This window comes from Harpia harpyja, chromosome 8 (genome assembly GCF_026419915.1).
Source record: "Harpia harpyja isolate bHarHar1 chromosome 8, bHarHar1 primary haplotype, whole genome shotgun sequence".
NCBI lineage: Eukaryota > Metazoa > Chordata > Aves > Accipitriformes > Accipitridae > Harpia > Harpia harpyja.
The window spans coordinates 48,621,869-48,759,107 of record NC_068947.1 but is presented as its reverse complement, the minus strand read 5'-3'; the positions used below and the strand labels follow the sequence as shown (position 1 = coordinate 48,759,107).

Here is a 137,239-nt window from a genome sequence, read left to right as displayed (position 1 = left end):
AAGGAATCTTGTGATGCTATTGCTCTCCATGATTATGCTGTTAACATCCAAGCCGGGTGGAGTTTAATGAGCAAAGGTAGATGAGAAAAGGAAAACAACTGAGACAAATGATGCTTAAATGTGATGGCTCATTAAACAAAAGCTCTCTGCTATGTTTCTTTCCTTGGTAGCAACAAAAGGGACAATGGCCGTAAGTAAGAGGCAACCCGCTGACAACAGGAAGGATTTATAGAAAGGAACACAATTTAGCAGTGCCACCACCAATGAGGAGAGATATTTTGCATCAAGAAACTCAAGTGAAGGGGTTTGCAATGTCTTTGCATGAGGCAGAGAGCTCTTTTCAGCCCAAATCCTAGGAGCTTCTCACTGAATATCAAGGACCAGTCCTGCTTTCCTGCACATCTGAACTCCTGCTGTCTCCAGCAGATGTTTTGGAATGCAGAAGTCAGTGCAGCACAGGCCACGGGTCTCATACTAATGCATCAACGGTCCTCTACGGCCTGGCTTACCAATGCTTGCTTGTAGGGCTTTGATCCTGACCAGATCCTGTAGTTTTTGCTGAACTGTAGGCCTTAACAGACTTTGAGAAGTTATCCTAATCAATCCCCCTCCAAAAGGCAGGAGTAGCTTCACCGGTGTCCTTCCTGCCAGCTGTATAACCTGTTCCCAAAGCATCCGAGTGGTAGAGACTCTGCAGACCCCAAACTGAGCAACTATTCCAGCATTTCATTGTCATTATCCACCTTGTCAGTATATTGTCCTATCCAGCCAGGATATGGAGGACAGATTATTTCCTCCCTCTTTGCCGAAGCCTCGGTATCGATTTTGTAATAGACTGCTTTTCAGCTTTCCAACAACATGCAAGAAAAGATCTCCATAATGTTCATCTGTCTTACAAGGCAAATGGCTACTCTGCATTTGTATAAATCATGAAACTGGGTGTGATCTTCTGCCTGAAAAAAAATATGCAATCTATCATATTGAAGTTTCTATTGTGTTATTTATGAGAATGGTAAAGGCAATAGTCTTCAGACATAAAATACCTGATCCCCCAGGAGCTTCCCCCAGTAAGCTCTTGAACTGAGGAGGTGGCCCTACAATCCAGCAAGAGGGGAGGATGGGGCCCTGGGCTTCTTTGCCAATTCAGAATTTGTCAGGAATGAGAAAAGCTGAGTACACGATTACTTCCGATGTTAGGACATCTTGGATAGCAAGAGAATAATAGCTTTACTGCTTTTTTCTTGTTTTCTGCATGGGCAACCTAGCCTTATCAGAAATTACATTTCCAGTCCAGGACTGGAAAATTTAGCCACTTGGATGCCCTAGAAAGTATGCTGCTAGCTCTCGCCATAAGAAAAAAATCTTAGGAGCAGACACAGAGATATCAGATTTAAACACCTTATTCATTGGCCTTTTTGAAGGTCAGGCACCAAGGCACTAACCCAGATTCTAGGATTCCTGCTGAAATGGTGGTACACAACAGCAGTGGTGCAGGCCCTTTTGTCGGCTGTGCTCTGCACGTGACTGCACTGACATTGTAAACCACAGTAAAACAAATAACTTTGTTGTAACTGCTGCAACAGAAGGTCTTCTGTCTCCCAAACATCATTTGATCCAAGAGGGATTGGACTGACTTGAAAGCAGCTTTCATCAACACCCTTTCTGTTCCAAGTGAGGAGCTTGCACCGCTGGAACTGCCTATTCACAAAACTCATGGGAAGACAGCCAGCAAAATACAACGTCCATAAGGAAAGTGCTTACTGGTTAAGAGATGGCAACTCTGCAGACAGGAGAAATGTTGCTGAGACAATTTATCCGCAGTGGGGAGTTTAAACATCCAGTTCTCACTTCTGTACCATTGTATCTCCTGTTCAGTGGATGTCAAAATGTTGCAGTTGAGCAACATCTCATTTTGTGCCGACAAATCAATGGTCTGATTGATTGCCCTCAGACTGATTTTTGTTCAAAATTGCTGAAGCCCCATTGCCTGGATGACAGGAATCAGAGAAATTAAAGTCGCGCTGATTATGATGTTATAAAGCAACCTGAGTCTGCAAAAGAATAACCTATGTATTTGATGTCAGGGCACGCTGTGTTTGCAGTCGACACTTTGAAGGCAGATACCTAACGTTAGTCAGAGCAACCTACGAGAAAAACAGGACACAATGGCAAGGCAAGGCCAGCTGGACACGCAGTGACTGAAGCGTGTTTTGCCTTGGCCTCTGGCAGCGAGTGAATTTCCCAAACTTCTTACTGACAGCAGGCTTTAGCTCCAACTCCATCGCTCGAATGTGGGCGTGTGGAAAGCTCTGACATTGCAGTCAGCAGAGATCCAGCCAATGCAGGCGGTGCAGTTTGGAGTGCTGCGCTGCTCTTGCTGAAGTAGACACAGTTGGTTCGCTGACTGGCTCTCCAGACTCTGAAGCCTGCATTGACTCGTTTTTTTGTTGACTGTAAGCAGACGTTTGGCCCCTAGTTCACACGTAGGTACCTACAGTCCAGACTCCTACATCTCGCACTGGCTGTAAGTGCACACGGCTTAACTCACTCCTGAGCTGCAAACCTCACCTTGGTGTGCGCCTTGTCAGTCGATAACTATAGCAAGCTCCTGTAAAAAGCGGTTACCAAAGCATAATCTCCAATTTCCTGGGAATATCAGCTTAGTATTTAAGACCAGTCCTTCCACTTCATTTCATGCCGTGAGGATGTAGAAAGTATCTGGAAACTGAGTCCTCAGCTAGAATGTCTTCTGAATGGTGTGTTCACAAAACATTCAGTCCCAGAAGTCAAAAATATATAAATATGTATTTCTCTCAAACTTTTCACCCACCTTGCCTATCTTATAAATGGCTGCTTCTCTTGGCTTTGCTCTGATGGATTTCCTAGAGCTTTCCTAATTCTTTCCAGGTGGCCTCTCTCCAGTTTCACATCTACCGATGACCACATTTTCTTCCTGCATCAATTGAAAGCAGTAACCCCTGTATCTGTTCCAAAACACCTCCCCATGGACAGACCCAGGGGGCTTCTGATGACAAACAGCAATCTGATGCTCATTCATGTTATGCTGACATGTAAACCCACCAAGGATGACCAGAACAAATGGGACCTGACTGTCTTCATAAATTTCCTCGAGTGCCTGGTGGGAGGCAGAACATGCTCTTGCCAACGACCTCTGAGACTGCAGTATAAAAATAACCTAAAGCATTTAAAAAGCAACAAGAGGGGAAGGATGCATTTTATGTCAATTCAGTCAAAAAGTCCTCAGAATTAGTTGCCTGAAGTGTTTGGGAAAGCTGACAGAGTATAATAGCACAGAGACTATTTTCTTGCTTCTCAGCAAAGACAGCATTAATCGTCTGGGCTTAATATAGCCTTCCACATGCCAACTGGGTGCAAAATTATGGCTGGTATTAGAAAACCACTTACCATGTGGACAGGCTTAAAGTGCAATAAGCTGTGGGGTGTGGATGCAGATGGAGTATGCCTAAGGACATACAGTGACCTTGAGAATTGTATGCCGTGTCTCTGGGGACATAGTGCCTTTTCATTACAGACCCTGGCAGAGATGGAGCTCTTCATCAGTGGTGGGGCAAGGGAGGACTTGGATTTGGAGTCAGGCTTGAATTTTTTGATCCAGGTCTATCTAGAGATGTCTGAGCACAAGAGATTTACCGGGATTGGTTGTATACACCATTATAATATCTGTGTGCTTAAGACATAGACCAATATACGGCAAGATTGTGCCAGGGAGAGAATCCACAGCTTTGGGTGTTTGCAAGAACATCATGTACGGAAAAAAACACAGACCTGTAAGCATTCTCCATCGTCTTCTATACGCAGTCTGGCTTGATTGGTGTACCTTCTGCCAAATAGCTACACTTACTTTGATAGAAATGGAGCAGAAATATGGCTGGGTATCTCATCTTAGACTTTTCTTAGCTTTGAAGAATGCAAAGTATGACAAATAAGGTCAAACCCTTTAACATCCTGTATTGTAACATCTGTACAACACAGCTTAGAGATTGTTGTTCTAGTATTACTACCTAGTAAAGTGGGCTCAATTGCTCAGTGCTTATGTAATGCTCGTTTTTCTGTACATGAATTGTGCCTCAATCCTGTTTTTCTCTCAGTAGATTTTTCTCAAAAGTTATTAATAAATAGTTTTGACTAAGAAGTTACAGGTTTTGCAGGGAATTCTTTGTCGTTCTGTCTGTAGTTGGCCTCCTTGGTTACGCAGTGATCTCCCTCTGTGATTTCTGATGAGGGGATTAATTTTAAGAGTATGATAATAAATATACGGTTAGTGAAGTCTTTTGGACAAATGTAAATCTTTGCTAAAATTAGAAGACATTCAGCTTAGCATTTCCGTGGTTATCCAGATACTGACATACAATGACATCATGCAGAGTGAGTCAAGCAGAAGGCTGATTCACGGATCAGGATTTTTGATAATCAACCAACACTAGTATTTAGGTAATTATGTCTGTACAGGATGTTATGACATGTCTATGCTACATGTAGTGGCAGTTACCGAGACAGCTTCTTTTTATTACTCAAATATACCTTTCCTGCCTTAAAACATTATGACAATCGTGGGAATTTCTCTTACTACTGAACCACCTGCCACCTTGGTGAAGGTGACAGGGCTCAACTTGTGTGAACTAATGCTGAACTGGAAGCACAGAGGAGACTACCTACGGCTCCTCATCTGGCTGCTGGAAGGTTGGAAGATTTGGCAGCAGGGCTGGCATTGAGAGAAGCGATTAAAAAGAAGATGGGGAAGTGAGAACATCCCAGGTTTTTCTAACGGTCATCTTCTGGTGTTTGTGACCAAACTGAGTGCCACTGAGACCCACTAAGCTGAGGGGCTGATCCACGTCTCACCTTCCAGCTGGGAAAGGGGCCCCAGGGAAATGGCTGGATACTGTGCCACCACTTGGCTATTGCAGCTACCAGGAGGTACGAGCATCCTTTACCACTCTTGCGCAAACCCCTCTCCTGGCCACCGTCAGGAAGGGAGAGTCGACTTCACAAAAAGCAGCTGCTACGCACTTAACGTCTTGCGTTGTCATCACCTGCTGTGTTGGCTGTTAGTTATATCGGAGATCTGCTTTCCTTCCCAGCCTGAAACTGGGAAGCATAGCTGTGCTCCTCAGCGCTAGGCCACCGTTTGGACTGTGCATGGAGGGTCAACCCTGTCTCCAGAGCATAGACACGCATCTATCTCTGACCCTTTCACTGGGAATCCTCCAACAAACTCTGTCGCATGTTCGGATTTGGGAAGAAGTGGCCTTAATTGCCTGCTAGACCTCTAATGCACACATTGCCAAAACTACTGGAGCCTGTCTGAAGGCCTAAATAACAAGGCGCTTGCTCTCAGGCTGGAATGCCGTAGCCGTGCTGGTGTTCATCTGAACCCTGCCAGTTCGAGGCCGCTCACTGTGCTCCTCCCGCTGGAAGACTCCTCACCGTTCCTGCTTCCTTCTCACTTTTCCCCTCCCCATGCAAAGCTCCTTGGCTTTTAGGTGGGGGCACATCACGGCAGATGTGTGTTCTCCTTTGAGACTCGCCCACTGTTTGGCTTAATTAATCCTGACATGTTGCAGTTGTTGTTACGGAAGAAATGTCAAGCGAAATTAGACCAGCTGGTAGCATGAAAACCAGGGAAGCCAGGACTGCGCGGTGCCTCACTTTCCTGGAGAAGTTTGATTTGCTTTCCCGGTGGGGGCCGTGGGGGGCTGGACGGCTGCGAGCAGAACAGGCTGACCTGTGTCACCCGCTGCCAGCCCAGTCCCCTTGCGCTGGGATCCACTGAGGGGAACCGTTCCCCAAATGAGCCCAGCAGGAGATCTAGCCAGCAGTAACTGGTGTGGCTGGGCTTTCGTGAGAGCTAGGACAGCCCTGGGATTTGGCTTGGTTTAGGGTCCCGGTTCCCTGAAGCGTAAGGCTGTGAGGAGCTCTGGAGCTTAGTTGAGCTCCTTGGGGAGGAGAGAAGCATTGCCGAGTTGCTTCTTTATCTTCTTTTATTCTATCTATGAGCACCTTCAGCTGCTGTTTCTCACCACTTCCTTCACCTTTATATCTATTGACTTGAATGATTTCATACACCAATCAGTTTTGTTGGATTCATCAGCAGCTTTCATGCTTTTTTTTTCTTAAAGCAAACAACCTTCGTATTTTGGTGTTCCATTAGACCATCACATCTGAGCTCTTTCCTTTCTGCAGTGATCTGATGTAATAAAACGAGAAGCTAGTGTAATAATACACAGTGCAGCTGCACAATGCGGATGCATTGTAAATACATATTTCCCCCTATATGAACATGTCCTCCTCTGTGCTCTCCTGTGGGACATCTAGCTTGTAAGCCTGCAGACGCCAAAGGCCTGGAATAGAACTGCAGTTACAGAGAACTGGCTTTGACACTTAAATATCACCCAAAGTTCAGGAGCGTATTTTGTGCTGTTTGTCTTGGGGATGCAAGCAAGCAAAATTTTGCTTCTGCTTGATGCATTGGCAAAAAAGTCTCTTTGTTCTACCACAGACAGGCACTTACTTGCCAAAGGGATGTAACTCATATTTAAATATTAAGAACAAGACCTTGCCATGGCATGGTATCTCTGGCTTGCCAAGCTCAGAAGTAAGTTTGGCTTCTAGTGGTGTGGAAGGAATATATTTCTCCTGTTTTGAACGCACAGGCTGCACGTCCTGTTGCAGGCATTGGAAGTCTCGCTCCTGATGTCTGCGCTGGAGTCCGTGCAGGAGTGCTTCCCTGGGACTCCTCAAGGGAGCGGACCGTGAGCTGCATTGCACCAAGCAGCAGAGAAGAGAGCAGAGACTCAGAGACGAGTGTGGAGAGGAGGAAAAAGAAGAATGGTTTTATGAGGGCCATGCCACTCCACGGGGGACGAAGGCATGGCTGCAGCGGAGGTGCTGGCTTTGGTAGCCGTGATGGCAGTAGCTGCTCTGCACTGTCAGGCTTCTTTGTGCTGCACCAGCGAGCTCCAAGCCCTGGGGCTGCTCAGGGGTCGGTCTAGGCACAGGGTTACCCAGGGCAGGAGGTTATAGGAGGCAGCAAGACAGTCATGGTCTCTTTCCTGCTATACCTATGTGTGCAGAAGAAAGCTGGGCTATTGCCCTCTAACCTGCGGCAATCAGTGCGTCCTGGTTTCTATGTGTCAGCCAAAGCTCAGCTCACCCCTGTGAGAGCGGTCCCACGGTCTTGTGCATTGTGTCCCTCACTCCCATCCCACTCTATGTTCCTCAAATGATCACAGCATCGCTTATTCTCCCTCTGTCGTGGTCAGGGCAAGGAGAGGTGCTCTGTTGTGCTGTAGAAGACCTGGTTTGTGGGGACAAGCCCTCCTCTCTCGCTTAGGGCTTGATCTGAACCTTACTGCACACATCCAAAGTGTAAGAGGGCAAAGGGAATGTGATATGGGGGCTATGAGGAACATGGCTCAGACACCAGTCCCTGATCCCACATCCCTTCACTTCTCCCTTCACTCTGCTCTTCCAGAGGTGCTGCTCTGCTAGGTTGAATGTCATCAGGCTGCACAAAACACTTACAGTCTGCGGTCACAGCAAGTCTGCCTATCCTCTGGGTGATGAGTTTCTAATGAATTTATAGAAGGAGACCTGAACCTGGTAGGCATCCCTGCTCCCTGGATCCTAATGTCCATTTCTTTGCTGGGAGACCTTCAGGAGCTGTGAGTGTGGGGAGCAGCCTCATAGCCCTGTATGCAGGGGTGCGTATGTTTGCATGGTGCTGATCACGCCGCGTGAGGTGGGAATGCTCCTCTGCCTGTGTCTCTCCGTACACATCAGGCCACTGCCTGAGCCACGGCTGCCTTCTGCTGCTTTGCCTGGGAGAGGTGTGCACACCAGGGCTGCCACGCAGCACGGCTGCTTTGCTGGTTTTTTGCACAAATCAGGTGTATTTCACCGACCAAAACTGCCCACGATTTAGGGGCTGTGCTAGACTAGAGCTGCCAGTTTAAGGCATTTTAACACAAGCGCACACAGAGCCCCTTGGTGCTCTCAAACCGGGCTCCATCTTGTGTATCAGAGTGTTTTCCATCGGAGCAGGTGAGATGCTGAAATCCTGGGAGCTCGGGAGCCGTTCTGTGCACTCAGAGCTATCTCGGGGCTTCTCAGCCATGTCAGCAAGACTGATTGCTTCAGAGCTGAAGGACTGAGGCTAGGCCAGGACTTTCAAGAGGAGCTGCCTTTGGTGGACCATTGGAAGTGTTCCTCTTCTTTTGTCCTTCATGCCTACAAGTCCGTGTCCTGCATGTCTATAATTCCGTGTCCTGCGTGTCTATAATTCCATGTCCTACAAGTCCTCTGCCTGCTTGAGCACAGCAGTAGCCAGCCTGGCTCAATGATTTGGCTTAGGTGAAGCAGGCAGTGGGGTCATTGTCCCATACTTTAGTGGGCATGGTTTAGTGGGCATGGTTGATGGTTGGACTCGATGATCTTGAAGGTCTTTTCCAACCTAAATGATTCTATGATTCTGTGATTCTACTTTGCACCCCTTGGCCTAGCCTACTTGGCTCAAGAGCTGGGCGCCGCACCTGATGGAAGCCCTCCTCTGTCCCTTCCCTGCTGTCGGGTTGGGCACAGCAGGCCACTGCCGCGAGTGATGTGGGCTGCACTGGCATCCAAACAGGTTTTGGTTGGGGGGTGATGCCAGTTGCCTTTGTCCCAAGCCTCCACAGGTGAGCAGAGGTAGCTGTACTGATGGAAAAGACGGCTGCCCCAGCTCACTGGCACTGCTGCCCTGTTGGAAGCTGCCAGCACTGCACAGTCTGCCGGGGAAGCTGCGCGCGTTTCGTTCCCTCATCCAAGTTGTGCAAAATCCTCAAGCTTAGCTCATGTCAACCGTTTTGATGGCTTCAACTAATCCCTTTGCTTTCTCCATGGCTTGGATTTGGGAAGGTTCCTGTGAACTGGTCGCCCAGCAGCGCTGTGTAGGCTCTCGCAGCGGCAGCGAGAGCAAGCTGAGGTACATCTGCTCTTCCACTGGCATGGCTGAACCTGGGAGAAGGCACCTCTCCATCGCCTGAGGCCTCTCCAACTCACAACCTTGCCCTGCATTAGTTAAAGCACCGCAATCTCCACTCTGAGCTCTCTCATGTCAGTATAAAAGTGGCTTACATCTGCTTTTTAATTCATAATTTCCTTACAGACTTAACTTGGATCATCATAAGCTGTTTCCAATCCTATAGAGTGTGAGTGAAGGCGGGGGGCCTCCAACTAAATGCATGTAACACCAGCACAATTTTATGGGTGGGCGAGCTGCAAGCAACGTGACTGAAGGCATGTGAATATTCACAGCCATTAAAGTCAAAATAGATACGGTGCGGATGGCCTAATAGATTCAAACAGTGAATGCAGTAGCAGGAACTGCTGTCAGTGTCCATGAGGAAAGAAACGCAAAGTTCATTCAAAGAAAAAAGAAAAGTATATTCACTCTGCGTTATTCACCCGACCACAGCTTCTTCTCAGGGAGACCAAGCTGTTAATGGCTGGAATGGGGGAAGGCAAAGCAAAAAGTGCAAGAGAAATGGCAACAGAAACAAAACATTTTTTCATGTTTCACTTATTGGGGCTAAAATATTAAATGCATTTGCTCAGGGTGGGAGGATGTGGTCTCTGTGAGATGTGGAGCCCTCAGGCAGGGACAGCGATGCGCAGGGATGCCCCTGAGACTTTTCACATTGGCTCTGAAGGGTGCTCAAAGGATGGTTTTCCACTGGACCCCCTCGAAGGAGGGAGAGAGCCCCCCACCCTTGACTGTGGGACTGCAAGGTAGTAGGAACGGAAGGATTAGCACCTGGCTGGGTCGAGAGGGAAGACCTCCTGATGGTTCTCTTGTCCTTATGCCCATGCTGTTGAGTAAACCACTAGGAGTTAGCTATCATTAGTGTCTCAACAAATTACGGTAAGTTTTGGGGACCAGCTCCTCTGGGCGCTTTAGTAAAGCTGGGCTTTATTAGACATCTTCCAGAAAGTCAGCAGAGTCTTTGCACATTTGCTTCAATGTTATTAATTTACAAGGGTTACTCAATTAGGAGAGTCCGCTAACTCGTAAAACTTTACTTATTTACACTGTTTCTTGGAGAGGGATTTTCTCAAAGCGTGATGATGATGAGCTTAGGCATTACAAATCCTCTTGCTGCTTTTGTCAACAGGCAGCTTGAGAGCATTAATCGGAGAGACGCACGCTTCCCGGCGGTGGCTTCGCTCCAGTTCCCCACTGCCGGGCACGACCCTGCGAGGCACCAGCTTCCCCCCAAGTCTGGAGGAGATCTGCACACCGGCATTAGTTTTTCCCAGGGCTGGAAACCCCATTTGAAAGGCAGCAGCAAATCGGGATGTTTCTCATGACCCCCTTTTTAGGCAACAGGCAAGACAAGGCTGTCTTTGCCTCAAAAAGCAAAGCACTCTCCCTAAAGCGTGCATTTTAGCTCAAGGCAATTTTCTTGCACCATACGTGTCTCTACTGCATGAAGCTTCAGCAGGGCAAGATGCGAGGTATGCTTGGGCTTCAAAACATGCTCCGAATTACTTTCCAGACAAGGGGAAAATCGCGGTTCAAATGACTCCTGCAGAGAAGAGAAATGGAGCGCAGGGTGAGGAGGACTGGGAGTGTTGTGACCTCCAAGCCCTCAAGACTGTCTTGATCACCTTGAAGAGTGTCGGAAGCCCTCCTTGTTTGTCTAGGAGCCTCCAAGTGATTTCAGTCCAAGCCAGTTATGCAGCTCTGCGTTATTCACACAGCAAATGTGGTAGGTAAATGCTGCTGATCTGCTGCTCCTGGGAGGTGCTGGTATACATTAATGGTATGAGGAACTTGGCACGACTTCTGCCCTGCCCCAGCCCGGGGTGTTATTTATCCCTGTGTCACTGCTACAAGTGAGATTTAACAAAGAGGAGTTTCTCATTCCTGCTAGTCACTGAGATTTTGCTCTGGGCCCCCGGTGAATCCTCATCTCCCTTGGTGTGCAGACACTGTTGGTGCATGAAGCGTGAAGTTTGAACCCACCCGGCAGACTGGGACAAGTCCTTCCTCCACGATGGATTCGCTGAGACGGTGCTGGGGGAGGTAAACCCATCCACTAGCTGGTTTGGGCAAGAAAGCCGCTATCTCAGGCAGTGAGAAATAAGGGTAGCATCCAGCTGCCCAAACAGGCAGATATTAGACACATGGAGGCTTCGACCCAGGTTGTGTAGAAGTGAATTATTGCTCCTTTTGACCCTTTGTCCAGTGTCTGCCTGTCTGGCTGCTCGGACTTCTTTATGTGTTGTTCAGAGCATTATTCTGTGTATTGACATTTGCTGCCTTTGAAAGCTGCAGGGAGAGGATAACCCACTGCCTTCTTACGTTGAAAATGCCAATACTGAAATCGGATGCAGCGGGTTCTCCCTTCACTAAGAGCTCCACGGTTTCACGAACGTGTCACGAGCATGTCGGTAGCCTTTGCTGCCTTGAAGGGGTTTGCTTCTTGAAGCAAATTGATTTCCCCTCAGAGTCAACATGAAAGCAAAGTTTTTCAGCCCTGACTGTTCTACAGGTGCCTGTGCAAGATCTAATATATGTGTTAATGTGCATGCAAGGATGTTGCTAGGAAACTTGTGAGAGCTAAATGAGGAAATGCTGTTAATAGAGGCAAGCGACAGGGCCTCAAAAGTCTGTCTTTGCAGTCTTGCTGATGGTCGTTATTATATAAATGGGGCCACCTGTGAAGTTGGGTTGGGTCATCCCCTGGCGTCAGCAGGCCTGCTTAAATAGCAGCAAGAAGAGGCTTGGTTTGGCTGTTGTGGTGGGGTTTTGCTGTTGTTCTGTCCTGGATAAGTTTTGCTATACCATCTGCTTCTGGAAAAGGTAGGTAAGTGCTTTTTTTTTTTGGATTAGCTGCTGGGGGCTTTGCTCTGCCTTGTTTCACTGTACCTATTTGGCACTTGCTGGTGACTAGTCTGAACCAGCCTGTTGCAGACTTGTCTGAGCCCCAAGTTGGGGCAGTGCTTTCCCAGCCAGCCTGAAAATGTTTTGTGGTGTCTAGAGCACTGAGGGAGGTGACTTTTTGCCACTACCTTTGTGTGTGTCCAGTGAGTCTCTTGGAGTTTAATTCAGCTCAAAGGTGATCTTGAATGAGAGATTTTTCTTCCCTTCTTTGTGGTGTAAGAGGCCTACAGAGCCCAAGGGATGCAAAGTTAGCAGAGACTGCTAATACCTTACATTTGGAAGAGGCCAAAAAACTTTTGGCTCACGTTGCCTGTGGATATACTTCATACATGATCAACCCAAGTTAACTCCTCTAAAAGGCATGTTATTTCTGTAACAAGTGTTGCTCTTTCTGCTATTACTGACCCCAAGAAGCAACCCTTTTTGCTTCTTACAGAGGGTTAGGGAGTGCTGAACTTGACCTTTTTTGGAGAAACATTAGATTGTGTATGTTAGGTACTTTCCAGCTGCTGTAGAAGTTAGGGCTGGCAATCCTGGCTTGCTCCCAGCTGAAGCTGTGACTTTCTGCTGCTTTAGCATCTCTTCTAACTTCTTCAGTATGTTGTACTTCCCTTCAAGTCATCACTTGTTGCATTTCTTTGTTTTTTCCCTAGCTATTTCTAAAAAAGCCAAACAAATTAACTAAAGTCCAGCAGCAAAGGTTTTCTTTGGGTATAAGCATTTGTTCCCTCAGCTAAGAGGGACCTGCAGGTGCCTGCTGTCAGCTGGAGAGGGAAAGTCTTTGCTGTGGTGTGATGTGTGGATGGGAGCAAGTTGTGTGCCAGATAAGCTTTTTTGGAATGAGTTGGGGATGGAGTTGCTCCTTGTGTTTCCTGAAGTACAGCTTGTTTATGTGGCTCAGCCTGAAGGAGCCCTGATAACTTTTTAGCCCACTGCATGCCAACTTCTATTGCAAAAAACTTCCCTGGAATAATTAATGAGTTTAAAATGTTTATTGGAAGAATTATCTCCTGCTTGGCTTCCTAGTGTTCAGATCCAGAGACTTATTTTTTTAATCTTGAAGGCTTTGCATGCCTAAAAGATTGTCTGGGTTTTTTCCATCTCTTAGCTGATCTAATAAAAATTAATTCCTTTCCCTACAAACTCTGTCTCAGCTACAGCCTAAAGCCTTCACAACTACAACAATACTACTACTGTGAACAAAGTTGCCTCCATTTCAATGACTCCAACTGTGCAGAACTCAAAGGGAATTAGCTGTGCAACCATTTAAAAATGACTCAAATGCACTTCTATGCACAAAAAGTCATAGCATTAAAATCTTGAGTCTTTTTAGGACATATGTCCCCTTTGTGCAGCTGTGCCCTTCCCTAATAGCATGAACCTCCCATTTCTATCCCTGCGCAACCATCAGGCATTAAAGATGAGAGGGTTTTTGTTGTACAGGGTTTTTATGCCTAGAAAAGCATCACTTGCCCAAGGCTGAATCTGAATCTTGTCCGTCCTGAGTGGGGATAGTTTGGGGAGGAATGCCTTTGAAACTGATGAGTTATTTGTAACACTAGAATACGTCTCGGTGAAGATGGATTAATGGGTAGAGTACAGCTAAGCTGGTGAAAGGTACATGATTAATTCAGTTTTGACAGGACTGTATCATTTATAGCCTGGATCACACCTCCAATTAGGCATATCACATTCTTTATTTCCACAGCTGTAGAGTCTAGGAATACCATACCCAAATGTCAGCCGTAGCGTGCTTGGTGCTGTACAAACAGAAATAAAGATACAGTGTGAGAGAGAGCGCATCTGAAAAATGTTGAGGCTCTTTTGGAAGGCAATGCTGCTCACTAGTAAAATATTAGACTATTGCAGCTTTCATGCTTAATTAATTCCTGACTATTTCCATAAAAGTCCCAGTTTCTGTTTTTGCAGCCATTCCCTTGTGGAGGCCAACTTTGATTCCAAGGAGAAATAAGCTGAGGAAGGCTATTTAAGGGGGTGGGAGAAGCGCTGCAAAAGTGGATATCTGGTGATGCTGTCGATGATGTGCGTTTTGGGTCCCAGGGTCACCAGAGGTTGAAGTTTTGCTCACAAGGGATGTGTGGGTTCCTGCCTTCTGGTGGGCTGAAACTGGAAACCTACTGGTGGGTGAAACACAGGACTATAGAGGAGAAGGGGAATTTGCCTGTAAAGAAAACGGTCTGTCCCAGGCAGAAACAGGTCTCTGCCTCATTATTGGCATGACCAAGGCAATGAGGGAAGCTAGCTAGGCTGGAACTCCTGGTTCCTATAAGGGCATTAGCTGCCTTTGCTGTGGGCCCATCTCTCCCCATCAAGCAACCTAGGTCTAGCAGGCTTAAACTGAACCGCTGCCCCTTTACGCCGTGGGGAAGGACCGCCTGCCAAATGATTGCAAAGCAGACGTCGGTCAAAACCCCGCGTTGCGCTGAAGACCTTGCTGTTGTACCTCTAGCTGTAGGACTTGCGAGGCTGTTGTAGGAGCTCTGCCGTGCGTCTCCGCGTCACACCTTGGGGCTGCTGTTCGCTGCACAGCTTGTGCTCCCCTTGTTAGCGATTTAGGAAGTATCGCTGCATAAATCAGTATGCAGGGAAATAATTTGGCGTCTCTGCCAGGTGTCTCTTTTCCTGTAGTCTTCCCCAGTATTCCAGACTGGATTGGTAATGAGCAGAGAGCTATATTTGTGTGGAAGTGAGATGCCAGCTCCTTAAGGATTCATTTATTGGGCTGCGGGCCAAGGCGTATTCTGGCCCTTGATTGCATGTTACTTGCTGCATTTACCTAATCCAATGGGAAATGTTTTAAATTTTCAGTCCAACAACATGACTGCACCATTGCACAGTCCTCTGATTTTCTTACAGCAACATGTGAGTAATGAGGAATGGGGCTAAGGAGGAAAGAATGAACAGTGGTTTTTGGTCTGAGGAGGGTCAAGGTCTGCTCTATGGCTCTGGGCTCCTTCTGGCATAGGTAAGATAAGGACTGTGCTCTTGTCTCATAAAATGGATCCTGATGTTGTGAAAAAGATGCTTCTGAAAAACCTGGTTTGTAGCTGCTTGCCTTTGCCTTCCTAGAGAAAGCCAACTGCTTTGTTCTCTTTTGGGAGAAGGATTCATCCTTGGAGATGACGCCTCCTGGAAACCATTATAGAACATGTCAGCTCCAGTTACCAGGGATACTATGTTCTATACTCGGAAGAAATCTGTGCCATCTTAAACTGGGATTTGAATGGGTGGGGGAGGATAACTTCAGAAAAAGCTGCCCTGAGCCACTGGGGGTAGGATCAGGAGTCCATGTGAGGTGTCCAAATGTAACCTTAAGCACAAGTGTAAACCCAGTCCCAAATTCAGTAGTACCTGCATCATTTTTCAAATGGTGGTATGTCCAGGGAGGTCACTTAGATCTTTCCTGTCCTACATATGTGTTAAATTGTTAAACTGTGTTAGTGCAGATACCACTCTGAGAAAACTTGAGTTGGTTAGCATGCCCTCTTATGTGGATGAGCTTGCTGTTGTTCTCTACTGATTAAATTGGATTGAGATCAAGTACTGTTGCAGTGACGTAGAGGCTTTGATTCACTACCATGTGTGAAAACAAGGAGAAGCTGAGGAAGCTTGGCTTCTTCAGCCTGGAGAAGAGCAGGGTCAGGGGAATACCTGTCTTCCAATGCATATGTGGAAGTCATCAAGAAGATGGAGGCAGGCCCTTTTTGCTGAGGATAATTAGTTGCTGGAATAGGTAGCTCAGAAGTTGTGGAGTCTGTCCTTGGAGGCTTTGAAGAACTGACTGGTCAAAGCCCTAAGCAACCTAGTCTGAACTGGATGTTGACCCTGCTGAAACTGTTAATTTGCTAATTATTTTTTTGAATTAAGAATTTTTTTAAGTTACTTTTTTCCCCCCTCAACTTAGTTGCCTCATAGGCAACACTTTTTTATTTCAAAGCTTTAAGAAAAAACTTTCAAACCTTTTCTGTATTTGAGAAGCTTATACTGGAATCTCTTGACAAAAAGATGCAATGTGAAGAAAAATACTTTTGGTAAAAATTTAGTTGAAAAACTGGGATCTGGTCTATGCTCAGTTTTAGATGTGTCTAGACAGTGAATAACACCGGGGGTGGTAACTAGGACTTCTCAGAATTATTTCATATTCATATTCCAGTTGCACCCAAGGGCCTGCTGGTAATGAAGCCTCCCATAGGTTGGTCCAGCACATGCCTTTGAACAACATGCAGATGAAGAAAAAAGTGAATTTATTATTAAGGGCTTAATTTAGCTAAACTGAGTTGAATCTGTGCTACCAAACTGAAAACTCCAATTGGTTTCCTAAAAGCCTGATCCTCTATAGCTGTCCAGCTGGGTTTGAAGAATGTGTTCCCCCAGCAGAACATGCTCTCTCTGCCTGACCAATGCTCAATTGCTACTACCTCATATCTTTTTGGGAGCCTGCCGTTTTCAAAAGGACAGTCTCGATGGAGGTCACATGCTCCCTGCTCCTCATACCAATATAGTATAGAGAAATGCAGGCATGGTATGGTAACAGAGGCCTTGAAAGAGGGGACAGACAGTGCAGTGCAGAGGAGAACAGGCATGGGGTGATGAGAAAAGAGGTGCAGGATACCAGCATAGACCCCAGCTCTATAAGCAGCTCAGCAGTGGTCAGATAAAGAAATGCGGACATGAGAGCTGGGCAAAACCAGTATTAGAAGAAAAAAAAAAAAGAACAAAATACGATATATGTAAAGGTTCTCCATATGTAGTTGTCCTGGTTTTGGCTGGGGTAGAGTTAATACTCTTTTTAGTAGCTGGTACAGTGTTATGTTTTGGATTTAGTATGAGAAAAATGTTGATAACACATTGTTTTCAGTTGTTGCTGAGTAATGTTTATACTATGTCAAGGATTTTTCAGCTTCTCAAGCCCAGCCAGCAAGAAGGCTTGGAGGCGCGCAAGAAGTTGGGAGGGGACACGGCCAGGGCAGCTGACCCAAACCGGCTGAAGGAATATTCCATACCATGTGATGTCATGTCCAGTATATAAACTGGGGGGAATTGACTGGGGAGGGGGTGGGGGTAGACTGTTGCTCAGGGACAAACTGGGCATTGGTTGGCCAGTGGTGAGCAATTGCATTGTGCAGCACTTGTTTTGTATATTCCAATTCTTTTATTATTATTATTATTGTCATTTTATGATTGTTATTATCATAATTTTCTTCCTTTCCGTCCTATTAAACTGTCTTTATCTCAATCCATGAGTTTTACCTTTTTCCTTCTGATTCTCTCCCCCATCCCACTTGGGGGTGGGGAGTGAGCGAGCGGCTGCATGGTGCTGGCTGGGGTTAAACCACAACAGTAGTAAATCTGGATGCAGTGTGGACTTCTGGACCAAGGAAGGAGGAGTGAGATGTAAAATGTTGCTAGAAAATGTATAAACCCAGCTCCGTATGGACCTTAGATGGAGGAGGAAGAATACATTGGCATTTTGCTCCTCCCTGCAATGAGAAAGATGGGATGTTTGCCAGGAAGCATGGAAAACAATTTTGGACTTTTTCCAGATAATAGTCTTTATTTTTTCCTTTAATAATTAGGTCTAGGCAAATAATATTTCTTTGATTAGACTGTTCAGATTTCAATTACACTGATGGTAAACTCTTGGGTTTGCATATAAGGTCTGTTTCTGTATTGTCTATAGCAAGAATTTGAGTGCAACAGTAGCACTCAGCAGGTGAGTGGTAGCCATGAAAAAATAAAACAGAAACAATGACCAGAAGAGGTCATAACTTCCTTGGGCTCAGTTTTGTGCCCTCTGGCATGAGACATTCTCCTGCCCTTCCAACTTGCAGTATTCCATGAGACTAAGCTCCTCTTGTGATGTTTTCTGGAGAAACTGGCAAATGAAAGATACTGCAGGCTGCTGCCAACTGTAAGTCAGTTGGCGCTAGGGGAATATGTGAGATGCAGTTTTCCTCTAAGGCTGGGGGCAAGCAAACATTGAAATTGTTGCCTCTGCTAGTCCAGTCCTGAACTTGGGGCTCTACTTGCTGCATCTTTATTTATTGTTCCCTTAACGTGAGAGGGACCCTGTTACGACTCCTGGAGACTTGACTTCTGCGTGCAGTGGCTGTGCTGCAGCAACAGCTATAAAACCTAGAAATGCTTTTGTTGGTGTGACAGTTCTGCCCCAGACCGTTTTGCTAAGAAAAGCAAAAAGTAAGGCAACTGGTGTAGTGGGTTTTGTACTGCTGAGCAAGGCACCTTGCTGAGACCGCTGGTCTCATTTCTCATACTGTAACGGTATTGTTGTTGAAAGCGTTCACTTTCATTCACCTTTAGGAGTTTAATCTGCATAATCATTTTCCTTGCAAGGCTTCAGAATTGGCTGATCTGGACTCGCCACTTCAAAATATCTTAACTGTGCTTTTCAATATGCGTACAATGCTGTGAGCTAGAACAAAACGATCTTGTTGTGTTACCATAGAGACATCCAGGGTCTAAGAAGGGTTCCTGCTTGAAATTGGACTGTTAAAGGGACAAGGGGCTGTTAAAATTTGATGGAGGGCTTAATCCTTGACCAGGCACTGGTATAAATCGGTGCCATCAGGGTGAAATGAACTGGCAGTCCCAATGTAGTGCTTTACAGACAGCACTCTTCAGTCCAACTGGCCCAAAGGGCTGTTGTCTTGGTAGATTCAGAAAAAAAAAAGGAGGGGGGGGGCAAGGTCCAGGAAATTCACTTGAAAATGTTAAATCAATTTACGCTTTTCCTTCATTTCCCCCCTTCTTTTGTTTGGAGTGCTAATTAAGAGGCTTTCCTTTGCACTTAGACGACTCAACTTTGCTTTTTAAGCATACATATTTTAAGGACCACTAAATGAAGGCAGGGGTGAGGGAAGGTGCAGGGCTGACAACTCTGCTCTGGAGACTGAAGTCCTATGTTCACGATTAAAGGCAAATAGCAGGACTATAGCTGCATTCCTGTGACCTGGAGAAAACATGATTTGGACTGAGAGGACACTACCTTCTATGAGCCTGTCGAGTTTTTAGTGTTGGTTCTGTAATTGCCAGCTATAATGACCATTTTGTGCAATGGAGGGAGAAGAAAATGTCTTGCTATATACATAAAGGGAAGCAAAAATTGGTTGGGAGTCGATTCAGCAACAAAACCTTTTGGCAGTTAGCATTGTCTTTGCTTGGGACTACAGTGTCTGGGCTACCTATGGGAGCATCAAAAGGGTGCTTACAAATCCTACTTGCCAGCTTATTTACAAGCCCTAGTGCAAAACGGAGAGAGAGGCTGTACTCTACCCCATGTTAGTTAATTGACGTGGACTCTGGAATTGTAATCCCTGAATGGGTGTTTGAAAGAGCATTGGTGAACACGTTTTGAAAATTCACCTTTTGTTGTTGTGTGACTGTGGTGGGAGATGCAAATCTGCCTTGTGCTATACGTGGAGCTATTCCTCTTGTCCCCAATAGTGGCTGCTGGTTCAGGCTCTTAGGACTGTCTGGTGAGGGCAGAGTTTAATCCTTCCTGCTGTCCTTAAGTCAGCCCTGATGACTTCTTCCTCTGGCTTAAACCCTGGCCCTGATGGACTCCTGTGATGAGTGTTTTGTTACGTAGCGAGCATGGTAAGGTGTCTAAGACAAGACACTTCTGCTGTCTCTTTGCTGTGAAACAAACCCTTTCTGGCCCAAGCTAGTGTGAATTGGGCACACCCTGCCTTGCATAGGAAGCCATGGCATACTGCGCCAAAGCAGTATGTTCAGCGGAGCTAAATTTGTGCACATCCAAGATGCTATTAACTCCTCAGGCGCCACGCACTCTGACAAACACCATGTGGCCCATGGCTAACACTGAGCAACGGCAGGCAATACTGTCAATAATAGCTTGGAAACTTGCATTCCTGTCAGCAGTGATTTACAGGGTGGTTTAGAACTCCTTCCAGAGCAGGTGAAAGGAAGATCAGCTGGCACGGGCTCAGGGCAGCTTCCCAGAAGCACAGCAAATGCTGCTACAAGGAGCGGTTTGAGTCTGAAGTGGAGCATGGGCAACTAGAAATGTTAACCAGCAGGTTGTGTCAAAGTGCAAGCTTAGGTTTTGTTCTTATATTACTGTATTCTTATGTTGCTTCTAAACAGAAGACTTCATTCGTTGCCACGTGGCTGCTTAGATTTTGGAGGAGTCACCCTTGGGATGTGGTTGGCTCCTTGTGTTGGAGGATCAGGTCAGACCCAGAAGATGCTGAGCACTTGTCCCATGAAAGCACTGACAGGCAGGAGCGAGGTGCGTGCTCCCCCAAATTTAAGTCAATTTGGTGTGGTGGTGATAAGTAGCATTACGCCTTATAGGTGGGAAACCTTGCCCAAATTGACCTTTATGCCAGTAATATGTAACCCCCCCCCCCCCCAATCACTGCATGGGCCACCTATGTCATCTATGGATACACTGCACTGTGAATACCAAAAATCTGATCTCTCTCCTGCCTCGGTCCAACAGAGTTGCTTTGCTCAGCTGCAGAGTAACATAGACAGTATTGTGGTCTGAGCCAAGCAACCCTCCTGAATTGGGAGCAGCCGTGAGGGTGCCACGGATACCCGCATTGCTCTACGGGCTTGGCAAATTTGGTGTTTGCTGAACGTGGAAGTCTCTGCCCTGTGCTCTCCAGACTGTCCTGTATATCCCCAGGGTTTTCACCATTACCTGGGATCTCTCTGGCCTTTCTAGATACCTTACTGGATTAAAAGTTATCTTTGCGAGTTATAGATACAGGCACCATTAGTGACACCAAGATTAAGCAAAGTGGCTGTATGTCCACTAGTGCAAGGATGTTAGCTGCTTGTTTTCCCAGGCTCTCTATTCTTTTTTAGTCCTCACAGAAAAAAGCGAGTGGCTGAAAGACATTATGTGTGGTTACTAGTTGCCAATGAACATCAAACAGTTAAGAAATGCAGAAAGCTGCAATATCTTTTATTAGACCAGCGGATGTAATAAGGAAAAAACAGATGAGTTTTCAAGGATGGAAGCCCTTCTTCAGGTCAATGTACCCAAAAGCGTGTTGGTATTTCTCAGCTACATCAGCTGGTCTAGTAAAAGTTATTGCTTCTCTGTAGAAGTTATTGCACCTCACATATCTTTAGACCATCACAGCCACAGCAACACTGCTACTAAACAAGATTCTCGAAGACCCATTTTGTATCCCAACTGCAGGAATATGTCCACATGAGTCTTAACTTTAGTGTATTTCTTCTCAATTTTGTCATCTATTTATTTTCTGTCACAGCTGTGTGTAATAAATTCTTTCAGCAGTTCTGGGGAAAAAAAAGGAAGAGTGATTGATTTCCATTTTCTGAGCTTTATGGGGTGTGCTACTTAGAAGACTTGTCATTACCACCATTTGCTGGTGTTTAGCGGAAGATTTAATTCACCTACTGTAATGATTTGGGGAAATCTGTCGATGTACAATTTAGAAAGTTATTATGTAAATGGCAGCATTATGAAATGCTTTTATGTGGATGCAGCATCCACCATTTGCTAACAGGGCTGGCAGCATGTGTCTGACAGGGTACAATGGACAGTTGTTAACCACAGCAAGAACAGCGTGTCCAAAGAAAAGATTTAGTTGAAGCCTTGGGGAGCAATTTGTTCCAAACATGTCTGCGTAGACTGGGTTGGGGGGAGCGGAGTGAGAAGGAGATGAAGGATTTCAAAATGTTGAATAAAAAGCTTTGGCTTTCTAGATGTAGGCTGAAACGCAGGAGGGCTCTGGGCAGGAGGAGGGGAGCAGAGAAGATTTTGTAGCTGAGGAGGTTTGCTTTTACTGTGGGAGCAGCCAAGTAAAACTCAGAAGATGTAGAAAAGATGAAGAGAATTGACAAGATTGTGGATTAGCTCAAAGCGCATGGGGATGCTCCAGGGATGGTCAGAAATCACAGAGGTGGGATGCGTAGAAACGCATTTTTTCCCCGTGCTACTGAGGAAAGGAGCATCTTGCAGTGCGCTAAGTAAAGCCGGTGTGTCGTGGGTACTACGTGCCCGCGATGGAGAAACCAGACAAACCAGTGTGGCCACGAGGGTGGAAAGGTCTAGGGGAAGCAGTGCCTCAGCCCAGCTCCTGGGTGCTCGTGAAGCTCGGCCGTATGGCTCCCTTCCCATCAAGTGGGGACGGGCAGAGAGCCTGCTCTCAATGTGGGGGTCAAAGTGGCCCCAGAAAAAGAAACGGCGCAGTGGCCTACTTCGGCGCTGCAAAGTTTGAAAGTACGCCTAATCCACACGGGTTTCCATGGACACATCCGCTCCTGCCATCTGGCATGGAAGGAGTGTGGAAATTTGCCTGTTGTTTTGGGGCTGGTTTCACTCGGATATTCCCAAGGTCTCGCTGCGTGGCTGATGCGCAAGCAGAGGTCGTTGCTGTGGCAGGGATCAAGTTATCCTGACAGGCAGCGCTTGCCCGAAAGCCTACGTCGGCAACGTATCGGACTCATGGTGCCTGTGTTGGACTCTACCTGACTCCGGACAGTGAGGGCAGATGAGGGTAAACTAGTAAATACCCACCTCTCCCAGGCCTGAGGCTTCTGCTGATTCCAGTACGTCAGCTTTCATAAACTCAAACCTTTGTGTTTGGGACAGTATTCCTGTGTAACCATCCCTGTGGCCAGGAGGAAAAAAAAAAAAATCTCCTGGGATAGATGAGCTGACAGGAGTATTGCTGTTTCTTCTGGTTAGTGACATCTGCTTTGTATACACAGGCGTTCAGCAGAATAAATCTAGGGGTTTGTTTTATTTTTTTTGATTGAAAAGGTACAGAGATAGTTAATTGGGTGTATCTCTGAAGGTCTGTCATATTTCTTCTCAGATAGGATTAAAACCGTTCAATCTGCAAACTCTATTTCCTCTGTCAAAAGGAGATAACCAATTCCACAGACTGAAGTTATTAATGATCAACTGAGTGAATTTTATCCATCTCTTTATATCTTGGAAGGACACTTCACTGAAGCTGATTTTGATCAATTTGTAAGCAATGTCACCTTCAATAAATTCCCATTTGACAACAGATAACCCAGTAACAAGCTGGGAGACAGCAAAGGTGATGTAAGACTTGGCATCTGTTGTAGCTCTTGAACCCAACTGCATCCCCACTGGTTTTTTTAGAGCCATGTTAAGGGAAAAGGGGGAAAAAAAAAAAAAATCATTGTCCTGGAAAAAAGCTGCCTTTTCAGATTTGATTTGGAAAGATGGTTTTCCCTGAGACATGAGAATTGCATTACTTATCATAATTCTTTCAAAAGAAAAAGCAGGTGGGAGTGGTTTAATTTTTTTTCCCTTTCTGTCCTTGCCCAGCCTAGCGTGTAAAGTCTTGGCAAATATCTTGGCCACTCAGTTTAAGGATCCCATGTCTGCTCTTGTGAGCAATGTAACACAACTGAGTCCTGCAGTGGTCACCTGCCAGCATCCGATGCTTGGGATATCGCAGATGTATCTCCTCTATCCATGATGTACTATTCCATCAGTGCTAAGGAAGAGGTATAGATGCTCACTGGTGGGAAAATAGAGTGCTGGAGCAGCAGATATGTGTCTGCTTGCAGCTCTAGCATCCAACCGGCTGGAGTGTGCTGCATTCCCTGAATAAATGGTTGGCATAAGGCTAATATTTTGGGGAAGGCTCAAGGGCAACTCAAGTAGAAATTCAGAGTTCCAGGAACAATATCTCCTCGTCCACGTCCTTTCTGTACAATCTGCAAGCTATTTTTGGAAGTGGTGCTAAGGTGGAGAGGGAGCCAGGGTGAGAGGACTGACTGGTGCATCTGAAGATTATTATTCCCTGTGGCTGCTCCATCCTTCTGGAGCGTGGCCACAGATTGTTCTTGCAATTGCTGCGAGAAGCAGCTAAAGTCACTTGCTGTGTCACTGTGTTACGTGGGTATGACATAGTATCTCCTGTGGTGACGGAATTCTAAAGGAGATTAAAATACTCCCTGCTCCTACCAGCTTGGGTCAAAAAGGAGTCGTTTGGGTCCATTCTGGGCAGAAATGTTTTCTCTGACCACCAGGCTCCTGATTCCCATTATGCTCGCTGCGCTCTTTAGGAAGCACATTAATTCAGCCACTGTACAGGGCGAACTGATCTTTGCTGTTTACCTGCCAGCTGATGCACAGCAGGTCGCAAGGAACAGTCCAAGGCGAGCTGGGATGGCATTTGCCAAATGCAGTGTGTCCTTATACTAAAAAACACACTTATTTCCATTAGGTCAAGAGAGCTTCCAAGTCTTGGCAGATCAGGAAAGCAGTGCAGCAGTCCTAGGGAGAATATGCAGTTTTTCTTGTTTGTACTTGATTTGTCTTTGCATCTTTTCATCCCCAGAAGTTTTCTGAAGCAGGAAGGGTAGTGGCAGGCTGTTATGCCCAACATGCTCTGTGTTCTCTGCCGTTGACTTTGGTGAAGGAGGTTATGTTTGGCGAGAAACATTCGAGAGCTTTCATTGTAGTTAGGAGCGTGGACATACCCATTGCGTTCCTCCAGGCGGTCACTGTACGTACCCACGAGGATGGGGGTCTGCTGGAGCTGCTTCTGATCAATAAGAACATCATGTTCCTCTATCCTTTTTCTGGATGGAAAATACAGCAGGTCGGCTGAAGGAAAGAGAAGCGGTCTGAGGGAGTCTGAGAAAACTTCAGTCCCCATATTGCTGGAGAATGAGGGAAGCAGCTGGGCTACGACTCTCCCTTCGGTGCTTTTCTGAAGTGTGTTATGCTTCAGCTGCTTGAGCCTTTGCCAAGAGCTGGCTCCTTAATGGAGCAAAACTATCTCTTAGCCCGCCTGCCCGTGGCAGGGCTGGAGTGGAGGGTGTTTTTGCAAGAGTGCTAGACCTATGAGACTGTCCACGTTGTCAGGTTTGATGCCTGAGGGTGTCGCAGCAGGCACCGACACCTGGAAAAGAGGCTGGGGCTGCATCCCCTGAATCACTGTGCGGTGCCTTCTCACGCCATCGTACCACACCACTCATTGAGTGACATCCCAGCCCATGTGGGAGTCAGGAGTTTTGCTGCCTGATAAGGGCAGGTCAACCACTGCTCCTCATAAATAGTGATTTTTTTTTTTTTTTTCCAGAACCAAGAAAATCAGCAAACCTGGACTGTTGGGGTGACATTTTTACCTAGTCCTCTGGTAGAAGGGTGGCAAAGCTTGATGCTGGGCAAGACAGAGCTTAACCTAGGCTGGTTAGATGGCAGCTGGTTTCCCACTTACTGATTCCATGGGTACCAACTTACCTTTTTCATGTTGCTTAAAGGAATTTCTGTTCTGCTACCCCAGATGCTTTTCCTTGTCATCTTTGCTCCCAGGTGCAGCTCCCACCTTCTCAGTGGGAGTATGGGCACATAAATGGTCAGCGCAGCTTTTGAGGCAACTGAGGAGGTAGAAACCTGAGAGGTGCTGGGCATGGGGATGCTCCCAGGGCTTCTGGCTGGGAAGAAGGTAGGGAGAAGCTTCACAAGGTGGATTGGCTGCCTGCAGGATGCAAAGGCGGCACGGCTGTGCTTTGGTGGGGAGGAAACTTTGGGTAGGGGAATGAAGCAGTGGTGCGTTTTGCAGATTTGTTAGGGGACTTTCCTAGCCAAACTGCTTATTTTCACAAAGCAAAACTAATGTGGTCAGACTTGGACGGGGAGCTGGCCGTGTGCGAGGAGTCGGTCTGTGCGAGCTCTGCTTTGAGCCTTTCCCTGGATCACCACCCTAAATTTGGAAGGGGCTCCTTTCCCCCCTTCCCACCCTCTGCTTGCATGCTCGATGCTGGATTTTGACTGATTTTTCTGTGTAGCCTTAAGGACTGCAATTAAGCTCATGACCCTAAACAACACGACTTGTTGGTGACTCTTGTGTTATTGTGGGGCCCCAACTCCAAGAACTGCTTTACTCCCTTCAGAGGTATCTCGGTCTGGTTTTTAGGTGTGGTGAACGCTCACGTCCCCCACTCTTGAATAGCAGAGTAAGGGCGGCTCATACCTTTGAACAACAAGCCGGCGATGTTTATACCGTGTGCTGCAGTGGTACCCGGTCCCATGCAGCCCGTCCCAAATAATTTGCTGCCGCTCTCTTCTTCCCTGCAGCGGTAGGCAGGCCCTGGAGAGAAGCAGCCCCCCCCCCCTCATGCTGAATCTGGAAAAGCTGTTGGGGTGCAATCTCCAACCTGTACCGGACCGCGACTCCTCACCCTGGCCCGTGTAGCATCCCTAAGGATGCAGCGGCACCGGGTTAACGGTGAGGCTGGGGGGGGGGGGGAACCCGAATTAGTGGGTGGCCAGCGCAGAGAAGGAGGGCTGGTGGGATGTACCGCTGTTTGCTGGGACGGGACGTGCGGGGGCTGACAAGCCGCAGCCCGGCGGGTTGCGGGGGCGGCTCGGGGCCGCCAGGCTGCGCTCTCGGGCCGGTCGCCGCTCCCCGCCGCCCTCCCCGGGGCTACTTACCGGGGCTTTGGGGCACGGCGGAGCCTGGGAGCGGGCGGTCCCGGGCACTGAAGCGACGCTGGTCCCGGCATCACCGTTATCATCCCCGGTGGTACCTGCCGGGGGGGGTGGGTGGGTGGGGGGAAAAAAAAAAAAAAAGGGGAAAAAAAAAAAAAAAAAGGCAGGGCTCGGCGACCCCGCTCTGCTCCCCTCGCCCGGCCCCGGGATGACGCGGCGGCGCCCCGGAGGTGGCGGCGGCGGCGGCGGGAGGTGGGTGCCGGTAGCCCTGGTAGCTCTTCTGGCCCTGCGAGGTGAGTTGCTGCACGGGTGGGAACGGAGCGCGGGAGCCACGGACGGGGCATCACCCGTGGGGTGGGGTGGGTGCCGGGGATGGGGGAACCCCCCCCCCCCCCGCCTGCCCCATCCCCGGCACCCACCCCACCCCACGGGTGATGCTCGGGAATGCGGCGGTGGGTGAGGGTTTTTGCAGGCAGGCATGGGGAAGGAGCGCTGCTCCGCTCGGCTCCTTTTGCTGCCTCTGCTGCACCATCCTTCTTACTATTATATATATATTTTTTTTTTTCTTACGGTGCTGTAAAACTTGCTTTAGGCCAGGCTTCGTTGTCTGGGCCTAGCCCCTTGATAAGCTCACCTGGGTGGGAAAACTCTGGTCTAGCCTTCAGGCCCTGAGGCAGCAGGGAACTTTCTGCAGAGATGGTGCCAGGCTGCCCCTCTGTGTCCCCCCTGTTGGGGGTCTTTCCCCGGCCTCCTCTGCCTCTTTCTCCCAGGTGCATGGCAGGCTCCTTCAGCTCAAAGTGCCTGCCCCTGGGGATGCGGAGAGATGGAGAGCACTCCATCACCTCCCGCCCCCCAGAAGCCCTTCCGAAATAAGGTGCGTACCCCCCGGTCCTCTGTGTGGAGAGGGAACAAATTGCGTGTGACAGATGCTACTCGCATCACTTGGTGCATTGCTGGAGAGCACTAGGAGATGCTGTGGTAAGGGCAACAGGAGAAACTACAGAGCGCAAAATGTTCGGACTCATCTGTTGATCAGGTGGCAACACCTTCTTTCAAGGAGTGCCAAACTTTAGAGCAGGCCTGCTCCGTCACCTTTTGTCGAGGTCTACAAGACAATTTTCTTAAGGTCTGCTCGTTTATGCAGAGGTTTGCTAAGTAGTTTAGCGGAGGTCTGCCCAGCAGCGAGCAGTTCTGCTGAGCCAGCCGGGCACTGCTGCTGCCCACCTCTGTGGCTGGGAAACTGGGAAACCTCCTGCAAGTGATCCCTGAGAGAGCAGGACAGTAAGAAATGACAGGCTTTCCCACAAGAATACCGGAGATGTCTTGGCAAGGTCTGGGTGAAATTTCCTTGCAGTCTGGATCTGGATGGAGTCTGCTGCTTGGGTAGCAGTGCCTGGCTCTCGGTGCCCTGCGAGGCGCAGCGGGCCGTTCCTCTCCGCCCTGGACCCGCTGAGAAACAAGTCTTGTGATGGACGAGGTGAATTTTCACAAATGCCTCAGCCCCGAAAGCACCCTGAGCCCCATCCTCAGGAAGCATTTTGGAGTCTGAGTTGCATGCATTAAATGGAAATTGCACCTGCTGACTTCAGAGAGATAAATTGTGGAAAAAAAAAGTTTATTAGCATTTAATTGAAAGAAACGATCTCAGCTGTTTCACACTTCATGCCATTTCTTTACTTTTTGAACTTTCCTCAGTCTGGGAACTTTCAGGTTCTTGGTGCCACAATTTTTTTTCTGCAGACATTGCAAAGGTGTAACTGTCTAGAAAGTTACTGTGCCTACTGCAGTTAGAGGCATGTAAGTGATGAAGCGTTTCTGTTATGCGATATCACTGCTAAAACATATAACAGTAACCAGATTTAAGGTTAAAATTAAAGGGGTGTTTAATTATCTCTTTAGGCAAAAAGATTGACTTGATATTTAATTTTGGTTGTTTGGTTGAGGGCAGGTAGGGACAATGACAATGGAGATGACTGGGCACAGAAACACACCTTTCCATGAAATATTTGTCTGCAATAGTGTAATAGTTTTTCTTGTGCTTTCCTTAAAGGCTTAAAGATTACCTGAATGAACCATCTGTGTCTCAAGCTTGTTTTTTTTTTCTTTTTGTCTTAGGAAAAGTCTTTAGAAGGTGGTGGTAGATGAAAATAGCTATGGTACACAGTTACTTCTGTGTTACACAGTATGGCCATATTTTCACTGGGTCTTGAATTTGAAAAGAAAACCCTGATAAGGTATAAGGAACAGACAGACACTCATGAAAGCTGAAATAAAATTGAGAGAGTTTTTTCTAAATGACATCTGCAGAAAATCAGCAAGTGTATTTCTGCTCTGAGTTGCCAAGTCTGGTAAGGAAGAGTGATATTTTTTTTTTTCCTTTTTGAGGCTTTATATTGGTTTAGAGGATAGAGAAGAAATATGATGGGGTCACATGCAAAGTGATACCTAAATGGAAGGTGAAAGGTTTAAAAGTTAAAGGATCAGAAGCTGTAAAAGTGTATATACAGAAGAAATACTTAATGCCAAACAAATGAAAAGTGTGGTGGAGGAAAGGTCCCTGGAGGTCGTTTTGTCATTCTTGCACTTTATGCCTATGATAAAATACAGTCAGGCTTTGTAGTGAAATGTCAATCAAGTATTATAGTCCCATTTTCTTACGTTGTTTTGCAATTTGTAGAATAGCAATGATTCTTTTTAACCAGAGCTAGATGACTGCTTTCTTTGGGCCTGTAATACCCATGTTTAATGCTCTTGGGACAGGGGCAGTGTCTGTGTTTTCCCTCTAAAGCATTATGAGCGTAATAACTTTTGTGGAAATAATATTTTTCAGGCTCCCTAGAGAAGTTTAGGGAAAGATAGGAGGGAATTCTGTTTAGAACTTTGAAACCAAACCTGTGATTGCAAGTCAATCCTGCTACGTAGCCAGAAATAGCACGCTGCAAATTGTCAAATGTGTTAGAAATCACACATCGGGTACAGCTAAACTGCAGAACCAACTTTTTTCTTTAACTGTATGGTGTTTGGATCCTGTGACATAGTATTGCAACAGGTGAGATGTCAGCATGTTAGAGTCTGTTGCAGCTGGATCTTGCAAGATCGGGGGGTGGTGGTGCATGTGCATGCCTGGCAGTATTGCACCAATGCAACAGCTGGTCTGCAACTTTTTACACAGGTCGGTCTTTCCAGTCCTCACCTGAATTCACCCTCCTGCCAGTCTGAGGTTATCGCGGCTGAAACCGGGTGTTTAAGTTTTGGCCTTGCAGCACCCTTGGGTTAGCCCATGTATCCTTTCCAGCCATGCACCAGGTCCTTGGTCCTAGCAAGAGAGGACTGTGGCAGTCCCTCGCTCTTCCATGCTTATGCATGGTTTGGTTTTTTTTTTTTGGAACAGATTGCCATTTGTGTCAAGCTGTGTGGCTTTGTGATGTGTAGATAAATCATTTTGCTCGCAACCTGACCTTGGTCCCCAGTGGTAGGTGCAGATGCATTAACTACTTGTGTCTCTGAAGTGGGCACCCTTCCCTTATTTTGGAAACTGATTCTTCATCTCTGTTTCTTCAGTATTGCCTCAAACCCAATTTTCTTTTGCAAGATTCGCTTCTCCGAGGGATCTCAAAGTGCCTCGAGAACAGCTATATTTAGCTGCTCAGTAGTGATATGGATATACAAAGTATGGTATAAACAACTCATTAAGAAACTTGGAAATCAGTTTTCCTGCCTTCACTGGGGAGATGTGTGGGGGTTTTTTTATTATACCAATAGTACAGACGGAGCAAGTGAGGCTCAGAGAGGCTTCGTGACCCACTGAAGGTCAGTGGCTGCTAGTAGTAGTCTTGAGTGTCTTGGTCCAAGCTGTAACCACAGGAGAATGCTTAAATTTATGCAGCAGGTTAAGCAATACTGTAATGGTACTCTTTAGGGATGTTCACTACTAAATTGTGGTGAGTCATCTATATTTAGCAGGATGCTACTATCATTGTGCTTTTTAAGTAAAGTGCTTTTAACACAGTTTATTTCAAGGAGAAGTGCATGCACTGAAAATCTGTTCTTTGTAGTTTTCTCCTCGTGGAGCATTAATGCTGCCTTCCCTTTTGTAAATGTTCAGAGAGAAATTTAGCTCCTGGTTGTTTAACAGACAGTAGCGTAACAAAGACGGTTCCCTGCTTAATACTACCTTGTGTTTGCACAGTCATTTACAAACATTAACTAATTGAGAGCCTCCAAACTTACTTTGTGAGGGCAGTCAGTTTGATTTATAGCATGGAAAACTGAAGTGTACAGAGGTGAAATGATTTGCTTGCTGTCAGGTAGGACATTTCCCCAGCCTCTCCCTTGGAGAAGTCACGATTACAGGGCTCCTAATCATATGCCACCCCACTTTTCTCTCACGTTTCATGTCTGATGCACCAGAGAGAGCACAATATTATTAACCCTGCACAGTGAACTGTTGTGGTTGTGTTTTTTCCTTATATGTTTTAATCTCTTTGGTTTTGGAGGTCACTTGTGTCCATTCTGGCTCCTGCCTTGTTTTTTATTGCTTGAGCTGGGCTGAGGACAAATGCTTTCTTTTGTCAGGATTGAGGAATTTGGCTTCGTTCTGAATGGAAATAGAAGTTAAATGCTTTGATGGTTTTGAAAGGAAATTTTTGAGAGAAATTCCATCTTGGGACAACCAATATTGTATTTCTTTGTGGAATTGTATTATTATTATCATACAAGAAAATACGCTAAGCAAAAAGGTATTTTGATGTGAAAAGTCAAACCTTTTCATCCCAAAGATGCTTAAGTCAGATGTTTCTGTATTTCTGACAGTTTTCCCCTGTTTTTTCTTTTGAAACACAGTTATGATTTTACAAAACATCCCGTGTTTGATAAGGCTTGGTTTAGTGGAAGTAGCTACAGCAAAAGCCTTTGTGGCTCCTATTTTTTTATTTCTACAGAGCATTTTAAAACCAGCAGCAGTAAAAACCAACTTGCAGCAATTGGTGGTATCTGTGTACAGTCTGTCCATCATTTTTGCCATCTTGACACATGTATGCAAACACCATGTACACGTACACGGCATTGCCCATGTCCTTTCCTTACCCATCATGCTGTAGAACACTGCTTCTACCAAAAGAAGCAGAATATGGTGTACAAACTAAGACAAGTTTCTATTTAAGAAATACAGCCCCTTTGTTAATATTTGTTTCCCCTTTTGGAACAGTTGCTGGAGAAGTCAGAGCAGGACTCGCAGATCGAGCTCAGTCTCTTGTTACTCGTGCACGTGCAGAGCCACAGCTCTCCTGGCAGCACAGCAGTACTTGTGCATTTATGTACCCGCATGAAGTTAATTTCAAGTGTAATTTTGGTATTAGATTGATTAGATCACTCACTTGGGGATAAAAACTTGTGCATTTTTTTCTCACATCCTCACAAGTCACCCTAGCTCTGAGAACGCGAGCTAGATTGTGTTTCACGAGCATCAGCAGGAGAAAGCTGATGTCTGAACTCTGCTTGGTTACATCTGGACTTTGGTTTTACTCAAAATGCCAAAGCTAGGAATGTCGCTTTGCGGGGGGGAATGACACAGTTTACAATGTGTGGTGCGTTTCTGTCCAAGCAGTGCTGGGTCAGGTCAGACCGCTGGTCTGCAGTGATGGATGTTTCACTGGGGGCTGCCGAAACCCCCGTGGTGAGAAATTGGTGCCAAATATTTAGCAAAGAGGAGTCTGGTGCCATGCCAGTGCTACAGGTTACCCTAGAAGGAGGTTGGCGTACGCATCGCTCCGGACTTCAAAGCCTACTCAAGCCAATATTCTCTTAATTTCAGGGACTGTCCGTGCTCCGCTTCCTTGCCGTAAAATGAACCGAGTCAGATATTCCTCTTGCCAATGTAGAGCGAATACAAAGTCCATCCCCTCCCTTTTCCTCAGAGAAGCCCCCTCCGCTTGCAAAGCAACAGGCACCAAACTTTTCCCCTTGCCAGAAGTGAGGTCGAACTGGGGTAACCGAGCCCCCTCTTGCAACCTCTTCGGTTATCGGGGGGGTGGGTGCGTGGTCCCGCTGGGCACCCAGACCTCAGCCTCCCGAACGGCGTGGGCTGGCCGGGCTTGGCTCTTCCCCTGCCTGGTGTATTAACAGCCTCTGCCAGGAGCAAGTGGGTTGGTACACCCTCTCTGCATGCCCACTGGGGAGATTACTTCCTAATCCTTGTTAATTGGAAGTTGGCTAATGCCTGGAAGTGTGAGGGTGTAGTGCTGCTATGCTTTTTTCATTTCTTCTTTTTTTTTTTTCTTTCTACCTGATGTATCTGTGGATGTTCCCAGTATCCTTATAAATGCACAGGCCTCTGATTTCTGCTGAGCTCTTCACTTTACAATAACATGGGCTAATCATTTCTGGTAGTTAATTATGGGCAGTCTTTGAATAAGCAGAAAAAGTAAAAGCAGAAAAAGCAAAAACAGAAAAGGAAAGGAAAATCGTCATAGTTTCCTTATGTCTGGTCACATTTCCTGCTCTTGTGTTGTATTGAACAACCTTTTGTCTTTCTCTTAAACCAAACTAAAAGCATAGAAGGGCCTGTTTCACTTCTTCATACCCCTTTGATAATTTCTATCTAACTCCTTTCCAGGTTAAATTGTCCCAATTTTAACTGTGCTTGACCAGTAAGTGTTATTGACTGGCGAATGGTGAAACTTTGGTGTGCCTTCTGAGTTTTCAGGTGTGCCATCCAGAAGTAACAACAGCAATTCCAGCTGAGGGTGCACTGTCCGTGTTCACAGTGGCATTTTAATACTTCCAGCATCCTTTTCAGCCTCTGCCTTTAGACATCCTAACAGCTTGCTTGCTTTTTTTGACCACCGTTGTATGCTGAACAGATGTTTTCATTGAGCCGTTCGCAGTGATACCAAGATATTTTCCTCAAGTGATTACATTTGAATTAGAGCCCCATGGTATATGAGTAGTTCAGATTATTCTCTCAAGTTCTTATTACTGTCCATTTGGTAATGTTGAATTTCATCTTGCCTTATGCTGCCCACTTGCCGAGCTTTGTCAGATCCCTCGGAAGTCTCTCTCAATCTTCTTTTTGTCTCAGCCAGCCCAAATCACTTCGCCAGCTCCCTGTCTCTCTTCCAGATATTAAGGAATAGATTAAACCACCCCAGAGCTGGTATGAAACCTGGGGGTAATCCCTTCTAATCGGGGCCAGAGCAAGGGCAGGGGGAGAGGGGCTCCTGTGCCTGGGCACCAAACGGTGGGGCAGCAGCTCTGGGCTCAGCCTGAACCCGGCTGGCATGAACCCCACCTGGGGGGAAGGCAAGGGGGGGGTTCCCACCCCCGGCAAGCAGAGGATGGGGCTGGCACCAAACTGGTATCCTGCCCGGAATGGTTTAGCAGGTGTGCTTTGAAGTGACTGTCCTGTCCTTTTCCTTCCAAAATTTGAGTGGATTGAAAGGCCACAAGTTCCTCTGAGCAGAGATTAAATTGGTTTGTCTCCTGTTGTGTACTTTTAGGGGCTTAGGGAATTTGACTGGTTTTACTGATCCCTGCGGACACTTCCAGGTTAGCCTGTACCCTCTCTTAGGGAAAGGACTGATAACTTCAAGAAACACCTGACTTAGCAAGAGCTTGCACATCTTCGCTAGCAGCGCAGCCACTTGAGAAATGTCATTCTCCTACTGTTCAGCACTTCTGGACTTGTCCTTTGAATATATTGAAATGATTGATTGTTTTTTGACTTTTGCAATTTGGCCTTCGGTTTTGTTCTCAGCCCTCCTAGCTACCATCTTACAAAGCAACTGCTTAGACTGAATGACTTCTTGTTCCTTTTGTTTGACCACAGTGTGTTTTCTTGCTTCTCAGCAGGTTTTTTTTTTTGTTTTGTTCAGGGGCACTGACTACCTTTTCAGTGACGATGCTGATTGCTTCAACACACCACCATACAGAGTGTAACCACTTTAATTCCCCTGCTTTTGGGGTTAGGCTGTTTTGACCATTTTTGCTTGTAATCATCTTTTCTAATGTTTAAGAGGCATGATGCAAAGTTCTGGTACTGTTTTTCTCAGAAGGATGTTAAATTTGATTATGTAGCGGTCAGTGTTACTTTGACTCAGGTTGCTCTTTGCATCAGTTGCAGTGTTTTAGCTTCCGAGTGCCCTGGGACTGGCTGTTCCAAGCCCTACCTATGTTCTTTAAGATGCTGCAAAATTGTAACCTGCTGTGACACTTAGCTAATTCCTGTGTGTGTTGCTGAAGTCGCTATTTTTTGCTGTTTTCTTTGACTTTGTGGTTCCTTTGCTTTCACTCTGCGTTGTGCAGTAGATATTCCCTTCCTGATTGGGAGGCCAGTGGTAAATCCAGGTTGCCGTAGTGAGATTTGGTGTTTAGTTAACTTTTCTCTCTCTTCAGCCTTGGCTATCTAGATGGGATCTGTGCATTACTTATCTTGCAGTTTGATATCTCTGCCCTTTTGCCCACGCTAGATTTCAGGCAGGACATTACTGTCTGAATTCTGCAGCCGTGGGCCCATGCACTATGAGAATGTTGGACACTTCAGCCGTTAGTTATCGTGGTGATTTCATCCCTTTCCTGTACTGTATAAAGTGGTTATTGCATCATGTCGTAGGGATAGGTTCGCTGCAGGTTTCAGCATCAAATCTGAAGTGTTCCTTGGAGCCTTTTGCTCCAGCTTCACACCGCCTGCTCCAACCTGTGTTCCCATGTGGTCTATCGGCATCAGCCGCACTCTATGAAATGTTTGGTTTTGAAGCAATATCCCAGAAAATACAGTCCCTGGCTCCTGTGCATCGCTCACCCTGCTGCCTCTCGCTGCCTGTGCCAGTGAGGGGGGCCTGAAGCTCCCAGTGACCCTCGAGGGATGGGTGACAGGCAGACCCTGGGGTTTTTTGTGTGGTTTTTTTTTTTAGTGAAGCCCTGCGAGAGAAGGTGCCAGAGGGCTTCTGCAGGGTACTGCTGGGCTTATGTGGCTGCTGGGCTGCTTCTGTAGCTGAGCGTGTGTTTGAACTTTGCTGTCTGACAGGGTTTGATGTCTGAACATCTCTGTTGGTTGTGGAGCTGCTATGCTGCAAGCTCACTTGGTTTTCTGGCTGTGTCTCGGGAGCTAGTGGCTCAGAGAGGTTGAGAGGACCTTGGCTACTTGGCAGAGGGACAGAATAGCCTCAGTCTGTCTGCAGAATCATCATGTCCTTGGCTTGTCAAGGGCAGCCCTTCCTTTTGCCCCTGAAACAGCTGGTGTGCCCTGGGCCCCTATTATGGGACTCATCCGCAATGAGCGCTTCCCTCTCCTGCGCTGAAAATGCCTCGGACACAGAGTGTAGATTTGTGTTTCTCAGCTGCATGGAGTTGCAGCGAGGCTGCGTTTTGCTTGTTCTTTTGGGGAATGCTCTGTGTTAGTTTTTTAGTAGCTTTTTTTTATGCATAGTCTCATCTGCTGCTCTACCCCTATTCTCAGTGGCTGCTTTTTTTTTTTTGGTAAGACTGCATTTTGGCTGCCAGTTGTCCGTGTATCCACGGAATAGGTACAACATGGGTAGGCTTCCCCCACCCACCCTGGTCCCCATCCTCCAGCCCTCTTGCACTAATCCCCCATTTCACCCTCCCTGGGTGCTCCAGCCCTGAGCCAAAGGGCTGAAATGGAAGGGACCGCTGCAGGTGAAAGGGGGAGGGAGCTGAAGCATCCCACAGCCACCGGCTTGTGTTGCATCCTAATTACAAATAGCCCTTCTGGCGTCAGCAGTTTGTGGGAATAATTGACAGGAGGTGCCGGCGAGGTGCTGAGTCAGAGCGAGGTGTGCTTGCCAAGTCACTGCAGCAGAAGGAGCCCGCTCGCCTGGCGTGGAGGGAAGCCAATGGACGGTGGGTTTCCTAGCTGCCTTTTGGGCCTCTTTCTTTCCTTTTTCTGAGGCTGCAATCGGGCAGCAGTGATGCTATGTATGTAAGGGAGAAACCAGGCGATGGGGGGTGGAGGGAGCTTTTTTTCTTTTTTTTTTATTGGCTGTCAGCACTGGGGATTAGGAAATGCAGGCTCTGTTCCCACCTGCTGCCACTGGGTCTCTGCTGCCATTTCCATGCTCTGAGCAAGTAGAAGAGGTAGAAAACACATATTGGGGGTCAGGGACAAGTGAGCGGCCCTAGTCACAGGTTGATGCCTCCTGGGTGAGGAAAAGGAGTGTGACACCCTCAACCAGGCAAGGTGGATAGCTTAGCAAGCCAAAAAAGCTGCAAAATAAAATGACTGAAAAGGTGTTTTGGCTTGTTCTTCCTGAGGGTTGCTTCTGCAGTGTCCTACCGTTTGTTCAGGGGTTTGAAATGAATTGTTTGACATGCAGGAAGATGAGTGCTTGTCCTATATACACCCAGCACCTGATGGACCTCCAGGTCAGGCTTGTCAGAGCTTTGCTATGTACTCCTGACCTTCTTGTGTGGCTAGCATCAGTGTTTATACCACAGCTGAATCTGTCCCAGAGACCTGGCTCCTTTTCTTTTCCTTGCTCCAGGGTGACTTCAGACTACTTTGTCTTTTTTCCCCCTTTGTAGCACAGGGTACCACTTTCCTGCCTCGGACAAAAGTTGGTAGCTGTTTGCACAGTGATCTAAATATATGTGTGTCTGATGTGTGCTGCCTTTGTAGGAAGGGTCTATTACTTTTGCTTCCAGTAGCCACTTTGTAGAAGGAGATGAGGAGCATGAAGGAGGCCCACATATTTTTCAGAACCTTTCATATCTATGCTGTGCTCCACCCACCCATTTTTTTTTAATGCTCATCTTCGTATAATCTTTCCACTGACTTTAACAGCCATGTTATCTAGATCATCATGCAGCTGATGGGAAAACTGAGGCCCAGAGATGGGAATTGCCTTGCCTGTGGTCATGCAGGATTTCCATAGCCAATCTGGGGCTGGAGCCTGCATCTCCTGACTGCCAGCCTGTCCCTTCTCCACAGGAGCATACTGTCTGTCTGCTGATTTAGTCAGTGGCCTGCTGAATATTTTCCCTCCTGACTTTTCATGGCAGTGGCTCCTGGATGCTTATTGATTTTTTTTTTGAGTCTTTAAAGAAAATCTGCAGTGACTAAATCAAATGCAGTTCTTCTTTCAACCTTGCCTTGGCCACCTCCACAATGAAAGTCATGCACGGGGCCCCCAGAGAAGGGGCACTGGGGGCACTGGGGAGGGGATTGCATCTGCATGATGTCTGTCCTCCTTGCCTCCAGCTTGCTGCCTCTTCACATACTGGGTGCAGCCTGTGATGCTGGTGGCAATCATAAACAATCTGTGGCTTGACGATGTTTTGGAGGAAGCCTTGCCCTACTGCGTTCTGCTGTGAGATCAGATGGGGATAGCTTTGCCATCAGGCTTGGCTCGAGAGACCCAGGATGGTCTGCTGCACAACTGGCCTGCCTTCAATTTGTATTTCTGTGTGAGTTTTGCCATGGATGGTGGAGATGTGCTAGCCAGGGCACTGCTGTAGAGATGAGTGGATCTGGTCCTCCTGCATTTTGAAGAGTTGCCTTCATTGCTCAAGGGAACCTTAGTCTCCATCTGGCCAAATACAGCCCTTCCTCCTTATCTACTCTCTACCCGTGCTGTGGCTTCACTCTGGAAATGGAGAAGAAAAAAAAAATAGAGCGTTGTCTGTTACAATTGGGATTTTATAAGGTACCTATGGGAATTAAGCACTCAATTCCCTCAGGTTCCTTTTAAACAGCCTTGGCTGATGTGAATTTATGTTGAAAATCAGCAAGGAGAGGAAGCAGTCCTGTCAGCAGTGCCATAGCCATTCTCCTTGTGTTTGATGTAGCAACTGCTGCGATAAAGCTTGCTTAGCTTTTAAGGTCTGTGGGTCCGGAGCTGGGACCAAAGTCTTCAAGAGGTGTCCAATGTGAGTGAACCCTATGCCCTTGCCTCTTCTGGCCCTGTGCTGAGGGTCTTTTAAAGCACTCGTAAGTACTGTGGAAATACTAGTGTGTAATAACACTGTATGTAGGGACTCTGTGCTGTTTGGGGCTTGATAAATGCACCTCGTGTCCGCTGGGCTAAGGACTAAGCCTGCTATAAGTCAGTCCAGGATGACAAAGGTCTGCAAAACCAGCTTTTCTTTCATTTCCAAGGAGTAAAAATGTGTATGGATGGTGAGGTGTAATGTTTAATTGCAACCCATTGCCAACAGCAGTGATAGCATTCGCTCTGGAGATGATTGGGAGAATACTTTGACAACTGCAAGAACCTTTTTTTCACTCTCTTCCTCCATAACCAAATAACCACAGTTTGCATCAGTTTTGCACAGAGAAATTCGGTGACAATCATCATCGTTTTAGTTAAAAGGAAACAAATATGGTATTAAAAAAATATAGCTGCTGAGAGACCAAACAAGTAGTGGAGTATGGCGGTCACTTAGAACAAGTCAGAAAACAAACAAGATGCAAAAGCTGCCTTCGTTCTTGGTTATGAGTGAGAACCCTTTCTGGGATTTTGTTTTCATGGCTAAAAAGAATTGTGTACTGTATTTTAAGTTTCTTTGGGGAATTTCTTCCTCTGGCCGTATAGCCTGGGCACAGCTGGCAGCTAGTCTTGCAGCTGGAGGTGGGGAAAAGTGACTGGGGGGGGATGCTGCTGACCCTGGGATCTGGTGCAGAGCCAGTGGGTCCTGGACAGCCACTGCTGTCCCTTGCCTGTGATCCGCTCCTAGCTCCTTCTTGCCCCTCAGCTCCCTGTGTGCCCTCTGCATCTCTCACCTTTATGATAAATGTTTGCTATGTGGCTTGATGGATGCAAAAATACCTGTTCCTTGCTGTGAGTTTATGTGAAATGGACCCAAATTGTGGAAATCTCATGAAATTAGTCAACTGCGTAAGGTTTCCATTCGTTTTGGGTTTGCTCAGAGAACAGCTTGGATTTTTTCTCCCAGATTTGAAGAGTTATTCAGCCTCGGAGCTCAAAATCAAATCACAGTCTAAAATCAGGCCAGGTCTCCTTAGCTCAGCTTTTAAAACAAAAATGTATTACACTCAAAGTGCATTAAAGACAAAAGGCTGCCTTAATGCAATAATATAACTGGACAGTCAAAATAAAGCAGCACTGAGAAATGCATAAGTTAATGATGCCTTGTTATGTATCCTGTATCTTTTATGGCATGAATTTTATAGTTTAAGTGGTAGTAAGATTAGAGGTAGGTGAATAATTTATAGCAAATAATTTATTTAATGAATTCCTCTTCCATTTCTATTTGCAAAATGTTTGTGAACATCCTGTGGTTTCTTTGCATTTTACTTATTTGAAATTACTTACTGAATAGCTTCTACAAATAATATTTGACATACTGCATGCTTATGAGCAGAGGGGTTTTTTTCCTGTTTCCTTTGGGGGGGGAGCAGTATTTCTGCTCCAAGTTTGGTTGCTCGGCACTGATACAGAGCAAAAGTTCATGCCATAGTATTTCACTCCCCTGACAGCTTAAAGTAATTGTTAGAAGTAAGCTGTTTCTGAAAGGTACTGAGAATTAGCTATTACTTTTTAACAATTATTCAGATTATTTATGTGGCTGGGCAAGTTCAAATTTTACTTTTGCCAGCGTGTGCTAAAATTGCTTAAAATGTGTTACTTCCTTGTACATTCACGTCACTAAATTAGAATAGTTGCAGAAACGAACAGAAAGATGTAAGGTCCACAGTCAGCAGTGTGCTGTGCATATGCTTGACTGCAGGCGTATTCCTGAGTAGATGCATAAGTGGTAGAATGGCAAATTATGAACTTCAGCATATGTTTAAGTGGTTTGCTGAATTAGGGCCCAAAATATAGAACAAAGCAAATTTATCTTTCGTGAAAGTGAATGTATGAGAGAATTTTGTTTCCTCATCTGAAATTATGGGGTAGTGCATCTTTCAGATGGTGGTGGTGGGGAGGTGATGATATAAATATTGCACTAGCTTTTGCAGTATTTCTGATCTCATCAAATATAAGACAGTTCATCTGAAGTTTCCCACGTGTGTCATTCTGTGCTTTTTTCCCTTAAATATTGGGGGGAAAAAACATGAAGAATTGAAAAAAAAACCCCAGGGATTAGTTTTACTTACAATTGTATTTAGATCTTCATCTTCCAAGATTTCTCAGATTTCAGAATATTTTCCGTGTGCTTTTATTGGCTTATCTCTCTTAAAAAAGTTAATTCAGAAATATTGAATAATTCTTGAAAAAATGACCCTCACAGAAAGGAAAACTTTTTCCGGGTCTGTGAGGAATAGGTATGAATTGCTTCAGCATCTTTAAAGGGCTGTTTTAACAATATAAACTGGGAAAGGTCTACACTTTTCTGTGCATCTTTTGGAGGCCACATGTTGTGGAAAGCAGCTTCTGAAGTTGTGATGTACCCTTCAGCTCTAACACAGGTGGTGTTTTGTTGGCCTGCCTGCAAAGCACAGTTAAATAATTAGTTTTGTGTGTTTGCGAACCAGCGAGACCTCATCTCCTTTCCATTTGTGCCTGCAGGCTGACCTCTGTGGAGTCTCTTATGTCTAGTAGAGGGTTGAGCGTGGCCTGGTCTTTCCAGCTAGCAATGAGTATCTCGCCTGTACCTGCCCACCTAATTTCATGAACCTTATGAAAAGAAAAATAACATCTTTGAGGCCTTTTCTCTTCTGTCAGAGGAGGGATGGGTCCAGGTGCCTCATGTCCAAAGGAGACAACTCTTTGTGGGCCATGATACCCATGGGTGTATCAAGTGGAGTAGCTAGCAGAAGACCACAGACAGTTCAGGCCAATGTGGTCTGGGAAGAGAAAAAGCCATCTCTGGGTAATGCTGTGTGGCAGGCAGCCGCAGGAGTAGGGGGTGACTTTTGGGTGAGGAAGAGTGACTGTTTCTGCTGACTTGCAAGAGCTCAAATGACGTCTCTGGAGAAGAGACTCAAAGGAGTAAGACGTTGCTTCTTATGCCACAATGATCAGAAATACATCCAAGCCATGCTCTGTACCAAAACTCAGACCAGATATATCGCGAGGACAAGCAAAATGTGGTCATCAGTGTCCATCAACTCCTTGCATGCAAGCGACTTACACCATGTACGTGAGAGGAGGGCTTTTTCCAAAGGGAAGTTTTTTGATCTCTGGACACGTTTATTGCCCCTTAGGTGATGGCCTAGATCCTGATCTTGCACATATGGAAATCAAAGGGGCAGTTTTGGCTCTGTGTGGTTGGGGAGGTGAGGGAATGTTTGTTGGGCAGAAGAAAGCAGTGCTGGAGCTGGACTAGCAGTGTGTGCTGTGGGGAGGACTGGGGAGTCCCTAGACTGATGTGTTTCCCCATCTATATTCCTATCTCTCAATCTGTGCTCCTTGTCCACCTGTCCTCTTCCATGTCCTGTTGTGTAATTCCAGCTCCAGGGCCGGAGAGGACCCTGCAAGGAAAAGCTGGCGGTGGAATTCTGAATTTTGCACGGGCAGTCTTCTCTCCTCTTTGTAGGGCTTTCAGAACATTAATCGCATAAAATTTATCCAGGCTTACTGCTCATCCCCGGCACCTTTAATGACCCCAGCGATGAACATTGCGAAATTAAAAAGCAATCACCTATACCAAACAAGATAAACAGCAAATGGTCCCAACAGTCTGCCATGTGTCCTTACATGCTACAGGGATGCCTTTAGCAGCAAAATAAGTAGCACTGCATTAGGTTTACAGGGGCAATGATGCTATATCCTGCAAGGGCTGTGGGCATTCGTATCTATGACAGGAACAGCATCAAAAGACTGCTGGAGGCAATTGCATCCTTGTTATTTTGGGACCAGAGCCTGGTCAGCTCAGGAAGGTGGGAGATCAAAGGCCACTTCTGAATTTAGCTTGGGCTCGCTTTCACAGAGCCTTGGGATGAAAATGGCAGAACAGGTGAGTTTGAGAAGCGTGGCTATGTCTCCATCCAGTGGCTAGTGCCACTGATGACGAGTTGGCATCCCACAGAAATTCAGCTTTATATGGGGAGATCTCCCAAAAGGATGATGTGGCAGAGGGGAGCCTGCCTTCCTAAACCTGACTTTTACAGAGGTCTAAGATGTGTCTTTAGCTTGTCTTCTGCCTTTCTGTGTTGCTCCCTCTTTATAACATAGATTTGTTAATAGTAGCAATAAAATAATAATAATAATTATTATTAACTGGTTTATGCTCCCTTGGGAAAGATCCTGGTTGTACAACTGGTTCTGCAGTGACTCCTATGGGATGGCGCACAGTTTCAGACCTAAATGGCTGTGGCCATACATCAGGCTGGCTGTGTGTCTGTCACAGTCAGCCAGGACAAGTCGAAACAGGCAAAAGGAAAGAAAATAGACAAATTTCCGCATCCACAGCAGCTGGAGTGAATGTCAAACAGATGGGCTCTTCCACCCCGATTATCCTAACCTCCTAAATATAGAAATATGGGCTTTTTTTTCTCTTCTCCTCTATTTTTTTTTATAAATTTAAATTACCCGAGGGGGTGGTGTTAGCTCATGCTAGGGCAGTGCTAACGAGTGCAAATAGAAGTCATCTGCTGACAGAGTCAGATCACGGCTTCTGCTCATGACTACTCCCCCCACCCTGCCCACACACACTTTTTCCATTGGAAGTGTGGGGTCCGAAGCTGTCCTCTCTGTGGGGCAGGGGAAGCTGTATGTGTGCGTGAGCAGGCTTTTATTTCAAATCCTGCCCGTGGTTATGCAGATACACAGAGTAAATAAGCACCAAAGAAAATGGGTAAGAACTGTATGTCCTCGCTGCCTCCTGCAGATGGTTTGGTAAGTAGATGGGGCAGCTGTACTTCAAGTCACTGGAGGAGTTTGCAGCTTTTTTGGTTATCGTTGCACAAGCACACTGATAGGTGTGGGTAGAAAGGCGCAGGGTCTGCTTTTATCCTGTCCCCACTTGTGTTTTTATGCAGTGTGCAGAGAGATCGAAGGGATGACTGCTGGCAGCGGGCTGGCTGGCCATTCCTGAACACCCTCATCCCTTTCGTCCTGCAGTGGTTGACACCAGTAAAGCAGCAGCAAGGCAGCATTTTGTGTGATTTTTGAACTTCTTTTGATGTACTGAGGACTTGGGTAGGGAAACTGACTTTTTTATTATTTTTTATTTCTATTTTTTCCCCCTCCAGTGGGGAAACAGCACCTCGCCAATGCTGTGTTTTCCGTTCATCTTCCAGATTACTTTTTTTCCTGCGTTTTCTTGTCCTGGGACTGAATTTCATACCTGTTCTCAGGCTGTTGTTCCCTGACCAGCCATGGGAGCAGGAGGCAGGGAGAGGCAGGAGGAGGTTCTGCTTGGAGAACGTGGTAAGAGGAGCGTGGAGCAAGCGTGAGGCTGTGTGTCTTGCCCCTGCCCTGTTGGTTACGTGCACTGTGGTGGGTGCGCGTACCTGGGGCTTGCTCTCCCCACCTCTAGGAAGGGAATGACAGGGGCTTGTTTCTGACGATGCTGGCAGGGCAAAACATTATGTCGGTGCTCTATTGTTATTACTGCCGTAACTATGGCCTAAGATGTGTTATGAGGATAAAGGTTTGCAGCAGAACTGCCCTGACTTGGGGCCCAGCCAAGCAGAACTGTGATGTTTTTCTCTTGTCATTATGTACAAGGGTGTGTTGTGCTCTGTGGATGTATCTACACTGGCATCAGTGCAGATATACAAATAGACCATGAATAAGACTTCAGAGACTCTGTGAAGAGATTCTTTATCTTATGGGCTGCTCTCCATGTAAGGAGAGCGCATGGTTTATTAAAACTCCCAGGGCTCATTTTGCTTGTGTGCTCGTGCTCTCCTGCAGAAACCCAAACAGTTGCAACCTTAATCCTGGGTGCCAGAGCACCATAAGTACTGTTGCCTTCTATAGGGTCTGCATCTTCCTTGGAGGTCTCTTACGTGCAGGAGGGGTCGACAACCATTGAAGGAGGCTGGCTGGGGAAGGTATGGAGTTTCCACCATGGAACAAGGCCTTTAAGAATAGGTTCAGCCAGCAGCTGGCAGGGTGACAGAGCTGTAGGAAATCCTGCCTTGGGGCAGAAGGATGAAGCTGGTGATTTCCCGAGGGCTGCTGCGCAGGGAATTGTTATCCCTGGGCTTTTCAGGGTAGAGTGCTTCCCTTGTAGCACTGAGGTCATGCGGAGTAGCGTTGTCTGGACTGTGAAGCACCCAGGTGCTATAGATACTGGGTAGCACAGAGAAAGAAAATGCATCTAGAAGCCTCCCCTGGAAACAGTGTGTGTTTTGGCATGGGGGGGGTTGTTCCACCGATCATAAGCCCTACTGGGGCCATGCTGATGTTTGCACTGTGTTCCCTAGAGCCTGGGTCAGGAGAGGGCTTTGCAGCCTGGACGCAGCACCAGACCTGAGCTGGCTTCCACGTGTTTGCTTGGGACTCGGGATAAGCTCTCCCAGATACTGCGTATAGGGGAATCATGGCGGAGAGACACCTAATTGGCTTTGCAGGAGAGGAGCTTTGGCACGGTTTATTCACTCTGATTCACGAGTGGCTGTATCAAACCTGGCTGGCACGGCGCAGGGTCACTCAAGCGTTTCTGCGCTGTGCACTTGAGTATTCCTGACCGGCAGCAGCTCAGGGGTGCGGGCACAACCACGCTGGCTCTGCCCGCTGCCGGCTTGGCAGGGATGCTTCGCTTAGGCTCCGAGCCACTGCATGCTCGATCTGTCTCTCGCAGCAGCTTCGCCTCATTCATGCTGTGCAAGAGCCGGGGCTAGTCGGCCAGCCGGACCTGCGGTAACCCCGATGGGAGCCACTGCCGTATTTCTGCGCCGATGGCACGGTTAATTTGCAACCTGGTTAGATCATCTCTGGAGATGATAATGGTATTTTTAGGAATTTAAAAAAAAAAAAAAATACTGCAGTCAGGGAGGCTGGTTGTGCTGCTTGTGTTTAAGGATACCTGGTATTTTCAGTTATGCTTTTTGCCTTTTCTTGCCTCAGTTTCACTCTTGATAATCGAGGGGATCGTTAACCCCATTTACAACTGTTGTCCCCTGAGTAACTGTGGTGGTCATTATTGTTACTCTGTCTTTGCTTTGAGACACTTAACTCTCTTGCCAGGCTTTAAAAAGATGGGCTGAAACTCTCCTGTCCCTGGATTCTAGCTCAGACTGACATTGTATGGAAAATCTTAGCCACCTCTCTCCTATTGTTGAGAATAAGCTTGGGGGAAAAATGGGTTCCTGTGTTTTTGAGAAGGAAAATGTTTTCTTTTGGATGCTACCTTTCCACCAAGTTGTGCAGCCAGACCTTGAAATGCAGCAGAAGGGTGGTCTGTGTGACACAGGTGTGCTTTCTGCCACCTTTGAGGAAAATCTACCTGAATTTGGCTAGGTAAAGAGCCTTTGAAAAATCAAATCTGATCTTCTATGCGCTCAGCAGACGCACTGTAGAATTTAGCAAGGAAAAAGCCCTTGAATTTTCACCCCCTTGCAGCTGCTGTGCGTGATGGGGCTGTTTCTTGTGCTCCCCACCAGCATGCAGACCGTGCTGAGCAGGTACCGGGACAAACCCAGACCTCCCCTGGAGATGCCGTGAGCTGAGCTGGGGCTGGTCTCCAGCAGTAGGAGCGGGATGCGAGTCCGTGTCTCCCTTACCTGCTCGGGGGATTTCCTTTGTCGTACCTGGAGGTGATGGAGGAACAAGGCATCCTGCTCATCTTCAAGGAGAGGGGGAGGTGACTAAGGCAGGGGGATGCCTGGGGACAAAGGAGCATGGTGGGAGTGGGACTGCACCAAGGGATTTGGGGGAAGAACAGCAGAAGGGGAGCCAAATAGGACTGGATGGAGATGGGGACTCACTGGGGGTGAGTCACATCGATGGGGTGTCCTCTAAGACTTCTCTGCTTCAGACTGTCCCAGCTCTCTCAGCCTCTCCTGTGGGAGACAACGGTCGCCCAGAGGGATTGAGACTGGGAGAGTCTCAATCAATTGGATTGAGATTGGGCTGTGCTTTGCGAGGGACCCCGTGGCCTGATGAGGCTCGGAGGAGAGGGGCAGGATGAGTCTGGGACTGGCTGGGCAAGCAGACCTGTGTCCCATCCCAGAAGAACTGAAAAACTAGAAGAATTTGTTTGTGAAGGGTGTGGGATGCTATACCGTTGAGTGCCCTAAACCTCCACAGGGACTCAGCGATTCTATATTCTCACTGGGACTTGAAGGTATACCACAAATAAAAGCGGCGGTCGCACATTTAGTGTAAAGTCAGTGAAACAGAGGATTAAATATATGCTCAGTTTCTGTCTGTCCTGGAGGTTGAAAGAAATAGGAGCAAACAAAAGTATGTGACATTTCTATTTTTTTGTTTGTTTTAGTACATGGTCAGCTATATTTTAGCAGTGCCAGTGCATATGTGGTGTCTGGTGCCGTTGATTTTCTGGCAGCATCTGGGCTGAATACCTAAGCTGTGTTGGTACTTGAGTGATTCAACAGTTGGCTTAAACTACTGTGGTGAAGGCTGGTACTTGCACAACAGGGGTTAAAAAGGAGGAGAATTAACATAATAGTGATAACTATTAGTAATTGTTATATTAGTAACAACAAACAGCGATCAATTTAAAAAATCCAGAGAGTTTAAATCTCTGCAAAGTAGATTGCCCCTTTTGTCCTTTCCCTACAGGTATGTTATATTGCTGAAATTTCTCCTGTCGCTTCTGTGCTGAGCACTTACTGGTGTGGTGGTCATTCACTGCCTGTTTGAGGTTTGCTGCTGTCCCGTTTAACAGGAGAAGAGTTTTGGTGCAGTGACCCCATCCAGCAAAACATGTTGTGGGACTTTGGCAGTAAAAGTATTTAATCGTTGTTGCTGGCAGTATGGGCAGAGTCTGTTTCTTCCTTCAGGAAGAAAAATGGGAAGGAAAAGGAGAGAGGTGACTCTAGTGTAAAGTAAATGGCTTCAGCTGATGATTGAAAAATGCGGAGAGGATGGTGGATGTGAAAGTGATAGGCACTGAATTTCCCCAGTATCTGCATGTGGTGGGTGGAATATGTTTGTTACCCAAATGGAGGAATCGCAGCTGAGGTCTCTGGCAGCAAGGACTGCCAGAAGTGGTGGGTGAGCTTACATGTGCCATGTTACCTGCACTTCTAGTCTCTTCCCAGCATCGCAGCATCTGGGGAAGAGGAGCCACCCAGTGAGCTGGGGATACTGCTTTCCCTGGCAGCGGGCAAAAGATGCTCTTTGGGCATTAGTGCTCTTCCCTGCTTTTGTTTTTATTTAGAAGGGTGGAAGTTGAGGACAAAATGGTCTCTTGGCTGGATGTGATGTGTATTCTGTGGAGGCTGTCTAACCCAGCCTTTTGCAAAGGTGCATGGTGGGACTCCTGCCAGTTCATTTAGGCCAGATATACCACACTTGGGTGCCTAAAGCTGGATGCCTACATTTGAATTGAGATGCATCAGGAACAGTCACCTCCCCTTCAAAGCTATGAGCTGCTTTCTTGGGAGGCTGAAGTTTAGTCCCAAAGCAGGTGCTGAAGATGTTTGGTCCTGCTGAAGACTAGACCTGGAGCCCCCAAGAAGTTAGGCGTCCCTTCCTTTATGGCATGAAAGGGTTGGTCTGATTCACTCTACCTGAACTTAAGTCCCCAACCTACACTAACTTTGAAGGCTTTTGCTCAGAAGCCCTCGTTCAGAAGCAAGATAGATTGTGGTGTTTTTTCAGAGCTTGGGCAGAGAGCAATTTGTACAGCACGAGGGGGGCAAACAGGAGGGAGACTGAAATTCCCAGAGCACCTTCCTCCTGCCTCACGTGGTGCCTGGGGCTGCAGCAGGTCCATTGGAAGTGAAAGGGGAATCTGATCAAACACAGTGCTGGTAACAGTTGCTGGCGTGGTATTCTCCCTCCCTCCCTGCTCCTGCTTCTCCATCCTAGAGAAAAGGCACTAAGGCCTGTGAAACATATGCTGAGATCACCATACCTTATCAGCTCTAATGAGCTGGCCTCCTGCCATTGAATAGGGTTTGTAAATATTCCTTACTGAGTGGGTTTGGCTGTCCTCGTCTACCTGCTCCTAAGTCTTTGTACAGGCAGGTTCAGTTGCATGTGTGTTTGGGAGATGGCTGTTCACTGCACAGGCATTCCTGGGAGCAAGCAAGAAAATTTTCTGTTTAGCTTTCCTGGCCTGTTGCTCTCAGACTGTGTCAGGACCCAGCAGCCTGTGACTGAGGTTACCAGTCACAACCAAAAAAGCTGGTGCAAGCAAACTCTCTAACTCACTCTCAGGTGGAAAGCTTTTTTTTTTCCCTGAATCATTCACCAAGAGATTGCAAATTGAGAGTAAATCATTTTCAAACCGATTGTGAACTGAGAGTAATTTTTTAAACCATGTGTTGTGAAGGAATCACGGTTAAAATGGGCACCAGGTGTTACCTGGAGAGTAACTGAACTGCTTTCTCCTACAAAAGTCAATGGCAACAGGAGAGCATCCTCCCCTTCCTGCCCTCTGGTCTCCAGGTGGTTTAGCTGTGTGTGAGTCCCTATTGAAAGTATGAAGGGGACTGGTGCTGTGAGAAACCCACAGATAGTGGCTCTTAACTCCGAGGGGCGATACGCATCTAGAGAGAGCTTTCATTGCTCTGCAGAACACATTAGTCTTTCCCCATGTGGAAGTGTAGCTTTTTAATCTAAAGCAATCTCCCTCCCACCTCGGTGAGCCTTGAAAAGATGCATTTGTTGTGTCTGTCCATGGCACTTTGTGCTTTATCTTAATGGCTTAGAGAAAGGCTTTCTTACTTATTGGGGGGGTTTGGACACTGTCAGGTTTCTGGGCAAATGTGAAGCCTTCCCTGTGTTTCTCCATAGTTTTATTTCCAAGTATGTCCTGTTGCCTATTAAGAAATAGAGCAAATGGGAAACCTTGGGAGCAATTACTTTCTAAAGTGAAGGGTGAAGGTGGGTGGGACACACACCCCCCATTTCATTTGTTCCTTTGATTCTTGCTTTCTACTCTTCCCTTTTGAATCTTTCCTGTGGATGACACAGGGGGTTCCTGGCAAGCCCAATTAAAGATCAGAGTTCAGTGTATCATTTGTTTTCTCTTGTGCCCTGTGATCGTGGCGCTGTAATAATTGAACTTTGGAGTAAGTCCCAGTCTGTTATCCCATTACCAACACCAAATTAAAAAAAAAAAAAACCAACCCAACTCTTTGTTTTTGCTCCTGCCTGAGAAAGGAATGTGCAAGCTAAAGGTCATTTTTAGGCTCTGTACTTTTCCCAGTGTCCTGCCCAGAGAAACTGTGCATGGGAGCGGGGTGCCATCAAGACTGGGGGAAGAGATGTTTCCTTGCCTGGTCAAGCCTGATCCAGGATGAAGACTGGGATGAGGAGAGAGGCCTGGACCTCAGTTGTTGGGCTCTGTAGGGCAGCCGCTGTCTCCCAGGCTGTTGTTGGGATTGTTCAGCCTGGAGAAGAGAAGGCTCTAGGGAGACCTTATAGCAGCCTTCCAGCACCTAAAGGGGGCCTACAGGAAAGCTGGAGAGGGACTTTTTACAGGGGCATGTAGTGATAGGACAAGGGTTAATGGCTTTAAACTGAAAGAGGGTAGATTTAGGTTAGATACAAGGAAGAAATTCTTCACTGTGAGGGTGGGGAGGCACTGGGACAGGTTGCCCAGAGAAGCTGTGGATGCCCCATCCCTGGCAGTGTTCGAGGCCAGGTTGGATGGGGCTTTGAGCAACCTGGTCTAGTGAAAGATGTCCCTGTCCATGGCAGGGGGTTGGACTAGATGATCTCTAAAGCTCCCTTCCAACCCAAACCACTCTATGATTCTACCTAGAATTAATTTAGACTGATGGCACCACAGGGTAGCACAAGCACAGCTGTGAAATTAAAGCCACAGGTTGGCTTGTAGAATTTCCTGTGATTGAAGTCATAATGTCTCCTCTTAATTAATTTAATTCAGGTTTAATTTATTGAGGGTTTGCCTTGATTTATTCCATTGCTGAATTGCTTGCTCAGATGGCTTGTGTGAAGAGCCACTGCATTTTCTTGCAGCCTGGAAAGGCGTGCTATCATGTAATGATCCAGCGCAAATTACTGATGATACTACCCCTGTCCTCTAGCCTTGTTCTACCCCTCCACCAGGCAAAAGAAAAGTGAGAAGGGAGGGATGGATTCACAGGTGGTTCTGCTTGAAGAGAGAGAAATTTCTTGGGACTTGATAACAATTTTTGCACGGGGTTATCAGCATGTCTCTGTACCAGCCCTGCTACAATTCTGTGGGCACATGGCCTTACTCCTTGGGGCTGTTATTTTTCCATGTGTAATGTGGGTCACTTGTGTTTGGGATGTGCTTTTGGGATCACAGGCATGTTAGATGCCTGACCTTACTGAATTTACTTCTCACGGGGCAAGAGAGCTGAGCGGTTACACCCAGTGCCTCCCTCACCCTCGCCGGGGAGGTTGGATTCTCTTTATTTCCCCCAAAGGGATTTTGTTCTCTCCCTTCCAGCATCCACTTGTGCAGTGTGCGTGCTGAAGCGTATCTCCCCCTCCTCCATCCCCTTCCTCCCCCCTATCCTTTCCCCCATCCGAAGTCTCCCCGTGGCCTCGTTGTTCGGGAAGAGCCGGCGATCCTCCTCCTTTTCCTCCTGGCTGGGTGCAAGGCCCTGATTTCCATTTCAATAGCAGGCTTTCTGCTGAGGCTTCCCCACCGCCCAGGCGGGCGAACAAGGAGCCCACTGTTCGTGGACGGGATGTTCAGCCAGCCCTGACGTCCCCACCGTCCTCAATGGGGCTTTTCAGCCCCTCTGCTGAAATCCCGGGCGCCGGGCTGGTGGGGGGCAGGCTCCTGGCCCTGGGCAACATGCCACTCATTTTAAGTGGCCCCAGCCTGTCCCCACTTAGGGCTTTATGGTTTATCAGAGGCTTGTTTGACTCGCAGCTGGTTTTCGTGTGGTGCTGAGGTGGTAAAAAAAGGGAGGGATAAGTCAAACTGGAGTGGCGGCAAGGGATGGGGGATGAGATAGGGTCCTTTGCCAAAGGCTCGAATGATGCATGGGGGTGAGCATGTATCGTGCCCAGGGCTCCTGTCTTGCGAGTTCACGCCGATGCTTCAGGTCAGAGGCAGACCCTTGCCTCATCCCTGATGTTTTCTTCTAAAAAACACATCCTGCCATGCAGGTGGCTTTCCGTATTGGTGTTTTTTTCCAGACATGCAGCTCTGACTCCCCATCTCCAAGATTTCAGGGTAAAGGCAGGACAGAGGAGCAACATCTAAACCCCTGCCCTGGGACCTCTGAGCCTGGGCAAACCAAACCCTCCTGCCCCATCCCACCACGCTGAGCGTGTCCCCATGTGGGACCCCACAGTGATCTGGTTGGGTTTGAAGGGCTGGACTCTCATTACTGCAGCCAGGTGCAGATGAGGGCTGGCAGCCCCCTCTGCTAATTTTTTTGGAGTTTGCCCTCCAGATGATGCTGGTGCAGGTGTCATGACAGATTGGTCTCTGCCATGAGGAAGCTCCTCTCCCCAGTGAGGTGTAGGAGAGCTTGGCTACTTCTCCTGCTGCCTTCAGCTTCCAGGAGCTCTTGGTGGCACGAGGAGTCCCAACTAGAAAGCCACAAAGGAGCTCCCAATGTTGTGATGTGCCAGAGTGACTGTAGGTGCTGCTTTTCTGAACAGTTTTCCTTTTTTTCCCCCTTTTTTTTTCCTCTGTGCGTAGAGGTAAGGGACTCCAGATTTGTTTTGTGTTTTTCCCCAAATAGTGTCACACCGATGACATTTAAATTCTGCAGAGCAGGCACAGAAGGGGCAGCAGCAGAGCAGGCTTCCCTCTCTGCTGCTGAAGGAAGAGCCAGCTGGAGTGTGGGGACAGTGATGAGGCCAGGCAGACCTCTGCCAAGGCTGGCAGCAAACAAAGCCCACTAAAACCGGTTACAACGTGTTAAATCGCTAGTTCACAGCAGATGAGAATGAGAAACCTTTCTCTTCTGTCAATATGGGTAAATTGCTGATAAGGAAAGGTAATGCTTGCTTCTGGTCACTTAAAGTTTTAATTTAGCTGCACCTCTCTTTCTCTTTCTTGATTTTTCTACTGAGTACTCTTCATTTGTCCTCCCCTCTCGTGCGCTGAGCTCTTGCAGTTCTGTTTTCCCCTTGCTAATGGAGATGTTAATTAAAGCGAGCTGCACCCCTCTGCAGCATGCAAATGGTGAAGCGTGTGCAGGGGCCTGGAGGTTTTTCCTTCGCCCCCTCTGTTTCCACCCCAGCTCCGGCAGGAGGGTGGGACGAGGGTGGCAGTGAATCCTGCGAGCAGTATGGGTCTCATCCAGGTTGGTGGTGGAGGCTCGGAGCAGATTGGCGACTGCTTCTCTACTGCTAAGGGAAGCACTGGAAATTCAGCTTTTTCCGTTCCCCAGGCTCTGGGGGTAGGTGATCTGAGCGATGCTTTTGGTTACCCCAGTGCCCTTGTTGTGGAGCCAGCCCTGTGTGAAGGACAGGCTGATGTGGCTGCCTGCCTGTGCCCATGGGTCAAGGGGCAGAAGGGAGAGTAAGAGACAGACCTACAGAGGTGTGGAGGCTCCTCATTTGCTGTCCTAGAATCCACTGACTTCAGGAATTAGGCATTGAAATATTCCCAGCACCTGGACATAAACAATTAGTGGAGACTTCGAGCAAATTGGTGGCAGCACCTGGGGGAGGTACCATGTCACCTTCCCAGCTTGGTGGCATAACTGCAGGATGATTCCTCCTCCTGCAAGAAGTCCTCTGGCTGCCTGTATTAGCACTGGCAAACTCATCGCACTCTCAGCTTTCATACACCCCTGACGAGTAAGAAGGGCTTTCTTTTTAGAATGGAGTCTCCCAATTTGGTCTCAGCCTAGAGGAGGGAATTTCCAGTTGTTGATTTGGCAACGTTTGTGTGTGTGTGTCTTTATGATGGAGTGGTATCACTATGCTCTGAGAAGAAGGTGCTGTGGGGTTGTGAAGGATGGTGCCTTTATTTTGATCTTTTGGGAGGGGTTATTTGTAATATGAAAGCATCGAAATTTATGTAGAAACTCAGTCACACTTTCTTTATTAGAAGAGCCCTTCTTTTTCCCGTGAGAAAGGAGGAAAAAAAAAAGGAATAGGAAAAACTGAATAAAAAATGTATACAAATTAGCGTTAGTAGCAGCACGTTTTGAGGAAGCGAAGCACTCAGTGCTGTTTGAGGCTATAGGGGCTGGTACGCTGTTATGCTCAGCACTTCACTGGAGCTATGGTAGCTGACAGTCCCTGTGGATGTGCCCAGGGAGCACTGTGGATGCTCAGAGCCCAGCAGGATCAGACCTTCTATTAACATTACCAACTGATGAAGCGCAAGGGGCCCAGAGGAAAATAAATTTGAGTCCCACTGGAATTCTCGGGCTCCTGTGACAATTTTCAGTATGGAAACTTTAGGCAAGTTTTAACATAGCCAACAGATTGTTGAAATCTTTGTACTTCTATGGAGTGCATAAACTCTGCAGGAGGGGACCTTCTTGCCACTAGCTTTTAAATTCTGCACTCCCTCTTACAGAGTTTACACTAGGGAAGCCTGTGGAACTTGTTCAAGCTGAGCAGCTCCAGTTACACATAACTGATAATACTTAACTGAACTGATTCTTTATTTTTTTTAATAGTGGAGGTTGTGGGGAATTCAGGGAGAGAAAAATATAGATGCTTGTGTTACCATAACATTAATGTCTCACATGAATAGGTTTCTAAATTGTGACATTTGGGAAATGTTATCTTGTCTTCATTGCGCTTGGAGAAGATTGTATTTTCAGTATGAATATTTCTTTGTGTTTTTTTTCAAAGACCGTTTTGCTGGATGTTGGGTATGTAAAATGCTGAGATAATGTTACTATGAGAACCCTTGGCATTTCATTTCCAGATTAGGAGTAGTTAGCTGTGAGACTGTGATGATAGTTCAGCTTGTTGCGTTTCAGTTTTACAAACCAATCTGCACATGGTTATTACCTTGACTCACAATTAAGTAAAAAGAAATGCAGAAGTCGTCCGTCCCCCCCCAAAATCCAAACCCAACAGCAGCTCTAAATACTGTATAAAACCCTCTAAATCCAGCTGTAAATATGGTCCTGGAAACAGCTCTGTTTTCTCTGGCAGCTGCATTCTGAATTCTTAGGACTTTGAACTTGCATTTCACCTGCTGGGAAGGGAGCATCCCTTCACCAGCATCTCTGTGTAATTCAGCAGGACGCATTCACTAAGAAAGGAAACGCTTCCCAAGAGGAGCAGACTCTTCAGCTGCACAATGATAACTGGGCACTTGAATTCAGGTTACTTATTTTTCTCTTTTTTTAATACTTTTTAAAAAAAAAAAATCGTGACATTTGTATCTGATTTGCTCTGTTCCTTGGGGTTTTTTGTCCCTTTTGGACCCATAAAGAAAAAGGGTCCTGGGAACTGTTTGTTTGCCCTCTTTTGCTTTCCCGCATGACCCGCAGTGACTACCATTGTGAGCGGGTGGCGAGGGGAGAACAAACTGCTTACGTTGGTCAGAGTTCGGTGGGTTTGGTAACAGCGTGCCCCTTGTTTTAGATTCAGATACGTTTGTCTGAACAGCCTGGGAAGGAGAGGTGGGTTCCCACCAGCACAGCAGGTATATTTCTCCAGCAGACCTGGGACCCTGGCAGCTGGCTGGCTCCCAAGTATTCATCAGCAAAGTAAATTATTCCAGTAGAAGCCATTTCCCTCCCCGCGGCACCGTCCTGTCCCTTTTGCGGAGAGGATGCTGCGGCAGCAGCTATGGCTGCATTTCGGCAAGTCTGTGCAGATAACTCGCAGCAAGTCGCAGAGAAAATGTCTTCTTTCTGCAGGGGTTTAATTAGGCTGTGAATCACATTAGCGGAGAGGGCATACTTACCGTGCCATACGGTGGACATCACTCAAGCTGGGCGTGAAAGGGCAGGCGCCGCGGGGCGTGCAGCAGAGACCGAGCCATCCTGATTTTGTTCCCGGAGACTCGCAAAGGCTGAATAAAGCGCAACGCTTGTAGCGATGCACCTTGTTCGAGCCTGGTCGTGGGATGCGCTGCCAGAACTGTGCGGGACCTCCGGAGATGCGAGTGCTGTGGTGGAGCATCCTTGCAGCGTTGGGATGTGTTTTGGGCAGCGCGTGTGTGCCTGCGCTGCTGTGCGTACGCGTGTTGTCATCCCGCTGTCCTACTAGGTCAGGCTGTGTTTTAATGGTGCGTAAGGGAACGGGGTGTTGGAAAGATTGGTGCTGTGAGTGGGCTTTACGTTGCCCTCAGAGCCTGTGTTGGAAGACCCCTAAGCATTTTGTCATTTGTGCTTTAAATTGGCTTATGGGCAGGGCAGTGGGGATGCTGTGGGGGGCAGGAAGGGGGGACGTTGGCCAAGCCGGGTCTCAGGAAATATTTTCCTGCTCTTTCCTTTGTAATTCTTTGTGAGAACTTAAAATTGGGGGATGAAACAGGAAACGGATTCCCCCCAAATGCTATTCTCAAACCCAGTAGTGATTGGAAGGAAGAGAGTGTGCATAAAGTTAGTGTGCAGGGAAGGGGCTGGGCTGGTTTATTCTGTGCTTGAAGCCTGAGCAAGCAGCTGGTGAGTGCAATCACATACACATGCACACACACAAATATAAAGCTCTGTGTTTATCAGTAACAGTGCAGTGCCATGGCCTCTGTATATGAAAGATCGTGTCTGTGCTAAAGGGGCATCACCCAGGGAGATTCATGTTTTCAGGGACTAAAAAGGAGAAAATCACAATGTATATTGCTGGAAGACCAAAAAGGTTGCAGGAGCAGAACTAACTGTGCTGTTTAGGCTTCTTTTTTACACTTTTAGTTATTAAAATGCTCTAGACGCAGAGGAGCTCTGCTCATTATTTATAAGTATCGCTACCGCCTTGAAACGGAATCTGCAGGCACTTTGATAAATGTGGTGAAAGCTTGTCTGGTGTCACTGCCACTTCTCTAAAGTGCCTCCTGCATCCTCTGCTGAATTGCTGTTTCATCAGTTTGGACAGCAGTGTTTCTCAGCGAATTGCAGTAAAAGTCTGGTTGCATCATCCCATGCTAATGGGAACGGAGCAGGAGGGAGGGAGTGCCGTGAGCGTCCTGGAAGTGCGAGGCAGAGCAGGGGCCGGAGGAAGGAGACAGCCTTGCTGAGCCCCACTCATCCCTCCATCCTGGTGGGTTTGGTTGGATAAAGGTTCCTGTTCAGTATCGCTGTGAGCACACTTCTCTCTTACCCTGTGCTGGCAGCTAGGAATGGCATTGCTGTTTGAATCGCCCGTGCCAGAGAGCAGAAATTAAATTGTTCCAGTGTCAGCCCCTCCTTCCCATCATCCTCATGCCCATGGTGAGGACAGGGCTGTACGTGGGGCTGTCCTGACAGCTGAGTGCAGGGAGCTTTTCAAGGGCTTAAAGATCCCCTGGGATCAGAGAAGACAGAAGTGTTGCTGTTGAAAAATCTAGTGACCAAAACACCAAGGGAGAAAGTTTGTTTAGAAAACAAAACAAAACCTGAACAAACAAAACCCAACAAAACCCAATCATCGACAACAAAAAAGCAACCTCTCAAAACCTCATCTCCTCCTTTGGGCAGAGGGAGTTCCTCTTAGCTGATCTTGCTAAACAGAAGCTGCGCTTGTGCTGAAGCAGGTGCCTGTCAGGATGATGAGGTAATGGAAAACTTGTCCTACAAGGGGAGATTAGAAGAGCTTGGACTGTTTAGCCTGAGGAAAATGGTTGTGGGAGTGTGAGAGTGATCTGTAAATATGTCAGCAGGTAAACAGTGTGATGGGGGAAGAGCCTTTTAAGGCTAAGGGAAGGTGCTGGCAGCAGTACAGGCTCCTATAAATCAATTGTGGTAATCTAGTCTGGGAATTAAAGCAAAATTTTGAACCGTTAGCTCAGGGAAGTTTGGGAAGAAGCTTCCAAGCAGAGTAACAAGAGCAAAACACCCATACAGTCTTTAAGATAAATCTCAATCTGTCTGTGAAAGGGATTATACGACGGGGGCCGGGCTCTGTGTGCTAATAGATTCTGTCCTATGCTGCTTCCTATGGTCCTAGTCCCACATTAACCACGGAGGCTTTATGTATGAGATGTGCCTAAATAGAAATCATAGATAAAACTTTAAGTGGTTTGCAACTTCGAACTCACTTCTTGTGTTTTCTTTTTTTTTAATGGCTCCTTTCAGGCTGTCCTTTTGACCCGAATATGCCGCAGCAGCATTTCACCCGGTGCCCAGGTTTCCCCTTCCCCCTCCTCGAGCCATCTCACTTTTGCGCTAGCTGTTTCCACCAATGCATAGCGCAGCTCAGCACTTTTGAGGGGCTGAAAGCTATTTACCAGCTAAGAGGGCAAGAGTACAAAACTATTTTCAGCGCTGTGACCCACCTCGGCCAATTGGATTGTGCGTGGCAATCCTATTTGGTGGAGATGGGGTCACGTAACCTGAAATAGTTTCTGCTCTTTGCCTTCACCTCGGGCTCGCATGCCTACGCAAAGACCAGGTTGCGGTGACTGTGCTCTCGTACCTGACCCTCTGGATGGGAGAAGGGCAGTGTGGGGTTTTGGGCTGAAGCTCCTGCTCCCTACCAGGAGGTTGCCCCTTTCTCCCCATTGATGCCCTGAGGAGCGGTGTCCTCATGTCACGACATGAGGTTGCTCTCTGCCCCCTCTGGAGTCAGGCAAGGATGCGTCTAGCTCTGACCTTCAGCTCACTAAGCTTTTGTCCTTCGGGTTTTTTTGCCTCGCTGAAAATCAGCGGGGCTTGTGAAGTGGCTGGGCATCGAGAAGCGGCTGCTGGGCGGCGTGGAGGAGCGGCAGCAGGCTCTGCATCTTGGGTTATTGGCCCCCCTGGAGCACTTGGGTGCTTACCAAGGAATTACTGACACTTTGACCCTGAATCCCAGCTCATCCTGTGGAGGCCCCAGAACTGCAGTGGAAGAAGCTTAAGCATCCACGCTTTGTGCAGCCATCGTGGGAGCTGATCCCTGGCTGCGCAGTGGCCGCAGGGGAGATCCGACACAACCCCGGTGCGACTGAGGAGGGGGAATGGAGTGAGGGCCGTGGCTAGGAAGGAGCCTGATGATGTGTGTTTGCTCAATGAAGCAGCTGGCATTACAGCCCAGGTGCCAGCCTGAGCCTAAACCTGGGCTTATACCTAGGGTTTTGGTGGGGAGTGGTACCTCGGCATGCCACTGCAGCCCTTCCATTCTTGCCTGTGCTCCCACATCCTAATGGCTTGTGTGTCCTAGGCCAGGTAGGAAGGGTTCAGGAATTAAGTCAGGTAAAGAAAGGGACATCAATAATCTCTTACACAGTTCACTTAAAATGTTTAAGGTTATTTAAAAGTCCTGAAAAATCTATTGCCTAAATGAAGCCAAGAAAGGGAAGGGCTGCTTAGCCCAAACCATGCATTTCAGACAGGATTTGATGCTCTCGGGTTTTTCTGGGTGCAGTAACTAAACAGTGCACTTGCAGGATGTGTTTTTAGCCCAGTTTTACTGGGAGGGAAGGATGGTGAAGGTGAAGCAGACAGTGCAACCTTATAGCTTTCTACCTTGTTGGCCCATTGCAGCCCTGTTTGACAGGAGTCTCCAAAATACTGCATTTGCTAGAATAAATCAAAACACACAACCAGATTAAGAAAGGAAACCAAGTTAATAACCCTACTGAGGGAAAGGAGCTCTGTAGCATGAACTTAGGTAGATTATTAGGCATAAGAAATCCCAAGCTAGTAGATTGCAGGAACATAGGCTACAGTCCTCCTACTCGGGGATTCCTTGAGTATTTGGGATGGGGGTGTGTGAGTGAAGCTTAAGGTCTCTCCCTGAGCTTGTACAAGACTACAAAGTGGGAATGTTGCTGAGTTTTGTAGTTACCAGTTATAGCTCATCTCAGCTGAGGCACTTTCTGGCCTTGATTGCTACAGCTTTTAGTCCTTTGATCGACAGAGGGTACCCTGCATGCTGAGCTGGGCTCACATGCCTGCCTTCTCTCACATCAAAGACGAACAACTGTGGGCTAATCCCCTGGGCAGCCCCGATGGCAATGAGAGATCCTCTGTTCTCCTTTGAGGGGTAAGATGAGATGCTCCTTCTGGCCCTGGCACAGGTCCCGCAGGTGCTGCTTCTGACTCGCGCCTGTGCTCAAGAAAGCCATCCCATTTATTTCGAGACGTAAAACTTTGCACGGCAGAAGCATGTTCTCTGGAGGAGTGGGAGGAACAAGAAGGCTGTCTGAGGATAAGGCGCAGTCTAGTATGAAAGACTTTTTCCCTAGCTAAAGCGTAAACTGGAGTTTGCGCTGTGTTACTAAAACCAGCGTCGACTCAGGCACAGGACTTTTGTTGCCATGGGTGCTGGACTGGGCTGAGCCCAAGTCTCGATGCGTGTGTGGTGCTCTCGGTGTGTGGTGAGCCTTTGTCCGCCTTGCGATGCGGTAAAACAGTTGGCAAGTGTTGTCAGAAACCAGTGCCTGCAGTACTTTGCACTGCTTTAGACAGCGCTTTTCATCGTGGGCCATTGCAGATGCTGAGTTAAGCCTGGCAAGAAACCCAGGAGGTAGGTCAAGTATGCTACAAGCTGGGGCAAGCTGGGAGAGTCAGACTTGTGGAATCATGGGGTGGGCAGAGCAGGGTCGGACCCCTGGCAGACTCCCTCTTTGCAGCCTTCAGACTACTGGCGTTGGCTGCGTGTTGGCTTGGCCGCTCCGAGCTGCAGCTTCTTCCCCACCTGTCCCTCTGACCTGTACAGCAGTAGCTGCTGCGTGGGAACGAAGCGCTTTTTCTGCTACACTAATATCCAGCGCTGCCAAATTGGGCTAGAGTTTCTCTCTTTCTCCCCCAGCCCAGTATCCTCGTTCCTCTGTGTCTTTGCAGGGATGGTATGAGCTCTCCCAGAGATATTCAGCAGTGGCATGTGATTTATCGTGGTTTCTTTTTCCTGCCTTCTCAAAGGAAAACCTTTTTCTTGTTTCAGTGTTGGCAACAGCAGGGGCATTGGATTTGGATCCAGCATGAGGATGAGCAGCCAGCATAAATCCTGGGTGGGTTTTTGGAATAAAAAATACACCCAGTTCATCTCACTGTCATTTGCACTAGGTGTCTTGCAAACCAGAGCTTCAGTTAGGCAGGAAAGCCTGAACCAACTGGAGATGAAAGGATCTTTCAAGCCTGAGTGCTGGCATCCCTGGAGGGATTTCCTTCCAGGCATTCTCAGTTTACCTGGACAATACTCATAAGCTTAGCCTTCCTTGCATATGCTTTAATCTCATGTTTCAGACTGCCTGTTGGTCATCTATGTAGGGTCAGGAGGGCATTTCTCTCTCTGATCAGCATGGCAGGATCTGCTGTAATCTGGTTGGTTTTTTCCCCCTCCTCTGTACTTTGGGGCATGCTCCAGTCTTTCAAATTTCTGGGCGTTTTTGCCCAATGAATTCTTCCCGATGGTGAAGATGCATAGCAGAGCATTGCTTGCAGGGTGTTAGTGGAGCACTTTGTCTGTCCTCCTGTCCCTGGGCACTGTGTAGTTACAGCTTTGAGTCTTCTACTGTCAGGGACACAGGGCATCGGGAGGAGGGTGAAGTTACTCTTTGTGGGGCCTTTCTGCATCAAAATGTCCATTGTCAGACTGCCAGCAATTGCACGGTGCTGCATTTGGTGACCCTGATGGTCCATTCCAGTCTCTCCTTCTTAGCGGCTGGGATGCAATTCATCCGAGGACTGGCAGGACGGTCACAGTTGGACTTCCTCGGGGACTGCCATCGTGTTTTCCTGCATCCTGCTCCAAGTGGAGCCGATGTCCTTGTCCTGCTCAGATTTGAGCACTGCTGGGCTCCCCCTCTCTCCCTCCCTCTCTCCCACTTGAATCTTTTTGTTCGCCTCACTTCGTTCTGATTTGCAGCAGTCAGGGTATTTAAAAAAAAAATCTATCAATAATCTGGGTTTAGAAACAAGCCTCCAGGGTGTTTAATTAAACCCAGTGTGATAGAGGCAGCCAAAAGGCATGCATGGGGGGTGTGTGTGTGTGTGCACAGAGAGCTCGCTGTGGGGGAGCAGCAAGTGTGTACGTGTGGGTAAGAGAGAATAAAAGATCTGGTTAAATAGATCCTTTCTATCCATGCTCCAAATATAATGTTCTTAAACGTGTAACCCACGAGAAAACAACAATCCCCTTATGAAATATGCGGAGAGGCTTGTGCCAGGAGAAGGTCAGCAGCCCGGCTTTGCGTGGCTAGCATGGCTGTGGGCTGGGGCAGAAGAGGGTTTTGAAGGGGAAGAGGTGTCCTGGCTGATGCTTTCCTGGCACAGGGGCTGGATTTTCCTGCTGGGATCAAGCTGGAAGGCTGATGATTCTCACCTAGTTTGAAAGAGACAAAAGGCAGGCCGGGGAGGGGATGTGCAGGCTGTTGCTTTACCTAGGCATCGGCTGGTGGCAGAGAGGAGGGGAAAAGTGGAGTGGAAACAAAGCTCTGATCTTTCACCTCCCGTTTCATCCCTGGCATCCATAACTTCTATGTGTCTTTCCTTCATGAAGTACTTACTACCTGGATTTCTTAAAGAACAGACTTTTTTGTCATGAGTCGTTCTGGAGGAGAGAAACAGGGAAACCTGTGTGTGCCAGAATGGAATACTTCAGCGCTAGCAGATATGCCTTTTCTATTTAAATTAATTTCCCTTTCACCATCTTCGCACCTTGTCCAGTTTTTCTGCTTGTGTGTTTTATTTGCCAAAAATAGCTGGGTTCTGTTTCCCCTTTGCTGCCGTGCAGAGTCGCTCCTCACCTCCCTTCTGCTGCCCCAGTAATGGGATGCGTGAGACCCTGGTGCCCAGCAGCTTTCCCCAGTGAGCAGGCAGGATCCTCAAGGATATTTGCCCCTTCCAGGCAGCTGAGGGTGTAAATGGGGTTTGTGCCCACCGCAGTGGGTTCCACAGCGTGCGGTTTTCCTGCTGCCGGTGGTACGGGGCATGGGTGCTACAGCTGCGTGCAAAGCCAGCATCGTTTTCACGTGCCTGGTGCCCACTTAAAAACAAGGGGGGGAAAAAAAAGGCTTTTTGTTTTCCAACTGAAATAGCTTCGACAAGTCACAGGCACCACCTCAGTAAATGCAACTGTTGTGTGCGGCCCCATGATGACCGGTTTCGTTGTGCTCGTCCCCACGCGGCCGTCGAGCTCACAGGGGCTCTTCTGAGCCGGGGGTTGGTGAAAGCCAGAAGACGTGGTGGTGGAGAACAGGCAAAGGATGGCAACCCTTTGCAAATAACCTTGCAGCCCTCGAGGGTTGCCGAGTGTGAGATGTAGCCGCTGCTGAGCTCTTTGCCTATACGAGAGCAGCGAGCCGTCGTGCTTGCAGCGCTCGCTGAAATAAAAGGAGTGTTGCAGAAAGGTGTTACCTAATGACGGTTGCTTTGCATTCTACAAAGCCTACAATCCTGTGTCTTCCCTGAAATTACGGGATGGTGAAAAGGGTTAGGGTGGAAGGGCCCATCTAGCCTACTCACAGGCGGAGCAGTGCAGCATGTAACTTTGCATTAAGGATTTTCAGGCTTGATGACTGCACTGTTTTTTCTCTCACTTTCCAGCGGTCTCTTGACTGCCTGAATGTATGTGGAGCCATTGAGTGTGTTGGGCCATCGGTGAGGGTGGCTGCTGTGTTGAGCTCCTGGTTCAAGCCTTCTGCTGGAGTCGCTGCTTCTCCGTGATGCCATTTTTGTGCTGCAGCAGGTCATGCAGGTTCTCATCGGCTCTAATTAATGCTCCTGGCAGTGATGACAAGTGGCCCACAGAAGTGTGAATCTAGTTTAAGGAGACTAAGAAGCCAAAAAAAAAAAAAGCCTTCTAATCTGATCATTATGCTCAGGCCAAGGGATCAGCAAAATGATCAAGCGAGGAAGAGAAACAACTTCTGGCTACTAGATTTTGCATCCCTATCCAGACCAAGTGCTGAGGGTAACTATTAATGATTGCACCACAGTGAACATCAATCTTGTAACAAGCTTGGATAATACCCTCTGGTGAATTAACAAGGACCGCTGATATCTAAGTGCTTTTCAGCTGCGCGTTGCCAGCAATAAGTCTCAATTCTGGGGGGCCTGAGTCTCTCTTCAATCTGAGTTTAATTCCCTCCCATCTGCTGTCTGCATTTCCCGATGATCCTCACCCAAGTAGGGCATGGCGCGTGTTTTGAGGGGAGCGGGGCCATGCTGGACTCTCGGTAGGCTGAAATTTCCTGGGGGGGGGATTTCTGCCGTGTGGGGATATCCACGGTCTGTTATGGTCTTCGTACCCCCGCGTGTGCAACCAGGCGCTGCCTCAGCCGAAACGTCCTGGGAGCCTCCACAAAGGTGGCTGGTAGAACAAAACCACCCGAGCTGGTGCAGTCTGGAGCGTGGGACAAAGGCGGTCTCATTCCCACCATTGCTGGGAATAATGGGGATAATTATCTCATTATTCCTGCAGCCTCCACAGCTCCCACAGAAAGAGTAACTGGTGTGCAACAATGCCTCTGCTGTAAATAATGCCCTCAGCACATTCCACTGAAGCAGAAGACGGAGGTATAAAACACTGCCTGCCCTCGGACCACGCTCAGATTCACCACTTGGATTTTGGTCCACTGAGCTTTAGGTGTTTGGTTTTTTTTTTTTTTGAAAGCGGGGGAGGGAGCACTGCGTGGGCTTTCTAGAGCTTTATTTATTTATTAAATCAAGGGCACGGGTGCATGTTCAGTTTGCAGCTGCTTGGAATTGTGTAAAAAGCCTGTGCCATCCCTGTGCCGGACATGACTGGCAATGTTGCCGAGTGGGCAGGAAGGGGAACCCGTGTCCTGGCTATGCCAGTACAAAATTAGGGGGTGCCACTTATTTGTCCTGGACCTGTCAAAATACATTTTCATCTGTAGACCTCGAAAATGTCCCCGAGATCCTTGTTTGGCAGCAGGCAAGACTAGGGGGTAGGAAGGGGAGAGATTTTGCTGAGGTTTGTGCAGCCTGGACAGAGCTAAGAGCAGAACCAAGTGCTGTGACTCAGGTTTGTTCGCTTTGCCTTGTTTTAAAGGTGTCCCATAAAAAGAAAAATATACTGCCATTAGAAGCAGAGATGTTTCTTTTGTCAGACTTCTGCACATTTCACTGATCCATTGCTGGTTTGTGGAGGTTACTGCAGCGCTGCTGATGACTGTGCCGTTATCCATGGGTGTTTGAAATCCCCTGGAGTATGTTTTGGTTCTTTTCTCTACTTGTTATTCACGTGAGAAATATCGGGAAGCTGTCTCCCGGGTTTTCCTGGAGGGCTTCTGGGAAGATTGGAAAGGTGTATCATGAAGTTTCATCACCCTTGTCTGAAAATTGTATTGGCTTTCAGGAAAACAGTTTTTTCTCACGAGCATTTGTCAGGCAACTGGCTTAAATAAGTGTTAACATAAAGCAGAGGGTGAGTTTTCAATGGTTCTTCCAGTTCCCTGGCTCAGGCTTCCGTTCTGTTGCTTGTGATGTGACTATTTCATTAGCTCACTGGAGACGTTTTTGGCAAAAATTAGGAAGCTGAGACCTAATATTTCTAATATGTTTTAAAAAGAATTAAAAAAGCAGATGTAAAAAACCTATCCATGCATAAATTTTTCATTTAAGCCCCAGACTATTGCAAACTCATAAAAACAAAGATCCAAAGGCTGAAGCATCCTTTTCTTGCAGCCCTGCTGGGAGCAAGGTTGGTGCTAGCTGGCACATGAGTTTTCTCCGTGCGACCGCTGTGCCCCAGAGCAGGTTGCAGGGAGCTGGGGCAGCCCCCATCGCTTTGTTTTAAGCTCTGCCACTTAGGTGCCTTGTTTTCCAGCAGGTAAAACTGGGAAGGGTGACAGTTGCTTGCGGTGCGGGGAGGCAGTGTGCAAATTAACGGGGCTCGTGCCTCTGCAAAGTGCTGGATGGATGTAAAATATCCTTATTCCCCGTCAGGTCCCAAACCGAAAGCCCCGTGAGGCTGTGCAGAGGAGGGATCCTTCTTCCTTGCAGCCCTTCTGCAAACTTTCCTGCCAGCAGCCTCTGCTGTTCCCACACTGAGCCAGCACCTCGCTGGTACGGTGGGGTGGCCAGCCCTGGGTGGATCTTTCTGAAATCCTGGCCGTAACCTTGGGAAGTACAGGCTGCAGCCAAGCAATAAGACTTCTCCGTCTTTGCAACGCCATCTGTCTCCTCTAACTTTCTGTAATCCTTCAGCTGCTGGATTAGAAATTATCACTGGGCTGGACTGAATCCAAAGCAGAGTTCCTCCTTCGAGTGACTCGGGAGAGGAAAGCCTTGCTGAAACCTGATGTCTTCTCACTCCTCCTCAGGGCCCTGCAGGGTTGCCATCAGCCCAGCTTGGGGCATTCTGGAGCGGTAGAGCTGTATTTCTGCTTCGCATCTTGGCATCTTCTTCCCATGCCACGTTGAGGTGTAGAGGGGATGGCACTGGGGGCTGAGCAGACCAGTGCAGGGAAGGGAGCACAACCGGTTGTTTCTCCTTTGGCCTTGGCTTACCAAACAACATGTCCAATGCTGGTGTGCATATAGTAGAAGTTCTGAGTCCTGCACTTGCTCGTTATCAGTCTGACTCCCTGGAATCAAAGGAGAAATTGATCTTTCCTGTGCCTTTTTACAAGACCATGTATTTTGAGGAGGGTGACAAATTGCTTCCTTCCCATGCACCTTTTCCAACATCCACGTTATCGCTGTGATATGCCTACCATTGTCAGATGTTTTAAGTAGCAAGGAAACATCTCCCCCCCCCCTTTTTCCAGCGCTGATGGCAGTCTTTCCGCAGGGGGGACAAAATGGGGCGACGAGGCTCAGTGCAGAGTGGTTGCTGCATGGTGCTGCCGGTGTCACCCAGCCGCTGGAGCAGACCTCGTGCCTTTGTGTCACCAACGCATGCAGGGCTCTGGGACGCAAGAAAGCATCTTTCCTGCTCTCACCCCACCGCTGGTAATGCCAGTTTTAGCAGGGGGAGTGCTGCTAGCTTTTCCTTGATGTTTCCCAGTTGCGTCTGGAAGAGGATTTAGGGACCTGTGTCCATCAGTGACACTGAGGTTATGACACTTGCCTACCCACAGAAGTGCTGCCACACCAAAGAACAAAGCATGTGCCCGGGGTCCCTCAGGCTGGAGAAGTTGGTGTTCTGCCTGGGATGGTGGGGAAGGAGGCGGTGAACCATCTCAGTTGGAGGACTTGGGGAGATGCCTAGTACCTCGTGCCAGGGCACGAGCTAGCAGTATTGAATAAAGGGCTGGTGCTGCTGGTTATAGGCGTTACTTTAGGACGTGTTTTATTAATGTTGAAATTTGAACCAGAAGAGGAACAGCTCGGTTGGTTACGCGGTACCAGCAGGAATAAGGAGGCATTAAAATGTATCTGGGTGAGCAGAGCTGGGCACACGCAGAGGCAGCAGGTCTCAGCAGTGAGAAGGGGTCCTCTGGTAACAGTAATTTTTCTGACAGAAGCTCTGCTTTTGTTGGCGCTTCCACAAGATGCAGCAGGGAAAGGATGACTGCCCGGAGGGTGCTCCTGGGAGGTGAAGCCATGTGTGGTTTCCTCAGGGAAGCGGCGGTTTCTTTTGTGAACCATCCCTCTGTGTGCGTGCGTGTTAGTGGTGATGAGGTGTTACTCGGTGTCATCCGTCCCCACCTCCCAAAAGAACCTGCACTACAGAAAGGGAACAGAGGGGGGGGGAAAAGAAAGATGAGGAGCAGGGGATTTATAAGCTCGCAGGGAGGAGACGTGGGCGATGCCTTCATGATATATTGCAGGTAGAAGCTCCCTTGACCTTCCATCTGAGCTGGTGGATGAAAGCTGGTCTGAAAGCCATGAGGCTGCTTTGGTGCAGCACCCAGCATGAGCTAATGCACCTTGCATCCCAGCACGCTAACCACAGCTATGCAGCTTTATCTGCTCAAAGGATTGTCAGGGCTTGCTTCTGCTTGCAATACACCAGGTAAATGTACCTGTGGGTTCACTGATGCCATCTTCTTATTATAAGCCCTGCTTTTCCCAAAGTGCAGCTCACCTCCAAGTGCGTGTTTAAGGGAAGGCTGCTCAGGCTGCCCCCTAAACAAGTAAAATGGCTCTAAAGGGCACCAGCTGGCCCCATCTTCTTCAGATATAATTGTTTAATATACATGTTGCATGTTAGTCTCAGCCTGGCAACTCGACGGTTAAGTTGTGATTTGATCCTGTCATGAGTTCACACAGGGCTCTCAAATATCATAATACAATGTTGCAATATGACCATTAGTCTTGAACTGTACCTTTAATAGTTAGTCTGAAGCTCCTAATTTCTGTCTCTCTATAAGGTTGAATATTCCCACGCTGTGAACACCTTTGGTGTCCTAGCAGATGGTCTGCAGAGTGTCAGTGTTTGGGAAGTCACTTGCTATGGTGGTTGGAGGATTAAGTTGGGATGGGGTGGTATTGCCCTGAGAAGTGATCCCCCAAATGGGTAGTTTGGAGAGTCCCTTCTATACACTGTGGTGGTTTGCACGCAAACCTATATTCATCTATTCTCCTCCTGGGATTTGCTGTTTCTATGGAGGAGAGCAAATGAAGACTTTTCTGCAATTTCAATGGAAGCCAGGGAGCTCTTAAGCAGGCAGAGCAGTTCCTGGCATCCCTGCCTCTCTGCTGAAGAAATGGGATCACTGCTAACAGATGTGAGATGTCACTGTCCCTTTTCATCCCAGGGCTGAAAAGCACTTTACAGGCATTTAAGCTTTACAAAAATCTCCCTGCAAGGTGTAGAAGGAATTCTTTACAGATGGAGAAACTGAGGCAAAATGCCTTGCTCCTGCTTGATCCATTCCTCATTGAAAGAACTGGGGACAGGAGCTGGGGGTCACCTATTCCTAGCCCTGTGCACTGACCACAGCATCTTCCCTCCTGGTTGCCTTGGGAGGGACACAGCCCACACGGTAGTGCTCCTGGGAGGGCTTCCAGTGTCTGCTTTGGTCAGGAGACTACTCTGCAAACGCTTCTCCTCCGTTCATGCGATGACATTGCGTCTGACGTGGTTGTATTGTTTAACCACCCCATTTCAGGTCTGACAGCCTGCAAGACCCATCCGTATGTGCCTCCCATTCCCTATCCCTCCCTGCTCTCAGTCTATGCCAGTGCGCTGATTACCTGAATCGCAAAAAAAACCCCCCACCTTGTGTGGGCTTTTATTTATCTCCTGGTGGCTCTGTGCTTCCCTTTCCAGGTTGCCTCGCCAGCCGTGGGTGCAAAGAAAACCCATCTGTGGGGGAAGGGAGCAGGTTGGGAATGCCCACCCTCTCGGGGATATGTCTGGTCCTGCATGTTGTGAATGAGAGCTGCTATTCCGTCCTCTCTTCCTCTTCCCTGCAGCGAGCTGACCATCTGCTTACCTTAATGGACTAGAGATTAGCCCGGGGGTTAAGTTATCAACATAATTAACCTAGATTTCTCCTCTATGGCTGAGACAATTTTTACTTATCTACTGCTCAGGTGATGTCATGAAATTCGGACGGCTCTCTAGGAACAACAGAAACTGGAGCAAGTGGAGGGGAAGACTTTCAAAGTTTGAAATTACCCTGAAGCCCCCAAGGCACAGAGATGAGAGATGATGAAGCTTGCACAGGGTCACATATGTTCTCAGCTATGAGAACGGTATTGCAGAGAAGTCTAATATATTATTAATACTGCCTATGCCTTATGCGGAGGGCTTTTCAGCTCTGTCTCAAACCAGGCAAGACTCATTAGCTCCATTTTATGGAAATTTGTTCCTGGAACATATGCAGAAAGCTAACAAATTGAAAATATGTGACATCCCTGCCTTTCTGCCCAGCGGGCATAGTGCAGAAGACTGTCGTAGGTCTACCTGTAGGATGCTTCCCAGCCTGTGCTCTGGGTGCAAGCAGGTCGGTTACAGGCTATCGTTCGATACTGTGGTCATGTATCACCAGATACTCTTTTCGTTCTGGCTTAGTATGCTAGAGCTAATGTGACTCTACAGCCATGTGTGGGTGACTTTTATGCAGCCTTTTCCTTGACAGTAAAAGATTGCACTTGCCACTTCAGAGCATCCCCAGCTGCCTTTCCTGCCCTAGATTCAGTCTGTGTTTGTGGATAGTGCTATCGGACGCGTACACAGGCAGCCTTCCTCGGCAGGGCCGGCGATGGGATGGCAGTGCCTTAAATTTCAGAGGGCACCAAGTTCCTGCATACACCCCCTGAGGCTCTCCTGCCCATGGCTGTGGCATTTGAGCCATGCATATTTGCTCTGGGGTCAATTTGCCATGGGTGGAGGTTTCTTGCAGAGGCTGTGAGTGTGGGAGCGCTGCCTGACCCATCCCTGCGGGCACTTGCCATGCCAGAGGACGCTCCACTAAAAACTGGAGGACGGCTGGCGTGCCGTCAGGCTTCAGAGCCGGCACTCAAACGATCATTGTAATTACCGTCCTGAAAGCTTTTAATCCCTCGGTTAAATAAAACCAACAAATGATAGTGGGAGTAGGAAACTGCAGACGGCTGGAGGACAGCCGCGCCACGAGCAATGAGATGTGCGAATGAACAAACACCCGCATCCTGCCAGAGACACCTAATCTTGCTAATGATGAAATTAGCATGCAGCTTTGGTCAGATCCCACCCAAACCTCCGTGCTCGGCTCCAGACATTGTCACAGAGGCAGGCAAGTTAGAAGGAGTTCAAAGAATAACAACAACGATTAGGGTGCTGGAGGGGACCTGAGGTATGAGGAGAGATTAAAGCAACTAGGTGTGTTTATCATGGGTAACTGGTGATTAAGGGGGGAAACCTAACCGCCTTCCTGTAATTTGAAGGGTGTGAACTTCAGGGAGAAGGAGCTGCTCAGGAGGGTAACAGGAGGTATATAAGTAGGAGTGATGTGATAAAGCTCAGGGAAAGAAATGTAGGTGGAACATCAAGAAAAGCTCCTAACAGACATTTTTTGGTCTGGCTTATGAGTGACAATGGTAAGAACATCACTCTTCGGGGCACGTATATACAGACAGGAAAACACTGGAGGAAAGACCCCATGGTAAAGTATTCTGTACAGCCAGGGCCGGACTGCTTGATAGCACATATGTGTTTTGTCCCCTTGTCCACATCTTTTTTTTTTTAACATGAAGGTACAAGCAGCACCAGCGCTTGTGATTTTCAGTGAAGACGTGTTGCAAATGTTACATTCTCCAGTAACGCTTTACCCCGCACTGTCACTGTTAAATCTGTCTGCTGTCAAGCTGTAGTAGGGTGTCAGTCCTCCTGTCTCTTTGATAAGGTCTGGGAAGGATTTGGTGGACGTTGGCGGCACCGCACCTCCCCGGACTCTGCTGAGAGCAATTGTCCTCGGTCAAACGGGGAGAGCTCTGGTGGTGCCGAGTTGCTTGGAGATAGAAAAGCCTCAGAGCGGGCCCACGTTGATTTTGTACGCGCTGCTTGGTTTGCACTGCCAAATCGGTGTGCCTGTCATACTGCTGGGTTTGCACTCTGCCTTCCAGTAAGGCTTAAAAATTGCAGACCTTTCTTTTTGGACGGCAGAGCCTCAGTCACAGCGTAGGGAGGTTCTCCCTTATCTCGGGCAGGAGGGATTTGAGTTTTCTTACGAGGGGTTTGTACACCCAGTCTGTGCTCTTGGAGGCGTTCAGAGGGACCACGGCTGGAGCACAGTGACAGCCACCTAACGCATTACTCCTTTGTTGTCCCACGATTGCGCCTGTGCAGAAAAGGCAACATCACTCTCTTGACAGACAGATGAAATGTCTACTTGAGTGCTTCTAGTGATGGCTGTGCTGTAGCCTTCTTACTTGTTAAAAATATAGCCCACCACTCTTCCCAATATTAAGCCTGCCTGTACGCTGCTGGGGACTGCTTCCCATATACAGTTGATCCCCTCCATATGCTTACACATCCCCCCCAGCTGCCTGCATGTTTTCCATAGAGTTCGCTGAGTTTTTGCTGGCAGAAAACATTGCCTAGAATAGATTCCCATTGCAAGCATCTCACCTCATTAATCTCCAAAACATAATGCGTTTACCAAGTTTACAGCTGCCTATGGGAACCCATCTGTAACGCACACAAATTCCTCACCTTGTACCTCGTCTGTTCTCCTGTTCCTCTCTGCCTTTCTCCCCAAACCTGCACGATGCCCCCCAAACGTGTTCCTGTGTTGCGCACCAGCTCTCCGAAGGCGACGGCTCCAGGTACTAGCCCGGCAAACGCTGTGACGTGGTGCCCGTGCTCGGCCGCAGCTCTTACCCGGGGCGGCTGCTCCCCATCTTCATCATCCTAATGCAGAGTGACTCGGCTCGAATGCCCCTGCAGTAACCTGCTTGGCTGTAAATTGGAGACCTTTACAGCTGAAGGTTTGCCTCTGACATCTTTTTTTTTTTTTTAGCTTGCCCTGTATTCTCTGCTCTGTGAGTGCTTGCAGACACTGTTGCAGGTTTTACTTCCAAAGCAGACTGCATTGTAATTAAGAGGCCCCGGAATGAACTCAGCCTAGCAGTAACAAAATGTAATAAACTGAGCTCCTAACAAGACTGATAGGAGAGCAGTCAAGCTGCACTTGCCTGGGATGTTTCAGCATCCACACAGATATTTTACCTGACACAATAATAGCAAGTTTCTTCCAACTGTTATGTTCACCTTCTCTGCTAGGGTCTGACAGCTGCTGTCACCTTGGAAATCACCAATGAAGGGGTGAATCCTTGTCTTTCCAGGGAGGTAACAGCACTAGCTAAGCGATAGAAGCTTTCATCCTGGAAAACTTCCAGACACCTCTAGAGAGGAAAATCCTGCCACTGACATGCACTGATGGTAGAACTGAATAATGCAACCAACGGCAACTGCAGGATCGATCCTTTGCCTCCTTCCCACAGGCAGGCAACCCTGAATAAAAGCAGTCTATGGCAGAATGCAGAAAATCAGGGTCTGTAGGATGATGCTGACACAAACATCTGAATTTTGAGACCTGGTGTCTTGAGGAACTGCAGGCATCTTTCAAGTAGAGTTGTATTAGCTATTTCACAGCCAATACATACCAGCTAGGCACTGTAATGTTTGCTGACTTGCAGCTAGCCTGTTGGGCTGGGAGGCTCCATCTCTCTGCGTTATGGCCCGCTTCTGGTGCAGTCTGGTCTTAGCTTGCTTCAGGACATGCAATTGAGCTGCTAGTCCTGGCTCCAGCAATGCGCAATGAACCTCTCGATCAACTGGCCTGGATAAAATTTGGATGGGTCTCGTTAGTGGGTCTTGCCTTCCTTGTCTGGCAAGGTCTAGTGAAAAGCAGCTTTCTTGTCATCATGTCATGTCATCATGTATCTACGAGAGAAGGCAGATAGTTGTCTAAAGAGCGAAGGATCCCAACACCCCACAAAAGTCTGAAGTTCTTGTCCAGGCAAAGGTCAAGACTATTCCTTGAAGGCATCCCAAGCCCACAAGATCTTGTGGGACAGTGTGAGACAGCAGCTTGTTGGCTGACAGATGGTAAGGAACAAAAGTAGTCCTCCTCCTCTGCATCCAAGCCCATGTCAACTCAGCGAGCCATCGGCTGCCGCCTTTGGTGAGGCCGGTCAGGGTGATTGCACGGTGGTGAGGACGTGTGTGCCAGCAAGGAGCAACCCTGGACTGACTCTGCTCCTGGGAGCAAACCTGTGCGCGCAGAGAAGGTCCTGCTCTTCTTTCCACCTGCTCCTGGCCGGAGGATGGGTCCTTCTCGCAGGCAGCTTCGGATGGAGGGAGCGGGTCGTCGGCTGCTGGGCGGGTGACTGGTGTTGTGCTGGAGGGAGCTGGAAGCGCTGGCAGGGGTATGAGGCCGGGCGGGAGGGTTGTGTTGCAGGACGGTGCGGTTGTGTGAGCGGCTGTCGGTCTCCTGGCATCTCCAGTGGACTTGACAGCTGTGCAAACAGTGCAGGCGAACTTATCCGAGGGGAAGTGACAGTGAGGAAATGGAAACGTCTGGAAGCATACCAGGGAGTGAAGCCTCATCATAATATACCCCCAGGCCAGATCAGAATTACTTTAGTGCAATGATACATTATTTTTTTTTCCTCTGCTTTCCTCTCAGGGAGGAGACGGTACAGATCTTGACTGGTATTGCTGAGTATGTAAAATGTCATGTTGCGCAGTTGAAAGAGATGCTGGCCAAAGGAAATACGAGGCCTGCGCAGAAGAGCTAGCTTGAATGTGCATTTTTCAGGATAGCAGAGCCTTGGCTTTCTGGACTCAACCTGTTTTGAGTTCTCTAAATTTTGCAAGAGGAGCCCAAGTCCTTTGGGGCTTCTGCTGGTCACTCACAAAATTCCAGAAGGAGTTTTCCCTACCCCCTCCTCCCATGTATATTTACATTTGATATTGGAGAGTGGGGTGTGTGATGTATTTTCACTAGGATCGGATTTACTTTGGTGTAACAGGGCAAGATCTTGCCCTCTCTTTTAATATAGCCTGGACGCCATGGAGAGGTGATAGACCATGCGGTGACCATCTCTCTCTTCCCCTTTTACCATCCTGCCAGAAAAACAGCATCTGGTCTTGATTTTCACCTTCCCCTGAAAGGGAAGAGAAAAGATGGGAGAAAATAGCGCACTGGACGCGTGTGGTGGTGCTGCAAATGTCATTAGGAAACCTTTGAGGCCAGCGGGCATCTCTGGCTGGTGGGTCATGTCATGATTGGGGACCGACGTTTGCCCGCAGTGGGGCTGTGATGAACAAACATGTTTCAGCCTTTTTTTCTTCTGCATTGTGATCTAAATAAATCTCAGAGTGAAAGGCGGTTATGATCATTTATCATCTGATGAGCTTCAGCTTTGTCTCTGGCAGATACTAATAGAGAAAACATTGTCATCCAAACCCAAGCAGCCTTCAGCTGGAGTTAAATTACAGCACTGCTGAAGAGCGACAGATTTGGGAGAGAAAATAACAACAGGTGGGCAGATTATTAAAAAACAATGCAGACAATACCTGGAGGGTAAATATAATCAGCTTTGAGATGGCAATGAAATCTGAGGAGCGTTTTGAAAGTGGAGAAGGCTGGTATACATGTGCCTTCACAGTGAGAACCCCTGGTTACACAGCTGGAGAGCTGATATCTTTATTTTAGCAACTTGTTTTCCATCATACTGGAGTGCTTCTTGTACCTGATAACTCACAGGCAGCCTGGATGCATCTTATTTTGCCATGTTTCGCAGTAGGCTTCCTGCAGCATCCCAGAAACGTCTTGCTGCAAAAGCAAGTGCTTTGAAAGGCATTGCAGGGGCTAGCTGAGAGCTTGCCCTGCGAACCGCTGCGTGGCTGATCCCAGAGGAGCGGTCCCATGGCTGCTTTGGGTACAGGCGATGTCTCTCTTTGGCTCGGGAGTGCTTTCTTCTCCACCTCGTGTACAGGCTCAGCCTCATTCTCCCAGGCTCCTGCCCCATGTATCATGCAAGCTTTTTTTCTCTGTCTGTCCTGCACGCTTTCAGCTGTTTGTTCTACCATACGTTTACTTCAGAAGGCCGTCTGGGGAAGACATATTCATGCCAATAAAATTGCTAAACTGCCAGAGAGAGCGAGATACAGTTTTAGTAGCTGGCATAACAGTGAATTTGCTGACCTGGCACAGGAAGGGGAAAGGGAAAGGCTGGTGAATTAATTACAGTGCTGAGGAGAGCCTGGCTTATCTTGGAAGCGGTTCAGTTACTTGGCTTGAGATAGGCGTCCAACTGTTGTACACTTGAGGAGGTAACAAATGCACGAGGTTGCGAGTCAGGGCTGCTCAAGGCGTGGGTCTGTGGTTGGCGTAAGGTGTTTTGAGACCATGCTGCAACCCTCTGCCTGCCTATCCATGGCTTCCCACCACCTCCCCTATCCCAGCATTTGCAATCGCACCCCTGAGTTGACTTTTTAGCTAGCGGCACAGTCGCTAAGGCTGACATGAAGGAAGCGGTGGGAAGGTGGGGGCAAAGTCAGGACATCAGCAAAGCACTATTTCAGTCTGTTTTGGTTCCTGTTCCCAGCTCAAATCCCAGTTCTAGCTCTGCCACTGACCTGGGTGATGGCAGGTCACCTCTCCACACCTCAGCTTGGTCTCCTTAGCCCAGAAGTGCTGCCTGCCTTGTACACCCAAGGCTGCTCGTGACCATCCCGGGGGAAGGAAAAAAGGCAAACTGCTGCTGTGGTCGGTCTTGCCCGTTGCGGTCAGTATCCCCAGATGCTTTCCAATTGACTACATAAACCTGGTACCTGCCTTGTTTTTTCAAAGCCGAAGCTGTCCCTGGAGCACCCCAGCCACGCTGCGGTCCCCTGTCCCACTCGTGGGGCTGGAGGAGAAGGACTCATCTCTCAGCACTGTTGCTTTCTCTCCTGCACCTCATCCCGGGCACCAGCTTGGAGAAAACAAACAGAAGGTTACTATCTCTGGTGGAGTGTTGAATGAGGTGGCTTCAGTGCTTCCTAGTTTTCTAAGAAATTTTAGAGAAATACACAGGGGGCAAGCGAGCTTCAAACACTCTACCCATAGGAGGAGGCTTGGAGGGTTCAGGGCTCGGCAGCACGTACCAGTTCAAAGAGAACGGCATCGTGTTGAACAATCTCCAGCGATTTCAAGTGTACCATGAGTCTAGAAGGAAGAGTTTCCCTTGCGAAAGGTGTATTCTCTCTAAAAGTAAAAAATAATTATTACTGTAGTGATGTGATACTGTTACCCCTCATGTTTACAAATCCTCATCACCAAAGGAAAAAGATTTGAATACATTTTGAATACGAGTGGTCTCCTTAGGGATCATCTTATCTGTGATGTATGACTGATAACTTGGCCAGAAAAAGGTTATTGCAAGAAATAGACTTGACCTTTTAAGCGTACAACAGAGGTTTGCAGCAATAGTGAGCACCGCACTTTCTAAATGAATGTGTTAGCAGGCAATGAAAGCAGAGGAGTGCATCTAATTAAAAATGTATGTCAAAGAAAATAGTTGGAATAAAAAAGGGTAAACAAATATTAGAGACGATAAACATATTGTCACAACAAAAGTTAGAGCCAGCCAGCACGGGGAGGGAAGGGTCCTATGTGGAACAAAAGCAGCCATTTTGAGAGCTGTGCTTAGCACTAGATTGCAAAGAAATACAAAAATAAAATGCAATTATGACTATACAGCTGGAGGACAAAGCTATTATGATGATGGTGCAGAGCCATCGGTAACTGTATGATGAGAAAATGCAAAAATCTTTCTGCCATCTGGTCAAGTCCAGTACTTACGTAGTTCTCGTTGTTAATGGTCCTCACATCAAGTATGTATTGTAAGGCTGCATCTTTAGCAATATTTTAAGGCTGGATCTATAGCAATAGGATGTATGATCAGACATGCAATCAAATGCGCACAAATCTCTAAATTTCTCATCAGCTTTTCAAGAGAGCATTCTGCCTGGTAGACAGTTAAAATACTTTTTTGCTGATCTGCACTTGTCAAAGTCTCTTTGGCTTCAAATACCTCTGAACAGAGTCTTCCCTGAGCTTGGCTTGCTGGTTTTGCTGTGCCTCCTCTGCAAAATGAATGTAAGTTATCGAGCAAGTATTGGCTTGCTATTACTCCATCCAGTCTGACCTGCGGAGGGGCGGGGGGGGGGATTAAGATAGGGAGCATGTAATCACCTGAGCTGGAATTTAGCCATGACACTGGGCTTATCACTTTTAATCTTGTAAAAACAGAACAAAACAAAGAGGACCACAGGATCTCTAATGGCTAGAAGTGGTCTGGTCCTCAGCTTTACCTCTGGCCTCAAAGCCTGGGTTTCCAACAGCACGGCTCTCCCGTGGGAGAGGCTGCTCTCCCAGCCTGGGCTTGGCAGAGAGAACAACCTGCTAACAACTCACCTTGGGCAGCATTTTGTTTTTTCCCATGAAGGTCTCCTTGCTTTGCTATAGGCTTTTGCCTGTTTGGGCTCAGTGAATGTGGGAGCAGAGCCAGCGGCAGACCGGGCTGTACCAGGACCGTTAAGGAAGGGTGGCTGCAAGTTTTTTGTGTTTACAGGGATGATTGCTTTTGACATCGCTTTCGGTGCCTCTCTGGGGAGGGCTGAAGGGAGATGCGATGTCAGAAGAGGGGACCGAGTATGGGTTGGAGCGAAGCAGCTCTGTGAACTTGTAGGTGGGATCGCCCTCGCTGCTGCCGTTAAGAGCTTTGGGGCAGAGCACGGGAGGATTTCAGTCGCAGCATCTCGGTGTCTCCCGGTGAGATGCCCGTTCACAGAGACGCGATTCCCCAGCGTGGTCTGACCTCTGTGGGCCCCACTGAAGAGGGCCGAGGGTGCGCAGCGGAGGGATGCTCTAGGCTATGTAAACACTTTTGATTCAAAGTGATGGTTGCCCAGTGGTAGCTAGCACAAAGGACTACCTGGCGTCAAACTCCCCATGGAAAACGCTCTCCAGCCGCCGTCGGCTCAGCTATCCCTGGGGGTACTGTGGAAGGAGAGTGACTGAAGTAGTGGATTCGGTCCACGGGGACCCGTCCTTGGCCTCAGCAGGTGCCCCAGACCCCCCTGGTATGGCAGGGTCACTGCCTTCCACGGCTGTGCTGGCAACTCTGCTGGCTGTGCACCGGGGACGCAGGAGGAAGACGAACTAACGGTTTTAGTTGACAAGGCTGTCTTAATACCTGTGTAGATCTATAGGCAGAGTTGCCTGAAGGAAGATGAAAAATTAATGGGGACATTTTCACCCTGGCTGGCTCACATGCCATTTTAATCCCGCTGCCAACATGATGGGCATTTCCGCCTGAAAAGAAGTGTTGAGTGAAATCCAAATCGTTTGACAAGGAGCAAAAACAGCTACGGATGGGGCTTGGGGCAATAAATCAGTTTGCAAACACTCTGCACTTTGAGGAAAGCCTATACGTAGATTTTTGTTTCTATGATGGCTCAGGCCAAGGTCTAACCACCTCTAAAGTGTGGACTGTCTTCAGCAGAAGGCAGTCTCTGCTGCAAATGGGGAGTAATGGGGTGGTAGTGGGGAACAGGCATAGCATAGTGGGGAAGCCTGTTTTATTCCAGGTATTAAGGCTTGGTCTGTGTGCAGAGTAGCACCTGTGTAATGGAAGGTATGATTTGTTAAATTGTGCAAATCTTTTGTCGGTTCCTTTGGTTGAAACTTAGCACCTCAGTGTTTAGGTGGTAGGTAGCATGCACGGTGACAGCTAATGTCAAGGGAAGTATCATAAAAGCAAGGGCTGCTGGATTTTAGACAGGAACGCTGAACAATGTGGTGAGCTCAAAACCTGGGATGAAATAGAGGATTAATTACTTCTGGGGAGATGGCAGTGGGATGTATAGGTGCAAGAAAGTTAAAGCAAGAATTGGGAAATGAAAGAGTATTCGAGGTTTGTCCAGGCCACGCGGTTCAGGTTATTCCACCAGCTCCCAGGGATCTCTACCTGGGAGCTGTGGGGTGAGGAACCAGTGAGTGCACCCCAGGGCTCAGGGTGAGAAGGGACACGCTGCTCTCCGTGTAGTCCTCTAGCAGTCACTGCGTTATCACAACTCATTCTTTGTAAGCCAGGCAAAAGGACTCATCCTCTTTCCAGAGAGATCAAGCCCGAAATGTAAAAATAGTCCGATTTGGACTGGAGCTTAAACCTAAAGTGATTACATGACTTCTATTAAAGCAAAAAGCAAACAAACAAACCCTATTTTTCTCCGGTGATTACATAACTCCCAAATCAGATGAATGGGCAGTCTCCAAAGCCATCACCAGAGGAAAGCACCTGTACAGCTCAAACCCAGTAGCCCTGGGCTGCGGGGACTGGTGCTCCGGTGGAGGCTGAGCCTTGGAAGCGCAGCTCTCGCCCTGCGCGTACCTTGCAGCTTGCTGCTCCTGCTTTGCAAGGGGATGCGTGCCTTTTCCCAGCTATATTAGGTGGCCTCGTAACTTTTCTTTTAGAGTGGCATTTCTTATTGCCCTGCTGTCTCTGCGGTGCAGGGTATAGAGCTGCAGTGTCAGGTGCTTGGGCTTTGGAGGACCGCTAGCCAAACTGGTTTTGCCAGTGTCTCTGCAGCAGCGCGGGAGTTGTGTATGGTACTGGGAGAGGTATGAACAGCAGAAGAGGTTACGTTCCCAGATCTTGTCTACCCACGCAGTGCAAGTAAATAGTCCTGGAGAGACGCATGGGCAGTTGATCTGAATGGCAGACCAGGATTTCACTGCAAAAAGCTTTAGGGAAAACTTGCGTAAATCAGTACCTGCTGGGGTCCTGCTATGGAGATTTCCCGTAATACAGGGAAGTTTACTTAAGTGGAGCTGACTTACCCCAAATAATGGTTTTCCTGAATCAACAGCAGTAGAGATATGACTGCATGTTGCTGCTCATGCTCTGGGGGATTTCTCAGGTACCTTTATCCTCGTTGCAGGTCATCAGTCAGTCTCTTAGCTGGAAGTTGCTGAGTCTGCTACATGTTTTTGTACACACTGAGGATGAGGATATGATCTTTTATGTTTCTGATATATAGCTTGAGGGCTTTGAATTTTTCCTGGCCTGAAATCCTGCTGGAAACCTGGCTTGCACAAGGTCATCGTACAGTGGCAGATTTGAGTGCAAATCTCTGAATTCAGGGTCCTCCTGGCCATAGGCTGGGGGTCCAGCGGGTCCCTGGCCCCGACACGTGGTAAGGTGGTGGTGGAGGAAGCGAATGATTTCCCATCAGCTTCCTTTGCCTGCTGCTCTGGAAGTGGAAGTGAAGTGTCGATGCAGGGGACAGCATGGCAAAATGTGTTATTTAAAGGCTGGTCTGGGGAAGATAGGCTCGTAGGGGATAATGGACATGTCGGGACTGCGTAGGTAAGGCACAAGGTGTCATCTCGGTAGACTTATGGGCAGGACCGGGGGACGCCTTGCCCACACTGCTGAGTAGGTAAGGGTTATCTGCAGGAGTGGCACCAGCACTTGGGTTTTAACCTGGACCCCTACCAAGGACTGAGCTCATGTGCCAGGTCCAAAATCTGTGTGGGTGTGAGCTGGGGCAGCAGCTACAGAAGAGCTGAGGATAATCCTGCAGCAAAGGTACTCATCTCGGGGGAGGTAAGGAGCACCGGGCTCTCCTAAGCAGCTGGGCTACTGAACCTGAGCCACTGAAATAAATAGGAAGCTGAGTAATCCAACATACAGCCTTGCATGTTGGTGATGGTAAGAGCTCTCTGCCCTGTGCTGCTGTCCCTTTATAGGGTCTCTTTCTTGCACTTTTAGCCTCTTGGAGTCGTATCCTCGGGCTGTTTGCTTTTCACAAAGGCTGTCAATGTTTCACTCCCAAGAAAGGGGTACGGCTGTCCCCTGTCTGAGGAGAGTTCACAGGCAGAACTGGGTAAATACAGGGGCTTGTGCTCCTTTATGAGAGAGCTTTGGGCATCCTGCCTCCAGTAAAATGGCCAGTGCCTGCTACTTTGTAGGAAGGCCCCCTCGCCAGCCCCGCTTGCCTACATGTCACAGGATAGACACAGGAGGGCAAAGCTTTCGTCGTCTGCTTTGGAGAGGGTTTTGAAGCAGTCTAAGATATGCAACAGTAAATTACTAAGGAATTTCCTCTGTACATTTGTGTGCGTGCATATATATATGTGTCGATTTGTGCATGTCATCTATTTCTCATCATCAGTCCTCCCAGCTGGTTGCTGAACGTGGGTGATTATTCTGTGGTCAGAGTGGGCTGAAGGTAGAAATGATTTTATTCAGAGAATCTCCTTTACCAAATACAGCACTTCTGCACACCTTTTCCAGGACATGGGGTTTTGTCTCCTTCTGTGAGGGTTTACCATTGCCTGTGCAGACAATATTTCCAGACGAGATCTGTTACTATATTCTGCTTTGTGCTCTGTTTTGCCCCTCTTTATCTCCTCTCAGATCAGCTGTCTTCTTCCTCTCCTGTTAGGCCATTACCTGATCTCCTCTCTCCTAGTGCCTCTGCCATCCTTATGGCCCTAGCTGCTGCCAGGCTTGCAGAATTTCAGCAATACTGACAAATCTCAGCTTCTGTTAATTTTTTCACCTTCCTTTCAAGCATACATCAGAGGCAGAGCTGGATGTTCGAGGATGTGGTGGGGGGCTCCTGAGTTTGCAGCAGATTTTCTGCAATGAATTGCAAAAGGTGTTTGCAATGGTTGCTCTTGAAGGGGCGAGCAGACCAGTTAGTCTAGAGAGGGGTGACCTCAACCCAAAAACCTAACTGCTGGCTAGTTAACTCCTTAATCACTGACCAATAATATTCAGCAAATGTGTGAATACCGCAAGTCTTAACTGCCTCCAACGTATTGCTGAAGTGTGAAGAGCCCTGTTGTCTCATGCTCAGCTGTTACAGCCTCCTGACAGCTCCTCTGCTTCTTGTAAAGTCATTGATAGTTAGGGGCAGGGGGCGGTGGAGGAATATAGGAAGGAGCTGAATTAAAGTGCATTTTCTGTAAAACCAGTTAATATAGATACCGCATCCCTCAGTGTGTGATGCACCTTGCGTTCAATTTGCTAAAAACTTGCATATAGGTGACACGGCTGCTGCCCCTGTCAGCATGTCGGTGTCTGGCTCTCAGTTGCTGCAGAGTACTCGGGGTCTACCTGATCCAGTTTGGCACCTCTAAGCCATAAGATTGGTGAAGCTTTGAAGCCATCTGGGGAGGGGGAGGGAAGCCGCCTGTGGAGAGCGGCTGGTGAAATATAGACATAATGCTGCTTCCAGTAAACCTATCTATGAAAAAGGGCTGTGTTTCTCTAAACTAAGGCAGTGCTGGCAAACTGAGGTGCTCAGCCTAGACGCTAAAATTTCTTGTTCTTGAGGTATTTAAAGAATCCTGCATTATTGATCACGATATCTGTAGGTATCGGTTTCTCTAGACAACTTGATTGCTCCAGCAATCTGTATTGATTGCATTTATTGCCACATTAGCAAAGGTTGGGTTTTTTTTTTTCTCCTGACTAGCTCTACCTAAATGTATACCTTCTTCTACCAAATGATGCATGTCCATTCTCTGTGTTGCAGAGATGCACTGCACAAGTGACACCTTGATTGTGGTTTTCCAGGTTACTGGCAGGCTTTGTCCTTCTGTTACCCCGTATTTTTTGATCGCTCTGTTACGTATGTGAAAGTGCCTTCCGTCATGTTAGACCTGCACCGGTCGCTGGGTAGTGAAGTAGATCCATTGCTCTGAGTCTGGTACCTCACACACAAGTTATATCTAGAGTTACCTCCTTATAGCTTTATAGCTTTTTTTTTTTCTTCTTGTTGATGGTCTCATCAGGTTTCTGCATCAGTGGTCTGTCCCATGGTAATGCAGAGCAGCTGGATCAAAAGGGCTGCAACCACAGGTGAGCTCTATCTGTTGCAGAGCAGATGAAATAAGGGGTTCTGGTCGGAACTGTGATGGGGTGTAGCACCGTACTCAGAGTTCCCTCTGAAAGGTGAAGCACCGAAGCCCAGATCTGAGACTGAACTCCCGCAAGGCTCCTGGATTGAGGGCTCCAGCCCACCAAACTGGCCCCTTCACCAGTCCTTCCCAGTGTGTCAAGCCTGATCGGTCTCACCACCTCTGTAGTCCCATTGCCTTGCACGCTGTGCTGCCATCCTGCCTGTGCTGTGCGCCTGGCTCAACATGGTGCTGTGCTGTGCTGCGAGAGATGCACGTAGGGTGGTCCTCTGACCTGTTCTTGTGTGCTCTGCACTAGAAATGCCTCATCTGCTCAGGCGGAGGGTGGGTTTCTTTTTTTTCCTAGTACATCATTGGTCTCATGAAAGACTAAGTGACTCAGTTCAGTGGTGCAGAAAAATGGAGTCTGTGTTTTCTGTCTAGTGGCTGTTCCTTCTTTTTAGTTTTCTCTGAGACTCATTCCTCCCCTGTGCTCTGTCCCCAGTCTCCCAATTCCTCCCAGTCCAAGCTGTGCACAACCAGGGGCTCTTACCCTTGCTCCTGCATTTCTCCCACAGCTTCCCTCTCTGCTCCTCCTTGGGTTTACGTGCAGACGCGCTGGTCGTTTGGTCGTGGGACTTCACCCAGTGTCTGGGGCAGGATGCTCGAGGACGGTGGCTCCTTTTCCAGCCGTGCCTATCCGAGAAGCCTGGCTATCTCCCAGGCTTCATCCCAGTTATCCGCCAGCCCCAGGCTGCCCTCGCCTCTTCGCCATCCGTGAGCCCTGGATAGCTCTTCCCTTTCACCGGTGGCTCCCAGGGTGCCGTGCAGATACCCAGCCTCAGAGCCCGTAGGGACCTGGCAGAGCTTGTACACCCAGTTTCACTTTACCTGTGATGTGGCACCATTTTTACCCTTTGGGAGCCACGTCTCAGGAGTAACGGTGCACAACAGGGTATGAGCAGTGCCTGCCAGTGCTGCTGAAGGGCTCCCGGCACGCTTGGTCTGACTTGCATGTTGGAGTTGAGTCCGTATTTGCTGTGTCTTGGGAAAATTTTGGGAAGGGCAGAATGAAATTTGTTGGGTTTGGTGGTGAGCTCTTTCGGCCCTTCCTTCTGCTCGGAGCAGGGGTGAAGTCTGTGTATTTTTATCTCCACTTGGGTGCTGAATTCCATGTCTTTATTTGGCTCGCCGTCTTCGTCCCTCTGCCAGGATGCCTCTGGCCGTACCTGGTTATATCCAGCCCTTAGGCATGCGTTTGGGGATTCTTAAGAGGGTGGTGGCCACCCCCTCCTCCTCCACCTGTTACAAAGATTTGGGGATGGAGTGGGGATAAGGACTCGGGCAGCAGTTGTGCCTGATGGATAGAGTTAATCCCTGGAGTCTTGAGTGTCTCCTGTTTTGCTGGCCCGCCTGGTCTCCTGCCTCCAGCCCCTGCCCTGCTAGGGTAGGGTTACCGAAGATGCGGGGGGGTGGGAGCCGTGGCGGGGAGCGTGTCTATTCTGAGGAGCCGTGTTCGGTTACCGCTCCAAACCCACGGCATGCCAGAGACGCTCGGGTATCGCTGGCAGGGAGCCGTGTGGTACCGGGGCAGGAGCTGCAAGATGGGAGCAGAAGAGAATAGCCAAGGACCTGCAGGGCTGTGTGAGCCATTTTTTTTTTTTTTTTTACCCAATTACAGATATAAAACATGTTGGTTCAAGACCAAGAAGTAGTGGCACTGAAAGAGCATAGAGCAGTTCATCTATTAACCTAAAATTATTCCTCTTCCTGAATTCCCCACTACTCTGTCTCCTTGGCAGTGAGGGAGAGGATACGGATCTGGTTTTTGCGTGGCTAGCCGTGGTAAAGCGACTTGTCTGAGGATATGGGGGGGTCGTGGTGCAGGGATGACCAAAGCCTCAGTCACAGATGGCCTGGTAGATCTGTAACTTATCTGCGAGATGGTAACGCACATTGCAGAGGTTGCTTGTAGATACTCAGTTGTTCCGAATATCTCTACGGATAATGATCAGGCATCATTCAGGTGCAAAGTGCTGTTCAACACACTTTATAAGCCCCTGAGGTACAGCAGCTCAGTTTGGAAATAGAGACAAGAGACTTCATGATCTTAGGGACAGGGCGTGAGGCAAGGATGTGACGAGCAAGTGTACTCAGCTTGGGCTTGCTCTGATTTCTCTGTGCTTGCTGGCAACATGTGGGTGAATGAGGACAGTGCTGCACATATGTGTAGCTAATGGCACTATGCAGTGCGTGGGCATGCCTAGGAGGAACTTGCTTACACCGATTTGCATTTGTACCTGTCTGGTACTTACCCCTCTTTTATGGATCTTTAAAGAAAATAGTAATTTCACCTGCTGACATGAAAAGAAAAGCTCATTTGGCAACTTGGCTGCCTGCAGGTTCCTGTCCTATGTCCCCAGCACTCTTGCAATGCTATCTTCTTCTGCTGACATCCCCAGGATCAAGCACCACAGCATTTGCTGAGAGTCCACACATCTTCAGGCACCACATGCCATGCCAAAGATTTCCACCCCCCTGCCCCGGTAACACTCAGCTCCTTCCTACATCTCTTGTGACCTTTGGAAATATCCTTTACTTTCTCCTCTCCTTCCTATTTGCTTGACCAGGTACTGGGCTGGCAAGTACTTGGCTTTGGTGTCTATGCGTGGCGATTGTCTGCCTGGCAGGTGAAACCATGCAGCTGGCTGTTGAGTTGTTACAACAGTTTGTCACAACACTAAATTTACTCATCCCCTCAATGTCACACAACTTACAGGAACCTAAATCTTGGAGGTGCCTACTACTTTGTTAAATTTTCTGACCAGCAGGTTTGAAAACTGTGTGGGTGACAAAATACTGACGTACACCCACACAAACTCACAGTGTGATCTCAATAAATGACATAAGTGTTGTATATATAGACAGTAATCATAGCTTTTTGGCTTAAAAACAAGTCCGCCTCTCTAATTCCACTACCAATCAAATGTCATCATTTTTCCTTCCGAATTATCTGTGCAAACTCTCCTGGTCTTTTCTGAACTTCTCTGTGGTGGATATTTAGTGGGCGGTCATGCTGAGTCCCAGGTCTCAGGGCTGCTGTGGTCCTCTGGCTTGGCGAAGACCCCAGGCGTCATGTCTGTACATAGCTAAAGTCCCGCTGGGTCAGCTCCCTACCCATTTTCCAGGCACATACCCTGTGTGCGGATACTGTGAAGTCTGTGGCAAAATATCTGGGCTTGCTTATCTTTGTTCCCTGCGTGGCACTGCATGTGAAATTCCTGTTTGAGAGGGATGCAGGAGAGCCGTATGGGAAAGCATAGCACTGTTTTGTGAATAAAAGGGTATTTACAAAACAACGGGGTTTGTTACAGCTACATGCAGACTTTATACCAGACAGCGATGCCAGCATTCCTAAGAATCAGCAAGCAGAAAGACTATTCACAGGCACAGTCAGCTGATTAATTTATTCACTGACAGTAATTCTTCAGGACAAGCATTCTGGAAAATAGTATTTAGGAAATAAAATCAATAGTCCTTTTTAAGAATTCCAGAGCTATTAGGGAAGGGGAAGTAAAGTTGCTTCATACTTTTCATTATGTGATGCTTGATAAAGCACAGAGGAAACATATTCTCTCAGTATGAGCATTTTTGCATACATTGCTACAGTAACTAGAACTAGTGCCTGCTATCTTGCAGCTATTACTGATTGTGCTGCCTTCAACCGGTATGTTCAGTTCTTACTACATCTTTGCCTGCAGACTGCCAAAGTTTCATAATTTTTTCTCTAGATTTTCACCTATAACTCTATGTCTGTACCCTTGCTATGAGCTTTTTTCTGCAGGGTGCTCCTCTGGTGTCCCCTGCTCTCTCAAACTTCTGTCCTTAGTTTTAAAACTTTCCTACTTTAGCCCCTCCTTCATGCTTTTTGTGTTCTTTCCCCCAAGCCCCCCACCAGCTCTCCATCCAAACACAGTTTATTACACTCTCAGTCGTCAGTTCTGCCCATAGATACCTCCCTTTACATTTTCTTCTGTCGTGGTGTTTTTTCTTTTCAATCTTGCCCTCCTTTTTTTTCCAGGTCTGTGCTACCAACTTGTTGTGCACCGTTTTAGCTTGTTTAAGACCTCCTTGGAGCCATCTTTTACTCTTAACATTATCAAAGACAATGGCTCCCTGGGGTCTCTAAGTGCTACTGTAGTACAAATCCATACATAAAATTCTTCATCTTGCTAGGGCACATTTCTGATGTCCTAACCTAGCAATTTCCTTGCTCTTAGTGCGTGGGTTTTTCAAATGATGTGATAGAGAAGTATATTGTAGTCACTTAGCAACCAGAACTGGCTTTCGAAAGCAAAAATCTTGGTTTTGTTTTGTAACTTTGGTTTCAAGAACCTTAAAATTAACAATTGCGTGCTCAGGAAAACAATGAAGCGTTTGCAGGGTTGCAGAACGAAGATACCCTGTTGGTTTATGTGCTCGCTTGCATGCGTGTGTGTGTGCATGCTTACTCGCTTGCTCTTCCTAGTTACAGATGGGACAGCCTATTTTCTTGCGCTCTTCTTTTGCACCTGATTTTTAGGAGTGTTGTTGAACTCCACTTACAGTCAGTGGGAACTTTGGTGCTCCAAAAATCTGGAAAAATCAGTTCCTCTGCTGCAGACGCAGGCTGCCTCCGATGCATCCCCAGCTGTGAAAAGTTCCAACTGCCCTTTATTCAACAGCCGGCGCTTCCAGCTTTGTCCCTGGCAAATTCTGCAATGCAGCTCCGAGTGATCAATGCAAAAGTCTTTGGCATGTGAAAACTAGAAGCGTGGGGCCAGCGCAAAACAAATTGAATTGCAGAAGAAAAGAGCGGAGGCAATTCTCCTGATTGCATTATTCAGCTTCGCATTTATTTAATTAAACCCCGGCATTTTCTAATTAAAACGCAGCCCCTGCAGAATTTCCCGGGGGGAGGCGGTGGGCAGGCTTTGCCGCAGTGGCCACCGGGGGCGAGGGGACCTGGGCCGGGGGCTACGGGTGGTCCCCTCCTTCGGTGGGGATGCTGAGGGACAACCGGGGGGACACCCTACCCAGGGAGGGGGACACACACACACACATATATCCCTTTTTCGAGGCAGCGCACTGCCCTCTAATGCTGCTCCCTGGTAGTGGAGGGGGGAAGCCCTCCGGAGGATGCTGGCTGAAGGATGGAAGCCCTGTGGGCTACCTGTCGAGGCTTGGGGGAGAAAAGGGTCTTTTTCCATCCTACCAGGGATGGGGGGGAATGCTTCGCTGTTTTGGGGGATGCTCCGACCCCAGCCCTGGTGTCAGACCCGTGGTTTTGCCTCTCCATCCCTTTGGCGTGCCTGGCGTTGCGGCTGGGGAAAGCCTTATAGAGGGGTTGCTGTGATGCCTTCTGTACCCAGGTGACTTGTGCTTTTCTCTTTGGGAGTAAACCTTTTCCTGAAATTTGCTGTAAATGAGCATTGGGCCAGAAATACTGCCTCAGGGCTTTCTTTTTAGCTGTGACGACCTGTCTCAGGTGAGGCAGCGGCTTGAGCTGCTGTGGAGACAGTGCTGCCCTTTTTCTTTTCCCCGTGCTTCAGAGAGGCACGTCCAAGCTGCGTATTGCAGTTATGTCAGAGATGTCCAAAATAACCATATCTTGCAGATCTGGGCCGGGGGGGGGAGCTTCCATTGCTTGAGCCTGTCTCTGAAGAGAGGAGCAAGATTTGCTCATCCTGCTTCCCAGAAATGAATGCCTAGAGGTGGATTAGCCTTCGCTTTCTTTGCCAGGGTGCCATTGGGAAGGGGCTTTGGGAGGTGCAAGAAGGCTCTGGTGGCCCTGACTGTGGGCTCACCTTTTTTAATCATAGTTCCCCACAGGGAAATCACTGCACCAGACACTGCCGGCGTTTTAGACGCTGGCTTGTGGAAGCCACGGTGCAGCATGGAAGAGGCTGAGCACAGCCACGGTGCTAGCAGGCAAAAGCTGGAGGAAGGCTGCGGAGATGGGTGGCTGCTCCGTCTCGTGTGGGGTGACCTCTCCGTGGCCCGGGAAGGAGACCCCAGTGCGGGGCGGAAAGCTTCTGCCCGTTAATGGAGGTCACTGTTTTCCTGACCTGAGGGCAATTGGGTAGGAAGCTTGGCTGGGAATGGCTCATCATAAGACTGTCATCAGTTGGTTTAAGTCAATACCAATTACAAGGTTATTAATTAAAAAAAATGTGACTGCTGTGAATAATGATTGTAACCCTTTATTTTCCAGGCAATCACACTGCGTACATCTACGTGCACTGACTGGGAAAGGCTGTGCTCCCTTACACATGTCTTTTAAGTCTCATAATAACACACTTTTAAGTGTTAGGACTGATTTTTTTCTTCAGAATTGGCTTTCTCCTGCCTTCAGGAATCTTCTCTGACTTGAGACTCCCTATTCATTCATCTCCTGCTGTCTGAGAAAACATTAAAAGTCTTTTAAATGCAGCCCATCACGAAAGGGTGACTGTTCAATCAGGCATGGAAACCCGCCTGATGTCATCTCTCGTTCCCAGGAAAGTTTTCTGGCGTTCCACTAAATGTTCCCATACTTTCATCTGTGGGAAAGAGATACTGGAGTAGTCACCATCCTTCACTGGCACTGAGATAACAGCTTGGTGCTCATATTATGGCATGTGAGTTGTCTTCTGGGGTCAGCCTCCTGACCGTCTGGTTGCCGTGTCCTGGAGGATGGAGCTCGGGGCTGGCTGGTCCACATGAGGACAGGAGTGTTTGCTCAAGCAATTACTGTGTTAGACCCGTGCCCCTGATGAGTTTCCAGGGTGGCCCGGTGGATCCCTTTCCACGTTCGCAGAAGGGTACAGTCTGCGGGGGGAGAGAGGAATCGAGGGAGGTGGCGAAAGGGCTACCTGTACGCTGTGGTTTGCCGCGTGAAGCATGGCTTTAATCTTGCGGTGCCTCGCTTCTGTTCTGCACCCGAGGCACGAAAGAAAAGAGGTACCTGGCTTTGGTTTCTGGCTCACCAGCCAAACTTAGAGACTGCTCCAAAATGAGCATATCCCTGCCTCCAAACCTCCTGTCTCCCTATACCTCTAAGGCAAACTCTAAGCCTTGCAGTGCCGTTCAGCTGTGCCCAGAAAAAGTGCAGTTCCCCCATCTTGCTGACCCACAACTCGATGGACTTGGGGGCATGATTCCTCCTCGGGGACGCACGTAGCCCTGACTCCATCACCGCTGGGCAGGACAGATGTGAATCCACGTGCATCGGTGACGCAGGCAAACTGGATTTGGCCAGCTGCCGGGGCTTTGAATGTTCATTTTAGGGGAGGGAAGGAAGGAGGACAGAAGAGGGGAAAACCTGCTTTCTGCCTGCTCCTGGTGCTGGGGAGCCTGGGGAGGGAAGGGGGGGGCTGTGAGCGGAGGAGGAGGGCTGCTGCTTTGCCAGGAGGTCCTTTCCCCGTTGGATGGCAGAGACGTAATATCGTGGGGCCAGCGCACAGGAGCCCGGCTGGAGCTGTTTGTCCTTTTGCTGCATCCGATGGATTTGCGTGCGCCTGTGTGTGTGTCGCTTTGTTTTTCCACCTTGTGTTTTTTAGTAATAATCCTCTCCAAGGTTACAGAGATATCATTTGTCAGGCAAGCCGACAGAGCTCTTTCTTACTATGGGATTACATAAGAGAACACAGGCTTTATTACCATTTTAGGACGTATTAGCATTGTGGATTATTTCCATAGACACAGAGCACAGCGGCAGCCTTCACTCCGGTCTCCCTCATCCTTCCACCCCCGCACCTCTTTTTAAAACTAATATTCATTAGCAAACAAATAAGCAGGAAGCATCCTGGGAAGCCCGGTCCGTGATCAGTGGTGTATGCGGAGGGCTGACACGAGTGCCAAGAGCGCATCTCAAGACTGCGGATGGAAGGAGGGATTTCGAAAAAGACGATGCAGAGCAGCAAGAAAGCAGACGTGCCTTCTTTATTCCTGCTCATCCATGTGCCTTCTTGGGAGGCTAGGGAGAGCCACTGCTCCTGCCTTGGTCATTCATTGCCTGTGGGATCATGGCAGGTCAGGTTGATGCTTCATATCTCAATTTAACAGTCTGTAAAATGGGGGGTTTAATTATACTGGGGTATTCTGTTGGCCAGAGTAACTCATGAGCCTATGATTTATTCACAGCATCTTTTCTGTGACAAAGGCTGATCCCAAAACAGCTGTCTCCTGCTGGCTGTGCATCTTTTGAGCTGCCGGTAGAGTAGGAAAGGAGTGTGAAGCATTGCTGTAAATAAACGAAACCACACATTCCTCCCTTGGAAGAGCATCTTGCCATACATTTAAGTCCTGCATTTCTGATGTGTGCTGTAACCATGCTGTGGTGGGATCTCCTCCACGGATGGACTAGCAGGGGATATTTTAGGTCTTTCCCCTTTTCCACTGAAACTTGCAGAGAGCAGAGATGTTCTTCCTCAGCAGGTCTAGGGGATCGCTGAACTGTAAAATCTGGAAACCGGTTTCCTCCTCTTGGCTGTGCCTCTGCTACAGCACAAAGTATTGGCATTTCTCATGGCCTGGCAGATGCGGTACGGGAGATTTTTGGCCTTCATCTGTGCTGGGGGTGTCCGTTACACAAAGCAGTTCATCGTGAGTCTCAAGCTGCATCGTGCGGAGCTGATAGTGGAGTTGATAGACACAACTGCCAAGGCCGATGTCGGTTCACCGGTCAGTAACTAGTCTCCAGGTCTGGAAGGGATTCTTTTGTTTCACCTCTTGCCTGGTCTTTTCAGGGCTCATAAGTCATCCAATTAGTGTTTCTTCTCCTGATGCTGCTCATATGTTACCTGCAACATGAAATTTGTACTAGATCCTGAGTAACTCCCAGCATGGGGAACACCTGCAATGTTTGCACTGCAGTCGTATGTCACAACTATCCCCCAGGGCCGGTCTTACAAGAGAGCAATCGGACAGCTAACTGCATCCGAGAAAGAGAGCCTGCTGCTCTGTTTCTTGAATGCTTCTGTTCAGGCCTATGCCCTGATGGGAGCTGCACCTGCACCCCTCTCCCCTACCAGTGAAACCCACAGGCTCCAGGTAGCAAATATACTCCGGTGGCAAAACAGGCTTCTGCAGAAGAGACACTTTCTACAGGAAGAGCAAGAGCTAACCAAAAAGTCACCGAGGATCAGTTATTCCTGAGTAACTTGTTGAAGACAGACGGGGAACTCGTGGTCATTGGAAATGGGGTGGGAAGATGCTATTCAGTTCTGCAACGGCTGTGGTGGGAACTCAGATGAGTTAGTGGGCACCTGAGAAGCCGCATGCTGGATGGTTGTAGGAAATGGGTCTTCAGATATTCTGCTGCTCAGGAAGCTTTTTATTCCTCTTTTAAAGAATAAATTTAACCAGAGTGCTGAGGAAGTAGCTGTCCTGTTGCACCTGGGAGTTGCATCATTTCTGTGATTTACCAGCACAATGCATGATCATTAATAGCATCCTCACCTGGGATGTAAACTGAAAACCTTGAGCTTTACCTGCAGGCTAATTGCACCTGAGTTTTGGCATCTTTGCTGCTGTTTCAAAAAATTAAGTATATGAATTAAATATATTTCTTGCTTGTGAATATTCTTTTTGCTGCTCTAGACAGGTGGGTCCAAGAGAGGAAAAAAAGGAAGTGAAGTTCTCATCTTTGTGACCTGCCTGGACTTACCACCCTTGTGTTCTCTCCTGTGCCAGTCTCACATTTTCTTCTTGACAGAAAGGCCTAAAAGCCTTTAAAACCCCTGAGAGACGCAAGTTTCTAGCTAAAGACTTGTGGCCATGTAGGTAACAGAATGCTTTGCTCACACCTATAACGGTTTTGGATCTTTGAAGATTTTTAGCCGGATTCCTCGTCTAGTCCTAGGCCACTGGTTGGCCAACAGAAAGTGTCCTATGAGCTTTAGTTTCTACAGGGGAGATCAGGTGTGATGTTTTAAAGACTGATCTCAGTCCTTAGAGAAGTCTATTTACAAAAGTCCTCCGTAATCAAAGATGTCTTAGCCTAGCCAAAGTGGGCTACTACAGCAGACCCCAGTGACATGAACCTATTTGTGGGAAACAGCCTGAGGAAAAGCTGTTTGGGCTGGAATAAAAGTCCATAGGTGCTTGAACTACTGAGACCTGTCTAAAATGTCAGCAACATATGTCCTTACTGCCCACCCTGTTTACTGCTGCTTGTGGAGTTAATGTTGAAGGGATTCAGGTGTGTCAGAAGATGAAGCCATCAATCCTAGTGGCTGGCAACCTTACCCAGAGACCTGACTTTCCCTCAGCTGACAACAAGACAGTGAGGAAGACCTTGCTTAGGTTAAATTTGCTACAGTTCAAAAAAGACTTGTTCTAGGATGCTTCTTATCAGCTTGCTGAAATCACTAAGGAATCCTTAAACACACTGCTCTGCAGGGCTTAGGGCACGCACTTTTCTTCCTGGCAGCTACACAGCATCCATGTGCTACACCACCTTGGTCTGTTTCTTGAAGATTTTGGGTAATTGCAGGTGGACTGCAAGTGTTTGTGCCTTGGACTGATGACCGAATGAGCAAATCTGCAGGCCTATGCAAGCTGTGGGGCTGGCTGTATTTCTCATGCAAACGCAAACAATATGTGTTCTTCCAGGGGCCTCAGGGAAGGGCACACATCTGAACAATGGACCGTCTGTGGCAATGATTAGTATCTATTTATCACAGCTACTGTGAAAGCAGGGTAGCAGATAAATAAAATGGAGAAGGACCTTCTTTCTACCACATCAGTTGCATGAGTGCTTTCACCTCATACTTGCTCATTCATGTGGCACAAATCAATTTTCCTTGATGCTTAGCTGGATTGTATCTGCAGAACTACAGGGAGGTGAGCAGGCATCATTTCTTGTGGTCCTCAAACCCTCCTTGAGCTAAGTTCTGACTGCAGATTTTCTAGTGTCCACAGCTGCTGAAGATGCAGGAAGACATCCATCTCAAAGCTTGACTACCTTGTGTCTTGCCTAAGGCATCTGTGAACTTTGGTGCAGTGGGAACCCTGCAAAAATGTTTGTCAGTGGTGGAGGGTGACCACTCAAGGGGGGGGCCGTTAAACTCTGTCAGAGCCTATCTTGCCCAGGAGCCCTGTGCTACTGCCTTGGGAGCCAAAGGTGTAACTTAATTCTTGGTTCTCTGTGTTTCTGTTTAAGAAATCCCTCACCAAAGTAAGTGTGCACGAGGGCTTGGGGTGTATCAGACCTGCTGCACTGATGACTGTGTCCTGCGTGGAAAGAGCACAGTAAAGCTGCAGATGTGTCCTAGCTGCAAGCAGCCTCGCACTGCATGTGGACAAAATTGTTCTTTTTTTATAAGTCATCAGACTGTTCCTGTACAGGGCTGATGAAGCTCTAAAAGGACTATGGTAATAACCAAATTTCTCTCTTTCTGCCCTCACGGTTTTACTAGATGAAGAAAAGAGGATTTGTTGAGGGGCACCCTGTCATGCAACCTTCCTGAGGGTATTGTGTTGGTGTGACCCCTGTGTGGCTTGCAATATACCCTGCAACCTGGGAGAAGCCTTGCCCAATATGAAATTCCTTATCTACTTACTCTGTGCGGTCCTGTCTTCATCCACAGTGGGAGACCTCTCAGGGACCTTAGCAGCCAGCTGTGGAGCAGTTTTGCACATCTGTTCCAAAGGACTGTGGTTGTGATACCAAACCCCTCATGCCTGCATTGTATTGAGACCCTGGTGTTCTTAAAAATTGTCTTTGTTAGATGCCTGTCCTTATTTAGTGTAGGATTTGAGCATTATACGTATGGTGTATTTATACTCACCATACCTCTAAGAGTTGCTTTATTGTCAAAAGTCTTTGTGCTTTAGTCCATGAAACGAAGATGATTATTCACCTCTGGGCGAATTATATGGTATTTGGTGGTCTGAATTTCCCTCTGCATGGGCTTGCCTCTGTGTTGAGATTCTCTGAACTGTGCCTGAGTTTGATGTCTTGAGTAGGCAGTGTGACTGCTCTTCCAAGTGACTTCCAGGGTCACATATATTACTTGCGGCATAAAAAGGAGGAACCAGAAGCTGAGCCTTCAATCTCAGAAAAGCACCCTCATTTCAGAGCTGTCCTCCCTTGCCAGGTACGCTAACACCAATGTTTCCATTTGTGGAACCCAGTTTATCTTGCAGCAAGGAGAAAAACACCCTTTGACTTATAAATTGAGCACATTTAATGGGGAGCAGCACAGGAGGAGTCATTATTAATAATTATTTGCATAACAATAGCCTTTCTTCCATAGATCTCACAAAGCTGGGCAAACATGAATTAATTCAACCTTAAACTACCCACATGGGAGGACGCAAAGTATCATTATCCACATGAACAGTTTCTCTGCATGATTTTACTAATTATAGTATAGCACTTAGGTGTTGTTATATGTGCTGTATAAGACGGTAAATAACATTTTACAGAGAGGAACAAAGGGCATTTCTTGCCCAATCAGACTCTCTTTCCAGCACTCACGCTATACCGTCTCCAGCAATGGGGAGAATTATTCCAGCAGAAGGTGGAGGAAATGGGCCATCAACGGGCAGCATGGCCAGAGCTATAAATTGGTGAAATGCCTTGCCTAAACCCTGCAGAAGTGGGCCTGTCAAAGAGCTCAATCTAGATAGTAACTCAAGTTGCACACCCTCCACCATACCAGAACAGCTTTTGCCTTTCTCCGTTGCTTGGAGGAATCCCATTCCTGATCCTAGCAAGGCACTGTAGTGCAACCTTCCCAAAAAGGCTGAGCTGTTCCAGTAGCACTGCCTTAAGATGTTACTGGGCTGGTCCAACGAGGTGTGGGAGCACCTTCTGCTTCATGATGCTTTGAGCATTAGGGAAACAGCTACTGCCTCAAAGCCCTGGGGAAGGGGCACTGAAATACTTCCAGCCATCTGGGAGCCTGTGTGTATTCCTCCTTCCTGGTATCCGAGATTTCCAGCAAGGCCTTTGCCATCCTTTTTCCCCTTCTAAGCTCATGGAAAAGACCTGGCTCTAGGTTTTCCTGAGGACAGCCCAGCAACTGGGCATGGCGGTGTCTGAAATAAATATAGTTTTGGAGGAGAGTTCATTTCCCCTGAATTAATGCAGCCTGACACAGAGCGCAGGAGCATGTGCCATCTGGTCAGATCTGCCTTGATTTTGTGAACAAGGGGGAGGGTAACCGATACTTTTATGAACTGCAGTTGCTGCACAGGCGAAAACAGTGATCCCCTAGGTACTGAAAATGCGAGATGCTAATCTGAAATTAAAATGGGTAAACGCGCACAGGCCCAGTAAGGTCGTGAAGGTCAAAACCTTGTTCTCTAAGGAAATGAACCTTTTTATCTTGAGAAGCCCTGGGCACAGCCACGTAGTCCATCAATTTAATAGGAGGCGGTGGGGTAGCGTGCTGCTCTCTTATTTCAGAGCCAAGCTTGTTCCCTGTACGTGTAGAGTGTAATGTAATTTCCTTCCTTCATCCCAGGACGTATGTGTCTTCTCTGCAGAGATTTCGCTCCTGTATTACCCGTCCATGCCCCCTGCCCCACCTCGGGCCCTGTTTTGCCATTGCCTTCCGATGCCGCTGTATAAATTGGGCCGGAGGGTGTCCCTCTCACTCCTCCTCAGCTAGAGAGCAGGCATCTAATTCCACTCTCGCCTGTAGTCCTGCCGAGCACGTAATGAAATGGCCAAATTCCGCCGATTCTCCCCGGGAGGGAGTCAGAAACGGTTTTCAGCGGTATGTCGTAACGCGAGCTGCGATGGTGGGGAACCTGGAGGAGATCCTCATCTCTTTCCTCGTGCTGCCTGCGAGAGCAGGGCTTGCGTGTTCGCGAGCGGCGGGTGAGGATTCTGCACAAGCTGCCGGAGAGTTCAAGACAGCCATGTGTGCCCCACGGCCATGGCTAGGAAGTCACGGTTGGCCGCGACTTCGGTACAGGACGGGCTCCTACAGCCAGCCGTGCTGGCCTTAATTTAGCAGATAATGGCTGAGTAACCCAGAGGCATGTGTAAGGCAGGAACGGAAAGCGTTTGCCTTGTTTTCCTAACGAAATTGCTCTCTGGCCGCGTGCCTTCCACATTTTCAGCCGTCGTCCTGTAGTCCAAAATAACGACGAGGGCTCTGAAGCTTCTCTGCAGATCAGGCGAGGCTGGCCTGCGGTGCCACCAGTAGCAAAAGGGAGAGCGGGGAGGTGGTAAAAAGCCTGCTTTCATGTGCAGAAAAGCGGTGGGGGAATCTGTCGGGGTGCAGGTAATAAGTAATAGTCTCTTCTTACTTCCCTGAGGTTCGTAGTGCCTGTGCTGCTCGGAGGTAAAACCTGCGATCCTTTTGTGTATGCTTGGGATGAACCAGAGCTGCGGGCTAACTGAGCGTAACAAAATCGGGGTGCGGGAACAACAGAAGTGGTCATTGCGTTTCTTCTGGGAGCGTTTGCACGCATGCATGCCTGAAGCCTCTGTCATCTAGGAATTAATTTCCCCGAAACACAGCCCCGCACCTCCCACCTAAGGGGGTAATTTGTCACCTGCAATTAGGTCTTCCCTTGCCGTCGTGGGTTCAGCCCCTCGGTGGGCAGCGGGCAGGCGCGCAGAGCCGGCGTGTGCCTCTTGGTGTCGGGGCGAGCAGCGATTTATGGGCAGGAAGGCCAAAAATTGGGAGAAGTATTCTCTGTGCGGTTAGTTCAAGGAGAATATCGCAGCTATTCTGGCCGGGAAAGATACAGGGGGAGAGGGTGTTTCTCTCCGATGGCTTGGTTGTCCTTTTGCCCTGATGAAAAGTAGGAGCAATACCTTGATGTGTTCCTCCCATTCTCAGATGGAGTAAAACTTGCTTGGCTTTTTAGGGGGAGGCACATTACAGTGCTTGGGTGAAAGATGCTATAAAAAAAGGTGAAGGTTTATGTGGCCTGGCAAAGCCTAGATAAAGGGTCAAGGTTTAGGTTTAATTCATGACAGGGAGATTCTGGCTCAGGAATTTCCATCGGTTTCAGAAGTGCTGAGCTCTGATCATCTGTGCAAAGGGCACATTTCTGTAAAGATACTGTATTTGTTCCTGTCCGCGGCCCCCATCTTTTCTCTTGGAAAGGAAAAAATCTCCAAAACCAGGGAACTTTAAATCTCTCTTCTCTTTTACATTTTTTTTTTTTTTCTCTTGCTCGCAACCTTGCTTTTGTTTCTGGACTGGAATGCCCGATACTATCACGCAAAGGTCTTTTATTTATGTTTGGCTAGGAGCTGACCAGATGCCCCAGCCTGTGAAATAATCACCATCTGTTGATTGTAATCGCAAGGCAAAAGCCTGGAAGGCTTTTTCAGTGATGTATTCAAAGAACTGTCTCTTGACTTTTCTGAATAAAAACAAAAGCTTCTGCTTTGGGTCAGACTTTTTTTTTTTTTTTTTTAATACTTCCCCACATGCTGAATGCCTATGAATAGCTCTGCTACTCATTCCCTCCTTATCAGAAGCAATTTGGCTTTGCGCTTTCTTTTTTTTTTTTTTTTTTCTCCATTGCTGTCTGAGAAGATGGCACCATTGCTGTGCCCTGGTGCATTGCGTCCATCCTCTGCAGCTTGGCACTTCAATGGGGAGCACGCTTGTCTGAGATCCTGTATGCAGCGAGTTTCTTCTCTCCCTCTTTTTGTCTCTCTGACATCTTGCCATTCTTACATCAGTCAAAGATGTCTCTGGGGAAGAAGGACAATGGCGAATACTGCAGGTACAGTGAGAATCAATAATTCATTTAATCATAAATTAATAAATGATGATGATGCTTGGGGAGAAGGGGAGGAAAAGAAAGAACATTAATAAAGTGGTTTCCAGATCAATTCCACAACACTGAGAGACTGAAGAAAGGCTCCAGAGGGCCTGAACTTGATAATTGTCAGGGTCTGTGGGATTCCCTCGCTACCATCATTGCTGCTTCTTGGGTTTAATTCAGTGATACGGCCGTTATCTGCCCCCCTCGCCTGTGGAACTTGGAGGCTGCAGAACTTCGGTATTTGCAGGACTTGGAGCAAAATGCCTCTGGGTGGGGCAAGTGAGCTGTATAGAAGTTTTTATGCTTGCTGGATAAAAGCTTTGCAGTTCCTGAAGTGCTTCTGCCAGGCATTGAGAGGAAGGCAGGTCTCCAGTCCTAGCCCCCAAACAGCTGAGCTTGCTTCTCTGGGACCATGGGGCGCAACTGAGTATTGCTGCCACTGGGTGAGCTGGGAACGCTTAACGCTGTGCTGCATCTGGTCCTGCCCAAAATACATGGTGGGGAATGCACATATGCATCCCATCTGCTTGAGGCTACAGCATATGAAGGCAGGGCAAGCCAAGATTTAGCCGTCAGAAAATGAGGAATGAATATAATAAGGATATTAAGTGTATTAACCTCCAGAAGACATCTCTCAGGCAGGCGATGCCTATTCATTTCAGTAAACGGGCAAAGACTCCGAAACCCCCATCACAGCACTTCTTCATCCTGTGGTAATGGGCGTAACGGGTGGCCAAATTTGTCACATGAGTTACCACCAAGCAGCGGTGCTTTCCAGTACTTTTCTCTCCAGCGTGCTCTGTCCTTCCCTGCGCCTGCAGTCGCGCAGACCTTTCGCAGCAGCTTAGATGAAGGTCCTCGGGGCTGCTGAGCACTGTTACTCATTTTCTCCTTCGTTGGCTCTTAAGTAACAGACATGGACATCTCCTGGCTTGAGGGTTAGATTTGTCTTTTTGAAAATATGTAGCACCCCGAGGATGTTCCTCCCTGGATTTAGCGCTCTGTGGGTGCACCTGCAGTTTGGGCTGACTTAAATTTCAGTGAGAGGTAGGAATGTTCATTTTCGTCATTGTCCAGGAGAAGAGGTCAGGTCTGTTTATGCAGCATGGTAGTGCTTAGAGGAATTCGGAAACTGTGCCCCCCTCCCAGCCCTTCTTGTGGTCAGCAGGCATCTGGAAACATGACCTCCCTAGGGACAGGAGGTCTTTATTATGTATTTGTGTGTCACTGTATTAATAACGGTAATGAATAGTGGAATTAGAGCCTTAGTATCTCTTTTACGTAACTACGCGTGTTGCTAATGGGCGGAAGATTAGCCAGAGCTGCTGAAACACCCAGCAATGCTGTTTTGCCTCAGTAGTGGTTTGAATTCTGCCCAGTGCTCGTATACCGAGTAAAGCGCTTTTCCTAAAAGGAAGGAACAAATTGATGCAACCAGGAGTGCTGCTGGATCTTGGGAGCTGCGATCTCAGACAGTGCAAAGACTGGGAGAGAGGGAAAGGATCTCCAAGATGTTTTCTCTGGGTGTGCTCGTAGTACCTACTTTCTATGCCCCTTCTTTCCTTTCTGTTGAGTTACTTCTAATTTTCACTGATGCAGAAGCAGAACTAGGCCAACTTATTTCCTGATATAAGGTTTATTCTTTTTATTTTTTTTCTTTTCTTTCTGGTTTAATCTCATAACTTCTAGTTATTACCTCCTCCCACTCTGCAGTATTCACATGCATTAAGTGTATTTTACAGTTTACTTCCTTGGGGGTCGTTCCTCAATAAGCTGTACACATTTAACCCTTCTTAGTCTTCTTCATAGATTTTTCCAGGTCTGTTTATCAGTTGTCTCTGATTTTTTTTTTTTTTTTCTAGTTTGCTGCTCATTTATTGCTGATGAGGAGAAACTGATGGAATGAACAAAATTGAATCCTTGGGCTGGTTGCATTGAAATGGTGCAGAAACTCTTTCCTCCCTCCCTTTGCTGTGATGGGATGCCCCTCTGTTCACCACCCAAAATTGCAAGAGCCTGTTTTGCTAATATAGCACATCAAGATTTTTTTATTTGCTATTTTCTGTAACCTCAAGTCTCAGAGAACAAAACAGTTTCCGTGCTTTCTCCCTCCTGCTGAGCATCCATCTTTTGGATTATTGCTCTCCAGAGACATTACCTGCATTTTTCTATTTTGTTGGGTTCAGCTTGTGGCTTTGATGAGTTTAGATTCAATCACCCTCTGTCCCAGTCATGCTACTTTCTGCTTTAACTTTCGGACCATTGCCCGCGCATGCTTAATTTTAAGGAGCTCTGTGCTCTGTGTTCGTCGAGGGCCTGTTTCTTTGTCTTCCATTATATTTGCAATTTCTCTGTAGGGTGTCAGCTGCAAATTTCATGGACAGTTAGTGTTCGTTTCCTGTGACACTGGTTTAATAAGATCAACATGGATGCAAACCCTTTGGCGCATCATTTGTCATTTCCCAGTCCAACAAAGCGTATTTTCTTTTGGTACCTCTGGCCAGTTTTTTGATCTGTGGGCTGTTGGTTCCATTCAAACTGACACAGTGGGGCAATGTCAAATCCTTCAAATTCATAAAGCTTCAAATTCCCAAAGCTCCAAACTCCCTTTGCTACCTTTCCTCTGGGTGCTAGTTGTGCATGTGTGTTAAAAAGAAAATGACTTTCACTTGTGTATTGCATGTGATTTTATTTTTCAGATTCTTAATGACCCTTCATATTTGTTTCATTATTTCACTAGGAATAGATATTGACTTGGACTTAAACATTGCCAGCTCTATTCCTTATTGAAAATCTTTATTATGTTTGCTTTTTTGTTGGTTTTGTGGAGCCTCCCTAGCTCAACGTAAATTGTCAGATTATTTGTCACTGGGATAATACGTTTGTCAATGCCTTTGCCATAACAAATTAGGCTCCTGATCCTGCATACATTTATGCAGGTGCTTATATGTATAGATTGCTTAATGTTCAGCCCTGTATTAATTCTGTTGAAGTGAAAAATACTTTTAAAAAATGTCTCTGTCTTTTCTGGATTAAGTTCTAGGATGTTGTTTGCTTTATTTGGTTTGTGAACATATCATTCTTCAAGTTCTTTTTGCTTCTGCTTTTTTTAAACTTGCTTTTTTTTCCTCCTTTCTAGTCCAAACTTCCTCTCTCTTTATTCTTCTGGCTAAGGACAGATTTAAAAAAGCTGCTCAGCCATTTCTGAACCATTAATTTCATCCTCATCCTCATTTATTAATGAACCTACCTTCTTTCTGGTGCTGCTTCTCCTCCTGATGAATTTGTAAATCCCTTCTTATTCCCTTCAGTGCCTTAGGCAACATAAATTCATTTGCTTTTTTCCCCTCGCCCTTATCTTTTCCCTACAGCCTTAACTGACTCTGTATATTCTTGTTTAGTCACAATCTCTACTTCCATTTGCAGCACAGGACTTTTCTTGTGATTTTCTTAATGAAAAGGCGTCAGTAGGAAAACACCGTGCTGTACAGTGCAATAAGATCTGAAGTGTTTCATTTAGAAGTTGTGTGTGGTGGAGCTTTCTCAGGGACAATTTATGCTAGGAAAGTCACTGTGTGGCAAAGCCAGCGGTTTAGTTTTAGCGTGCCTTTGGCTGAATTTTTAAAGCTCTCACCGTGACTTGAGGAGGGCAAGATGGGCAGCTGAGCAAATGGGAATTCCTCTTCTTTCTGAGTGGTGTCATCCACTGTGCTGTGTTGGCTGTTCATTGCGAGAGCTGCTCTCCTTCCCTGGGAGGAGATGTAGAAAAGGCTCCCTTTTTAAGGGGAGTTCTTCTAACCCAAAGAGGGTGGTAGAGGTCTGTGAGTGTTTCAGCCACTTGTTGCTCAGGCAAAGGCAGAGTGCCAGGAGAAAACCTGAACTGAAAAAATGAGCAGCTGTAAGAGGAGAGAGGAGACAGGAGGTCTTGCCATCCTTCTGAGCTCCACTTCAAGATGGGTTGGCAACACTGCCACGCTTGAAGGCAGGCATGGTCTTTGAACTCCATCACGGAAATGTCCCATGGCTCCCGTGGCTGTTGCTAGCAGAGATGGCAAACCTGCCCTTAGGGAGCAAGGCTGGAGACCGTCTGGTGGAGAAGTTGCTTCACAAGGTCTGGAAAAAATAAACTTGGAGGCTGATTTTGGAGGCTCATTAGAGAAGACCTATGTGGCCAAGGCTGGTCTTGTGACCTGGAAAAATGTCTGTAACTCAGCTCATGTGAATGGGGCTGTGCTGTGACCTCAGAGAAGTCTCTCCTATGTTCCGTTTCCCTGTCCATAAAATAGGGACAGCAATACAGGGATGCGAGGGTTTGGCCGACTACTGACTGTGAAATGCTCCAAGAACCCGGGTTGAAATGGCAATGTTTCTTTCTTGTAGGGAGTCAGCGTGAAGGTTTTGGTGGGGCAGGGCAGGAAGGAGTGGGTTGCATTTAGTGGTTCCTACCACCTCTTTTGGGGATGCTCTTACCCACCCTTCTCCCTCCCTTCTTCCCTCTGTGGGTGCCATGGAGAGCAGCTACAGATAAGCAAAGCGTAATGAGATCACGAGTTCTCATGTGCCTCTGGGACCAGAATAGTACCAGCCATTGCTTCTTCGTTTTCCCACATCACTTTGGCACACTTCCACGCTTTCTGAAGATGGACAAGTCGGGAGTCGTGCAAAGTCCTGAGGAGGTGAAAGAAACAGCACAAAATATGCTTAAAAATAGAAGTTACCTCCATAGACCCATACTTCCCCCCTTCTCCTGTGCCCCATAGTGTTGTGCTACATGAGGGCAGGGAGTCTGCCAGAGCTCTGGTCAGTACGTTGGGTGTTTGCTCAGAGGGAAATGTCTTTTTGTTTACATGGGGGAGAGAGAAGCTTAGAGAAGAAACCTGGCACAGAGCAGTTGGGATTCGGTTAATCTGCTTAGAAATACATTAATCGGAGGATCAGATGCTGTCAACAATACTCCTTCCCCCTCACTCTCTTCCCTCTTTCAGTACCTTCCTCATCGCTGCTCCCACTGGGTCCTACTCCTCACCCTCCTTCCTCTGTCCCTCCTCTCCCCTGCTGTGAAAGTCAGGGAGTAACGAAGGACAAGGAGATTAAAGCAAAATTAACAAATAAAATATAAATCCTAGATCTAAATGAAAATTAAAAATGGATTTTTGACTGTTTATTTGTTTCCCTAAAAATAGCCTTGTACTCCAGCCAAACTAAATGCAGCCAGGATTTCCCAGGAAAGTTCTGGGGAAAATAGGTAGGTCCCAAAAGATGAGCAAATAGTGGAAAATAGTGTCTGCCTGCTTCCCCCCCTTGACTCCATCCATCTCCCCCCCACTTCCACTGGAGCCTGCAGGAGAAGCTGTGGGCCCACACTGGGACATGGCATTATCACAGCGACTGGAGAAAGGACTACTCCAAAGCATCAGCCCTCATCGCCTTCAGCAGGAGATGCGGGTACTCGGCTTCTGGCTAATCTCTCTTGTCTAACGATGGGCATCCATAATTGTCAGCAGTCACAATTTAGTGGGTGCTCTGATTAAAAGTGGAGCCAGGCAGTTCAGTTTCTCTTTTCTGCAGTTGGGATAACAATATGCGCAAGGACATTACTTGTATGGGGAGAGAAGCTCTGAAAGATGGTGTCGCTGTTAGCGACATATTCCTCAACATCTCGTTGCTTTCCTGCCTGGCCTCTGGTGAATTGGAAAGGATGCTCAGAGGTGGCATCCCGCGGCTACATGGAGCTGAGATTGAGGCCGAGTTTGCTGCTCTCTGAGCTCTGTTGTTGTAGAATAACCGTCGTCAGAGTATTTGTTCTACACGCACTGTCTTCGTCTAACGTTTTTGTTTTATTAATTTTTCAAGAAAAGCACAAGAACAAAAAGCATTGCAGCGAACAAGATATCCGTACTGACTGGGGGATAAAGAAAGAGGTAGATAGTTACTGCTATCTACTCTCAATGTTTGCTTTGCACGCACGGTGTTTTATATTCCTGGGTTTTGTTCTCAGATGCGCAGCGCTCGGGTGTTTCCTTCTCTGTATGAGGGTATAATCATAGACAACGCAGGATGTGCGGTGTGGCTTACTTAATTTCAAGAGAAACCTTTAACTTCAGGGATCTCCTGACGTTTGAGCCATTGTTTTAACAGCATTACAGTTGCATTAATTTTGGAGATTTTGCAATCCCGTGTTAACCCAAATTCCATTGAAGTCAGTACACAGACACCCATTGTCTTAAGCTGGGGTTGGTTCAGGTCATTACTCTTCAAACTGGGCTGAGGAAAGGATGGGGATAAAAGGGAGGTTGCAGTGGTATATCAGAGCTCAGCTTCTTTTTGTGCTTTCATGTGTGAAGTAAAGGCTGGCTAAGAAAGAAATTGAGGTGGGAAAATGTTTTTACAGGAGGATTTTTTTTTTTTTTTTTGTGAGGGAGCAGGAGGCATGAGGGGAATACAAGGCCGCTGCCTAAGGGTACAGCAGTACTTGCACTAAATGGGAACAACAGAGTGCTTTGGCCAGGGAGTTCTTGGTGCATCATCCCGTCCACGGGAAGATGTGTCCTTGTGCCAGTTCCCTTCCTCGGCTCCCTCCTGCTGGACCACTGCACCGAAGAAAAAGTGAGAACCCACCTCTGGTTCTCCTCAATCTGTTTTAGAGGAAGATCCAGAGGAAACAGCGCCGTTCCCCTGTTTATGCATATACATGAGCAGATGCACTCAGCTATTTGAGGACATGTGGACCCCTTTAATCTCGATGCACCCCATCTTCACTTGGCATGTCTCCTCTGTTCCCCCAGCCTCTGCGGTGCACCGTGACCCAGCTGCTGGGTGTCTCGGTGTGGGCAGAGGTGCCTGCCGGCTGTGCCCTGCGGGTCCTTCGCAGTTCTCCTTTCCCTAACGAATTCGTAGCGCTGATCTCGTGACCCGTACTATAGCATAAAGCCTTGATGCTCTGGGGCAACAGCTTCGGAAGACCTGGGCTTGAGCATCGGCCCTGCAACCAACAAGCGGCCATAAGACTTTCTAGAAGGCCGTGTCCAGACGTTGCGCCAGCAAGGCAGAAATGCTGAGTTAGCAAGTTCACACATTCCTGCATCTTGGCTTTCTCCCAGCAAGTGGGAGGTAGAAAACCAATAAACCTCACAGAGATGCGTGCCTTTGACAGCAGCCCCATGTACACGAACTGCTCTATTGCTCCTGGGCAGGAGCTGGGGCTCTGATACCTGCTGGATGAGGTTATAGCACCGAATCAGTGCATTCAGGGATTTTGTCTGCCTGGGCAAAGGAAGGTGTGATGGCATTGCTGCATCAGTTCTGTTCAGCAGGAGTAAGAGTCAGAGGGAGGATGGGGCAGCACAGATCTCGCTGTGAGCTGCTATCAGGAAAATACACAATGTCCTTTCCAGCGTGGCATCCCTGCTGGTTTTAGCATGCCGACTGGATTAAACCTAGTATAGATACGTGTACTCATGCTGTGTCTGAGTTTTCCTTCTGCTGAGGACAAATACTTCTGGGCCCGGGGCTAGCCTGTATCTCCATCTCCAAAATGTTGTGTGGAGCTGGTCCAGGTTTTTCCTTCAGCTGTATGTGTTGATAAAAATGGCTTTTTTAATCAAAGACTTTCCCAGAAGCTTCCATTACATTCTTGTCTTCGTTTCATTTTTTCTAAGGAAAATGGTCAGGGTAGGAGGAGGAAGCGGGACAGGTGGTTTTTAATTTTTTCTGACACAGCTTTCAATTTTCACTGAGAGGAAAGGGGAGGGAAAAGAGGACTGGAAAGAAGTCAAGGGAAGAAAGGAAAGGAAACCTTTTTTGTTGCTTTTTTATGTAAGTTTGGTGCTGGAAAACTCTTGGCTACTTTTCTCCTTGTTTTCCTCTTCATTACCTTATTTCTTGTTTTCCTTTCTTATAGTTTCCCTCATCCCAGGCAGTCACTTTCCTGAAAACATAAATAGCCACAATTGTTGATATTTGCATGGAAGGCTGGAAGGGAAACTTGCAGGAAAACACAGTGACTGAGGTGGAAATGTGCCTTGGTATCAGCCCTGCAAGCTAAGCTGGTGACCTCTTCTTGAGCTCTGAAGCTGGTCACCAGTCTGGCAAGCTGCTGAGCCAAGAGCTGGTGGATGGGCTTTGTACTGGTGTCAGTCTGGTATGCCAAAGCTAGAGAGACCATCACCCGCCCGGCTGCTCCCGCTTTTGTGTAAGCAGGCGAGTTTGATCAAGCAGAGCTGCCCCTCCTCTCCTGGAAGAAGCGGGAGAATTTCCCCCTTCTCTTCTTCCCTGCATGTGGAGGAAGGTAGTCTTTTCCTATCAAGTCTGCTGGCTCGAGAAGTGAGGAGGATTTTAAATGGGAATGGTGCCAGGCAGGGAGATTTAAGACCTCTTGTTATGCTCCAGTGCTCCCGGCAGGAGGTTTTTATCCGTGGTTGTTCTCTGCCCGAGATTAGCCACTGCTTTTTCCATTCTCTTAATAGCAGTGGCTTTGCTGTGTCTTACCTCAGGCCCGTCTAGCCCTGTAACTGGGCTGCTGGTTGGAATTTGGATTGCAGCAGATACTCAGAGAAAGAAGATGTTCAAGGAGGCATCTTTTCCCATGTACCTCCTCCCTGGAGTGTCATGAAGAGAGAGATGGAGAGTTGCTTGCCACCAACCTCTTCCCCTGCCCAGGGTGTTGCCACTGGCTTCCTCGCCCATAGCCAAGATCTAAAATGACAAGGTTTGGCCTGATGTGCTCCATCTCCAGGCTGTAAGTTGGTGCAGATGGTGGATAGTGGGTTGCTGGACTGAGAAGGGGAGTTGGAAGCACCAGGGAGATTGCATCTCCCAGCGTGGCTACGTACAACACGTGCACTACTGCTGAGCAAGCTGTAGGTCCCTGGGGTGAAGTGGGCTTCCTACACATCCCTTTTTTTCTGCGGCCTCTTTTACCTCTCCTGGAGCCTGTCCCTGCAGTTGAAGCATGTACAAAGGTAGAGCTGCAGAAGCTTGAGAAGATCATCTTGGGACATCTTTTTAGGCCACTGATATGTGGACTGTGGTCTGCAAAACTGAGATGAGCACTATGTAGGTAAACCATATTAAATAGTAGCTTTTACAAACTCAGCGGTTTCATGCAGCTGCTCTCCAAAAACCAGATAGTAGATAGTGGGCCAAATGTTCAGGCACTGATCTGGTCCGTGTGCTGCTCAGGCTAAGTACCTGGTTAAGCCTCAATCTGCCCTACACCCTGCCTTTAAAAGCTGCCCAAGGTGGAGTTTTCACAGCCTCCCTGGAACAGTTTGTTTCAGAGCTTTGCTGTTGTCATAGCTAGATAGCTAGTCCGAGATCTTGCTGCAAATTTTGTTGCTAATAAAGATGATCGGTGGGGAAAAGAGAACTATTTTTCTCATGCAAATTGAAAACATACTACATTTATCTTTTAGCATTTTTCTATCTATTTTTCTTCTGTTTCTTTTCTGTCCCTTTGATGTATCTCCCTATCTCTAGCTCATTTCCTACCTTCCTTCCTCCACGATGATCACTTTCTCCTTTCAGAAAAAATAAGCATCTGCCGTGTTTTATGGGTTGCCACTTCATCCTGCCTGATCCCCCATCATTAGAAGGCTCCTTCCCCTCTCTGTGTCTGGCACAGATGAGTATGGCAGATCCCTGCAGAGGGTCCTGTGCTTTTGGGATGCTTCCCAGCCAGCCAGGCAGCACCTCCAGCCCCATCTCCCTCCTCTCTTAACCCAAACAGCTCGTGCTCAGATGCTAATGTTATCACTCTTTTTTTTTAGCGTGGCGATGCCTGGAGCTTTCAAATACGTTCATTAATTAAACCTCCTGGGGTGTATTCCCTGCTGGCCACTCTGCGTACGTACGTGGAGCCGGCGGAGGGAAGGAGAGGAGAGGGGAGAGGGCACGCCTGGCGCCGGAGCATACGCTGTGCATCCTGCCGGTTCGCAGGCTCGCTTTAGCAGTTGGTCATTCCTTAAAGCCTCAGCCCCCTGCAGAAGTCGAGAGGGCTGGCGTGCCTCGGAGGGGCAAAGAGATGCGATCGGGTTTGACAGGATTTGCACCGCAAATTAAGTGCTGAGTGTTAACGTTTGACACTCCAGCTCCACGGAGCTTTTGGGTAGCCCCTCGCAGAGAAATCTGTCAGAAACCCAAGCATCCAGAAAGCAGGGGGGAAACCACCCTGCCACCTCCTGTTTTTCGCTTCTCGGAGGATGCAAAACACCGAACCGGTGCTGCATGGCCTTGTCAGCTCCAGCGAGCACCCCGACTCCATTGCCCTGGGGAGGAAGGTGCTGTCATGGCAGGGAGCTTGCGCGTTGCCATCCCGCGTCCCCGTGTTTGCTGTCTCGCTGGCGCGGGGCTGGAAGTATGGGCTGCAAAGTGAGCGTAGGTCCCGGGGATCCATATGATGTCCTTCGACTCGGGGGCACGAGTTTTCCCCTCGGCCCCTTCCCGTGGTTCTCACAGCCACGGCCAGTTGCACCGTTGCGGTGGTGGGCACGACCACGCTGCTTCCAACCGTGTCCTCTCGGGTCTCGGTGGTGGGGGGCAATATTGGTGTTGGAGAGGAGATTTGCAAGGGTCGCTGACAGGGCTGCAGGAAAGAAGGTAGGTGAGCAGATGCCCAAGTCTCTTCTCCCTCTGCTAGGGAAGTGCTGAGCTGCTGGGCATCGTTTTAGTTGTAATGGGGTTTGGAGGCAGCATCACCGTTCCTCTTGATTAATTAAAAGAAAAAGTATGAACCAAACCCGTTTAATTACTTTGAGCCAGGGATGTTCATGCCAAAAGACTAAGGGAAACTTGTTTTCATTTGTTAGACTTCCACCCTCCAAAGGTAGCTCTATTTTTTTCATCTGTCCTCTGTGGTTACGGTTTGCTGCTGCATGTGCTGTCTGAAGCAATGCTGTTTTCCAGCCTAGCAGAAGTGCTTTCCTCCACTGCTGTATCACTTCCTAGAGCTTGGAAAAGACTTTAACATTTTGTGACTTGAGCATAGAAATACATATCAGTAGGTCCTACTATAATGAGAAGTGGGCAAGCAGTTATAAAAAGCTGTTCCTTTGATCAAAGTCATCCCTGGATGGGCAGTAGCCTTGTGTCAGTCTCAGTACAGCACAGCCTCCCACGGTACCACCTTGCCATTAGAGCTGAATTCCTTCCCCGTGGCCTGTGTTTACTGTGAATGTAAATAGCATCCCTGTGGCAGCCTCAAAAGACAATTCCTTCTGAGCTTCTCTTGTTCTAGGATTCATCCAGTGTAGTGCTGGTCTTTCTCAAAGTCTTGGTTCCTCCTGCTCAGAGACTACTCTTGTCCTGCTGTATTGTTCTTAACCGTTCCGCGTATTCTGCAAATATCTGTGGAGATACGGGGCTCTCGCAGAGGCATCCAGCGGGCAGCCTTTCCATCTATGTCTGTGGGGTGTGTGTTTTAAGACATGCTGGTTTAACTCCATGATCTCTCTCTGGCTGGCCATCGAGTGTATACAGTTGAGTTTATTCTTCTCTGTTTTTCAAGAAATGGTTTTCCCAGGGTCATATTCTAGCTTGCAATCTATTGCTTTGAGTATTTATTACTTTCAAGCTGCATGTAGACCTCGGGGTATGGTTTCTGCTCCTTCCATCACTCCCTCTGCTTGTTTACCTGCCTTCCCTCAATGCCACGTGCCCAAGCAGCACAAAGCGCTGGTGGGGTGACGGGACGCTGCCCCAGTTCACAGCCAGGCAAATGGAGGCAGGGAGCGAGGCCGCAGTGAGATGCGCTGCCCTGACTGCCGCTGAGGTGGATGGAGAGGTCGGAGGCTGTCCCTGCTCCCCTTCGCCTGCCGGAGGTTGCCGTCAGTTCAGGTTGCCAGCACAGCTGCCTGCATTCTTGCTCTTTAACCTGATCCTCTCAGCGTGACCTATGGTAGAAAAAAATTTGCTCTTACCCACTAACGAGGATCTTCTTGCCGGAGCTGCGTGGGAGAGCTATTACACCGGCAGTTATGCTGGCAGATCCGAGAGGGAGACAGTGGGATGAGGAGCGGGAGGGATGCTTACCTGCACCCCCGGGGGCAACCAGCCAGAGGAGCAGGTATGGCCTCAGCGTAAGCGACTACCCCTCTTTTCCCAGCAAGTTCAAACTGCAGAGCCCGGGATTCAAACCCAGATATAGATTTTTTCAGTGGTAGACCAGGCCTTGGTGCAGTATGTTTTAGCCTTCTGACTTTAGGCTTGTTTATCTTAACTGGTTTTTGTGGAGACCGAGAAGTAGCCTGCAACCCCTGAAAGGTCTGCGCACCAGAGGCTGGAAACCACTCCTCCACTAGCCGAAACCATCTTCGTGTTTACGTGAGTGTGTGCAGCAGCCTCTCCCTCGTGTCGTCATCTTTGAATAGGGGAGAGCTGGTGTGAGCACTCGCAGAAGGCAAGGAAACCAGGTCGGGTGAATACTGTCGAAGCAAATTCAGGCTTATTATTCAAACAGATGTTCATGAATATATTTTGCCATACTTGCAGAGTCTTAATTGTAATCTGACTTGATGGGCACATGGGTTTAAAAGCAGAAGACTGAATTTATGGAAGGAGAGGTGACCTGGGAGATGAACTACCAAGCTGGGCTCTGGAGAGTGAGGGTTCACATCTAGCTCTGCACAAGCATGGGCAAGTCACCTGGGCTTATTGCTTCTTGCCTCCCCTGGGTCCCAGGGGTGCTCAGATCCTGCTGGGGGGGAACACATCGGCATCCTGAGCAGAACTGTTTGTGTGCTGGGTTGTGTGTTCATTCGTAATTGTTGCTTTCCTTACTTTCCGCTCTTGGCAAATACAGTGGAGGTTTGCCACCTTTTTTCCCTCCTGCCTATCACTCCCCTGTCCCCGAGACGAGGGCTCTCCTCCACTCCTCTTCTGTTTTCTCAGCTTCTATGGGAAGCTGTCAAAAGCTTTCTTGGTGGGGCCCCTCCTGCAAAACCAGGTCTCTCTGAAGTTTTGGTGATACAATGACTTCACTGCCTGGTGAACAAGAGGAGACTCTGGGAAAGAAGCCAAAGCGTGATTCTACTACAGTGATTATTATTATTGCCATTAGCAAACATGGCAGGAAAAGTTACGATAAACAAGGGAGAGATAAGTGCGATTTGTACGTGTTTAATCTCTTCTGTGTGTTTTTTCTTTCTTTTCCTCCCTGATGATAGGTACTGCTTTAAAGCTAGGGACAGATTGCATCGTTTTCGCCCAGCCTCCGATGACGTCGAGGTTGCCCATTACGCGGTGCAGCGCAGCGTATTCCGTTTCACGCGGTACCTTTTGCGTGGCGGGTAGTATTCTTGACTGCAGAGGAGAGGTCTTCTCCTCTGATGGCATCTGGAGGGTCAGGGAGGCATCGACACCCCCTCCAAGAGTTGTGCTCGCTGCCCGCGCACCTTCCTCGCCTGGGATGTGCGTGGGCAGCGCTCGCCTCGGCTGGTGTGGTGGTTCATCTGGCGGGGACCCAGCTGGCTGCAGGTAAGGGCAGCCTCCTGGGGATGGGCTCAGGTGGCGGATTTGGAAGAAAACGAGCCTGCGAGTGCAGGGAAGAGGGTAGGAGAGAGGCTGCTTCGTGATGGTAACTGCTAGCGCAACTGTGCCGAGGTGGCTGTTAAAAACATTGATGCTTAAAAAGAAAGTTTTACCCCTTACGGTAAACGATGTGGTACCACAGAGTCTAGAGATGGAAGCCTCCTGCTCAGCCTGCTGCAGCTGGTAAGAGAGCAAATGGCTCCGAAAATACTTGTAAAAAACCGCAACACCTCTGCACGTGCTGCCTGGTCCCTCAGTCCACCTTCCGCAGGCAAATAAAAAGGGAGCACAAAAAAGTAAGTAAAATTGAGGGCTCAGCTTTGTGCCCCATGTTTCTAGATGAGAAACCTTGTAGCAAGATGGCACAGGGCAGTTTGGGAACACTTCTTCCTTCCAGGATGCAAAATATTTTGGTGAGTCCTCTGGAGAAGGTCCTCTGCCACAGTGAGTTGTGGAATCCTGGACCAGGCACAGACGGTTTTTTCCTTGGGGCTGTGCATCCCACGTCACTTTGTTAAAACTGGGGGTGTTTGCGGGCACCAGCGAGCTCAACGCTGGGGCTGACCCGCAGAAATCGGTGCGAGTCCTCCCCAGCATTGCCAAGGCACTCGGACAAAGTTGAGGCTGGTGATGTTTTTGATGCCTGTGGGTAGGATCTGGTTTCAAAAAGGGCACAGGTGAGGAGGTTTAGTCAAGCCATGAGCCTGCACTATTTCTAACCCCTGCTAAGGAGGGGAGTGCTGTTTGGAAGCGTGCCGCTTGTTCCCGCTGGCTCCGGGTTTGCTCCCCAGGACCGCAGAGTGAGTGGCAGTACTCTCAGACGGGACCCAGGAGACCCTGAGAGTGAGCATTTCCCAGCTCTTGGGAACCACGACAAGGCTTCTCTGAGCTTAAAGGATAGACGGGGAGAGCAGTGAGTACCTGCTCTTGGCTTCAAGAGAAAGGAAAGAGTTTGGAGAGACTGCTTTATGCAGACTAGCACTGATCTGAGCTTTTAATAGTGCAACGGACTTGTAAGTGTTCCAAACTGAGATTTTTTGAATGAATTTTTAATCCAGGGTTTCACGTTAAAGATTAACATGTGTGTTTTGAATTTCAAAAAGGGAATTTACCCCCAAAAGGCTAAGACTTCCTTCAGCGGTTTCTTATGGTTTTGTTCTATTTTACTCTCCCGCCGCCCCGGGTGCATTAAAGCAAAAAACAAAGGAAAAGGAAAACCCAGCATGTAGGCTGTGCTTGGGGAATTTTCAACTTGCTGTTAAACCAGTGTCCAATTGGGCTCTTTCATATTAATGCTGCTCTGTGTGCTCTTAGACTTGGCAGGAGTGACAACATCTGTGCGAAAAACTGAGCCAGCTGTGCAGAAAAAAATCTTTCTTAGTTCAGAGCAGTTGTGTACTTTGCTGCTTGGGCATAAGCAGCTTCTTGCATCTGTTGTGGAGGGAAAATGTGCAAAGTGTTTTCCTGAGACTCTAACTCTAAAAGACAACTGAAGCCTGTAGCAGCTTTACGTTTGCAAAAGTTAGCAGCTCTTGTAAAAGGAAATTTAGGACATCGGGGAAGGGAAGAAGAGAGGGCAAGCATAAAATCAGACAGAACTGTGAGGCTTGGTCACCCAGAGTTAACTCTCAGGACTTGGTGTCGGAAAAGAAGGGAGGCACATTGTCATATACAGTAACAGCAGCAGCAGCTGCATTCACAAAGCCTCTTTCCTGTGTTTCAGGCATGTTACGACCATACTCTGTGTTTTTTGAAAACCTCCTTAAGAGGTTTGGAGCATTTTGTGAGCATCGGACACTTCTTGAGGGTGGTGCTGCGTGCCTCCCAGTCTGGAGCGCTTTGGGGCAGAGCCTCTTGCAGAAAGCGTTTGCTCTTACAATCACGTTGGCCTCCAACAGAGCTGAACGTAGTGAACCTTCTTGGTTATTTTTTTTTTTCCCTCCTTGATGAGAAATGTGTGCATTAATTTGAAATCAATACTAATACTTGGCACAGTGGTGGAGACCGTGACTAATAGGCAGAGCAAGGCCCATGAATCAGGTACCAAAGTCCTATTCTTGTCTCACCATTGACCTGCTGCGTGGTGTTTAGGTGAGTTATACCCTTTCTCCATCTTGGTTTTCCTTCTCCTCCTCCTCCTGCAAAATGGAGACCGTCTGCATTGCCCAGGTGCCTTACTTGCTAGTATATTTTAGAGCTACTGGTGCAACTTTCTGCACTTGAGCTTTTCCAGCACGATGCTGGGTACCTGACTGGAGAGCAGGAGGGCTGGGACCGGCTGGTGATGAGGATGCTCGGCATTTGTGACAAGTCAGGCCCAGGGATCCCAGCTTGGATGCTTAGAGCTGCAGATGCCTCAACCCTGGGTACCTTTGCACCCCGTGCTGTCACATACCCGCACGTCAAAAGGGCACGCAGCAGACGGACAGCAGATTTGCATTAATCTGGCTGCGCACATTTTATGTATTGGTCCTGCTTCCCCCATGCAATGTGGGAACGATAAGCCCAAATGGCTGGAGAGTGGGGAATTGATTTATAGTCAGCAACATTCGCAGCAAAGCTTTGGGTTTCGGGACAGGGAGGTGGGGAAGGCGGTGCTCCCTGAGGACGGGGAGCAGGGAGCGAGTCTTATTCAGGGAAAGGACAGCAAAATGCTTAAATGGATGTGTTCCTGTGGCTCGTGTGGACGTGTCTGTGCCTGACGCTGGCCACTTGAACAACAACAGGACCAAACTTCACGTGGAAACACCTACAGCTCCTGAACTCTGGGTGATCCCATGAGACGATTGGGCTGGAGTTGTTTGTAGCTAAAGATGGTAACAAACCGGTCATCTATTCCAGGAAAGTCCTAACGTGTTCTCTCTGTTTAGTTTCACACCACAGGGAGAGTCCAGATTTTTTAGTGGATGGAACAAAAATCAGGGGAAATTTCCATTGGGAAAAGATACTGCTCACGTGATGTTGAAAGGCCATAGCGTATTAAGTATGTGTGTGCGTATAACACTGTACCATTACTGAATAAAATTATACGAAGTTAGAATTTATGTAATATCTAAATATATGGCAAAAGTTTAAATGGATTGAAATAAAGTGGTTTTACCTTATTGAACTGAAGTATGCCAATATTACCATAATTAAATGGGAAAGTCGAAGTAATTCATTTTGTCTTCACTCACTGAAAATGTCATCAAAGTTGATATTCTTACAACCTATTTTGATTTTAATGAAAACTCTTTTTCCCAGTGGAAAATTGTCCTTTTACAACCCCTTTCAGACAGCTCAACTCATAATCTGAAACATTCAATTACTGACCTGACATTTGCCAGATCAGAAGATAAATTTGGGGTTTCCTTTCTTTTCAATTTAAATGAAAAAGAGCTTGCCGCCTTTGTTTCTTTTCTGTTTGTTTGCTTCTAATAATTTTAATAATTTTACATCCAAAGTAGTTTGGGATTAACAAAGTTTAAGATATGGAAGTCTAATGCCTTTGAACATCCCCATGAAAGCTAGCTTCAATCTGACTGCTTTTGGAGACTGAAAGTTACGCTTTTATGCTTTTATCAGGCTTGTTTTCAGCATCATGTATGAGACAGGGAAGTTTCACTGTGGTTGTGCCTGTTCTTACTTAAAGACTCTCTCTCATACCATGGACCACAGGAGTTTTGTTATCAAAATGGATGCAAATGTGATTAGACCTTTAAGCCCCAATTTGGCAAGGTACTTAAACATATGCTTAATTTTTAAACATCAAGTGTATTTCCAGTGACTTAACTGCCTTTAGTGGAATTGCTAGGACATATCAAATCAGCCAGGGCATCAGTGTCCAGCTGGGTGGCCCCAGCTCCATGTGGGTATTCTGCTGGCCACGCAGGCGGCAGTGTAGGTGAAATAGGACTCGCAGCTGAATCGCAGAGCAGGAAAATTTTTAGGGGAGCCCAAAGGCATGGCGGACACCAAAGAACATCTGCCAAATATCCTTTCACTTGCAAAGCTTGCGTGCTCCATAGGATGAGAACGTTTCATATATGAGACACAAAACTGGGGTGGAAAGCAGATAGCCAACTTGTTGGCTTTGCCTCAGCCGAAAGTTGGGGGTAGCTGGACCAGATCCTTTAAGAATCTGATACTCATCCTGGTGACAGTCCTTCCTGACTTCTCAGTCTATAAATGAAAACGTTTTTTCTCAGAAATGGCTAGTTTCTGTCTCTTCAGGCGTTCCTTTTATTTTAAATTATTTAATTTTATTTTGTTTTGTCTTAGTCACCCCTTTGTTGAGGGACCAGCCCATCATAACCTCCCACAGGCCATCATAACCAACCATGGGGTGATGATGGTGCTGGAATATCCTGGTAATGGGGGAAGGCAGGTAAGGTGGGTACCCTAGGAAGCGTTGGGGGAGCTCCCCTGCATTTGGCTTGGAGACGTGGGGCCATTTCTTGGGGAGTTACTTGCTATCCTCAGGCCCCGCTGTTCATGGTCCCCAGCACTTCGTTAACCCCAATCCCAGCTCCCACGCTGCTACCGCAGCCCCTCATTCCTCTCCCCCAGCGTCTCCCTCCTGGGGCTGCCCTCAGCCCCTCTCCAGCCTGATGCAGGTCTGGCCCAGCCTTCTCTCTCCCCGTTGCAGGGAATCTTTCTCACATAGGAAATCCCAGCTCCTTGGAGCCCTCCTTGTTGACTTCAGTGGCTTTGCGTCATACGTGCAGCCCTGCGTGCATGGCTGCCCTACTGTTTGTGGTGAAGCCCACCGACATCTGGGTGGGGGGATGCATCGTGTTCCTGTTATCTTGCTGCCTCATCATTTCTGGAAGACGCAGCAGCATCAGCAAGGCCTGGGTTTTACGTGGCCAACTGAGGTTCCTGGAGGACTCCCAGAGGACGTCGGTGGTGTCTGCAGTGAGTGCCACGCAGCAGCGTGTCCCTGCATCTTCACCCAGCCTGTGCCTAATAGGGCAGGCGCTGTCTTTTTTCTGTCCATCGCCCTCTGCTCTTCCTCCTTTTTGGGGGAGGATGGACATAGCTCTTGGTGCTTTGGGTAAAAGTAGTTGAACTGTAGTTGAATCGTAGGTTGGGGCTATTTGCGCTGGAGTTAGCCCTAATGATGGTAGTGTCAGGGTAGGTGAAAAAGCCACTCGGGTGTGAGTTTGCAGTCTGTGTTTCAATGGCATTTTTCTCACAATGGGGGCAGGAGGTGGAGGGATATGCAGAACGCGTATCTCTCAATGCATTCTGTGTTAAAAGCCACTGATGAGCCAGTTCTTCTTCCCCCATCCCCACCTCTTTTCCCACGCAGCTGCACCCTGCAGTCCTGCCTCTCCACACCACACACAAGTCATATATTCCAGCCTGCCCACTCATTCATCCTGCCTTCCTCTGTGCCAGCTCCCCTTACTGGGCTTTAATCTTATTCCTTATGGGCTCTGTCCTTCCCACTCAATATACCATTGAACATATTTAAGCCTCGAGTTGTTTTCCCTTATTAAGCAGTTTATCACTATGTTGCGCTTTTTTTTTTTTTTTTTTTTTTAACCAGGAGAGAATGAAGAAATTTATTCTTTTGACCATAAATCATTTACAAAGCTGCTGGGCCGTTAATGTATTTTTTATGGCTCGGCAAACAGAAAATAGGAGTGAGTGTCTTAGTAGGGCTTTGCCGACCTGTTTTAATTTCAGCTTCCTAACCCTGACTCTCTGTTCCCCAGTCTTGGGAGCAGATACATTTCTCTTGCAGAGGCACCAGTGGATAACTTCTCTCGAAGGAGGCAACTTTGCTGTGTCAGCAATGTCACATGCTGTTGCCAGCACTTGGCACTGATCTGCAGCGTGACACATCTCTGCTGAGTGGGCTGTGCTGGGAGAATACTAGCAAAGAAATGGGAGGGGGGGAGGTGGTTGGAACTCGAGCCTATTTTTGCTTTTAGATCCTGGGAAGACCTCTAATTAGTCTCCTGCTCTGGGGTAAGCAAGTTACATACAGCTCTCATCTCATCCCATGCAGCCTCATCCTGTACTTTTTATGTTGTGGGCTCAGCTGGCCTCAGGTGTGGTTACAGATACCCATGGGGCTGCTTGAGGATGCTTTCAGAGACAGTGGCTGGCCATGGTGGTGCTTCCCAAATGTTAAGAGCTGGCTCCTGTGAGGTTTTGCAACCTGCTTCAGGAAAACGAAGCCAAGGTATGCCTTCGCGGTTCTCAGTCAACTCTGTGCCTTTTCCCTCTTTTAGGAAACACAGATGCGACTCTTTACTGTAAAAGGTGCATTTTCCTTTCTGACGTGCTGTGACAAGCAGTGAGAAACTTAAAAGGAGGGATGTGGGACGTTTATGTTGGCATCTGAGCTAGATGAATGGGAAAGTCTGCAGCTCCGAGCTGTTGTTGCAGGCTCTTTGCAAACTCAAGCTGATCTTCCCACCTTAAATATGCTTGCGTGAACATTTGATAAGCTTTCATTCCCAAGTCACTTCAGCTAAAGTAACTGGCCATGGTTATTTAAAATGTTCCCACCCCTAGACATTCATTACTGTTGGAGGATGCCTCCACTGTAGCAGTGAGCAGAACAGGACAGCACGTCTGCAATGCAGCTTTCCCCTTTCACAGCAAAGCAAGTTAGCCTGTCCTTTCACCTTCCTCAGCAGGTTATGCTAATTAACGCCTGGCTGTGAGATGGAGGCACAGCTTCCTTTCTGCTTTTGCTGGTTTTGGGGCAATAACCTTGTGCTGAGCGACAAGGCGAGCAGCAGAGGATGACAATGTCTTAAGTTACTGCAGGAGGATTCCCCAGAGCTGATCTATTACAGGGCTAGGGGTGAAGGAGGAGGGACTGTGTTTGCCAGTCTCAGCTTTGTAAAAGGCAAAGAATGGGGAGATACCTTTCTGTACCCAGCTAAACTTTCCTCCTTGCCTGTACCTGCAATTTGGAAAATGGTGCTTCGAGCATCTCTGGAGGACCTTAGGAGGGAAAGAAATGACTGGCACCCTGTTGCAAGGACACGTCACCCAGTTTGTACCTCCAGTATGCTGCCTCACTGTGGCCTTCAGCCATCTTCTGTAGACAGATTGCATGCTACTGATTTGCCCACCTGAGTCCTGGGGGGATGAGTCATTGATGGCTCCAATGCTGGGCACAGCCAGGAATGGGCAAAGTTTGACACCAAATGGTCCCACAGAATGGGCTGAATTAGGTTTACCCACCCCTTCCCTCTTTCAATTCAGGGGAGCAATGAGTGAGCACTTGAGGGAGTTCCTGATCCCCTCTGGGCCCCCTCTGGTCTTGCTTATCTGCCAAAGCAAAAAATCGCCCAACCTCAGTCGTGCAGCTGCTCCTCCAGTCCTCTGCAAATGCTGTGAATTCAAGGACTGCCAGCTCAGATCGCAGCAGTCTCTGTTTCCAGCCAGTGCCGCATGCATTGGAGGGAAGCGTTAAACTTTCCATAATGTACCTAATTGTGCAACACTATACCATGGAGAGGGGATTACTGCATGCCCCAGAGCACAGCGATTGATTAGTTTTATCCTAGCTAATGTCATTGTAGATGCTATTTTTGTTCCTATCAATGTCCCTTCCTATTTTTATAATCTTGCTATAATACAATGCAGTTGTTTTTTTATCTCTAACTTGCATGTATGCTGCATCTGAGGCAGCAGAGATGCAAGGCAACCATCCCAGCTAGCAGGAGCTGTGAAGAAGGTGGCTCTCCTGGCAGCTTCAGCCAGGCTGGATAGAGACACAGAAGAGAAACCAGTACTGGGAGCACAGCAGGAGTCCAGAATTGGAAAGGACCGTTTGGGTCATTGGGCTCTGGCCCTGCTATCCCCACGGCATCTGTAAACCAGACTTGGGTTCTTGTTCCCACTTTGTACATGTTAGCAAGCTGCTCTAACACTATGCTCTTCCCACAGTTCAAAAACCTCTTTTGCATTTCAAAACTGTGACTAATTAAACACAAGCATTAAGATCTGTTGGAAGACCATCGTTCAGGCTACACAGAGAGCTTAATATAATGGATCCCTGCTACATGGAGAGCACAGCCCCTCTTGATTTCCCCAGCAGGTTTGAATGCTCAGCAGTTCAGCAAATCAAACCCTCGAGGTCTAAACCTGAGCAATTGATAGGGACTAATCGGGAGCCTCTGAGGATACCTGGAGCTGACTGACTTGCTCAGCAGGACCCAGGGAGTCTGTGCCACTAACGGGGAAGGAATCAAATTCCTCAGTGTGTTGTGAGAGCCACTTTTCTACCCCTGCAAGAGCTAGTCCAGCTCCTCTGACAAGGACGTGGGAGGGAACTGACACCATTCTTGAAGTATGTCTAGCTGAAAGCTTTCCTGCCTTTTTTTGGTCTTAAAGTCCAGTTTTCATCCCCCCTGCGGCTGCAGGTTGGGGAGGTCAGGGGCAGGGAGATGTGCTCCATGTCATCTCAATCAGACAGTTGTTTGAAATCCTCCTCGCAGCTGGCCTGCAGAGAAAGACCTATTTCTAAAAGGGACGATGGCAGGGGTGGTAATGACCGCTATTCACCAGGCCAACAGCTGAGGCCAGAGCAGAGTGGGTCAGCGGGAAGTTTCACTGTTAGCTTTCTGTCTAGTTCAGATGAGGTTATAGATGGTAAGGGAGAAGGGGCGGTGTGATCAGCACAGATTTACAGGTAGCCAATGCCCCTGATCAGCTGGTCTAGTTCTTGGCAAGAAATGCTGCAGGGCTCAAGTTCAAGACCCTGACATTGTGTTTTCTCCCTGGATTAGTGTCTGCTAGCCTGCATATCCTACAGGGTGGGCGGCAATCCTGAGATTGCTCTTAGTGTGGTAAAATGGATCTATTTACTTGGGAGGCTCCGTGCTGGGGGGATGACTAGATACCACCAGTTGTGTCTAATGATTTCTCCAGGGATAAAGGTGCTTAGAGGTTAACTTGGCTTTTGACCTGCGTTTAACAGAGAGAGTAACACTGTATACACCTCAGAGGAAAAGTTAGTGTCAGTGTAGGTTTAACACCTGTGTTACAGAGAACTTGCTCTAAAACCATGCTAGATGTGATAGTTTTCCTGCTGTTTGTTCCAGTCTGTCCTGCAAAGCCAGCAAAGAGAGGAAGGAAAGAGTTGGAAATTATTTTGCCTTATACACTGTCAGGTTGCTATCCCACTGCTAGACCTGTGAGCCAGAAAGAGCTAGCATGAGCCTGATTTGGGATATTGTCCCTGTTCAAATAAAGGGAACGGGCTTACTCCCAATAAATTCTCCATCTGGTGTCCGAGAGATTCAAAGGTTGATGCAGCTGTTTCAGAGAACAAAATGGCTAAACTCTGTCTAGTTGCAACCTCTCTTTTTAGCTCTGAGCTGCGTACTTGCCCATCGTCGTGATAGGGAGAGTGTGGAAAGAGCTGGACCGGGCGAGGGGAAGGGACAGGGTCGGCAAGTGTGACTTCCATGGCCGGGGTGCAGAGAGGGAAGGGCAGGGGCCCAGAGGCACCGCTGGTGAGAGCTCTGGGAATTACAAGAAAGCAGGGGCTGCCGAGTACTGGACCAGACTGCTACGCTGTGCTGCACCGTACAGATGTTGTCTGGGGCTTTAAAGACTAAATCAGACAAACTTCTGTTGGGAGCGGCTTAGGCAGCGTTGATTGTGTCTTGAGGAGGAGCTATGCTAGAAAGTCTCTGTCCCTCTTTTCTGGCAGAAGCATGACGTTTTCTTGGGTGTCCTCAGTATGTCCCGCAGGCTCTCTGGGAAGGCTCCCTGTAGCACCTGTATAACACGTGCCCACAAACTGGGGCACGGAGGCAATCACCCCGCAAACGTCTGCGGACCAGAGTTTGCCTTCTCCTTGCTGTGAGCTGGCAGAAGGGCTACAGTGTGGTGGAGCCCTCCCTTCTCACCATAGCTCCCAGTATAATTGTTCCAAGGAGGTCTCTGCCAAGCATCCTCCCCAGGAAATTTTGTGCTAGGACCCGTTGGCCCCAGGGTACAGTCTGCTATGAGAGTGTGCGTCTGTCCCAAATGCCTGCCCTGCAGAATGACTTTGGAGGCTGGAAGTTTTTCCATGGTAGGATTTCCTTAGTGAACTGGAAATAATTTAGCCTAGCCAGGCATTAACTCAGATCTGTGCTCCGTTGGAATGCTTGGTGATGCTGGTTCCACAAGCAGGTTGGAGTCTACCGCAAGCTGCCTCCAGACACTAGGCTGGGTAATACTGCTTTTGATTAGATAGATTCTGAACTAGCAAGCGTAGCACATCTAGAATGACAGGAGGATACTCAGTCCCTGGTGCGAATGGGCAAGACCAGTATTCAGACAGCTTGTTGAGCAGCCTGTTTGGATGCTGTCATATCGTGCTGGATAACTTCAACGTTATCAGTGCTTGCAACTGCAAGTCAGGCTCCTTTGGGGGCTTTTGAATGATAGCTGCAGTAGCAGGTCCTGTGGCAGAAGCACTCCCTGCATCTGCTGCTGTCTTCTCCAGCTGTGAGTCACTCCTTGCTGGGCTGTAGGTTTTGCTGCTGCTCAGCGTGTTGGGTTGGCAATGTACCTCAGCTCATTGGGGTGGGAAACATTTCTCTTCTTTAGCACAGAAGGCAGTTTTGGTCCCAGACTCAGAGATACGAGGCAGGCCAAAGGCACAGTGACTTGTGTTTTCCTTTCATCTCAGGAAAAAGACTGCTTTGCGGTTTTTCCCTCTGTTGCCTGCAGTTGCCAGATCGAACGTTGCGTTCTTACCCTGTTCTTGAAACTTTTGAGCGACCTCATCTTTGCATCTCTAACGAGGGACCCAAAATGTCACACTGCCAAAGGCGCCTTCCCCAGTGCGTGCTAACAGGATTGCTAATTGCGCTGGGACTGGGGGTGGGGGGAGCCATTCCCTGGGTTTCGGATGCAAGCTGGTACAGCTTGAAGCTTTATTTTCATTTTCCCCCCAGCCACGCGCATTTCTGCATGTTTTCCCCTGAGGTCTGGAGATGCAGAATATACACAGCTGAGGTATTTTTCATCCCTTTCACACCTCCCTCCCTCCTTTCTCCCCTGGCCATTTGCTTCCCTGGCTTGCCAGCACTGCAGAGCCAACCTGTACTCTGGCCTCTGCGTATGCAAAGTCATGCTAGCCCAGCCTCCCACGCCGTTTGCGTATCAGGAGGTTGCTGCTAGCAGGCGCCAAATGCTGCTGCCTTGCCGACAGTTTTGGGGGATATTTGCAAAGTAGAGAGTGTCCTCCAGAAGGTGAGGGAGGGCAGGAGCTGGACTTTCATGGTATGAATGACCCTCCAAAGAAACTTCTATTTTTCTGTGGTTCTGGGAGATCGACACTCCTAAGCTAAATACAGTGGGGGAAGACCCTCTCAGTGCACTAGACTGCAACCCAGCCAAGTGATACCCAGATATCTCGCTGAGCATGGTTGCCTCTAAAAACCAGGTGCCGGGGAGGATCCAACAGTAGAGGAGGACGTGCCGTTAGCACGTCTTCAACAGCGTGACCGCGGTGATTCCTGAAGGCACGGCCTCTGAGGCCCCTGTGGTCTGTGACCATCTGTCATCGTGGTGATACGGACTGGTGATTGTGCATCGGCTGTTCATGTTATAAGCTGGCCTATTGATGTGAAGCGATGGTGGTGGAAGTCCTCATTTCACTTAGGGGGCTGTCAGCCAAAGTAATTTGCTGATCTCGCTGGTGATCTCTGGCAGAGAGGTGTGGCAGTGAGCGGGAGCTGGGAACATTTTCAGTCAACTTAGTACGAGTCAAAGCGCTAAGATGTGCCCGTGTCTTTCAGCTTCGCTGCATCTGGTATATTCTGAAGCCTCTCAGGCTTGCAACCCTTGTAGGGCAGGTAGCAAACACGTGGCAGCATCTGCCTCCTCCTGATACCCAGCGGAGAGGCAAACACTGGTTGCGGGACTGGGATCTACGCGCTTGTGTCGTGCTGTATGAACTATCCACGTGGACCCCTTCATGGATGCAGGGGAGGGAGCTGAGCGTGCTACTTGGAAAAGCAGCGGCGAGCCATCAAAAATGAAATCGCAGTGATTTGTTGCCAGGGTAATTACTTGGTCCTGGAAATACGAAGAAACTCTAAAAGAGCCTTTGTAGCCAAAACATTGCTCTGCTGGCTGGTTCCCTGAGAGGGGGCAAAAAAATGGAGCATCCGTTCTAATTAGTGATGGGAGCTTGCTGCATCAGGATCAAAGGAGAAAGCCGTTTGCTGAATCAAGCTAAGATCAAAGTGTCCTACGTACAGGAAGGGCCCGTTCCTCTTTCTGCTGACGGTGGTGCACCCTGCTCTTCCTCCAGGCATGCTGCTTACAGGGACGCTTAATTACTAAGTAAGGAGGAGACTACACATACAAGAGAGGGTGTAATGGCCATTGTAATCCAATTCTAAGAGATGATTTGGTGGTGATCGATTCTTACTGTCTCTCACAAGTCATTAAACTTCTCCGAGTGCTTAGAAAAGATCCGGATTGTGTACTTTTGCTAAAGGACACCCTTTGCAACATCCTTTGCTTGATTTTTCTGACCTCTTATGTGTAATTTGACTTAGTAGACTGTGCCGTACGTGTGTGCATATATCTATATTTGCATTTATATCTACCCAAGGGAATTCAAGTCCTCATTCCTTAGGCTACATTGAAAAATCCTTATCCTAATAGATATGCTAAATTTGGCATCTCTTCCTCCCTCTCTCCCCTGCCATCCTCCTTTTGCATTAATGCAAAGCCACATTTTTGCAACTCCTAATTTTGAAAGGTTTAAATACGTATCATTTGGTTGAGTTTTCCTGCTAGATGTCTTCCGGGGCATACAGGTTTATAAGTGTATGTGTCTTTGTGTGCATCCACCTGTGTTTTGGGCCATGAGTATTGGTGTGGAAGGATGCGGTCATACTTGCATAGATGGGCAAGTGCACGTCTAAGTGTGTTACATTTTCTACTAGTCTGAGATACAAAGAAAGGTGCTGTAGCTTCTGAAGAGGATTTGATCTTTGCTCTTTCAGCTGTCTCCCTGGGAGAGGAGTCACGTTGTAGTAATGCCCCCCCCAGCGCCGTGTTAACACACCAGCCTACCTCCCTGTTTATGGTGGTGGAAGAGGACTTTGCCTACGTTTGGTCTCCTGACTCTCCTGTCGCCTTGTTCAAGCTTACTTGTCAGAAGCGGTTGTGTGTGTTTTCCTCAGCTGTAGCCCTGCAGGTGCCTCTTAGCTTAACAAAATGAGTCCTTGTCTTTAAGTGCCACCTGCCTTGTACGCATCCCGGGCCAAAGAGCGGCTGACGGGCCCTGGGATGCATGAGGCAAAGGCAAATCTGAGGAGCTGGCTTGCCTGCGGGTTTAAGAACAGAGACAGGACAGCGTGGTGTGTCGGGGGGTGCTCATCTTGCATGCCAGGTTCAAAGCAGCTCCCCTTGGCAAGAGAAATGGATGGGGACGTCAGCTCTTCTGTAGTGCCACCCACCCCTCCAAAAAAAAAAAAAAAAAAAAATCCCACTCCATGGCTTTCAAATTAAAAGGGATGCTGTGGTGCCTTGAAAGGGGGAGGAGATTATGGGGCCTGTGGGGTGCTGCAGGGTGAGACTGGGGTACTGGCAGAGCAAAGGGAATATTATGTGTTTTCTTTCCTTTTTTAAATTGTTCATAAGTAGATTGGGAAATTCTCAAATGTATTGAAAATTATTTCTACAGTGAAGAAATTATGCATGTTCTATTTTAGTGTTTTTATTATTCTGCAGGATGTTTACAATCAACTAATAGTAAATATTAGGAGTAGTAAGAGGGTGGTTAGGTACGAAAATCACATCATCTTGATGATTGAGTGATTGATGTTACCAACCCTGCAATGCAAACTGTAAACTCTAACTTTTCCAGTAAAGTTGTTGTTAGTGAATACTCATACTTAAGTATTACATTTTCTGAATGACAAGAGTTTGAATGTGTGGCTTTTTCTTGGAGGGGAAAGTGGAGGGCACAAGGGATGGGGCTGAAGAACACGTGTTGCTGTTCCAAATCAGATGAGTAGTTGGTTTTCCTCTGAGGGAGAACATCTCATTAAATCTACGCTGAACATGGCAGAAGAGCTTTCTGCACCATGTTGAAGAGAAAGGTTAATCCAATAAATGTCCAAATTTTTGTGACTCCCTGCACACTGTTTAGCACATGGATGATGCTAGACTGGATGAGTAGTCATGGCAAGGTAGCCTTCAAAGTTTGGCCTGCAGAAAAGACAATCCCTTGTCAGGGTCATATTCAGTAAGAGACATCTCCAAAGTTGACATGGATTACTTCTGGGTTTTGGGGTACAGCCACTGCCTGGCCAGCCATAGGCAAATGAGGATTCCAAAACCATTCCCAGTCTGTTGACCACAGATACAACGGGAAGGCAGATGTCTTGTAATAAAGGTGATGCTTATTACTGGCTCTTCAAATTATTTACTTCCACTTGCTACTGACAGCCCTGCATAGGAGATTGATGGATTAAGCTTTCATCAGCTGTTCCTCATCCAGGCACCTAATTCTCTGAGATGTTAGCACCAGAGATGAACTGTTTCCCTAGGAATTTCCAAAATGTTCCATGTTTTTAAGTATGTTCCAAGCTTGTGAGGAAAGTCAGACTTGGGTATTTTTCTGCTAAGTAAGAAACTCATTAATTTCACTCGGAGAGATTAAAATGGCATTTTGTCTGGCTCTGAAGCACTTCTGAGCCTCTCTGAAATACCTGGGGCTTTGGAGGTGGAAGATATGGAGGAGGGAATGGAAGTCCAGAGGAGGTTGCTGAGAATTTGCAAGGTCCTGGGGTATTGCAGCTCCAGAGTAGTCAGTCCAAACCCAGGAACTCATCATAGGCTGTTGAGGTGCTAGAAACTTTGGATCTGTAGCATCTGAAACTCAGCACTCCCAGGCTCTGAGCACCCCATCTCTCCATTAGGTAGGCTGGGAAGGATCCCAGCAGACAAGCATGCAAGAGACCACTCACCTTTTTCTCAGAAATTAGCCAGTTCTATTTCTTCGTAGTTCAAATAGAAACCTGTTCTTATGAATCATCTCACCTTCAGCAAACCAGTGTCTCTTGGCAGAAAATAGAAACTGTGCTGGCAGCCCTTCCTGGAGTCAGCAAGAGAATGGGGTGGTCCACAGACTACACCTGGGTGCTAGGAATATTCTGATATTGCCTTGGAGCTTGAAAATTCCTTACCTTCTTCAGCAGCCTCCCACATGCTTTGAACAAGAAGATAGTGAGCTGTCATATAGAGAGATGTTTTTTGTAGTTTGATTTTGATCAAAAATATTGATGAATCAATATTTTGATTTTGTGGGGAAAATGGTTTAAAGAATTTTAGTGCTACTCAAAACGGTGATGGTGACTCCTTGGTTAGTTTCATCTGACAAGATTTTGGCAGTAGGAATGGAGAGATTTCCCTGTGTGACTTGCAGTCTAAAAACTGCAACCTTGAGGTGCTGTGCTGGGAAGCTGGGGCTTGTCAGGCTTTGAGCCCTGTCCAGCCTGTGTGGTATGCAAAGAAGTGGATGGTGGAAATGCTGGAAAATAAATGAGATTTGTTGAGACCCTCCATTAACAGTAGGCATTTTTCACCAGCTAGATAGAAGTACCTGGACTGGAAAAGTTTTAGATTTTTAATCCTGTAAATTAAAAATAGCACTAAAAGGTTTCTGCTCATGCTGGACTATGAGGCGTAGAAGTGTGGGGAGAACTGTGTTTCTCTCTTCTTACTCCTTGAAGGTGAAGACTTTTAAAATGCAGTTTCCTTTTCTGTTTCAGCAATGTTTGGTATCATTAAGATTGATGAGCTTAAAACATATTTCATTATCTCTTAGACACAGCTTGGCTGCTCTTACGGCTCTTTCCCCGTCACCAAACAAAACCTGTTGTTTTGAGAGGCTCAGAAACTAGAGTAGTCTCACTTAAAAGGGCCACCTATCTGCATTTGCCTGGGAAAAAGGTCTGCATTGAGGGCAGCCTGATCTGTTGAGGGAGGAATATAATTCTTTTTAGCCCAAAGTAATTGGTAAGGTACAGTTGTGTAACAATAGGATGCTGCTGTCATGACCTGCAAGTGTATGGGGCCACCTGCAGTGCTTGAACTGGGTGTCCCTCTCTTGAAATGCTTGAACTGGGTGTCCTTCTCTTTCCAGGTCTGGTGTGTCCTCTGGAGGTGTCAGTCAGTTCAGGGAGTATCCAGGTTGCCCGAGGCCAGACAGCAGTATTGCCCTGCACCTTCACGACTAACGCTGCTCTCACTAACCTTAATGTCATCTGGATGGTCATTCCTCTTTCTAATGCCAACCAGCCTCAACAGGTAGGTCCTTTCTTACTGGAGCATGTATTTCTTTGGGGCTTTCCTTTTCCTCACCCTTTTCATGCTGATCTGGATGTAGACCCTTTACAATGCCGAGTTGCTGGTTGTCCCAGAACTTCAATGTCCCTTCATTGCTGAACATGCCCTCTGGATCTTACATGAATCCGGTTTCTTCAGTGCTTTGTTAACTGATGCACGTTGTGTCCTTGGCTGGATGTGCAACGGGGGCAGGTGTACGTGGTACTGTATTGCTGCCCTGGACCTCTGGTGGTTTGGGTGTTCAAAAGAGCGCAGGAGATGTAATCCAGGTTTTGGTGCACTGGATATGAGATTTGGAGGACCTGGGAGCAGCTGCAGGCTTAAACCTGTGAAATCTACGTAAAATGTGCCATAACGTATGGCCTCTCATAGACTCGTGTCCCCTTTTACTTGCCTTCTTACTTTTTCACTGTCTGTTGCTTATGCAACTCTATTCTTATGAACATTAGCAAATGAGAGTCTATCGTGGTGGGCACAAGAATCACAACCTGAGATCTGCTGGCCTCGTTTTTGCCCACATACTCTGATAGCAGAAGAATGTCCTTGCTTTGAAATGCATTGGTCTTGGGTCACACTGCCCTATCACATTTGGTATTCAGTTGTAAGAACAGAAGACTTGGGTATCTATCTGCTCTGTTACCTTCGTGAACGTTTTTATTGACATAAAACAGGCTACAGAGTGTGTTCCTCTTTTAAAGAAAACACCTCTGCTAGGATGGGTCTGCCTGGGACAACCGCATATTGAGGTCTGGTTATTTAGAGGTCTTTTAGGAACTGGTCCTTTTGGCTTTGGAAGCTCATGTTTTGCTTGCTGTTCTTCCTCCTTGCTCAGCTCCTGAAGAGTGTTGTTTGAGCCTTCCTTTCTTTTCCAGGTTATTCTCTACCAAGGGGGTCAGATCTTTGGTGGTGCACCCCAGTTCTATGGGCGAGTAGGATTTGCTGTGACAATGCCAACCACCAGTGCCTCCATCTTCATCAACAACACTCAGCTATCGGATACTGGCACATACCAGTGTTTGGTCAACAATCTTCCCGACCGAGGCGTCAGGAATATTGGAGTCATTGGACTTACTGTCTTGGGTGTGTTTATTGGTATTGTGGGGGAGAGGGGAGGAACAGGGACAAGGGGATCCTCTGTGCATGATAGTGCATCGCAGCAGAGCAATATGGTAGCGTATGCATTAGAGCCCATGGACATCCTCTGGTGAGGGATGGGCTGCCTTGTGGGCATTGTGGGAGCTTGTAGGGCACGTAGCCTTCATGTGCAGGTAACATGTAACGAAGTTTTAAAATATGGTGGAGAGAAAGCTTTTGTGGCAGCGTTGTGATGCGGAGTTGCAAAGAAGCATAAATAAAGTACAAGGGCAGCCTGGAGAGCTGAAGGGACCATAAGAGTTTGTGCATAGCAACAGAAGAAGAGAATGACTTTAGATCTTTGCTTCCTTTTCATGAAAGCAATTAGTAGTGGATGCTCCCTAGGATGTTAAATACTCCGGTGTGTGTGCCATTAGGGGGATATGAAAGCAAAACCCAACCACAGCAAATTCTGTCTGCAGCTCTGTTAGCTCTCACCACCCTTGCTGCCTCAAAGACAGAAATGTTCACCTTTTTCTCTATGGAGGGATCTAAAAGAACTGGGTCCTGTGAAAGTCAGCAGTAGCCTGTAACCCTGATGGGCTGGTGGGTCAGGAATCTTTGTGAATTGTCACCCCCCAAACCTTAATGGGTTCTTGTCTGCTGCATCCCTCTTGTCCCCTTGTCAGCTTATGCCAGCGTCCTTACTTTCCCCAGCAGCACGTGTCCAGAAAGAGCCTGCAGAAACAGCTCCACTGTTTGGTCATATTTCCTGATCTGCTGTCACCTTCCCCTCTTCTCTCGCAGTTCCTCCTTCTGCCCCGCTTTGCAGAATCCAGGGTTCCCTGGACGTGGGCAGCGATATCACACTGACCTGCAGCTCGGAAGAAGGCATCCCCCGGCCAACATACCTCTGGGAGAAACTGGACAATGTTCCCAAGTTGCCCCCAACTGCCACACAAGGTGCTCGTTCTGTTGATTATCCTCTTATTTCCCAGGTGACAGCCTGTGCTTTCCTTTGTCTGAGCCACCAGAGATGGCATGGCTCACCGAGTGTCTGCCATCACTTGCACGGTCACTTTATTGGAACGAAGATTCCTAGAGCCCATGGTGGACTAGGTACCCTCCAGTGGCCACTTAAATTTTCATGGTTTTTTGGTGCAGAAACATGTTCCTCATTGAGGAACAAGGGTCTGGTTGAGTGGGAGAGAGAGAACATGGATGTTGGCATGTGGCTGGAGATTTCAGCTGCTGACTCACCTGCCTTTTAAACCAAATGAAAGGCTTATAGATTGGAAACTGGGAGAAGGGAGGCAGAATCGTCCCAGGAAAATACTGCCAGCTTCTCACACAGAGGTCACTGTTCTCCAGTAAGTTACTGCCAGAGTTGCCTTTCAGATGTGTGTAAAAGCAAGGCTCTGATCAGACTGGGTATTGCCCAGCCCCAGGTCCCGTGCATAAGATTTCTTAGCCTAGATGTCCTGACCAAGTAGTGATAGCTGTACTTTTGCCCTTTATCTTGCTGTGGTTTAAGAATACACAAGCATTTTAGTTTTACATAATTCAGGAATGAGGAAAATTGGCAGAGCGGGTGGTGGGGAGCCCAGGGATGGGAGAGCAGGGGTTCTGCAGGGCAGGATTGAATTTAGCGGGTAGATCTGGATATAGGTATTTGCACATCTTTTCTTTCCTCCCTTTTTTCACACAATGCTGAGAGTCCCAAGCCTTCATTTACAGAAATTCATCTATTAGAAGAAAAAGAAACATCTAGTGTAAGCTCCTTAAGACCTAATCTTGTCTCTGTGTGTGAGCGTGCGCGCGTGCACAATGCTTCCATCTCAAGGTTATTTCCTAATTTATTTCTCTCTTAAGTCTCACACCAAAATTCTGTATTTGCTGACTTTGCCTTTTCACGGTTTTCCTCAAGGGGGGGAGGGATTTAAATCCTTCTTTTCTCTCTGACTAGACCAAGTCCAGGGCACTGTCACCCTCCGAAATATCAGCACTGTGTCCTCAGGTCTTTACCAATGTGTGGCTTCAAATGCCATTGGAACCAGCACTTGCCTTCTGGACCTGCAAGTCATTGCACGTAAGTATTTTGCCAAGGGAGGCTTGGCCGCCTGCTTCTGTCTTGTGACAGTAAAGTGTGTAACCATGGTCGCTGTGAGCCACCATGTGCCTCGCTATCAGAAGATCGTTGTGCCCTGGAATGGGGACGTTGCCTTTCCCTCCTCCCAAGCCACGGTAGCTTCAAATGCTCATGGTTGGCCACAGCCCAGCCCTGATTTCTTCTCTATTCTCTGTTTAATCGTCCCCACAGCCCACCCTCGGAGTATCGGCCTGATCGCAGGAGCGGTGGCCACAGGCGCCGTTGTGCTCGTCGTTTGCATTGTGTTGGTGGCCGTGGCACTGTTTTACTGGAAAAATAAACACAAAGAAGAAGAAGAGGAGGAGATTCCCAATGAGATAAGGTAAGGGTCAGGGAAAGCTCGTGGCAGGGGACCTCTGATGGCCCAGCAAAAGCAGCGGCTCACAGGAAGGCAATCAGAAATCTCACTCTTGATAATCCTGGGTGTGTTCCCCTGGACCAGGGGAAGATATCCATCCATATGTGTCCAGAAAATGGAGGGAGCAAATGAAGAATGGTAACGACAGATTTTGTTTTCAGTATTGCCTTTATTGAGAACTTTGACTAGACGTCGTTAGCGCCATAGGAGAGTGGCGTGGTGGGGATCCTGACCCACGATACCAGACAGTGATTACTGCAAAGTTCTGGAGATACAACTGTGATTTTCCCTGGTGTTACAGCCCCTGTGTTTCCCTCTGGTAGCTTCCTGCAGCTCCCCTGAGGATCAGCTTCATTGGTTGTACAGTCATACTGACTGCCTGCAAAGTACCAGTGGCTGTGACAACCACTGGTTTTGCCCCCCTAGACACGTGAGCGTGGGTTGTTTGCCTCGGCGGTAGGCAATTAACGTGCATAGAGGTGGGTGCTGCAAAGAGGGATGAGCAAACAGGCTAAGGAGCAATGCTGGTTCACTTTGGTGCCGTCCTTCACCTTGAATTGATGGCGTTGACCCCAGCAGGGTGTGCCGGGGGTGGGGAGCGTTGGGCAAGCGGGGCAGCATCCTCCGTGTGCCCTCACACCCTCTCCTTCCCAGGGAGGATGACCTGCCACCCAAATGCTCCTCCGCCGCCAAGACATTCCACGCCGACGCGTCCTCGTCGGAGAACGACACGCTGACCTCCTCCAACACCTACAACAGCCGCTACTGGAATGACCCCAAAGCCAACCACGCCACAGACTCCTTCACCCGCTTCAGCAACAGCAACGATGCCCACCAGCCCCCCTTCTCCCGCTCGGGGAGCACGAGCACTCGCCCCGTCTACGCCAACGGTGGCCACCCGTCCCCGGCTCCCCCTAAGACGCTGGTGGTGACGGCCAGCACGGCGCCGTCCCCTCAGGAGGTGATCCGGAGCAACGGCTCGGTCAGCAGAAAGCCGCGGCTGCCGCACACCCGCTCCTACGCCGTCAGCCAGGCCACGCTGGAGAGGATTGGGGCTGTCCCCGTCATGGTGCCCGCCCAGAGTCGGGCCGGTTCCCTCGTGTAGGGCCACGCCAGAGGCCAAGAGCCGAGCAACGGGCCTCTTGTACCCGGTGGGGCGAAGAGACCCTACTCCTTCCTGAGAAGCGGCAAGGCGGCAGGGGGGGACACACACTCGCCTCTCCCCCCTGCCCTCCCCTTCTGAGGCCGCTGACGGCCGGTGGGACAGCATCGGCCATGCCGTATCCCCCCCCACTCCCCGCCCCGGCTGTTGGGGCTCCTCGCGCCGGTGGGCGCCGCAGATGTGCCAAGGCTTGGGGGAGCGGGGCCGTCGGGACGCGCTCCCCGGCTGCTGGGCCCCGGCCGGGACGTGCGCCCAGCCTTGACCTTGGGGGGGAACTTTTGCTTTTGTTTCCTGTCGGTTTTGTTGGGGGTCGATTCCGTCCATTTGGGTCTTTCAGGGAGGTTTGGGGAGATATATATATATATTATTTTTTTTTTTTTTTTCCCTTGTTGTTGCTGTTTTATTTCCAAGAGGACGACAGCCTGCGTCGGGGCAGGGAGGGCTGAGCCGGGAGGGGTGCTGAGGCAGGGTATGCCTCAACATGGCGGCCCCAGCCCCCTCCCCACGGCCCTGGCCCCACTGCCAGACGGAGGAGGGCAGTGTGCCAGGGCCAGGCGTGAGGAGGCATGGGCCAGGCTGGAGGGGCGAGATGAAGGCACAGCCACCAGCCCGGCCAAGGGGATGGCTGGGGCGAGGGCATGGACCGAGGAGCGTTTGTCGTTATTTTTTGCAGTTCTTTCCCCCACCCCAACACGCACGCAGACACACACACACACACAGACAGGTCTTCCTCAGACTGGGTGTTTTTCCCCGCACTAGCTCGGGGTGCCAGCAGAGCCCTGTTCGTGGCTGTGGAGGACGCAGCCATCCATTGCCCGAGACACTGTGCAGGGTGAGGGTGTAGGGCTTTTTGGGGTGTTGCTGGGTTTATTCAGGAGGCAGAGGGGAACACGGTGGTGTGGCAGAGCAGCAGGCAGGTCCGGAGGAGTCTGCTGCCCCTGGGCTGCTCTGCTTCAGGGCAAGTGGCTTCAAACCCTACAGCTTTGGTGTTTGCACGGTGGGTTTTCCTTAACAGGCTATCCAGGGCTGGCCAGCATGGCAGGGCACGTGTTGGGCTTGGGGACCTTACATAGAGGCATCAGTTTTCATTCCCACTCTCCCACGCACACAGACTTCCCAGAGACTGAGGTTGGCAGGATTTGTTTCCAAATCCCTTTCCTTAGAAAGAGTGAAAGTAGGGGCTTAATGGAGGGGGTAACCCTGTGGAAGCCCACGTGTTATCTCCCTGCCTCCCCTACTTCCCTCAATGTCCCAGGGCTGGGTACTGGTGGCATCTGCCGGTGGCTCTGCCATCTCCTTGCAGCCAGGGAGGTGGTTGTGGCTGGCACCTATCCTTTTTCTATTGCAACTAAATAGCCTTAATCAAAGCCAAGAGTTGAAACCGCTGAAGGAACCTGGTGCCATTTGGAGGGCTGGACTGAAGGGTTGGGTCTTACCCTCCTAGAGAGCACTGGCTCAAAGGGGCTATGCCTGGATGGGTGTCTTGGCCCTCCTGCATAACACCAACCCTTGCACACGCAAAGGCAGTGGTCACCTCCAAAAAAGCACCAGAGCCCTCCCAGGTCTGCTCTTGGAAAAGCAATGTGGGGAGTCACAGGTGACTTTCCGTAGGTCTCATGTTGGAAAAAGGGTCTGTTTAAGCCAACAGACTCTTCCTCATCCCCACTTTCCTTGTCCCTGCACGGCTTCACTTTCCCTAGCAGTGCACAAACCTTGTGCAGGGCCTTCTGCCTGAGCGGTACCTTTCAAATGCAAGCACAGACTCTGAGGAAGAGGGGGGAGAGGTGAGGGCTGGGTTCCCACATGGACACACTGGCTTTTGGGGAGGTTGGGGGCTCCTAGGCAGCACTAGGTTTGAAGGTTGGCTGAGATTTTGTGCCTTCTTTGCTTAAAACAGAAAAGAAAAGAAAAAGGAGAAAAAAAAAATCCAATCTCCCTTCCTTCCCCCTCTACACAACTCCATGCAGAATGGGTGTAAACCCCCCCAGCAGTGCAGGCAGGCAGTTGCTCTGTGTGTGTACGCACATTTCACCGGAGCAGTCCTCTTTCCTGCCTGTCTGCTCGCTTTGCTGCTGGGTGGTAGGATTGACGGGGGAAGAAGAGTAGCTTTAGAAACACTAATGTGGGAGGAAAAAAAAAAAAAAACCCCGAACCTACAATCAAAGAAAAGCCCAGACACATTCTCTCTGCTTTTGTATAACCCCTGTGTGACATTTAGGGGAACACTGCCCTCAGCAGCCCCCCTCCTCTACTGGGAGAGCTCTTCTGGTTCCTACACTCCATGAGACTGTTTGCTCCTCTTTCTTTGTTCTTTCTAATTGTCTAAAATTCAATAAAACTTTATTCATATAAAAAAAGGACTTCTCACTGCCTGCTGCTGCTTCCCCCCACCCCCTATTTCTGTAACTACGATGAATTTGGCTGTTTATACTCATCCTTGATATGACCGGCAGTAAGCAGCGACCGTGCAACCAGGACCTGCGTGTTTTCAGGCCAGCCAGTTTGGTAGTGAACCCTGATCCTATAGCCTTGTTTTTCTCATTCATAATAGTCTGACGCATTACCCTTGAAGGTACAGTTTCCCAGGCTTGCAAGGTCTGTACTTCTCCAGACAAAGGTGAGTTTTATTTTCTGTCATTTGGTGGGGGAGATCCTTTGCTGCTTTGAGTGTTGTGGGAAAATGTTTTTAAAAACAGCCTAGCTTACCTCATGTATTGGTTTTCTAATCTGAAACATGGCATGTTGATTCCAAATTCAAAATCTAAACCAGTCACCAGGAAGGTCCTCACTGACTTTATTGGGCTTTTGAGTGAGTTTGATGGGGGAAACTGTCAGGAATTTAACAAAGGTGCTGATCCCCATAGACAGAGCATGGGAAATGTCAGCGTCTGAGCATTTGCACTTCCAGGGCATAAGGGGACTGGGAAGCACATGTTTCTTAGTCTGTATCAACAGCTGCTAGCAGAAGATTATTATTAGTTAGGGCAACCTGATGTTTTGCTAAAGATCTTGCGTTTTTCTCTCCATGTTTCATTTTGACTGCTGCTTCTCTAAAATCCCCCAGGTATTCTGAGAATGATTATTAAAACCAGAAATGTACAGATCCAACAGCAGTGGTAATTCAGCCCTGCTGCACATGCATCATGTTCTCATTCCTTGGTATTTCCAACACCTAGTTTAAAATACTTCTGTAAATGTGTTTTCAGCTATAGGCCTTGCAGTAAATGAGATGACTGCATTGCCATTTTTTGAAAGTTGTCGTAGGAATCTTAATGTTTGCATTTTTCATCTTTTGATTGTGCAACCTTGATGTGACATTAATAGCATCTTTGCATTTTATTCCCATGATAGCCCTGTCAGTATTCTGCTATACTATCCATTTCTTGCCACTGGCTTGCCCCTTATGTCATTCTTCTGCACATCTCTGTCTGTTGAACTAGAGCAGAACTTCCTAGGATACAGGATAGTTTACTAGGTTTGTGCAACACCTAGTATGCTGGAGTTTTACCGTAATGCTGTAAATTGTACCTAGTGAGGCATTGCTGCAATACAAATATCTAGCAAAGAATAATACCAGTTAGATGACTTGATAGTGCTCCACAGTGACTATTTATCATTAAAAAGCAAACAAAGGTTCAAGCTATTATAGTCGTAAGTGGAAATCACTAGTGAAATGCTTGAGTTTGCTGACAGCCTTCAACTCCAGCTGTGTGGTAGGGATTATCCGCCACAGTGGGTGCCACGAATGTTACTTTAAATGTCAGTACCTATCGGTTTTATCACTTTCTACCAAAGAATATCAGAAGGAAACTTGTTCTAGCACAAGCATTAACTGTACATTTGAGTGCTGAAACAGAGATATAACCATAAGAGGATGCTTAAGACTTTAGAAGTGGACATCTTTTTAGAGATTGGTGTAGGTGAGAGCTCAATTTAAAACATTTGGGAAATCTGGTCTGTAGACTGCCAGAAGTTTTTTTAACTTACACAGCTTTTGGACTTGAATCTGCTGATTCATCTGAACTAAAAAAAATAAAATTACCCAGACGCATGCACTTCAACAAACTCTTGCCAGAACACAGATGAGTTTCCAGCAGAAGCCAGTCTCCCAGATGGTGTCCTGTCCAAGA

General features: G+C 48.0%; 1 protein-coding gene across 1 annotated transcript; it reads left to right on the top strand.

The window, feature by feature from the left end:
* Positions 1–26,586: 26,586 nt before the first annotated feature.
* IGSF11 (immunoglobulin superfamily member 11) lies at positions 26,587–135,469 on the top strand. The gene is made up of 7 exons (XM_052794839.1): positions 26,587–26,728; positions 128,164–128,327; positions 129,239–129,446; positions 130,248–130,403; positions 131,407–131,529; positions 131,761–131,911; positions 132,602–135,469. The coding sequence occupies exons 1-7, from the start codon at positions 26,644–26,646 to the stop codon at positions 133,050–133,052; spliced, it is 1,338 nt and encodes a 445-aa protein (XP_052650799.1). The 5' UTR covers positions 26,587–26,643; the 3' UTR covers positions 133,053–135,469.
* The last annotated feature ends 1,770 nt before the right edge of the window (positions 135,470–137,239 follow it).

Excerpts from the sequence above, each read along its gene's own strand:
- IGSF11 (XM_052794839.1), top strand. The coding sequence starts at position 26,644 with ATGACGCGGCGGCGCCCCGGAGGTGGCGGCGGCGGCGGCGGGAGGTGG. Across the intron at positions 130,404-131,406 it reads GCCCCCAACTGCCACACAAG|ACCAAGTCCAGGGCACTGTC; the intron begins GTGCTCGTTCTG and ends CTCTCTGACTAG. Across the intron at positions 131,912-132,601 it reads GAGATTCCCAATGAGATAAG|GGAGGATGACCTGCCACCCA; the intron begins GTAAGGGTCAGG and ends TCTCCTTCCCAG.